Source organism: Sceloporus occidentalis, unplaced genomic scaffold, assembly GCF_023333645.1.
Source record: "Sceloporus occidentalis isolate IW3139 unplaced genomic scaffold, rSceOcc1.0.p SCAF_223, whole genome shotgun sequence".
Taxonomy (NCBI): Eukaryota; Metazoa; Chordata; class Lepidosauria; order Squamata; family Phrynosomatidae; genus Sceloporus; species Sceloporus occidentalis.
In genome coordinates this window covers 567,941-712,119 of record NW_028317203.1, presented here as the reverse complement: position 1 = coordinate 712,119, position 144,179 = coordinate 567,941, and the positions used below count along the sequence as shown (strand labels likewise).

Genomic DNA, 144,179 nt, shown 5'->3' with positions numbered 1-144,179 from the left:
AGCTTTTATTCCAAATCTACTAAATTAGCCAATAAAGGTATCAACTTGACTCTACTTGTTTACTAAAGACTAGATTTAACATTTTATCCCACCAGCTTCAGTTTGCATTATAAAGTAGGATGACCAAAAGGCTCCTTTAATTGGGGATATTCACTGAGAGTGATTAATATAGGGCAGTAATACATTTAAAAAAAATGTATTCTTTACATATTAGTTCGGTTATAAGGTACCAATAAGCAATACAGTGATAGTGAATAGTTCTATGTAGAAGTAATTAGTTCATCATGTCAGATCCCCAATGGTGCATCAAAACAAGAACATTAATTTTCAATTATTACAAACAGAGGAAAGTGGGTAAGATAAAACAGTGTGGTAGGAAAAACATATGCCGGCTGATGGATTTTCCTATTAAAGAAGGGATGTCTTCGTGTTGGCAGCAGTTGCTCTTACTGCCATCATGATGCCATATAATGACATCAATTCCCAGCACTCCACTCAGAAGGACATGCAGCTCTGGGTACAACATGCTATATATATCTCATTCTCCTTATATACATAGATAGGCATTTATATGTATGTGTGTATGTATGTATGCAGGGTTAATGCAGGAGTACTAATGGATAAGTTGCAAATACTGACAACTTTGCTGACACATCAAATTTAAAGTAAACTTTAAAGTAAAAGAGAATGTTACCTTAGCCACTTTCGGTAAAAGGACTGCATGGAGTACTAGCGTGTGAACCTCCAAAGGCAGCATTTAGTGTTTCTCCATAATAAAGACTTGAAGTAACAATCCTTCAATTACAATACATTTAATGAAAGGAACATTCTATGAAACATTTAAAAACAGATTAGAACATTGTATAGGAAGCCCCTGCTGTTATATTATTTGGAATAAACAGAAGCTGCACAACATGTATAAACAGGGCCGGCCCTATAATGGGGCAGACTGGGGCAATTGCCCCAGGCGGCACTTTAGAAGGGGCGGCACTTTGCCGCCCCAAGCGCTTTTTTTTTTTTTTTTTTTTTTTTTTTTTGAAGCGGAGGAGAGAGAGAGAGAGGGGCACCGAGTGGTTTTCGCTTACCCGCTCGGCGCCCCTCTCTCTCTCTCTCCTCTGCGGCGAGTCTCCCTGTTCGGTCCCGGTGCCGGCTTCTAATGCAGAGCGCCGGAAGTGACGTCAATTTCCGGCGCTCAGCATTACAAGCCGGCACCGTGGCAGAGCAGGGAGACTCGCCGCAGGACTGTTTAAAGGTAAGTACCGGGGGGGGGGAGGAAACGTAGATTATGGCGTCGGCGAAGTTTAAAATGCCGCCCCCCCCCCCCCCCCGGCGTCGGCGGGGGGGGGGGGGCGGCGTTTTAAACTTCGCCCCAGGCGGCGTTAAGTCTTCGGCCGGCCCTGTGTATAAATGTTACTAATACTCTCAGGCTTCTCTTACATGCCAGCTGGGTAGCGCCATCTCAAAATGTATTAAAAGATTAAAAAGCCACAGGCAAACAGGTGTTGGATATGCTGAGGAATACAGTTTCTGCAGAAATATACTTACAACACAATTTGCAGACTACACTTCATTTACAGTTCAGAAACAACTTGTGAAAGTAAATCATCTTAGTTAGTAGACCAAAAATATAATTTTCTGCTTTCAAAAAAAATTTGCATAAATTACGAAAATTAATCTAATCAAAAAAGTAATTTATCTGAATCTAGACTTTTGCAATCTAATTGCAATCTAATACTTCCACAAATGTCCCTGTTTTCCATCAAAATAGCTAAGTGACCCCAAACTTTTGAATGGTAGTGTATGTTAGAATGAGAGTACATGCATAAGTGTGCGGGTGTTAGTATGAATGTGTAAGTGTATGTGTGCATGAATGTGTATGTGTAAGTGTTTGAGAGAGTGTGTTAGCATGAGTGTATAAGTGTATGTGTTAGTATGTGTAAGCATGAGTGTGTATGGGTGTTAGTGTAAGTGAGTAAGTTGGTGTAACAGCTAGAATGTGTGTAAATATACGTACCAGTGCGAATATGAATTACTGAGTCAGAAGGTGCAAGTCCTCTTGTGGAGGTGATCCAAGTTTATTATTCATACCTGCCTTTTCTTTAACGCTTTTAGCAAGTCAGGCAAATTTTTAACCAACCATAGGACAGGAAAACCAATTAATTACAAAACCACCCCTTTTTTAAAAAAAGATACACATCACAGATCTTCTGGTAGCTTTCTTTAAAGATCCCTAAAACATCTGACATTTCCACTCTTTCCTGATTGTCCAAGCAAAGCCCTCCAAACAAGCCACAGGCAGACTTGCTGTTCTATAAAAAAAACCCACATACTTTTTAAACCATTATTCCTGTTTTCCATACATAGTACATGGAAGAAGGGTTCATAGCACCAGAAATATTTTTGTCGCACTTGTGACTATTATTTACTCCCAATAGAGTCGTTCCTGCTGACAGCTAAGAAATCTATATACAAAGAATAAACTGTACAAGGTTTGCAACCCTACTGTAGAGAATATTGCCATTCCCAAAACAGCACAATAGCCTCATGGCTCTAAACACAGATATTTTAATAGTCTGTGAGGGTTGAAATGAGCTTGTTTAAGATTCATTGCTATGTTAAAGCTCATTCCTCCCTGTAGGCTGAATCCAAAATGCCTAACTCGCTAACTGTGTCATTCTCTCCCCGAAACCATGTTATTAAGCACAGTCTATGTAAGTGGATCTGAATAATGTAAGAGGACATTTTTATATTAGCAATGAAAGTAGCATTTCGATTTATTGAAATAATACTTTGCATATCCTTACAGTACAGATCTTTCTCCTCTGATTAACTCATTAAAGGAGAGAAGTACCCAGCAGCAACCTAGGGGAATATATATAGAACGAGAGCGATTTTATGTCCTTATTATCAAATCCTGCAGTACCACTGGCTTCAAATAATATAAAATAAGCAGGGTGACAGATTTATTCAATGCTAAAATCCACACATTTGGTCAATACATAAAAATGAATGACTTTGCAGCATTGCAGATGTGTTAGAAAGCAAAAAAAAGGAACAGGTAAAGAGAACATTTAACAATTGACCCATAACCCGTGGCCCTCCCCTGCTTTAGACTTTACTTGGTATCCAGAATGAACATGGTTCTACCTTCGGTGAAACGTTAATAAGCAGTTGTGAGTAGTAAGGGAGAACGCGTCCTAAATGTAAGAGTGAGTTGGGAGGAGCGGTTGTAACACGTGTTCATAAGAATATGAGAAAGGAACAAATTCAGTGTTCCAAAGAAATAAATCAGTCTGGACAACATGATGGTCCATGCTCCAGAAGTCCCTAAATTCTCCAAGCCTCTGAAACTCAAACAGTAATCCAATAATGGTATGAAAGAATTCACCTACTTTAGTTATGATTATTATTAGGATTATTTCACTATTATTACAACTATTTATGGAAGGTGGTTTTAAGTTGTTTACCAGACACAAAGGTCGAATAACTGTGCTATTGGCTTTATATACCGTTATTTTATTAAAATCTGGCACACTGGCTCTTCCAAGAGAATGTGTATTTTTTCCCATAAATGTATTTTTTCTTCAATACTTTAAGTGCTGGCTCTAGATGCAAAAAAATTGCTTGTTATTGAGTTATTGTTTTGAGTCGATCTTGAGGTTTCCAAAACATATATGAGAGGACATTTGCACCAGTCTACACACCTATATTAAATAAGGAGCATTAAAAGGCGGGCAGCACATTTTCACATGTACCTATTTAATAGACATGTGCAAATGGGACAAAACTACTCAGACTAATTCTTTGAATTGTTTTTGGTGGGCATTTTTAATTCGAGAACAAAAATTCTGAGGTTTTTGCTTTGTTTTTGTCCAATTTGTGGGGGTCTGGCTTCGTTTGGGGCTTTGTACGCAGAGTTTACCAAAATTCGGTAAATTTGCAATTCATAGAAATCCAAATGCACAAGTATACTATTTACCCCTTATATCCTTTACATAAATGTCTGGTCCTAGCTGTTCCTTCTAGAGTTGTATTTGGAAGATTTATGGGTTACACACAATCTGGATTCTCTAGAGGGCATCTTGCCCTTCTATTGTGTTCATTGCATGGTTTAGATCATCAAGGCATTGAGTGGTTAAAATAAGCAAGACAGACAGATTATATGATAAATAGATCTTTCTCGATCTTACCTATTCTAACACTGTGTAACAAGTTTTTCTTTGACTGTATATTGTTTGCACACTATTAACAAGATTCCTACTATTAACAAGATGGGGTTCTGCTTTATTTAAAAATAAATAGTTCAAAAGAAAGTGAGGTTCAAAGCACATCTCATTGTTTTGAACGTGGTTTGAATATAGAAAGGGCCAGCAAAGGCAAATTTTTTCATTTAATAATTTAAAGCTGGACGTAAAAGACACATTTTGGAATAAACTTATGATACTTTTATAATTTTCTTTTTTCGAAAATTCATGTTCCAGAAATATTTTTCTCCTTTTTTTGTATAATAATAACAATAATAATAATAATAATAATAATCTTCATACTCCACCTCTTTCTCTCTCCTGTTTAGGTTCCTCTACTTTTCTATAAGGTTAGCAGCTTAGCAATATTGACAGAATAATTGTACAATCTGTACAATTACAATGCTTTTAATAGAGAAACAGTAAACATAATTTTCATTAGCCGCTAATGTTATTGCCATTTATAAGCTAATGTAGACATGTGTCATTCCACTTTCCTTTTTTCTAAAGAATAATTTTCGCAGGCTATTTGAAAAAGCACTTTTCAAATGGTCATTGTAATTATATGTTTAGTGTCTCCAATTAACATTTAATTGTCTTCTGAATAAGAAAGAAGCTTAGTGTGGATTTGCAGGATCACAGTTACACAATCCTGCCAACAGCATCTTTGTCTTGATCTTTGAGGATCCTGATATCACAAGTATTTGTTCTTTTCAGGAAGCTCTTTTCTATTGCCAAAATATGGCATCATAAGGTTTGGTGACCCTTTTCTAAGGTTCTTGTGTTTAAAGTATATTTACTGATGTATGGTGGTTGCTACTGGAAAAAAACAAAAGTCTTTATTAACCCTCGTGGCAACATAATGTCCCAGGCCCGGACTGGGCATCTGGCATGTTAGTCAGGTCACTATACGTTTTGTAGTGACTTACATTGAGATTTATTTTTTTTTACATGTGTTTAATTTTGTTTATGGAAACAACATGAAAGAATGATCATACAGAAGTAAAATGTTCCATGAATATCAGAAGTTGCAAATATGCAAAACTTATTAAGGGAGTCTGGAAACATATAGACCGGAGGGGGAATCTAATCTTCTTACTCTAGACTTACTAATGGCTACTGTAGAACACTAAGACAAATGGCATGTTCTAGGGCAGCAGGTCTACAGAGGGGGTGGCAGACCCTCTATAGTTTTTTTTTGTGCCTGGGGCCTCATGTCTTGTACCCTTGTGATATGACATCATGTTCTGAGCTCCACCAGTAGTGATGGCTGTCTAGAGGCGAGCGGCTAGTGGTGCTGTCTTGGGTTAGGCCTAGGGTAGAGGTAAAGGTAAATATGGCACTAGCTTCAGGTAGTCCAAATTCTTTCAACCAGGCCGATCCAGTGGGCAATTACCACCCCCCTCGCTCCCCTCCCAGTAGCTTTTCCATGATACTGATTGAGAATCTTAAAGAGATTAACCCGTTCTCATGTAACCTGAGGGTCATTAAATTTGGAACAATTTTCTGTAGGTTATCCTTTGCTTTTTAAATTCATGCATTAGCCATTGGATTTAATAAAGCAGTTCAGTAATTGGTCATAAATCATCAAGGAAATTAGAAAGCAATTAAGAATGGCAAACTCACTGAATGCAGGTTTCATTAGCGCATATTAAAGTCTTAATTATTTTTTTTCCAAAGTGTCTTCGCTGAAATCGTTATGTATTCTGTCTGTGGGTATTTACATAGTGTCACTGGTGGCTGTCTGTGGTTCTGTGCAAACATTTGATAAAACCCAATGAGCCATTAAAAACATTCCATTACTGGTATCCATGTCCATCATTACAATGTACTTTAACGACAACATAATTGTTTTCTAATATTATTTTGTTATACTAAAACATATTAAAGAAAATTCAGCCTGTGACTCTTCCATATTTTCCTTAGTTTTCTATTAAAAAAAAATAAATTTGGCAGAAACAATACATATCTGCCTTATAATTTTCTTCATTTTTTGCATAGGTAGAAATAATAAAAAAAAAATAGAAGCAATGAAAAAGTATGTCTCCTATTAAGTCATATTTTTAATACATAATGATAGTAAATTACATTTAATGCATAGGGACATTTCAAAATGTAAATATTATGGTACTGTTACCAAAAAAAACTACCATTGTGGCCACATTGATAAAATAAATCAATAAATAAAAACTCGACTTAACCTTTCTTTCTAGTAATTGAAAATATATATTAATAGCTGATGCTGAATTCTACAAGCATCGCTTAGTCGAAATGTATTTTTACCAAATACTAAATGTCTACCATCTTGCGGTTTTATGGGGTTTTTTTTATTTTTTTTATGGAGACCATATAATTTTGGTTTATTATTGCTATCGGTCCTCGTACCTTAGTGAAAATTTACCACCAAGTGCTTGTACCGTGAATGCTTCTGCTGATGCCAACTTTCTGAATTTGTTTCTACTTAACTTACTGCTGAGAACCTATTTTCACACCTATCAAAGTCAGCATGGATGAAGCTGAATAAATAGCTCCCTGACAGTATACACAGAGAGGTAATTACTTCAACATTCTGGTTATGACGACAGTTTTACATATCTTTGCTTCCCTGTGGCTTTCTCTGTTACATTAATTCCAGTTTCTATGTTAAGGTTTAACCTAAGGGAGTTAGCTTTACAGGCCAATGATCTGGCTTAAATAGAAGAGAACATTTTCAAGCGCATTTATGTATTTTCCGAGACAAATAAAGATTGTATCTAATGCACTATAAGCACTGTGTGGTCTTTCTAATTTGTTATTTTTCCTTGCTTTTAAAACCCTGTCTCTACTATCATATTGAGGATCCATCAATACCTGTTCAAATAGTTCCTGTATCAATTAAATTGTATCAAGGTTCGTTCTTTTGAAATTGCAAAAGGGAGTCCTCAAGATGAATGAATAGAACTTGGTGGAAAAGCTTCGGAAGGAACATAACCAAATATCCACCATTCTTCATACATGAGCCATTAGTTATTTGGTGATTTACATAGAAATATAGAGTTTGATGGCAGATTTAGCCTACTTAGTCTCCATGTTTTTCCTGATTTAAAGACTCGTCTTGTCTCAGTTTCTGGATAGCTTCATGCTTATCCCATACACAAACACAATTTTATTTTATGATAAGATTTTTATAAGCTAAAAATATTTCAAATTCTGATTTAATTTTCACTTTCTGACAAGCTTTCTTGTGATGGGTGATAATCATCTCTTTCAGAGTTGTGGTTTGTGTTATATTAATTAAAATACTTTTACTCTGTCTTATGGACCGCACCTTGCACCCTATACTCTATCCTCTGACCATCCATCTCATCCCACTGGTGATTTCCTGGGGGGTGACTTATTGTTGGTGCAGTCATCTTTATTATTTTATGCAATAGTATGTTTGTATTACATCAATTACTCCTGCTTGTGTGCCCCTAAAAGAGAACCGAGCTGTCAAGCAGTTGTAATCCTGATTATGGAATATACTTTTGGTTCTTCTTATATCTTCTTTGTCCTGTTTTTCTCTGTATTTTGTCTCTGTATTTCACTCTTTGATTTTGTATTCCACAGATCAAAACAAATACAATACAAAATTAAGCTTTATTTTCGATGGCACATAAAATAAGATAAAATACACGAGGGGTAGAAATCAATTGATTCAGTTGAGAGTAAATTAGGTCATCAAACTACACAGAAGGCATTTAAGAAGAATCGAGGCAATACACATTATGTTTTTAAGCATACAATCAGGAATATCCAGCCGGTGACTGCACACTACAGCACTCGATCTAGAGCGGCAGATTGGGTGCATGTAGAGAAATGTCGAAAAGTGGCCAACCAGGTGCTTGATGGATAGTCTTTGAATAACAAGAACCCATCAAATGCTTTTTATTTTTCTGTCTCCAAGTCCTAAGTACGGTTTATACGTCTGCCATGTCTAGCTACCAGTATTGATCTTGTAGACTTCCAAGCTTCTAGATAATATTCCAAGCTCTATGCGTGTTCAAACTGTATTGTAGTGCTAGTTTCAATATTTGCTCCTATGCTCCATTATGTACTTGGCAACAACCCTACAATTCTACTGATCTCCAACCATTGGCAGCTGTCAGTGATCAGGGGGACACGGACAATTTTCCCTCAGGTGTTCCTCACTCTTGATAATAATTTGGCAAACACATCCTTAACAATTACCCTAAGATGAAATTTACCCGGGCAATTATCAGACCAACAGAGACCTGAATGGACCTGTTTTTAAACTGGAAACAAGAGAGTGAATTTAATTTATACATACTGTATGATTGACATCTAAAGGATTGAAACACCCGCAGAGGTTTCAAGTGCATCAGTGATCACATGAAAAAAATGGAAACTATTTCTGTACATTATAGCTGATATGCTTAAAAGTTCTTTTGCATGCTTTACCTCTATACTTCAAGGCATAATTTACACGTCAACACAGTTTTAGCAGCCAAACTGACTTAAGTGAAGAAAATACTAAATACTAATACTCAATGTATACTCAATGTACAGAATATGTTACAAACGTACTTCAACGGCATTCAGAAGCCCACAAAGAACTAAACGATAAAATTAAAATTGTGGTACTTTGTGTTAAGACACAGCTAACCAAGGTAATCCAGCAGACATATAAAACGTAGTAGATAAGTCCAACAACCCGAAGGGTGTTGCCATAAAAACCCAAGTCTACGGCACGTCCCAAACTATTTATGACAGCTCATAATTAGTGTGAAAGATTATGAATTAGAAATATGTACAATAGCCAGAGGCAGAGCAAATTTAATTATAACGAGGTGATTACAAATTATTTAATATGCATTCCTATTAACTACAAGATCTAGGAATTCTGGCCAAGTAATTTTTGATTATTTCAGTGTATCGCTGAAAAAGAAATCCAATGAATGTTAATTAGTGTGGGTAAAAAAAGAGATATGATATATTACAGGGCATATTCAATACATTCTAGAACCAACAAGCAGATGCTCATGGTATTTTAATGGGACCCCAAGATGCATGTTTGTCACCATTAGACATAACCATGTGAAAAAACCATCTGCCTATTATAGCTTTTGTGTATTGGTAAATAATTTAACCATTTTATTTTTAGCAGAAGTGAAACAGGATGTGTATTTAAAGGGTTTGATCATTTGTGAGATACTAGGTCTTAAGTATGGAGCACTTTCTGTAGAAACCAATGGAATCAACTCCTTCATTGGCTTTATGGTAGGCACTCCATCACTGATATCTATGGATACTAACTTATCAGAGTGGACCTCTGGGTGAGATTTCTGTTAATTCTAAAACTTTAGTTTTCTTTTACACAAACTAAAAAGATTGTTGATCCGGACAAACATGATTGAGTATTTGGAAAATACGTTAAGGAGCCACTATGGCAGGAACAATGGGTTGAAATACTAAGTGGTATATCTATATAAACTAGTGCTAAATATTGAGTAATTATACAATTATTCTAATCTTGATGTTCGAATAATTGGAATTTTTATAAAGACAGGAGGCGAATATTTGCTTAGCACTTCCTTTACTTCTCACCATAGCAGCAAAGGATAAAAATAGTGAACCAATCACAAAACAGAAACAGTATAATATATAGCTGACAGGAATCCTTCTGTCTTCCTCTTTCTGCAGCCACGAACACACAGAACAGGAATGCCGAAAAAGTCAATGGAACATCCATCAATCCAAGATGAAGAAATCGCATCCAACAATCCAAAGAAGGCGAAATTTAAACTGCAAAAAGAAGAAAATTCGTGACAGCAAACATATATGCTACATATTATATGTATAAAATGCAATTCTGTAAATTTATAGTGCAATCCTAACTATGGAAATATAATAAATTATATGATACCACACAGACACAGTTACGTAAAAATATATATGTATATACATATAGATATAAACCTAGGAAAATAAATAACCTAAGGGAGGGAGGGAGGGAGGGAAATATTCGCCTCCTGTCTTTATTAAAATTCCAATTATTCAAACATCAAGACTAGAATAATTGTATAATTTTAAGGAAAGACAGGAGGCTCATATTTGCAATTTTAACGCCTGGACACCAACGACTGAACTGCCGAATCCAAAGGTTTGAAATAAAACTCACGAAAAGTCGAAGCTCGCGACCAATCCGCCGCCCTGAGAATGTCTGTCAAAGAACCTCCTGAACTAAAAGTGGAAGAAGCTGCCGCTCCTCTAAACGAATGTGCACCAAAATGTCCAGCAATACCAGCCAAAGATAATAGCCAACGAATCCATCTAGCTAAAGTAGGATTAGAAACCGGAGGAAAAGGTTTGGAGTGAGATAACAAAAGTTGGGAGTTAGTCGACGGATGATGAATTGCTGTAATAGCCAGGTAAGTGCGAAGACATCTCGCCACAGAAATCTTAGGATCAGCTGCAAGGTATGGATAAGAAATGGAGGACGAGAACGTTTTAGTACATTTCCTCAAATGAAATTCTACACATTCTGGAGAAAAAACAATGGCATCAGCTTCTAAAGCACCAACATCAGCAACTCTACGAAAGGAGAGAAGGCATAAAAGCATGGTAAGTTTAGCTGATAATTGCCTTAATGAAAGAGAATCATTATCCGGCCAATTGCAAAAAAAATTAAGAATTATAGAAACATCCCAAAAAGAATCATAACGAGGAGCAGGGGGTCTACTTAAACGAATGCCTTTAAGTAGACGACATACTAGTGGATCCCTACCAATAGGTCTGTCTTTAGAACCAACATGAGAACCTGAAATTGCGGAACGAAAAACATTAATAGAACGGTATACCTTACCAGAAGAAAATAATTCAGCTAAAAAATGTAATAAGTAATTCACAGGGGCTGTATGAGGATCAAATTGTTGTCCCACACACCAGGAGGACCAGGATTTCCAAGCCGCCCGATAGGATTTGTGAGTGCCAGGTGCCCATGAAGCTCGGTGTAAATCCCGAGCTTCCTGCGATAATCCTGAGCCTGATGAAGATTCCCTGACACCGTCCAAGCAACCAGCGACAACCGACCTTCTAGAAGAAGTGGATTGAAGCGACCCTCCGAATCCATCAGAAGAGAGGGAAACAAAGGGAGTGCCAAGGGGTCCTGAACGGACAGCTCCAGAAGAGCTGGAAACCAAGGCTGGGATTGCCAGAGAGGAGTTACCAAAACAATTGTCACTTGCAAAGCAAGAATCCGTTGTATGACCCTGGGAATAAGAGCGAACGGAGGGAAGGCATAAGCCCCCATGACTGGCCAATCTTGAAGAAATGCATCCGTCGCTAAAGCTTCCGGATCCGGGAGCCAGATGAAAAACTGTGCAATTTGGCAATTTGGCCTGGAAGCAGTAGCGTACCTAGCGGGGGGCCGCTCATCAGGGGGGTGCCAACTTGCCAGCACCCCTCCAGAGACGGACAGTAATGTCCGCCGCTGGAGGAGCAGGCTCGCAAGGGAGCGGTATCGGAGGTCTTTAACAGACCTCTGGCTCCCTTGAGTGATTTTAAGATGGGTTCAAGGGTTGAACCCGGCTTAAAATCACTCAAGGGAGCCGGAGGTCTGTTAAAGACCTCCGATATCGCTCCCTTGCGATCCGCGCGGCAACAGCTGCTGTGCGCCGGGATTTGTTGTCAGATCCCGGCGCACAACACTGAAGCCGTGCCCACTGAACCGGAAGAAGATAGAAGAACTGAAGAAGAGGAGGAAAAGAAGCTGTAAGGAGAAAAGAGGAAAGGTAGGAAAGCATTCAGTGAGTGAGAGTGGATTGGTATATGTGTGGATTGGTATATGTGTGGATTGGTATATGTGTGGATTGGTATATGTGTGGATCACTCTCCTGAGCAATGTGTGGATTAGTATATGTGTAGATTGGTATATGTCTGGATTGGTTTATGTCTGGATTAATATGTGTGTGGATTGGTATGCCTGTGGATTAGTATGTGTGGATTAGTATATGTGTGGATTGGTATATGTGTGGATTGGTATATGTGTGGATTGGTATATGTGTGGATTGCTGTATGTCTGGATTGGTGTGTGTGTGTGTGGATTGGTGTGTGTGTGGATTGGTATGTGTGTGGATTGGTATATGTGTGGATTGGTAAGTGTGTGAGAGTGATGGGTGTTATGCTGTACCATTTCCAATGTATTTTTCATTATATAATTATGCTCTAGTACATCATAACTCCCATCACTCTATACTGTTCCATACAGTGGCAGAGCTGGGAGACAGAGGCCTTGCACCCCCACCGCAGGACTCCTGAAAGGTAAGTGAACTTCAAAGGGGGAGAGGGTAGATAGTTAGGAGGGGGTAGATATGGAGAAGGGAGTGAGACGGGGGGGATAGGGGGTAGATAGGGAGAAGGGAGTGAGAAGGGGTAGGTAGGACAAAAGGGAGTGAGAAGGGGTAGATAGGGCAATCATACTCCTATCATGCCAAGTCTGCGAGTACATCCTGGAATCTGGGTATGCCTGGGCATGATAGGAATGTGATTGCTGTTAATTATATATATATATATATATATATATATATATATATATATATATATATATATATATTAATATTGTTATTTCATTGTTTTGTCCTATTTTGGTGTTACTTACTTTAAATAAAAGTGTTAGATTTTTTTTTATGGTGTGTGGGGGGGTCATATTCGGTTTCGGCCAGGTAAATGCTGCATTTTCGGTTTCAGTCCAGAATTTGTTTCGGTGCATCCCTAGTACTAATGAAGTGGTAGGCCTACACCACATCAATGTTTGGCTTAGTAAATAGTGATAGGAGTTATGCTGCACTATTGTCAATGTCTGCCTCAGTATATAGTGGTAGGTGTTATGCTGTACAACTGTCAATGTCTGCCTCAGTATATAATGATAACAGTAAGTGTTATGCTGTACCACCTTCAGTGTCTGCGCCGGTATATAACGGTAGAAGCTATGCAGTTTTAAAGTGTGTGGGGGGGTGCCACATACAGGATCCGCCCCAGGTGCCAAATACTCTAGGTACGCCCCTGCCTGGAAGCAAAAAGATTTAATGTCAATGGACCCCTGCGACTGTTGATACGTTGAAAAATTTTTCAATTTAGTGTCCAGTCACTGGTGTCTCTCCAATGTCTGGAGAACCAATCCGCCATCTGATTCTCTATTCCCGGAACATATTCCGCTAGAAGAGAAATGTTTTGGTCGAAACAAAACTGATAAATGTCTTTGGTTAGGTCTGCAAGATGCCTGGACTTGGTGCCCCCCAATCGGTTGATATATCTGACCGCTGAAAAATTGTCCATTGAACAGAAGGCAGCAATTGGAACAATCCTTGGCTAGACTGCAAATAGCAAAAGAGCCTGCAATGAGTTCCAGGCAATTGATGTGAAGAGAACGTTCCTCTGGAGACCAAACGCCGCCTGTGGCCTCTAGAGAAGAAACTGCTCCCCATCCTATCATGCTGGCATCTGATTCCAGGATGAAATCCGGGCGAGATCCGAAAATGGCTCTGCCGTTGCAAGCCTGCATGTGAGCAAGCCACCATTGCAGCTCCTGACGAACATCCGCCGTGAGACGTACTATTTGATCGTAAGATCAAACGTTTCAGATAACTAGCTTTGAGTCTTTGTAAAGCCCTGTAATAGAGAGGACCCGGGAAAATAGCCTGAATGGAAGAAGAGAGAAGTCCCACTACTCTCGCCAATTTTCGCAGAGGGCACGACTGCATACGTAATAAGCGGCAAATCTCTTTTTTGATAGCCGAAATTTTTGAAGCTGGGAGACGAAGTACTGCTTCCACGGAATCTATTTTGAAACCCAAAAATTTTATCGTCTGAGTTGGAGACAACTCTGACTTTGGAAAGTTTACTAAAAAGCCTAGATGATGAAAAGTATCCATCACAAAAGACGTCTGATCTGCCAGAAGATCCGGATCTTGAGAAAATAGTAAGATGTCGTCCAGGTAAATGATTGATCTTATTCCTCTCGAGCGAAAGAAAGCCATGACTGGACGAAGTACTTGGTAAAGCACCAAGGGGCTGAACTGAGACCGAAAGGGATACAACGGAATTGCCAAAGCTGGAGACCCCAATAAAATTGAAGAAATTTCCGATAATCTGGATGAATGCGTATAGAGAGGTAAGCATCTTTGAGGTCCAGCCTCGTGAACCAATCGCCCTTCTTCATTAGATCCCGAAGGAGATGAATACCTTCCATCTTGAAATGATGGTACCTGACATATTGGTTTAGAGCACGTAAATTGATGACAGGACGAAGATCCCCTGTTTTCTTTTTTACCAAAAATATTGAACTTACGAACACTGGGGGTCCGTATGCCCTCTCTATTGCACCTTTCTCTAGAAGAGAAGATAACTCTTCGTCTATCAAAACTGCGGTCCTGGATGCCCTGAAAACTGGATGGTACAAACGCTGTACTGGTGGAACAACAAAATCTATGCAATACCCCTAGACCGTATGGAGGATCCATGGGTCGGAAGTCATTAATTCCCAATTTGGGAAAAATTGGATATTCGACCAGCCACTTGTGGAAGGGAAGAAGGATAAACATGAAGAGAACTTACCTGTATTATAGCGACCTCTGGTAAACGCTGAAGCTCCTCTGCCACGGAAAACGCCTCGACCCGTGGATGATCTGGAACGAACTGATCCCCGGAACGTTGATGGCATCTGGTTCGGATAAAACCGTGGGCCTGGTTGGATATAACGGCTGGAGATCCGGCCCCTAAATCGTCCAGCCCTGGACAAAAAACGTTGATCTGTCTGGAACACCTTCCTCATGGATGTTTTGGCTTTAGACCAAGAGGACATCACGGAGACATGGCGATTTAGCTCCTTAACAAAAGAGTCGCCAAATAATAAACCATTAGCTGTAGGACCTAATTCCTTAGATCCCAGCTCAATCAAACGTGCATCCATGCGCAACAAAGCCGCCTTCCTGCGCTCCGTAGATATTGCGACATTAGCATTGCCTAGCAGGCATATGACTCTGAAAGCCCAATCACGCACAAATTTAGGGTCGAGAATCGAATCTTGCAAATAAGCTCTATCAGCCAAAGACAGAATTTGCATGATAGGCCCAACTATATCTAATAGCTTATCTTGAGCCGATTTTAGACCTTGGTCCAATCCCTTGCGGGGATCTCGTTTATTATTAGACAGGAGAGTGACCACATTTGGATCAAACTCCGGTGTCATAGCCACTTTCCCCGGTAGCACCGGGCGAGGGCATTCTGCCCGCAATTTGTTACGCACCTCTTTTTCCAAAGGGTGACGCAACCATTTATGTAAATATTGAGCAATGTGCTCAGGCGGAGCCCATTCTGTAGCCCTAGGATGGCGCATCACAGTGGGGTCGAAAAGCGCCTCTCCGGAAGGGTCTAAAACCGGAGTGTCAATAGTTGGAGATTGAATAGATTGGGATACAGTGGCATCAGTATGTTTTAAAGACTGACGTGGCTCATCTATCATGGACTCACAAACGAAGCGTGAGTGTTCTCCTTTGGACGTAGCCAGAATAACAGAGTCTTGAGAATCATCTGATGACGTGGCATGCCACTCATCCAATAGTTGTAAAACACCATCTGGTCTATCTGAAGCCAAAGATACATGGCCCGACTCCATGTGAGCATGAGAGGAACTGGCATGTTTAACACGCTTGGCAGGAGCTTTACCCTTTCCTGCAGACACACTTTAACCTTTCCATGGTCGTTTGCGTGACAAAGATTCATCTGACTGATCAGAGTCATAAGTATTTTCCTCTTGCAGAGGAATGTCAGGAACGGGGTCTACAGGAATAGCACCCCCGGACTGAGCAGCAGGCTGTGACATTTGTTTTGTCATTTTTGCCATGAGAACTTCCATAGAGGAAGCAAACTTGGATTCCAAACAAGACATTAAAAACTCCTGGGAAGGATTAGGTTCCTCAGCCATAATGATAGAAAGTATATATAATATATTTATATATATAGCTATATATATAGCTATACAGGGACTCAGCCTGTAAAAACAAAGCAAAATTATATATATATATTTTTTTTTTTTTTTTTTACAAAAGTAATGTATATAAACACGGTCTCCCCATGGTTAATTTAAAGAGAAGGAATCCGAGAAACACAACTGCCGATATTGCAATAACCAGCTGGAGAAAATAAACAGCAACCGTCAAATGCAGATGCGTAGTGTAACTGCTGCTACGCGGGAAAGTACCCGCATAGCAGCCGAGAAAACTAAGATGGCGGCGAAGTCTCGCGAGAGGAAGCCGCCCTAAGAAGGGAACACCACCACAGAAAAACCAAGATGGCCGACGCGACCGAAAACACTGATAATAAAAGGAATAACGGAAGCCACACCGGCGAAAAGACGTAACGGAAGCAACAGCCGAGAGACTGACAAGGTAGGTAAAAAATAAAAAGTTTTTTTTTTTAATTATTTTATTTTTTACATTTAATGTATGGTAGGAGGCTCCCACCCTCCTTATCTAAACTTTAGTTTTGCAATGTTGATGTGGATGCAGCTGACGTGACCTCCACTTCCTGCACCAGTCTGCCTCATCTACATCAACGTTGGGAATCAAGAATCAGGGCGGAACTAAAGTTTCTGCTCGCGTTGCCGGGGGACCGGATTTTGCAGGACCGCACTACAAAAACCGCTCTGCAGTCTTCTGATCCGGTCTTCCAGACACCCTGGAGGAGGTAAAAATGCTAAATCCCGATTATAGGCCGCACCCCCTATAATAGGGCCAATACGATAGTACTTTTCCCACAATAATCAATATATACTAATTAAAAAAATAGCCATGGCACTTCAAATGCACTTCAGAATTAATTTGTTGAGAATTAAAATATATATATTTTCATGGATTGACAAAATATATGTGTACTCCTTCTGTAACAGTGTGTCTCATAAATTCTCAGTTTTAATGTTATTGTTAACTTTAAATTTCCCCTATTATAAGATCACAACTCAATCTGCAATTCTATAAATAAAATGTAAAATAATAACTGCCACTTTCGCAGCTTTTTAGAATAACAATTAATCTATTAAAGCTGTCCATAGCTTGAACTTTTTAAGGGGCCTCTGCAAATAATTGTAGGCCGGTGACTAATGTTTAAAATACCATTCTGCATTGAAAGAATTCTTTTTTAACCTGCACTTGAAACGTGTTCTTGTTCCTTCTTTGAGATAATGGCCGTCAAGTGAGTGAAAGGTGACATATTGTGATCCTGTATTCAAATCTTGTATTAATTATGAGACAGGTTTTTAATTCTATGGCAGACAAAAAGGCATAACAACCCAGTTGTATTTCTTGTTAATATAGTTGTACTTTTGACATTTGAAAAGAACAAAAGGGAAACTCAATATATTGTATAGAAGAAGAAGAATACTGCCAATGGCTCACTCGAGTTAAAACAGTGGGTAGGGAATAGAGAATAGAAAAGCTCTCTCAAATCCAGCAGACCATTGCTATAAAAATCAGCATTTTCAAATTTCTGTCAATTTAAGCTTAGTTACCCTCTTGTCCATTAGTGGAATGGGGGTAACTCAATTACATTACTTTGTGACATCAACGGGTGGGCATTTACCCACATTGATTTGGTAACGTAACAGCCTGTATACTCATGCATTTTCAGAGGGTATATAACACTATTATGATCAGAGGAGCTCATGGAAACTCTTCTTCTGCGACAGTGGCTTCAATTAGGGACATGGGGAACTCAACTACTCGACTTCAGATCAAAAAGTTCCACACTTAATTTTTCACTTCATCTGGTTTTAGACCTGCCATCTCTGCTATGTAGTAAAACCTATGCATCTATAACAGGTCGCATGGACCTTCATTGCCGTAAAAAGATTGAGGAAAAAAGAAAGGACGGAAGGAATAGCCATAAAGTTTCAGCTAAATGAAAATAAAGTAACAAACCTACAAGACATTGTACAGCGGTAAACTGGACATAAGTCGTGCATCACATAATTTTTTATTTCAAAAAAAAAAGCAAGGAAGACCCTGCTAAATGAGCTTGCAATCTAGAAGGAGTTGGGGTACATTACACAACAGGTAAAAGTGCCAAGGTTTGAGATGTGAACCTTTTCAGACATTTTCGACGTGGACCTGTATAGCAGTACATTCAACATTAATACAGCTTTATTAATACCTAACGTACGCGCTGACTGTTCTCAGGGGTCTCTCCACCTAATGTATCGGTTTGTCTGTCAATTCTCATCTTTTCATGCACCTTGAATATATGTATAGTATTAACCGCTGCGTACATTTTTGGCGCTATATAAATAAAATATAATCATAATAATCATTTAAGGCAATGGTAAGAGACGTAAAGCCCTTGTATTACAGAAAAAAACTAAAAATCATGTACGTTTGTTCTGAGCTTTCCGTGGAAATAATATTTTTTAACAAAATTAACTTAATGACCTTTGCATAAGCTTTTTTTTTCTTGCATATACAATCATATGTCATAATATGGCCTTGTCGCAAGCAGGGGCATTAAAATTAGGACTACTGTAAGTTATATAGAGGTTCCAATTTTGATAAGCAATCACATATCAAAGCCTAGGTAAAATTACATGACTATCTGCTAAACTACTTGAATCAAATGGGCAATTATTTATACAATGTATTAATACTGATTTAAATATTCGATTTATTGTATAGGCTATAGCAGTTGCATGTATTGAACACACATACTTGCTTATGATTATCCGCTAATATTCAATTTCCTATGCTCTGGTCTCAAATTGTAATCACGGATGCCAACGTGGATACTTAGGTTAGGTATTTAAGTGGGCCCTGAAATGGAGCTTGTTTAGTAGAAATGCCTAAATACCATATACACCGATAGCAGAAATGTTAATACTAAATATAAAAGAGCATATGTTTAATGCGGTGTTTCAGAGGCAAAAGCATTCCAACAGTTTAACAGTATGCAGATAAAGCTCATTCGAGAGTAATTTCACATTTCAGATATAGTAATAAGAATTGGTAATTTTAGCTTACCGGCTGCTCTGTGTTGTGTCTTAGGTGAGTTTTAAGTGAGTGGATGAAACATCTGGCCCTACTAATTTAACAGGGACAGGGCTGGACTGGCCATGATGGGGTGGCCCTGGTACTTAAAGGACGGAGTACGGAGCTTCATGCTACCTTTTTATGCTCACATAGCGTGCAGCCGGGTATCCACAACCACTGGCCATAAGCTGCAGTGCCTGATCTGCTCCTGGAGCAGCAAATCAGATGAGTGTACCGCTCAGTTGGCCCTCAAGCATTTTACTGATCACGGGCCAGTACCAGCAAGGTTCTTCAAAGAAAACGTAAGGCATTTTTAAATAGATGGGATTTCATAGAGGTTCATCTGAACACACTATACAACATACAATGCATATCCTCCCTTCTTAGTGAAAATAAATCTCCCGAGGTTGTCCCTTCAGAGGCATAACTAAACGGATCTGTCCCTTTTCACAAATCCTACTCAGAAAAGGAAATTAACCTATGTAATGTTCATGGATAAAAATAAGCAACATGTACATATATGTACTAGTATCCCCCTTTATGAGTATACCAGAGGAACAGCTATCTTAAGTTCCTGTTCTCAGGATCTGCATGATTATCCCTTCCTATTAAGTTATCTCTCCTGTATCGTTATGTTGCTGATTATTTTTGATTGGTTCAGGCAGTCTTTGTATGGGACAGAGAAGGGAAAGAATTTAAGCACATTATATATATATATATATATATATATATATATATATATATATATAAAACATGCAAATTTTTCAGCTTCCAATTCCAGCAGATAAAAAAGTCTGTTACCTTTAACTTAAATCTCTCAAAAACAATTACACTGATTGAAAACCAAAATGTAAAAAATCAAAAGTAGGTTTAATAAATGAACACAATTATGCCTAAAGCGCTGAAGGCTACAATTTCCTTTTAAATAGGAATATATCAAACAATATATCTCCCCAAAGAAATGCTACATCACTGTCTTCCTTTCTGTATGTGGTATCCATATATAAGAGCCAGGACTTTGCTTGTCTATTACCTTGAGGGAATTGCTTGAGGTTGAATTGTGGTTGTTCCCAGTTGTCTGCATTACTGTTTCTCTTGCTAACGACAACATCCCATTCCCACAAATCTCAAGAGAGGTTGCTATGTACATGTTACGATGAATAACGCCTTACATCCCAGGCTCAGCAACAGATGTTAGCGTTCGTAATGTTGTCCTTAAGGGTCTTTTGTGTCTCCTTCACACTCTAGTGTTGCTGTGACAGATGGCACTATTACAAGCTGTGTGGGTATTATTTTTACCTTCCCACAATAACAACAAATTGGGACAAAATTAGCAAGTAATTGCTTTTGTAATGTCACTGTAGGCTTTATAGCTATTGTACAGAAACCTTTTAGTTGGCCAACAAATTTGCTTTTAAGATCTCCTTCTTCAAATGTAAGCAATGAAGTAATTACAGAGGTCTGTAAATGCATGCTTGGATAGAACCTATTCAATATCAAAAGGGTTTTTCTTGTCTTTTTGGGGCAGCGTACATATACTAAAAAAGTAACTTCTATAAAACATTGACAGAAAAATGGCATGACCAAATAATGACTTAACAGAATTCAAACTCAAGCAGCTGTTAAAAACAACGTTATATTGTCAAATATTGTCTGACTATGTTAACTTTCCCTTGACTGGTTTAATCCTAGGGCCACTTGTCACGCCGCCTATACCCAGGAGCTGAACCACAGGAGTTAATTATCCTGATACACCAATACAAACATTGAGTCCTGAGATAGGAAGCCAAGGACTTTGATGATCTCAATGGTGTGCAGGCTCAGTTAGAGGGAAATAGGGTATATCTGAGTAGTAGGACAGCAAAGCAACTACCAGAAGGTAGATAGATGATGCAACAAATAGATACACAAAACAGGTAACCAATGTTCTCTAAGCGGGTAGACGTAAATCGGGGAAGAACATGTCAGATGCATGATGTGGAATTCGGAGCTTTTCCATTTTCTCCCTTACTTTTTCTATGTTTACAGTAAGATGGTACGTAAATATTGATCTATTTCTTGCCGCCATCTTTCCCAAGTGCCTTGTCATGAACACTTATTGATACATACAAAAAATCTTTATTGTTGTTTATTTCCTGGTGACATCCTGATTCAGAAAAATTAAACGTAACAAAGCATAACACCGAAGTTAAAGTTAGTATGTGATGCATCAGAAGGCATTCATTGCCCTGGGTAGACCCAACAACCAATTTTACATTTGCCATTGTATCTGTACCAGTTTGTCTTAATATTATTTGCTGACTTTTATCTTTTACATTTTGATATTGGCATCTCACTTTCCCTCAACAGTGCTATAGAATCAGCTTTCTCTCTATAAATAAAATGGAATTGAACAACTTGCCCGGATTGTAACTCTAGTTTAACAAATATCCCCAATGGTTGGCTGCTTAGTGTGGAGTGAAAGATCTGAAGATAAAAACTCTGAGGTCCCAAAAACCTATGTAACGTTACCTCTTTTTCTATGTTGGCATAATACAATGTATTAACATCAACTAAAGACTCATTTTTCCTTTGGGGCTTATGCAGCTATATCAATTTCCGTTATCGCATGAAACAAAAGCAATCAATTTAGGCTGCTTTGTGGAATACTTGCCATTCAAATCCAGTCTGCATTGAATCATGATTCTAAGCACTAAACGGACTTATTCCAGGTAACAAAAAAATGTTCAATTCCCAAAATAACCTAATCATTGTATATGGGATTTTCTCAAAGATTTTTGAAAACATGAGTATTTCTTAATAAATGATATAATAACCAGCTTCTTGGATTATTTCATCTAATAGGAAATGCAAAAATACAATATTCTTTAAATATGCTAAAGTCTGTTTGGACACTATTCGCTCGATCTTTTATACCAGTAGGAGTACAAGTTTGATGTAAAAAAGGTTTTGAAATGTTATGTTTTTGTCTCATAGTTCAATGACTTCACTTGCAGATTTTTTTTAAACTTTTCTTTCTAATCCTACAAGTCCCTTTTTTTATTTTGACACCAAATTTAAATTTAAATGGATTGTTTAATAAAATTAAAATATCAAATCAAATACAAGATGTATTTTGCAACATTCAGCTTGTTTCTGTCTTTGTATAACATGCTAGATAGCTTTGTAGCTAAAAACATCTATTCACTGTCACATACGGTTTTAAACTTTTTCTTGTGACTTTGCAAATCTGGATGTTGAATTCTACCCAAAAAAACAAAAGGAGTTTATATTTTCACCAACTAGACTCAAATATACGCCCCTCTACTTTTAGGGAATTTTGTTGCCACCTAGTGGTGGCACATTTATAATTTATTTATAAAAACATTAACATACACTTTTCTACTGCACTTTCAAAACAAAACAACGTTATTTTTTTAATATAAAAAGCTGCGTAGTTTTTGATTTAAATGAAACTGCAGGATATCATTTTAACCGCCTTTTTCTTATATCCTTCTTCAATAAGCCATTTAATTAAACCTTATCTTCTAATCACTTCTTGTTCTGCTCCACGGATCAGCAATTACTTGTTTCCTTCCTTCTCTGAGGATTTAAACATTCTAGAATATTAACTCCATGGCTTCTAGGGGCCAGAGTACTTGTGTTTCATGACCTGCAAGGCATACTAAATTAAATCTCATCTCCATGCTGTCCCGATAACCAAAATGGACCACTCTCTTTACCTTAAATGTTGTAAGCCAGAATTTTCTTTTAAGAGGTTGTGACGGCTGGCTCATCTATCAGTCTGAGAATAAGAGCAGGAATATAAAGTAAATATTGCCGTCTTTGGGATTTGTTTGTTTGCACTGTCTTCATGCCATACCCAAGAGTGGAAGATCCATGTGAACAGGTTCTTAGTATGAATGGAAAAAAGTATGGGAAACCATATGGCACAAATTAGTTAACATACACATTACGATCTGCCAGATCTTCGAAATGACCCATGGTTCCTTAATGTTTTTTATGAAGGTATTGCGAAGTCAACTCCTGATTATTACTAGGAAATAATTATAATAACTTAATATATATATATCAGTGAGAATAGTAATGTATGAATTATATTTAAATTATAATCGGATAAAGAGGGATTGATAAAGAACCATTAGAACAGTAGACTCAAGCTATCTTATGTCCTCAGTGTATCAAAGTAAGGTTTGCGGGCCCGTTTAAGCCCTTTACGCAACATATGGAGAGGCTTCTGGTGAAAAATTATTTCAGTTTATTAAGACAACTGTAAAAATGGTAATGGAAGTACCGGACAAATCTCAGGAGGAAGGTGACTAGGGTGACCACGTTTTGTTTCTGCCATTCAGGGACACACTATGAAGCACATGAGATTACAGACACAGGTATATATATAAATATATATAAATATATACCAAAAAAAATATTTGCCACACTGAATCAGAATCAGACATACAAATCCTGTATTTGCAGGTATACAATAATAATGCATGGAAACATAGCATAGCAGATATAGATCAATAGAACACACAAACCCAGCATTGCAGGTATAGATCAATTGGAATTCACATAAAAACTCAGCATTAAAGGTATAGATAAAACCCCCTAAATTACAGACATAGATCACAGGTCGCACATCCCAAAGGCCAGCCCTGGCATCCACATTGATCCAAATTACACGTTTCCATTCCGGGACAATGCATTGCCCGGGACTTAAAGTCCCATTGCGGGACTATCCTGGGCAATCCGGGACATGTGGTCACTCTAAAGGTGACCTTTACAGATGGTCCCCAACTTTTGAGTTATGTTATTTCCGCCTACTTTAATTCCACATACATTTTTCTAACCCTGCTTATAAGAATCTATAACATTCACATCAGAGCAGGAGATAACTATGTGGCGTAAGCTGTCCCTTTAAACAATATCCATAGTTGGAAGTATACATGTCCAGTCAGATCAATGTTATACATTGCTTTAATGTTAATAGTGTGGTATGTGCAGCTATTTCCTATTCAGCTGGGTAACCTCACTCCGCTGAGATGTATAGGGCCAAGAAGTTCAGGAGCGAGAGACATCTGTGCAAACAGAAAATCCAACAAAGATAAATTCAGTGTCTCTACAAAATAAACATTTGTACTAGAGAAAAAATGCTGTGGTCACATCTCTAGTTTAAATTAGTTAACAAAAAATAAAGCATAAAAAATTGCTAGAATGATGGGCACTTCCCCCTCCTGTAATAACAATTAATTATAATAAACAACTAAATATGGCTTTGTGCCTAACACGTCAATTGAGGTACTTTTTCCCCAGGCCCACTCCTGTTCTCTCCTATGAATCTTTTAATTTTGATTTGTTTAGAGTGCATAGAGGACCCCATTGTTCTTTTGGACAGAGGGGCCTTGAGCATTGATCAAGTGCTCATGTTTTTGACCCAAGAGTTAACATTCCAAGAAAAAATGTTATGCAGACCGGTAGTATTGGGGATATGTAAGAAATTACTGCAGAAGAAAATAAACATATATAGTCCAATACATGCGGTTTAGGAGACGGCACGTATGGGTGACCAGTGTGGGCAAAGTTGCAAGCAGGACCCTCTTTAACTAATCGGTTCATCTTAGACTAAGTTCTAGTTTTGTCTGACCCTTTGAATGTACGGACTGTAAAAGCCGCTGCATAAATTGTTGGCTCTATATAAATAAAAGGTAATAATAATTAAATAAAAATATACAGGGGTGGCACTACAACTAAATAAACATTAGCTTGGGGACCCCTCCTAGTCAAAGGGCTTTCAGCACCAGAGAATAATGGAGGTTGAGGGCAGAGAATCCTCCTAAAGCTTTATTTCTCTAATATATTTTATTATACATATACTTCAGTTTGAAAGTATTGCATTTGTTTATATATATAGTTGTTCATTTCAGTTGCTCTATAGATAGGGTCCAACCTCTTAGCTCAGGTACCTAAGATTCAGGATCCAACCCTTCAAATGTGAACTACATCTCCGAACTTGTGCCTCTTAGTTACTTTTATCGCACCATATTTTGTCGATTCTGGTACCACAAACACATTGCGGGTAAAAATGGGTTGATGTTTTACCACTTGAGCAGCGATATGGGTGGGTGGATACATTATTTATTTGGTTTGCACGCATCTTGTTTGTAAATCCTATCGTGACACTTGGCGTGGATAAATTGCCTATTGTGTGATTTTCATGGGAATTTGGCAGGATCTGGAATTAGACACTGAAAATATTTTGCTATTAATTAAATAATACTGTACTGCTTATTTTTAAGTTACTGATTTCCACGCGACCAATCCATTTCGTTTCAAAACACTTTTTCAAAAACATTTTTAGAATATATTGCCCCAGATTCCCATGTCAGTTCAGTAATGCTGAAAAAAACTAAAAAATAAAGATTCTGTCAGAAATTTGCATAGCTGCATACGCTTAGTGTATGCAGTTTTAAAAAAAGAGGTGAATTAAAGCTAAAAATATAAAAATCTCTTCTTACAATAATAACGCTGTTGCATGGAGTAAGGTTCTTGTGCTTGACCATCAAAAACCCATCAGATGTATGCGGAGTAACCACATGCTTTGCACTGAGCAAGAATGATCAGTGCTGTTTAAAAAACACCTCTTGACATGAAAACCCCCATTCCTGGGATACAATTGTGACTCTGGAAGATGAATACACACAGTTGGCTATATCAACATAGGGAGAAGACACAAAATGACCTGGGACTGAGTCCAGTACAGTATTTTTGTGACCCCTAAACCATATGCTCATTGTGACATTTTCATATTAACATCCTCAATTTTTATAGCTTTTTATCTACATTATTCAAGCAAGATGCTCATAAACTCATTGAGGATCTATAGTCATTAAACTCAATCCATCTCAGATTCTTGAAAAGTTTAAAATTGAGGTCCAGTACAGATAAGACAATCACTTCATTTACACAACAAGACTTTGGCATGGATCGCATTACTTTTTGACTGATGGGGCCAGTTTTACTACTGATGACCATTATTGGGAATCACCTAGGATAGGTTACCTAAAGCCCTTCCTTTTTTCTGGAGTAGGGGTGGTATGTGGGAGGCATGGGCAGGAGAAGGCTTGGACAAGTAACCCTCCTGTTTTTTTAGTGTGTTCCAGAATTACTCTGATTATTGGACACCAATCCTACTCGATAGATAGGATATATAGCGGTATGTTTCGGTGAGCTTTTCTTCGAGATTCCTCATCAGTCGGGACGTGAGTTTTTTAGTGAGTGGGGTTTGGGAAGGCTGCAATAGGAGAGCCTCATTCTCAGTATTATATGAGTGTTGGGTTTTGGATCCATCATTCCCTTTTTTTCTGTTTGTGCATTTTATGTTAACTATTTAATAAAAGTTAAGTTTTATAGGAATTCATTTTTGAGACACAACTATATGCAAATTCAGTTGGTGTTATTAGGGTTGTTTCCCTTTTGTGTCCTGTATATAGATAACAATCCCTCGCCCAGAGATAGAAGAAACTGATCTGGAGAACTGGGGAACCAACAGTCTGATAGGAGTTGCCAATAAATTGAAAGAGCTACATTGTTACTTACAGATTATGAAAACTTTTAAGTAGATTTCCAAACAGTGCATTTTCTTCCAAATGAATTTTAAAGTGGTAAGCTATGTAAAATATTTAATTGATGCCTTTGATATTAGCCTTCTGATTTTTTTTTCTCGCAATTTTGTACCAATCCATTTTTATCTACAAGCTTAACAGATGTTTTATCTGCCTTCATCAGAGATGTGCAAAATATCTGCATAATATGATGCTTCAGGGCCTGATTTACAGATATCCACAAAATCTCCCCAGTATACAATCTGCAAAGTTAAAGGGAAGTTATATCCAAAAAAGTAAGTTAGGGATAATTACTTTTTTAAAAAATGTGTTGTTTCTTTTGCCGCAAGACTTTGGTGCTGTGTGCAATTTAATTGCAATATAGTCAAACAGGATTAATTTTGTAGAGTAGAATTGACAAAAATACCATTCTGCTTGCCTTCCTTTGGTTGTTTCCAGGAATCTAATTTAGAACATTAGTATAGGTCCTACCAATTCAAGTCAAATCTCAATGGGAACCATTACAGAAATGTTCAGGTCCTTGGTCCTTAGGTAATATCCAGGGGCACCAGCATCCCAAGATAGTACCATCAAGCTTCGATAGCACCTTTATATCACTGGTTTACAGTTAAAATGAGTTAAGTATTGAACATTTTTGTTTGTTTTAACAATAAGGCAATGTTTTACTAGAGAGTTGACATTAAGAGAAGAAGGAGCTTTGTGATGTCCAGCCATTTGCCTGTGAGCTGTAAACTCAGCAGGTTTTTTGGATGATGATATATCTCACCGCTAAGCAGTCTTTAAGATTTAATTACAGGCATTCCCGACATTAACGTACACAATGGGGGCCAGAGCATGTACTGTATGTAAAACAAAAATATACTTAAAGTGAAGAACTAACTTTTTTCGTCAGGTCAATTCCACCACAAAACGGAAAACGTTAGAAAGACATCCAAAAGATGAACAGACGTGCTGGCATCATGCTGTTATGCGTTCGTTCTCGCGTAAACATGTAATGTTTGTGCTGCAACTATGTCCTTTACGTCCTTAAAGTGAATGTCCTTAAAGCGGGGGGGATGCCTGTACATGTTCATCCAAAAACTCTTTAAATTTACAGGCCTTGACAGGCAGGATAAGACATTTCTCTTTTAGAAAAGAAAGTAGACCGCAGCATTTGAAATCAGCAATGGCTATAAACAGAATCCATGACTAAGTCAGTGGAAAGGCAACACAGCTACCCTGGGGCAAAAACAGATGAAAAGGGGGTAGGTCTGGGTGGTGAGGAGAGAATATCACCGGTGATTGAACAATTATGCAGGACTGCAACAAAAGGCATGCACAGGCATAAGGAAGAGCTTCGAGAGGTTTAAAGAAATTTAGAAAATAACTGTTTTTTATGTCTTCAAAATAACATTGAGGAAAATAAAATTAAGTAAATACAACTTGAAATTCCTTTTTTTCCATGAAACTGTTATACTTGATACTAATGTATGTGTTTATCAGGATGTCTGTTCTTCACATAGATAAAACATGCTGAACAAACACTCTGATAATTTCCAGAAAAGAAATACAAAACCCAACAGATGACCATTCACAAGGACAGAACTATTTCAAAATTGCCTGTAGAACAAACTTCAGATTTCACATCTATGGGCAGGGAAAGTTAATTTATCTGACAGGATTTGCAAGTTAAGGCATGTAGCTCAAACCAATTATTCATGCAAATCTTATAACAAGAGGCACTGCTGGCACAAATGGGTTAACGACAAGTGGAGAATCAATTAACTTTCAAATTAATCTTTCTCGTATACAGATTTAAACCACAATACTCCAAGGAGCTTGATCGCTCAAGTTAAAAATGTTCACAAGGGAATAAACGGGTACGATCATCCACCCCACAGACTAAGAACACGGCTAAATTGGGATGGGGATGTATTTGACAGAATTTCAGTAAGTTGTCGGTTTCAAGAACAATAAGACTTGGTGTTTTTTATGGGGATTTAATATGAATATACGGTATCATAGTTCCCCACCTCCAAATTGTGCTTATATATAATCACATTTACCCATAAACTGTATGGTACTTAAAGGGTTAAAATATCAAAAATTACTGAGATTATAGTAAACACTGTGGTATCTGAGACTCCACCTTGCCCAAGGCGATCTAAACCAATACCGTAATTCAATTACCCACGTAAAACATATGGATGGCCAAGAAGTGAGTGGGGGTTTTTTTTGTTAAATGTTGGATATTTAATTAGAGAACTTAATGTGGGAAAAAAAACTCATACTGTTCACATCAATGAAATGATTCAATTTCTATGTACATTATGGATATATATCTTTAATATACATGACCTTACGGGCAATCAAAACCATTTGTTGGAGGGCACCGGGAGAAATACAGAGAGCTAGGGTTACTTTAATGGTTTTAATACTAGGCTTATGGAACAACATTTAAAAATTTGGCACAAGCCTTCCCTTATAGCTCCATTCCTCATTTTTTTTCCTTCTTCCTGGAGACAAGAATTCCTTAAGCCTTCCTGGTTGTTAACCCTTTGCGCGCCGGTGGAGATTCCCTATGTGCAACAAAGAGTTAAAGGATGTTGTATTTTATGTCAATATTCTGGAGTATCCTCAGTTCTCCGAGAGAGATATCACTGATGATCAAGCAGACTATGGAAAATGGTTAAAGGGGAAAGAAAAGAAAAAAAAAAGAGTTAGCGAGAAAAGGAATCTGTTTAACCCTTTATACATGTAGTAACTATAGACTTTGGAAAGAATGTGCGTGATTAATTCCTAGTGTGTTAGCACAGTCCACCTAGCACAGATCTTAGCCGGGTGCCTAGGAGACAGCAGCGTCCCCTCCGCTCTGCTATTTCGCCAGACCCTGTGAATTTTGCTAGGCAAAGTAAACATTACAGTGCTGCTAATCACATCCTCTAGAAAGAAAACAGCACTTCGCTTTGGAATCTGGTAGAGATCAGACCTCTCTTTTATTTCCAGCTGCTACTCAGCGGAACCCTCTCTGTTCACACATTCTGTTTTATTTTTTGTTCTTGTTCGTTTACAATGGGATTTGTTTCGCAACCGATATTCTTGCTGTATGTTGCTTTGAGTTATTTTTTCATGGTATTTGGATTCATGGATGAAACTATAGAGAAAACAATCAAGTCAGAAGGATATTGTAGCAGAATTTTAAGAGCTCAAGGAACAACCAGGAAAGAGGGTTATAATGAATTTAGCCTCAGAGTTGAAGGAGATCCGGAATTCTACAAACCAGGAACCACTTACAGAGGTTAGTGACTTAAGACACACGGAGACCCTTTTTGGGGTTTCTAATGCCTGTAATGTAACAGTAGATTTAATTGAATGATTATTTGGGTTAAAATCAGGTTCATTTGTGCAACTTAAGTTTCTCTCTGCTAAACCAGATTATGTAATGTGAGTTCTAAAAATGACAAAAGCACATTTTCTTTAATTTACAACACTTCAGTGCAGAACAGATTAACCCCTCTCTAGTATAAGGGGTGTATAACATGCTGCTCGTGTCATACAAAGAGTTAACACATATGCCTAAAACAGTAAAAGAAACATTAGACACTGTATCCTGAGGATACCATATATACAGTTACATATACAGAATCTAAAAAGCTTCCTTGTTCTGCCTTGAAACCCTTTTAACCCTTTAGGGGCATTTATATATATATATATAAATATACCGACAGCCTCATAAATGCAATTGTAGACCAAATGTGTAATCTCCAAGACAACAGGGCCATTCGACTGTATGTTTCGGATATAATTAGCTCTCGTTAATGTGGGTATGTGAGAGTACCGATGCCACTTATACTTACAGTATCTCAACAGTCAACTCTCTTTGGAAAAGGGCAAAAAAAAAAAGGAAGAAGTAATTATATGTCTATTAAAGTGATGAAAAGGGGTCAGTCTTTACAATATTAGGAATAGGTTGATCCAATCTCTTTTAGTACTCTTCACCTTAAGAGAAGCTCACCTGGCTGCTCTCTGTATAATAAGAGGAATTCCAAACGGCATCATAAGAAAATATAATCCGCTGGCTACATTAGCCGTGACACTATTAGATTATTCATTGAAATAACCTCCCAATGCTGGGTACTTACTTACACATAACGGTATAGAACGGCTGTGCTTCGGCTGTTGTTGGACTACAACTCCCAAACAGCCAAACACGACCTTAGCATCATGGGAGTTAGACTGTAAGTTTGAGCAGAGCCGCCGTTACTTATTGTTTCTGTCCAAGTCCCAGCTGTTATTGACCTGTTTACCCATTGTACAGTGCTTTGGTATGTGACCGCACCATATAAATCAATAAATAATTCATTAAGGCAACAGCTGGGGCACATCATTTGCACAGGGCTGGCTCAAAGTTTACTTGACTTGAATTTTATTACATTTCAGAGCATGAGAACTGCCCTAGGACACAGCTCGGACTTCATTTGTTACTTGCCAATGGTTATCCTTTGGTTTTCAACATCTGTCGTATTCGAAAGAATAGAATGACTGCCTAATGGTCAGCATCTAGGTTTTTGGAACCTCAGTGTTAATCTTCTGCACACATCAGGCTCTCATCAATCAGACAGCACATGGGAAGTGCCCCGGTAATCACAATGTACATGCGCAGTTACATACATTATTACGTGTATCACGAAAGGGACAAAGTATGATTCTAATTTAAAACCAAAACTGTCAAACTCACCAGAGAAGAATATTAGGGTAAAATGTATGATCTCTGTTAGGAGGGGCAGAAATATTGAAAGTACTATGTTTGTAGTAGATCCTCCGAATTGCCTTTGAGCAGAAGAGGTTAGAGAACGGGAGGGATGGTTAGGGTATGCATGATACCACTGTAGGTAAAAAAAAAACAAACCTAAATATATGTGATATAGGAAACATGTTATTAATAGACTTGGATGCTGGCAGAAAGTTCGTGTTCGTTTTCAGGGGGGAAAAAAATTGTTGGCATTCGTCAAATTCGGTTTTGGAAATTCCATTCGTCCATCGGGTTGCCATGGAAACAAGAAACAAACGCGTAGAAGAAGTTGAATTAAAGTTGCGAGATTCTCCTCCTCTTAGTGTAGTTAAAATGGCGGCCACGGCAATGAGCGAATGGACGAAGATTTTCGCACGTTCGTTTCTTTCATCCAATGTTGCAAGATGAATGGACAAACGGCAAAATTTGGCACGAAAACGCATTTGTACAAAAACAAATGCACAAGGCTAGTTATTAAGCAATATTAGAATGTATTTCTTAGTGTTTTTGAACGATTACCCTCGGCAGCAAGTGGTGGCATCAGTATGATAATAACATGTAGCGCCTTTATACCAGGCTCGGGATGTGGGTAGCCGGTCCAGCTGACATAGGGGGACACATGCTATTGTTCATGGGGACGTGGGCAGAGAGTGAGTGTCGTGCTGCAACGCTGTTCCCGCGGCCCAGAGTTTCCCCTTAGCGACCCGGAGACCCGGCGCTTCACCAACAGCCTCCAGGGAAACACAGAGAGTTCCCAGGTTTACCATCTGGCACACTAGGCAAATGCCCGGTGAGCCGCTGGCTGACAAAGCCACACACTTATTAGCTTGGAGCTGCAGCCTGCGGCACGGCTAGTGGCTGGGTATGCTACGTAAGCACAAAAACTTAGTGTGCAGCTGCATATATATATAGCCATCAGCTGCACTTACGTCATTGGGCAGTTGCAGTCCTTAATGTGCTAAGGCCCCCATGTAATAATTTATATATAGTTATTATTCAATTGGCATCTATTTATATCTAGTTGGGGGGTATTCCACTGTGACTTCAGCCCACTCAACTCTGAGCGCTATTTGCCTTCTGTCTTGTCTATTGGACACGGGTCCCGCGCTTGTGCCTGGCCAACCGAGGCTTCTCCTGTATTCTGTAATAAAAGGGAGGAAGTTTTGGGAAATACACACATCCCGACACCTAAAACATCTAATTGCCCCAACCTGACCTGCTCATCGTATGAAGTTTCTCAAATTCTATTTTGTATAATTGGCTCCAACCAATGGTCAAAACTTGAGACGTTTACGGAAATATGGTTGAAACACTGTAACAAACTGCGTAACGGTTTTGAATAAGCATGATAAAATAAAACACACATATAATTTAATTGCTGACATTTTTGTTGTAATTTGCAAATTTTGATTTCAGAAATACAGATTGGGGAATAACTTGCCCTCTTTAAAAAAAAATAAAAAAATGTTTCATCCATGCGAGTTTGTGCAGACCCTGGTAGCAGTGATGGATACTGGTATGGCAGACTAGTCCTAGGCCTAAGGCGTTCGGTCCAGGGGGCAGCTGCAAAACCAGGGAGAATAGATTGGGGAGAATAGATTCTGGCCCATTTGCACTATGGAGGGGCACAACCGTCATACACTATCCTAAAGGGCACTGCGCTCGTTTATGATACAACGTCATATCCCGGCGCCCTATAACAAAGATGGCAGCCGTGGTATGAGCTGCTGGGGGCACTGCCCTGGATGAGGCCTACGGCAGCGCCAAAGGTAAATATCCCATTGCCTTGTAAAACTACAAAACATTTTAAAAGCCTGAGATGGAGAAAAGCCGGCAGCTTCCTCGATCTCTAGACACGGACAATCTTGATGAATTTCTTCAATGTATTTTTTTTTTAATATTGAGGATCATAGAAAGGTTGATATTAATCATAGTTGGTTTCTAAGACTATTTGAGGCCAAAGGCAAAAAAACATCATTCAGTATTAGAACCTCAAGAGTTTATCTCAAATATATAACATCTCATACACTTTTCCATGAAGAGGCAATTTTATGGAAATACCGAAGTAGTCATTTCATAGAGAGAAAAAAAAGCCAGATCATGTAATTCTTGTAGAAAAGTCTATTAAAGAGATATGCCCCATGATTATGTTTTGGGGACATGGAATAAGAGGAATTAGAGAAATTCTGAATTTATTCCTAATTGCAATAAAAAGATATCGTCCACGTGTCTGTGTTTATAAAAGGACAAGTGACTTACGAACAATATATATATATATATATATATATATATATATATATAAGAAATTTCCACTGGATCACAGGATATGAACTATGGTAGATATACATCTATCACGTATACATGCAAGGAGGGGGGCAAATATAGCTTAATTCTGGGTTAAAAAACAATCTCAATTTATTAAAATAAACGCACAAATAAAATGTGTAGTGAGAACCAGATGGAGCACAATAGGCACTTTGGATGTAGGTTACCAGTCACTGGCGGTGTTACACGGCTATAGTGGGTCAGCTTCCTCCAGGTTGATATAATAAAGGAGTTCAGACATAGCAACCTCCAGCCAGGAACATCACAAAGTAACAGCTTCAACATTAAAACGAACCTTGAAATCAGTATCCAATATAATAGAAAATACAATAATCTATAAAATAATAATAATAATAAGTCTAATGGGGAGAGGTGGAGACAATATAGAGAGTAAGTCAGGAGTACGCCGATGAAATGCAGGTGGCATCGATTATTTTATGTTATTATGTATTATTGTGCATGCTGGTTCCAGGGTCTGGTTTTGAAGCTATTTGCAGTGCAGGAAATCACCCTGCACGTGATATACTCATCTCCAGTCAGCTTCAATGCTGGCTCAGGGAGACATAGGTGCACATGCGCAGAAAGTACGCCCGTTGATTTCAATGGTAGAGCTTTCCTGCCAGTGATTGGCCGACAAAATAACTGCAATTCAAAAATAAAAATTCACAATGTAACACTTTTTGTTCTGATGCGTAAAAACTAATTATGAAACACAGCACCGGATAAGCCATTCAGCCCTTTTCAGTCCACAGTCTTGCCTTGTATTGCGGATAGCTATATGCCTACCCCATGTATATTTAAATACTCTCACTGTATTAATCTCTACCATATCTGCTGGAAGACTGTTCCACTCATCTGCCACCCTCTAGGTGAAGTAGTGAACAGCTTTGGGCAGACAAAACAGTAGACTAAAGAAACCTCACGTGTACCATGCAAAGAATCTTTCCAATAACCACCCAAGAAGATTTGCAAAACCATATTAATGCACATGAGCAGTACAGGAGATTTTTAGATTCTACATAAATATACAGATTTACTGTTCAAGGCATCCAGGCTGTTTTTTTGTTTATTATCGCGCATGACCGCACTTGGTCTTGTTACCAGGGTATATTGTATCTTCATTTGTTGCTTGCTTTCTTCATTCATTAACTATGGCATGTCCCACAGCTCTGGAAAACCGAATAATCAATCAGAAGGACGAATGAACATTCATCGTATGTATTTGTTTCGCTGTTAGAAGCATACAGAATTCTATTCAATGTTTACATTATAACTGATTTTGCCTTACGGGTAACTTCCACACTTGTGAGTTACGAGCAAGGCTTCACTCCTTGCTTCCTAAGTACATATCGCCATGTCTCCTTTCAGCTGGGCTTTTTATATTCATATAACATTAGTAATATTCAAAATAAACAAAATAAAAAAACTAAGCAATCGACATGAATGGTCCCTGGCATGTATCGTCTTTTTTCCTTCCATTTACAGTTATTTTTCTATTTCCCCCAATCATTTTCTAACTGCTCCCCAAGCCAGTTTTACTAATTCATAGCCCCTCTCCCATTCTCTCTATTCTCTCCCGCCCTGCCCACCTCATATATCCCCAGAAAAAAGTCCAATCCTATGGTTTCTACGGCTTCAAAGCTTACTCATCTGTGGTGGGCTAGTGAATGGAAGTACCTTCAATCTTTGCGTCTATGTTGTCTTATTATGTGAGGCTTTGTGATATAACATTATGGGGAATGACCTAGGCCTACTTTGGCCAGCCCTGGGGCCATGTCTTTGAATTCCTCGTGTTCCTTACAAGCTTAGCACCCTAGGTAGATGTCTTGTTTGCTTGGATGGTAAGACCCTTGTGTTTCACATGGAAACACCTGGTGATAATTCCAACCTTGGGCATTGCCAATAAGTAGCCATTAATATTAAGTGGTTCATGAGAGCTTGTTGTCAACACAACATGTTGTGAATGTAATAAATTCCTGCATGAAATGGGCACACCACAGCCAACCAATTCTTCTCCTGTTTCTCATGGGTTCCCAGGTCGGGGTGATCGGCCTTGAGTACAGTTTCTTTTTTTAAGGCTTTCCTTCTTTTTTGTTAAAGAAAAAGCCAATTAAGTAGTAAGCTCAACATTTGTAAGAAAAATAGATTCATACTCACAAATGGAACCAAAATAAAACGGGAAGAAACAAGCGACAATCAAGTTATCTTTTGTTCGTAACAATTTAATCCTACTTTTTACTAGTTGCCAAAGTGAGGGTATGGCCTTTCTCCTTTTCAAGCAGAAGTGCTTGTTGAATGATTCACAATTTCATGGAAATTTTGGCTTACAGTTCAAAAAACGCCTGAATCGCAAACTCTAATCACGCTCAATTGTCACTCGCTGATTTTCAATACATACCCAACTATTGTGGGTCATTCTGTAAAGGCGTCAATAAAGTCGAACGCTGTTAAAGTACAAAATAATAAAAGAATAAAATAAACAGATCGACCACACAAGAAACCCAATAAATTTCAGCTTGCTGTTTGAATAACCATTTACAGTATAGCTTAATACTATTTATAGAAAATAGCAACTTTCTTGCCAAATTCAACCTGAAACATTGTGTTAATCTCAAGCCAACTATGTCCCCCTCATACAAGTTGTGTGTATTCTTGGTTAAAGTGTAGAATCATGGCATCCAGTGTTCTTAAAGTTCTAAATTCCAAGTGTTGAAATTGATATAGATAATTTACAACCTCAAAAAGTACTTATAACTGTCAAAAAATAACATACAGACACAATGCCCAGTGAGCTTCTCCAAATACACTCCAGCTGAGACGGATTTAGAGCTATCGGGAATCAGCGACCCCTGTGAATCCCATGCTAGAAAATCATCGCACCACTTCTAGCAAGGATTATATGGAACGATATATATTAAATAAGAATACACAACATTTTGTGTTGTACTACATTTACGATGTATCTATCGCATGTAAAAACGCTGGTATCTTGTCATAGTTTGTTCCTTTTTGTTTTTACATCGGAATCAGTGTAGTTATTTTCTTTAACGAGAAAGGCCATTTTACAATAATTTAGCTGTGTTTCATGAGAGGACTTTGCAAAATCTATATATCACGTAAATTGGGAGAATTGTTAGAAAAAAAATCGCTTTTTTACCATTACATCAGTTTATGAAAGAGTTTTTCTAACTAGAAAGAGTAGGATTTATGCTCTATGGGGCCATAGCCACGGCACCAATTTGGGACCACACTCCCAATCACTTTGCGAACAGGGTCATTTATCCCTGTCGCACTAGACCCTAGCCTTTAAGCTTCTATTCACAGAGTGGGCTGGAGTCTATGGCCAGGTCCTTCAATATAAGGGGTTGCACCGGTGGTAGCCCATTGCATGCTCTAGTGTGGTTGAGTTCTGTAGCAAATAAACCATAGGAGAGTCATTATTTTATTCTTTCCTCTGGAAGTTTAATCTCATAAAAAAACAGAAACATTTAATAATCCTTGTCTATATCTTTACTGATAACCTATCAGTGTCTGAATTTGGGTCACACAACAATAAAGTGTTCCCAGAAAAAAGGAAATTTTTACGTGATTAAAAAAATATTTCTGGGAAAGGTTTGAGCACTCAAGCTACATTAAACATTTTAAAATGTTCTACTGAGTCTTTCTGGAGAAATGCAGAAGTTTTGCAGGAGACAGTTGAATTTCTTTAGCAGGAAGAGATGGATCTGCAAACAATGGCAGATGGCAGAAGATCAATACAACAGAACGCAAAGAGTTAAGCATCAACAGAAAAACGTTAGGAGTCTTAGCCATTTGGCTCCTGGGATTCGTCATCCATATTCTTAATAGTTTTCTTCCTACACAGCATGAGGATTCTCTATAACGGTTTCAAGTGTGTAATTGGGGAAGGGGTTATATAAAAATGTTACATAAGAAAAACTTTTTGAACAGAAAATCTGGTGATCTTCCAAACTAACATACGTTCATATGATATATTAACAGCAGCTAACCCAAGTGTCTCTCTTTACGAACCAAATCCATCAACCTCTTTCCTTCCCTGATGTCCCTTTGTCTAGCAGCTCTAGCTTTGTCTAGCAGTGCTCATCCGGCAATCTCCAGGTCAAACCCAGGTATTAGCATACCTGGGTTTGACCCGGAGATTGCCGGATGAGCACTGCTTCTCCGGTTCAAGACCTGAACCCTCTGGGTCGTGAGAGCGGGGTCTTGACACGCCCCACTCCCCGGCCCATTTTTTCTTTAAATGGAGGTCTTTCCTGCTGCCGTCAGCGGGAACACCCCCAACGTCAGTGGGAACTCTCATTAACATCAGCAGGACCTCACACCGACTTGACGGGACCGCCCGCTGACGTCAGTCGGCAGTCCTAGCCGCATCCCGCAAGGGAAGGCTCCAGGTAGCCGCAGCCCAGAAGTTCCCAGGTATGATTATTAGTCTACTAAATGTTTTTGCTGCAAAAACTACCAACAGTTCACAAAGTTACATAAAACAATGTGCACTCAACCAACCACCAGCAAAGGTGTCCCTCTCTGGCCATCTGAAATGTTGGCCTATACATAACCATCATAAGGAGGGTTGCATTGGTTCTCTTTTAAAAATAGCATTTTTTTAAATTCAGATTTAAGTGAGTATTATCAAATATTAGGAAAAAATGACAAGGTTAGAGTTATTTTTGCTTTATGTTGAATAAGATTATTGCCCCAATAAAGCCTTTAGAATAAGGCATTCTGAATCTGAAAACGCTGTCCAAGTACAATTCAAATGATCTTCTCTGCGTCCTCCTGGGATGAGATATATTTGTTATGTGTCCCAATGGGCCGAGACACAAATGACACTCATGCGGCTAGTTTTTGGTTAAATGAGTATTTGAAGAATGACTTTTCAGATCATTGTCTCACAGTATAAGCTACTTTATCCAGACATCAAAGAGCAGACAATGGAGCTCTGGTGTGATTTATTTTTATAAATGTGTTGTGAGTAAACAGGGCAGAAAGCAGAGAACATGACAGATAGAAGTCACTCATGCTTTAGATAAGTAATTCACAATTAATGTGAAATGAGATGGATATGTAGAAGGACACACTACACGGAGCTGGAAAAAGTGCGAACGAGTGAACGTCTGAGTGGAACAAATAAACCCGTCGTTCTTATACAATTACCTATATTTATAGGTCCTGCTTTCCTTTAAACATAACATTAAAATGTAAATTTTTTCCCGTATCTGTGCCTTTTTTTGTGCTTGCATCATGATGTATGGTGCTTGGCAATGTATTTGTTTTGCCAGTGGGAGGTCTAGATCACAATATTTAGTGTTTAGAATTCTAGATTTCTATCTGTACGATGTGTCGAGGTTATGAAATTATTGTATACTCTGATGTAATAAGGCATAATGTTTTTTTCACTGTCAGATCTGAAGATAATATGTTTGTTCGTCAGCTCAGGGGCTGCCTAGCACATTTTTTTTGGCTGGAAGAAATCTCTTTTCATGGAAAGATATGCTTCCCCTGCCATCTGGAAGTTGAACAGCCCAAAGCATCTGATAATAATATGTGTGTACACATAACATTTAACAGTCTTTAGCTTAGACTGGAATGGCGAGGCAGCCATTCGGGTTTATCTCCCATTAAGGGTTGTTTAAGCTGTGATGAGAAATACTGTCACATATCCTGACCCTTGAACGTTTTTGCCTTTTGGCATTTGACAGCAGAACTCAAACTACTTTTCTTTCTTCCCTGCTGTGGAAGTTGAAGGGTTTTTAAAAAAAAAACAACATTTTATATTCTCTTGTGTTCTTTACAGTGAAATATTGTTAAACTAATGACTTGTAAACTAAAGGCGTCCTACTCTTCTTAAGAAAAGGTCACGCAAAACATTCCAAATTCTGCAAGAAACAGGAAAAATTGTTGAGCAGTCGCTTGTCACTAAAATTCTCAAATTCCAGATGCTATTGCTAATTTAATAATGTTGTTGGAGGCTTTTTTTACATAGAAAAATACATATAACTGCATTGGTTTTACTTTAATAGAGTCATACAATTATGAGGTTAAATCGGACAGGATATTATTATTATTATTATTATTATTAGTATCTTTTATTTATATAGTGCCAACAATTTTCGCAGCGCTTCTTACAGTCCGTACGTTCGAAGGGTCTGACAAAACTAGAACTTACAGACTAAGATGAACCGGTACATTATGTAAAGATGACCCGGCTTGTAAGCTTATATTCTAGAGGACTACATTACTCCAAAAGACACATTACAATAGCATAAAATAATAAGCATTAAAAAAGTTTCAAAATAGATGTTCAGTACAGATATTAACACCCCACCACCACGTACTAAAGAATGTATCTTAAACTTTTGAACGCTGAAGGAGGAAGCCACATTTTTCAGTTTGGAATGCAATGGTTTAAAGGGGCCACGGAATACATAATGGTTCCCATCGCACTTATGCTCCTAAATGGTATTCAAATAGAGACAATTCTTCCACATTTATACGAGAACGTAGTCAAAAAGGAGCCATGGGTGGAATAGTTACACCTAGGGTCGGGTGCATAAGGGGCAAACTAGGGGGAGATGCCTATGGGCACCTGTTCACTGGGCATTTGTCAAATGGCCAGTCCTGGTAAAATCACTTTTGTTTTAAAATACAGAAAGTGATTTATGAATCAATCCTTATTGCAAATTAAAAAAAAAAAAATAGCAAACTCTGAACGTTCTATGTTGCTGCTAAAGGCATTTTATATCCAGATTTCTAAACTTATTTACTTTGAAGTTTGAGTTCAATTAGATTTAATGTTCTAAGTGAAGCAGCAAGTAATGCATGCATGTGCATGGTACACCCCAATGTTATAACTCATTATTACTCATATCTATTATAGGTAGGTAAAGCATCTACCTGGTTGCCATAATATCTATATATTTATCAACTCTATTATACTCTAAATGGATTTATATAAAAACAAAATATATATTTACATTTTATAAAAAGGATCAGGCCATCTGGCACACCGGGCAAATGCCTGGTTGGCCGATAATCGACATACTGACCCGATCTGCCATGGTTAAGTGATGGGCACTGTCTGTGGCCCAACTTACGTCATTTGGCTGCCGCTGGCCTTAAAATACATGGGCCATCAAGTCATCCCTAGTCCGTCGTTGAAAATGACGTTGCTCAACATCACAGTGGAGGTTATATATATAAAAAGTGATTGTTGTGAAAGGTTTAAATGGTGGCCTTATGACCATAGAAACCAACAGAGCAGTCCAATCAGTAGAAGTTGGTTGCTATGGTGATAAGACCACTTTTTTGAACTTTGCCCAGAATCATGGCCCCTATGTGTTTGAAAAGTCTCAGACTCTTGTTTTTGTGTTTTGCAGTGACGCTTTCAGCCGCCAGTCCAGCATATTTCAGAGGCTTCACACTCATCGCCCTTAAAGAGGGAAAAGATGGAGAAAGGGAGGATGATCATAGCGGGTCCTTCCAGGTGAGATATTTAACTATTTTCCTTAAAAATATAAGACATTTCATGTTTTACTATGTTTTTCCTCTGCTGGTAGAAATGTAGAAGTATTATCCTTTATCTACAGTATGTACAGATAACAAAAAAGAAACACATTTGGTGTTCCTAGGTCTGAATACCGTCTCGCCATAGCCCTGAGCATCATGCCGTAGGCCAACGACACCATGAATGGCTATAGAAACACTGATTATAGAACAAAGATAGGTCACAGAGACATCTGACAGTAATTACTGTACTTACTCCGATAAAAGCTTTTTGGAGAGAAAATGTGTGTCTTGTTTTACAAATCTACTTTAATCTCTAGACTGTGTAACCTTTTCTTTATTTTACTTTTTAAATATGTTTTACATTAAACTTATAATTGGGTGTTTCATTAATTCTCTACCCATTAATTATGAACGTTTTATTCTTTCGAAGAGCTTAGGCTTTTGGAATATAGCACCAGTAATCACAAGGTGCACTTTGGACAATAATATTGAATAGGTGTTGACCAAATACTAACATTTCACAGGCAAGGTTTAATTGATATTAATCTAGGAAAAATGACTCAATTACATTGAAAAACCATGTACTACTAACAAAAAAAAGGTCTGGCTTGAAAGGTGACATCATCGGGCTGGGGAAATTGCCAAGATGTGCACCAGTCAAGGTATGGCTCTGTGTCTTGAACAAAAGCCAATGATGTGTCCAGAAACCGGGAAAACAGAGCGGAGGAAGTCACTCTGCTTCCTGAGAAAATACAGACGCAGTTGTAAAAATAAGACGGGGTGAGCTAAGCCCAAATATTAAAAGGGCAAGTCTTATGACTACAGAATAAAATATGTTAAATGGCCTTTGGTACAATACATATCCCATGTGAGCAGCATCACGTAAAAAAAAAAGCTTGTGGCTCATTTAGAGGGGGATTCCACGTACTTTTGATAAACATTTTATTGAGACATCAATAAGCAATACTTTGTTGGTGGTTTATAACTTTTCATTAGCACGAAATGTTACATCAGAAGAAGGGGCCACCGAGGTCTTAAAAGGTTATATGACTCTTCATCATTCCATAGGAATGGCGATCCATCACGAATTTCCTTGGACTGACATTTTATTAAGGATTAGTTTATTTTATTTTCTATACGCACTGAACACAGAGAGGTCAGACGGGATACTATACACTTATAATGTATGCTTGATTAAATGCCAATTCCATGTTATTGCTTTGTAGTGGTTTTTATATTATAATTATGTATGGAGTAGATTTTCTATCAGTGTTACAACTTGGGGTTAGCTGAAAACTAAGAATACTATTAAAGCGATTAATATCTGAAGACATACTGGTACAGAAGGAGGAAAGGGTCCTGTTCTTGTGAGCTTACAATCTATGACAGACCAGCAATGTTTTCCCAAACTGCGAGCCTTTATGATATATGATATCAGTTATTTTTCATTTAACATTTTTAGGTCCAAATTGTGACTCACTGAGCTTTCCAAGAAATCTTCAGTTTGCTTATGTTTACAAAACAATTATGTGCAGAATTTTGTAAGCTGTGTCTGCATAGCAAATTAACACTTTATTATTGCCAGGTGCGGAACGAGTATGTGTGCCTTTAGAGAGAAGACAGCTTATCCAGGCTTTGTTTAAAGAGCAATCTCACAAATTGGGGATAAAGAATCCCCATGATGGAAAAAGCTTTTAATCCTCTGGGTTCCAAATGGATGTGCCACGCAGGGCTCAAACCCCCCTTACAAATATTTAATTTATATAGGAAATATCACCATACCACGAACGTTGGTTCAAACAAACGTAGGAATATAAGGGAGACCAAATTCAATATGAATCAAATAATATTTTAAGCGTCAGTTTGGCATTTGGGGTTTTCTTTGGGGTACCAGCCCCCCATGACAAGTAAAAATCATACTAAATAAAGTGAATTAAGTCTTGTCTTCTTGCTTCCACCTTTCCCATTTAATTCACAACTGAAATCAAGATATTTATTCACAAACAAAACCTGTTCATCGTTTCCCATCAGATGAAAACTTAGTACATTTATCATTCATATTATAACGATTATAACATTTAATAGAATAATGTCAATTAAGCTTTCCTAATACATATATTTTTAGAATGCTGAAATCCAATGCATGCTTTACTTCCGATACTGTCTTATCTCGCTTCATCGGCAGAGAACTTATTTTTTCGACGTCAATCCTAGAATTCCCAAGTATCCTCTCTCTAAATTCATAAAGCGACCTATTGAATGTCTGTCTACAAAACTTTTTTCCCATTATTTATTAAAACATCGATACAACTGCCTCTTTTCATAAAGCTACCCATCATTAGCAATATACATTGATTTTTAACGATAGTGTTACTCTATGTTGCAGTGGTCTGTTTGCACAATTTGAAGGAAGTATTGCTGTTGATTGTGACATAATATTAACATACTTGAACTTAAACTTGATTGCAATTCATTATAAACGTAAAATGAAAAACCAAAGAGAATCCACACAACAGCATGTAGCATTATGATGACTAAGAGTAACGAGCCAGAAGGAAGAAATTGCCAGTCTGTTGGGAATAATTGTGAGTCCGTATGAGTGTTCATGAGTTTGTGTTTTTTTTCAAGAGTCCTTGTCTGTTACAGTTAATGTATTTGTGCGTCTGACAAAAGGTCAAGATTCTTCTTAATGACTTTACGCAGACTCCAGATGGGATGTCGCCAAGGTGGAGGAACTGAATCATTTTGCTGTGTCTATTTTTTTCAGAATCCCAACTAAAATGCAGCTGTCTCACCCACCAGCGAAAACATTAAGACGAAAAAGGGTGAATATTATTTGTCTGAAATGTCTTAGTCTCTGGCTTTTAAGAAACATATTTGAAAACACGTGGTTATTTACTAAAGCCACAAACTTGAACAAAACCAAGCAACAGTTTTGTCAGTATCCAGCTGAATTGTACCAGGTCTCTTTGGAGTTGAAATAACAAGCGCTATGAAAACATGGAGAAAACCAGGGTCACTGGAAAAGCATGGGATTAACCCAGGGGTATATTTACCTTTTGGGTCCCCCAGTCTCCTCCACCTCTGTGGTCAGACCTCCCGTACATTAAAAGCCAATGTGGGCCTTTAAGAAACGGAGCACCAGGTTATGATGTTATATCCCGGCATGACGTATCTTAAAGGCGCCTTTTAATAAAGTCTATGGAGGGTGACTCCATAGTGTAAACAGGTCTGTTGAGGAGATAACATTTTTTTGATCGCCCCTCTTTGGGCCTGGTCGACCTAGGCCGGGATATGTCATTGGATAAACCTACAGTTAATGTGTGACAAAATATTAGTTTACATTCATGTAAAGCCTGAAAAGAACTAGATGTTGTGGGTCTCTTTGATGCTGCTCACATCAACATATCATCCCCAGTTATACTTGACTATGAAAGGTCGGCAGTGTCAAGCTGTTCTCATAACAGCTTGATAATTTCTATTGTAGTAGTATCAAATAGTGCAAACACTTCACTGAAGAGGACTTCCTAACCAAATTGAAGGGTTTTCTGAGGTAAAAGGTAAAGTAGATTGTGTTTGCATATACTACCATTAATAAGATTAATATACATACCTGGGATCTTCTGGGCTCCGGCTGACATCAGGGGGGGGTCCCACTGGGGATTATTTCTCAGCAGGTGTTCCATATCAGTTATTCCAAAACTGGAACGGCCAAAACGGACCCAAAACGCTTTTTAATTGATAAAAAAAAGAGATATTCCACATATTAATGAGTAGTTTGGCCATACAATGTGACATCACATGTGTGTTGTTGACATGTCACTTTGTCCTCAAAATCTTTTACCGTGGGACAGTGCTGACCTCATACCACCTTACTAACCTCTTCTTAGTTTAAATACTTACAAAATATCTTGTAAATATTTGTCCTAAATATGTGGGACATTTTAGGGATAAAATTAATCTTTAAACAAGCATTGACACAAAACATATAATTCTGCATTTTGCAATAATCAAAGCCTTGGCAGGAGTCTCCGTTAGTTTTCTAATGTCGAAAAACTACATCCAGAATTATTCTGCTATATAAATCCTCTTCATTCCAGTTTGTGGATCAGTACGGCCCATTCAGGTATGAAAATGAATTTTTCCTTGCCCCTGATAGCCTGTCTTAATTTGAAATTCCTCTTACCCTGCTTTCTGCCGATGCCCTCCAGAACTGAACAATTACTGCTAGTTTGGACTGTCACTGTGCCTGTGGACTATTATCTATTTCCTGCAGCTTTTAACTTTACTGCAGAAATTACCAAGGGAAATTTCATGAGAATAGGTTTGTAGAAAAATAGAAAGTTAGCATACATTCCAGTTCTCTATGTGCATTCAATATAGAAAAGCTGTCTTATGGTTCCTGGACATCCAACTCTGCTCAGGCAGTTCTTCTTACTCCTATGATGACGGGCAAACCCCATCAATGCTGCACCACAGAAACCAGATGTATGGTCCATGTACCGGTACTTAAATACAGAAAACATTGCTATTTTTTACATAATGAATTCTTTATGTTCATGAGTTCCCCAAAACCCAGCAGTCCCCAAATCCTAGGTTTACAGTCAAGCTATGATATATTTCTGTATGTTCTGCATTACTGAATGTTCCATACCTTCCAAGTGTCCAAATTTTCGCCAGACACATTTTGGGCACTGTCCTTCTGTCCCATGTAACTGCCCCATTGTCGTGCTTGTGTGGACAGTGGATCATGGACTGGTTAGGGAGACCACACGCGACCTCCCAGATCTGACCACATCCTTTCCAGGTCCGACTATGCCCCCTCTCTGGCAACAAACCTACAACACAAGTGTCCCGATTTGGACACCAGAAATGTTGGGGAACATGATCTCCTAGTGTGCAAAACTGGAACTTTATTTAACGTACCATTGTTTTTGTGCAGAATATTGATGCTTTAGAAAAGAGATAGGGACAGGGATGAAAAGATTAAAAACTTCACTGATTTATGATAGACCATTTCATCTAATAATAGATATGAATCAGTAATTCACTATGGATGAGTGTGGTGACGTGAAACATTTAATCTCACCAGTTCACTGAAACTCGAGCCAAGGTTTGCCCCATACATTATGATTGTTGGGACGTATGTAGCAAAAAGTTGTTTTCATAAATACAACTCAGAGCCAACTTACCTGGGGTAACTTGGCATTTGGAAAGATACTAATCAGCAAGAGCCATGATGATCTACCTTCTCATTCCAAAGACAAAGGGGTTTTAATAGGTTTGGTGAGTGACTATAATAAAGTGAAGACCTTGGCTGTCTAAGGAACAAGAAACTGTGGTCCGGACCCTTGTCTATTTTATATATTGTAATGTAATTCCCTGTTAAACAGATCACACATGAAAATTACAGTATAATTTCCACAACATTTAATAATGGTTCACAGAGGAGGAAAAGCAGTTTCCCGGCAAACAATTTGGATATAAATGAGTTACCCATGTATATCTTTGATGACCTCTCCAGGAACCAAAGCACTCAGGCATCCAACATAATTCATATCTCTGGCTTACTCTTAAATAAATCTATCCTTTGAATATCCAAGTAAAATATATAATAAAAACTACTGGAACAGAGTGTACTCACAATATAATTACAGTGTGGTTTTAAGATACAGGAACTGAAATTTCTGGTTTGTTTCCAGGCAAAAACAGTATATTTTAAAGTACGAGACAAGTTTCTCACCAGGCAACAACTCCACCTTCTGTAAACCTTAATACCCATGATGCTTACCCAGTATTTGGGAGTATTTGAAGGACCATTTATTCCTCAGTAAAGCCAGATTTCATATAAAAGAGTATATTTTATACAAATACAAAGAATTTTATATGTATGTAAACAAAAATAAACATCAAGAATGGACTAGGGGTAACTAAGCTGTCCTGGCACTTTAAGGACAGTGTCCGCCAAGTGAAGTACTTGTGGTCACGTCGGAAAATGTACGATCACAGCTTGCGGCCACGCGTTTCCAGACGGCGGCCGCTCACTGCGGGAGCCGCTTTCAACGGGCGTTTTCTGGGTGCCAGATGGCCAGTCAGGGTATGTTTTAAATAAATTTGGTAATAAGAATAAGAAGTGTCAGATAAATCAAAAAAGAGAAAGAATGAAGCTTGTTTCCGATTGGGTAACATTGCAAAGAAACCATTCAAAGGTAGCTAGAATTTAAGTGATGGGCACTGATGAGGAAGTGCTCGGAAGATACTCTCCTATAAAATGGTGCTATAAAGCTAAAAATACCCATTCTTATGATAAGGTGACCTTTTATGCATGCAGAATTTAATACACAGATAAGGATCAAATATATATTTTTAACTAAGTAGAGACCTGGCATCAACTCCTTAAGTTGTCGGTGCGATAGAACATTAAATCACGAGTTAGTGTCACGCTTCAGCCTGTGATGTAAATGGATTCACATCTGCTGCTCCTAGAATAGCACATTCCCAGGGAAAGTCCTCCTGACAGATGTCACGTCTGCCCCCTATAACCTATACACAGCTAGAGGTCTCACAAGTACAAGATAATACATGCCCAGCAGAACAACAGCGGGAACGACAATATTCTCACAATCTGCAATCAGCAGACTTACGTGTTATTGAGCAATAAAGTGCTCTTTATGTCACTAAGCAATTGGCCGCATTTGTGCGGTATTCCCATACTGAATATAAGTCGTCTGAGTTTATACATTGTAAACCATATTCAAGCACGTACACCCACACAATCAGTTTACGCGGTAGATGTATGCAGAAACCAGTTGGATCTCTTCAAGAGTGAACCAGGCTGATTGAAAATGTTGTTTAATATATATATCCTCACATCTGTGGAAATTAAAGAGTACATATAAGACTGAATGTAGCAGTGACATAATATGCTTATTTATTCACATGTTACTGGCTTCACTATTTTAACTACACTACAGGGGTAATACATTTGGCCTCGCTGATGTTATTGATTTAATGAAGCATACTGTGTTTCATTCAGATACACTGTACCGGTGGCTGCCACCTGGCAGATGGCACCGTTGGTTGTGCTAAATGCTCATACACAAGCAGCATTGGGGATATCGCTCCTGGGTCCCAATCACGTCTTTACTGGCCATTTGGCAAATTTGTTTAGTGTGTAGCCACAGTGCAATATTACAATAGTGTAATACCCAGCAGATGGTCACATGCACATCATATACCAGTTGCTGGCCTTAAAGTACCAGGGCCGATTTTCATTCCCAGTCCGGTCCATTACCCAATGTGTTCCCCCATAGGGTTAAGGGAGATGTGCAGTCCTTGATTGTCTTTTTGTCAACTAGGTATGCCTAACAAAGTAACTGCTAAGTGTATGTTTCTTGCTAAAAGCTGCACTCTACCATTCACAAGCTTCAAAGTAAAACATTGTTTATGTGCCTTTATCAGGTGTGCATTTACCTTATAACTCATTAAGATTAAGCGTGTTACATGCAGTTCAGAAAATAACATTCAGGACTTTGTGTACTGTCACAGAGTAGAAAGAAAAAGGAGCGACCTATAAACTTGAAACTTTTTGGTTGATGAAATATTTTAGTAGAGGCTTAGAATACACACAATAAAATACAATAACTATGGCCTGAGTTTTGCATCGCAAAACTGGTGTTTTTCTTTTGAATTAATTTGGCAATTTTAGAGAAAATTTTGAACCTCTACTGGTCATCTGTATAATGGAAAAATTTGACCCTTCATCTTTGGCCAAATCAGAATTTCCAAGTATGGAAGAATTGCTTGTCGGTTACTTCAGGGTTAAGGGGACATTAATATTTTATTTCCTCTTTCTTGCACCATGGAGAGCTTAAGGTCATGCTGTAGGATTTGTTACCCTTTTTGTCACCGTAAAAATAAAGCAACATTAAAGAACCATAGAGATGACTTTCCTGACTCCATATGGTATTATGTAGCTTTTAGAAAATCTTTATTGCCCTTTATGTTTGGAATTAGCTCAGACCCGCAATAGCAGGAAGACCTCCAGCTTTTCATGACACCAGAACGAACCTCATATAAAGGCTTTTATTTCACAAACAATAAAAAATATCATAAAGCAAAGGTGATTATGCATAACATAACATAGCAGAGAAGGAGAACAATGATCTTCACTTACCCTTCATGGTTTTTTTTTGGATATGTGAGCTATAAGCACTTTACGGCTCAACCTTTACCTTTCTCTGCATCAAAACCTGCCTTTTATCCCTGGCCCCAGGGTACGTAATTTAATTATTGGCTATTAATGGCTTACTATTGGCCATATTTAAGGGCAACATAAGCTTATGGAAATTCTCCTTGACTTGATTAAGTGTAATCTAATTTATTGAGCAATCATAATTGACCTGGACTTACTCCATTTCTAGAACACTGTGCATAGTCCACTTGGCTCTTTTTAGGTACATTTATAAATGTCTGAAAGTTCAAGTGCCCCTTCAATTTGTTTTGAATACTTGGGAGAAAATATTCATATAAACAACTGGCAGATTGATTTACACATTATTAAATAACACAGGCCAAAGGTCTGGGATTCTTATTTCTTATTTATGCATGTGTGAACTCCAGTGGTGTATTCCGACTTAAATCGACTACACCTAGGACAGCAATTCCAGGGAAACAAAAGCCCCTCTGCCCTTTAACCAGGAACAAATGGGTCTGACTCACCAGCATGTCAGCAAGATCAGAGATTTCCCTTTTAACTGGCCCAACACATGCTCTATAATAATAGCAACATATATCTGTAAAAATGCATTGTAAGGGATATGACATCATATAACGACCCTTAAACATAGAGAACGATGGCTGTGGAGGTAAGTCGTGGGGATGGCTGTGGAGGTAAGTCGTGGGGATGGCTGTGGAGGTAAGTCGTGGGGATGGCTGTGGAGGTAAGTCGTGGGGATGGCTGTGGAGGTAAGTCGTGGGGATGGCTGTGGAGGTAAGTCGTGGGGATGGCTGTGAAAGTAAGTCATGGGGCTGGCTAGGTTGCTGCCCTGGATTAGGTCTAGGACACTGCCCAGCCAAGATACATCATTGGGGAACACTGTGGAAATGGTATTAAAATTTTGCAAGAGAATGCTAGAAAAAACATATATAAAAAGGACTTTTTCTTGTAAAAATGTATAATTGTACAAGTGAGATGTTCAATAAAAAACAAGAGAGGGGTTAATAGAGTCTATAAAAGGGATGTTTAAATTTGCCAATAACGCATGAGAAGAAAACTCCGCAATTATAACGTCGAAGATATTATAAGGAAATGAAAAATAGGAAATTATAATTAAAAAATAACTTACATTGTGACTGTGTTGAACCCAAGCGTATCTGTCCTAAACTTGACAATATTTTAACCAGAGACTCAACTCATGTCAAGTGGATTTGCTATTTAGGGTTTATTGAAGCACCTTAAACAAGCTAGGGGTAGGTGCGTTGGGCTCCCATCGGCTCTGAAAATCGACTATTTACTGTGCCCACCGTCCTCCCATCTGATATTGACCTAGACTCTCAGAGAGGTCAACTTGTCCTAAAGGTTATCTTAAACATTAGACATTAGTTGGCGTCATTTTCCTCCTCCATTAAGGTCCACATCTGAGCATAGGCCTCTGTGATTATTTTAGTGAATAAAAAAAGAAAAGGCTTAGATTATTTAGGTTAACCCTATACATTCCATATATATAGCCAAACTTGCTGGCCTCTTCCAACCCAAATAATCAGTTGCCAAACTATTCTGCTGCCAGTTAGTTTCACCCTCTAACATATTATTATTATTATTATTACTACTATTCAGATCTAGAGTTCACCTTAATGTCGATATAAATACTGATAAGATTGGGATTTTTATGCAGTACTAGTGATTGCTTTATCCCATCATACCAAAGATTAACATATATTATAAACACATTTTAATTATTTGAGTCCAATGGATTATCGTCAGCATATCAAAAATAAATCCAAAAGTCTCTTCGAGAGATAATGCGTGTTGTTTTTGAAATAATATTTTGCATCTTTTTTTTAACTTATATTTATTGCCAATTTGGCAGTGTGTCAGGGAACTGGGTCCATACGGACGACTGTAATGACCCAGCGCGCCCAAAGATGGAGTTCAGGAGTTCAGTATGCAGTAGCGGAGTCTCAGGACAGGGCCTCCTTACAAAAAATTACTGCAGTTTTTCTGAAGTAATACTGCTGTTTTTTGGACATGAAAAAACTGCAATACTGCACTTTTAGTGCAGTATTACTGCACATTTACTGCAGTTGTACTGCATTTGTACTTCACTGTACTGCAGTTGTACTGCACATTTACTGCACTTTTTTTTTTATATTGCAAACCTACAGTTGTACTTCAATGTACTGCAGCTTTATTGCATTTGTACTTCCGTACAAAAATAACTGCGGTACAACTGCAGTACAGTGAAGTACAAATGCAGTAAAAGTGCAGTAAATGTGCAGTAAAAGTGCAGTATTGCAGTTTTTTCATGTCCAAAAAACAGCAGTATTACTTCAGAAAAACTGCAGTAATTTTTTCGTAAGCTGGTGCGGGACAATCGGCACTCACCCAGGTGTTGAGCATCTAGGGTTGTGCAGCCAGATACCAGCGCCCTAATTTAGCAGCAGATATAAACCAGAATGAAGGTAAATCCTGCAGGCACCCTGGAACAGGCATGAGACATAGCACAAGACTCATGTGCGGGATGCTGCAGGCTGGGAGTGTGGAAGCTAAGCAGAGAATATGGCTGAAACATAACAAGCAAAGGATAGGGAGACCAGGCAAGAAACATAAGAGACAGACAAACATGAATACAGGAACTAGCCTAGAACTATGAGATAACAATTGGAGATTCCGTCACATCATATGGCCATAGTATGCTTAGCCCACCACTACGCCAAAGTACTCCAATGACAGTGGGTCCTAACGCTAATCCCTGCTGACAGAGGTACGAAACAAACCAAACATGTAATCCAAACACATAGCACTGAGACATAGCTTTAGACTGCAGACTGAGACAAACAGAACACACGGGTGGGGCACACCTTATAAAGGAAACAGAGCTAAAGCAAAGAGCTGAAGCAGAAGCAAGGAATGGAAGATCAGAACAGAGCAACAGGAAATCCAGGAATGGATCGAAGTAAAAGAAGGAAACTGAAACAAGACAGGTATGCAGCTCCGCAGCCTGGGTAGGATCATGACACAGTGTGATAACAAGTCCAAAACTTGCAGGATTAAAAAAAAATATTTGTTAATATGTCCTGGCTAACAAACTGAGGGAAACATTTCCTTTCCAGAAAATGTTGCCATATTTCTATGTTTTATTAACCTTAGACTTTTGATCGTGTGAAACTTATATTACTTCGATATCCAGAAACTGATTTACTAGGAAGTTGGTGGGGAGTGACAAAAAAAGCATTTTTAAAATAGATTAGTATGCCAATGTCTCATGTAAATTAGAATACAAAGACATCTTGGAGAAAATAAGAGAGAAGAGATGACAGCTAGTTAGCTAGTGGAACAGACATAAAGTAAAAGCTGGTGAAAATGTGAACTACAGTTCAACTGGTCAAACTAGTCCAAGTTCATTAAAGCTAACTTGCATCTATGTCTTTCCCTTGTAATATTCACATAAGTATTTCTTACGCGTGCTTAGTACAGCTGAGACGTCTAGATCTGCCCCGTTACTTGAGGTATAGCACCATGTTTTTGTGTAGATGCAACATTTAGGTGAATTTACTCTCGTTATGGTTCTTATCAAACCGATTTGTCAAGGAAGGAAAGTATTCCAGAGGAGAAGGGCAGCAACGTTTCCAGGTCTTCCGAGTTCCTCGTTGCACTTTTTTTTGCATGTAATAGCATGTTCACTGAAAAAAAGATACTCTAAAGCTTCAAATATCTGGACCACATGGATATAAATGATGAGTTGTAATTGTTTATATACATTGATACATCTTACAAAATAAATTATCAGAGTTTGGAATTATTTTCAAACCTTTTGTGTACCAGAGGAATGAGCATTAAAGGCCTACTTATTAATTTACGAATGTCCCATTGATGGGGCGCTGAAGAGGACAGAATGTCACAATACCCCAATGTTATGGATGGCAGCATGACGCCATCAATGTTCGGTCCACAAAAGCCCCCATGTGCCCTTATTTTTTCCATGTGCAATACCCAGTTTGGATATTGTGCATGAATAATTTCCTGGAAATGGGAACACCTTCTGAAACAGTCACAGCTTGGACATTATACTGGTTAGTTAAACTATTATCAGCCGTGTACAGCAATTAACAGACAATGTCTTGCTTCCTATCCCAGAATTTGGTTGTTAAATGAGAAAACCCTCCATTGTACCGAAGACCAGAGTAGACTTGAAGTTTATGATTGATATTCTCAGCTTTGGTAGCTTAATAAAATGTTAGTGGGTTCATAAATCATGAAAGGATGCTGGAATGTCACATTTTGGAAGAGATTCTGAGCTAAATCCAGCACTATATACTTTCACCTCTCAGAACCATAACTAAAGATTTATGAAACCCTAAGGCAAAGTAATCCTTCTACAAGCTGCCCTCCCTTCGCTTACTGCGGTTTTAATGCGCACCATAATGACTCCTCCTTGGGATATGAACACAAGCCAGAAAGTAATACAAAATATAATGAACAATTTAAAAAAAAAGAATGGAAAGAAAAAGATCTGATTTAAAAGACAGCTCCCTGCATACAACCCTAGCATGAGGGAATGGCTGCCTCTAATAGCCTATGTGATTGCGGTGCAGCTCTACATATTTATGAGAACTCATTCACTTTATCATTTGATATTTTTTATACAATCACGGTAAAGGACATCATGATCAAGCTGCTGTTTGCACTAAGCAGCACCAATGCCTGTAATGGTACTCATATATTACCATATCATTTAGAGCAAAAAAGACGCAGAATTTCATAATGTAATCCTGCTTTCTGTGGATGTAATGGACCGGCAAATTAGACGAAATGTGAGTGGAACTATTGATCTCTCTAATGCCAAAGGAGATTTCTTAACAATCATCATACTCTCCTGCAGGGAAATCACCAATCATTTGACGTATATGTCTTCACCAGAAGCATGGTGGACTAAAAGGATGGAAATTAACACTTTCTTATAAAAACATAGAATGTGATGGCAGATAACAACCATTCGGACCATCCAGTGTGCCCATTTTTCCTGATGCAAGGGGCTCAAACCCATATAAGTCCCTGATCTGGTCCAATAGTGAGGATAGCTTTATGTCTTTCCCATGCATGTTTAAGTTCACCATTGTACTAGCCTCCACCACATCTGCTGGGAGACCTATCCATTTAGCTACTGCCCTCTCAATAAATAGAACATCCATACACTACATATAAACCTCTAAACCTCTAGTTTTAAATTATGACCTCTTGTTTTAACATTTCTCCTCCTATCAAACAAGCTTCCCCCAGTGCTTTGTTAAATCCCTTTAACTGTTTCTTTTACATCTCCTCTTTCTCTTCTTTCTCCTAAACTAGACATATTACGTGCAAATCACTTACCATTTTTAGCCCTTTTCTGAAAGCTCTCCAATGTGCCAATAACCCTCTGATGGGGTCTCCAGAACTCTACCCAATACTCTAGGTGAGGTCTGACCAGAGATCTGTAAAGTGGCAAAATCACCTCCCTCGTCCTGCTACTAATGCCTCTCGCTATACAACCCAGCACCCTGCTTGCGTTTCCCAATGCTTTATTGCATTGTCTGCTTACCTTTAAGTCATCAGAAATAATAACTCTTAAGTCCTTCTTCTCTGTTGTAGCCGACTGAACAATGTCCCCAATGCTATATTCTGCCTTGGGATTTTTATGTCTGCAAAAAGACATACCTTAGCAGTAAGACCCTGTGTAATATTAATACATATGCATCATAATACTTGTCATTGAGGTACCCCACTAGTAACAAGTCCTTCCTCTGAATATACACCATTAACTACAACCTTCTACCTGCTGCCACTCAAGCATTTCAAAATCTATTCAACTATTTTGACATCCAAACCCAATGACTGAGAATTATTTATAAGTTTTCTATGGGGGACATTGTGAAATACCTTACTGAATTCTAGAGCAACTGCTCCCTGGTCTATTATTTTAAGCTCTCATTGTAGTAAACACTTGCTGTTTCTGATCATGCAAACAATTTACTTCCAGATATTTAGCCATCCTATACTTTAGCATCATTTCCACTAATTTGCTAACTGCTAACGTAAGACTTACTGGTCTGTACTTGGCTGAGTGTTTTCTTTTACCTTTTACGTGCACAAGTGGTACTAAAGTTGCCAACTCCCAGTCTTCTGGGACTACTCCTGAGAATAGTGACTGGTTAAATAAGTCTGTCAAAGATCTTGCCAGGACACTCTGGAGCTCTTTGAAAAATATTTGGGTGTATGCCATTGAGTCCCATAGATTTTTCTGAGTTTGGAGAGTTCAAGCAGAACGTTTTCTTCTGTATACACCCTTCATCACCTTTATCTAACTCTGTACAACAGAACAGATGTCACATCAAATTGTCCTAAATTTATCATTGTGGATTCTAGTGTCAAGTGGTTCTTAGACCACCTGATCCACTCACTAATGTTTATAAGTTAAGGTACCTTTCCAATTTATTTCACATTTGTGTGTTAAGATCTTGGCTTACGTGCCTAACCCTGGAGGTGGAAATGGTTTCCAACTCCATGCCCATACCAGTCATTGCAAAATCAACAGAACCATTGTGGATTATTTAAACAGAGCAATCTTGGTCCAACATAATGTGGTTTTAACATCACTATAGTGGCCAATGGAGACTTCCAGTTGACAAGAACTCCGCCCTGAAGAGCTTGCATTCAATTATAAAGCAGAGGTCCTCCGAGGGCCCCACTAAGCATTAAAGTTTATTCTGTAAATGCATAAAATAAATAAGGCTCCAGCCAAACACTGAGGATTGGAAATCGGACCCTGATTAACTAAAGATCCAGCCTGGAAAGATAAAATGGTAAAAAAAAAAAAACATTGGGGACTACAGAATAATCTATACATTTAAGGCAGACGATTCATGGTAATGTGTATACTGTACTTTTATATTCTTGTTGTGGTCTGTATATATCTTGTAAACAGATAGATGTCCAGGAGAACTGTTATTAAGATAAAGATTTACAAGAGTGACTGGAAAAATAAAGTATTTTCCGATGACCTGCCTGACAGCATAAATCAAGATTTTTTCTTCTAGATGAGGACAATAGAACGTGTAAAGGGAAAATAAATATAACATTGTAATATATGACAAGAAAAATAAATAAAATCAATGAAACATACAGCTACATTACTGTAATAGCAAATTCCACAGCAGTCACTAAATATAGTCCTCCTTAAGTTACATTTTTACTGAATTATAAATATTTTAATAATTGTATTACTAACCCCCATGACATGGATCTTTACTTATCAAGTATGTTGCATAAAAAATAATTAGTATAAAGTAACCTGCTTTTTCTATTTTGAAGAGATATACGCATAAATGAAAATAGTAAATTGTTAGCACAATTCACTAGGGTTCACTAGGGTTTATATGAAATCAAATGGGATTGTGTATAAATTTAGAAGTGCATTGCCTATGTGAAATAAGTTTATGGCGTTTAACACAAAACCAAGATAGTTTTGAAATACACTTTACCTTTACCCCTCATAATACAATTTCAATTTGGTAGTTTGCCGTCACTGATCTACTTCCTATGATTAATTGCCTATGTATTTTTATTTATAGATAATAGACGAAGAAGATACTCAGTTTATGAGTAACTGTCCCGTAGCTGTAACAGAGAGCACACCAAGACGCAGAACACGAATTCAAGTTTTCTGGACAGCGCCTCCTGCTGGAAGTGGCTGTGTGATCCTTAAGTAAGTAAATGAATCCTCATAGTAGCCACAGAATTGCTTCACTTGCATAATATTAGTGATGGGAACAATTTGGAACTTATTATTTTTACCCATTTCAGTCTATGGGAGAATATTAAATTACCAGTATATAAATATATTTCAGGTAATTTAATCCAGCCTCTATATTAGTAAATACATGTTTTAATGATCCTGAAAGGAAAAAAAAATGTATAGATCAAGGCTGCCCTACAGGAACCTACAAAAGAGGAAATATATTGTAGATACAAAATAGCAGGGGTTGGGGCCAGGGGCATAACTAGAAACCACATGCCCCCTGTGGAACAATTGCCCCAGAGCCCCCCAACTTCACCATGCAACATGTCCCACAGTCCTCATTTTGCCCTCAAACAGCTTGTGAGTGCAAACATTGCCCCCAAACAGCTTATCGGTGCTAGCTTGTCAGGGACCCCAAACAGTTTGTCTCAACCATCTTTGCCTCCAAATAGCCTGATTGAGCCTCTGCCCACAACACTTACCCTCAGGAGTTTTGTGTCTCTCTTCCTCCATGCTGTGTGCAGGAAGTGGATGTGATGTAATTTCCTGGACGCTGGATCAGTCAAACACAGTGTGCGTGGGGAGATTGTGAGAGGTAATCCGAACAAATGATCTCTACACTCTATATGCTGCTAGCTGCTGGTAATACCCACATCTTGCAGCTTTAAAGGAGCAGACACAGGGGCACACCTAGAGTATCTGGCATTTGAAGCAGATTCTATATTTTGCCCCCACCTGCACCGTAACTTTTACTTATGCTCTCTCAGACTCTCACGGAGGGCTTCCTCAAAAGGGCGCACCCTCTCCTCCAATTATAAGAACAGGGGAGGGGCTATCCACATGATGCCCCCTGTGGTTTCTTCTTTTGTGGAAGTACTCCGGGAGTCCTGGTACCAATACTAGGGAGAAGCAGACGAAAAAAATAAGGCAGAAGAAAGAAGAAGTAGAGTCAAGTGAAGAAGAAGTGGAGTTGTGGAAATGGAGTAAGGGGTAGGCTGACAAGGTGGGAGACATTGAGGGAGTGAATTTCACAGAGACTTGGGACCTCTGTACCCCAGTGTGGCACACCCCTTAATGAGTGGCACCGAGGGCAGAATGCCCCCCCCCTAAGTATGCCACTGTGGCCCACAATGATTTTTATACCCCTGGTTGGGCTCCAGGACTCCTACTCAACCAATGTAAAAGTATAATGGGCAGAGGAGAGGCAAGACATATTAAAGACTCAGGATCCCCTCCTAATGGTACTGGATTAATGACCGTTTGTGTTAAGCAAATAAAAAAACTGACATTTGTCATATGCTGATGTTAAAACCGTCATAGAGGGATAGCATGCATATTATCCAGATGTTTAGCAGACGTTATACGTGATAAGTTTCAGTTTATTTTACTTTTCTTGCAAACTACGTATTTCAACTGTTAGATTTGCTTGAAACTGGTCCGTAGAATTAATAGTTTGTGTTTATGCATACTTGTGGTAAAAGGAAAAGAAAGGAGAAAAGACTATTATTTCCTTGTTGCCATTAGCAAATGGAAGCCATTGTTAATTTTCAAGTCTGACAGCTGTACTGCATTTTCCATTCTGAAACAGCTGTCACCACTAGACTGGCTTATTTCACAAACAGATGTTTAATTTGACTTTACTGATATTGTGAGATATTCCGAGAACAAAACAAATAGAGAGAAATAATCAGAATATTCATGATTATACTTCTTTTAAAAACATAAATCAAAGTGACAAATGACAGCTTCAAACGCACTTTGTTGTGTTACTTTGTTCAATAGTTTTTTTTCCATAACCTTTCATCTATTTTTTCCTACTCGTAATTTTTTTTTTTAATTAATGAACAGGAATGAGGTCTTATGCATTTCACATTACGCCTGGTAAAGTTCTAAAAAATATAAAATTTCCTTACCCGTAATTTTTAATGCATGTCATGTTTTTCACGGCGAAAGATACTGTTTAATACTCAACAATAAAACTGTAGTGAGCCTAATTGCCCTCGTTAGGTGTCAAAAAATGATTAGGCAATCATTCAAAATCAAGTCCTAGCTGTATACAGACTTGCAAAGCTCAGCTGTCCATAGCACATAGTTAATAGGAAGGTAATATGCTCATAAAACATAGCAGTAGTGGGCAAAAAAAACCATAACACAGGTACCAACAGTCCTTGTTCTTCAACTAACATAAGAAAACATTCTAGTAATGCTTTAGAGCATGTTAAACAGGACATCCTGGGAGATATATTTTAATACAAAATGTGTAATTACTTGTGAGCTTCCCTGCCTAACAGGACTCAAGTTGATTGAGCTGATTTTGGCCTTGAAATCTCTCGGTGTTCACAAGCACTTTTTTCCCCGTTTTTAGTTCCCATGAGTGTTGACCAACGCATTTAAAATCAGGTCAGAGAGACAATACCTCAATGACCAGTAGGGCTATTGCCCTATTGACTGCTCTAGTTTGAACATTTATGGTCACTACCACCACATTTGCTTGTAGTTCAACACTAGAGTGTCTAACAATGTAGTAACAATGATTTTATATAGCATTTGCACAATATCTAGATCATTTCTCTGCTCCTATTATGGTACCCCTATTCTATGCAGACCCTTTTTGGGGAGTATATGTTAGACTGGACACCTTGAGTTGTATCTTAAATAATGGGCCACCTGTCTTGGCTTCCCACTGGGCTGAATTATTCCAGCCCTCTATTCCTATATAGTTCCCCATGTCCCCTGCACAGACGTTGGCTCTGCACTCTCCATTTCTGTTTTTTGGGGATAAATGTCAACATGTGCATATAATATATTTCCTTACATTTATTATTTGAGTACTACATTTTAACATCTCTACATTAAACTTATTGAATACATTATGATAATTGACATTTTATGCTTGCTTGATTATAGTGCCACGTTGTTTTAAAACTCAAAAACAACAGTAAAATTTGTTACTCTTATTAAATGATATGTTAATATGATAGTTTTTAGTTTCACATTTAACGTGGACCCTTTAACTTTGAGATTATAGCCTCATTAAATTAAATGTTTTTGAAATATTCTGTCAAAACGTTTTCTTTGGTAATATTGTTCTAGCCTTATTAATATACAGTATATTTTAACTTCTCCAGTGCTCCTTCTTCATTCTTAGACCTTCTTCTGAAGCTGTTTGGTATTATTAATGTCTTGAAAGCAAATATATTAAAGCATGTGTTGTGATGGGTTACCGTATACATACCTCTAAAGCCTCCAAATTCTAGGAGCTCGGAATGTTAGCTGGCCAGAATCTGTTTCTATACATATAGAATATTTGCCTTCTAAATTCCTTACCTAAATAGTGATAATAGTAGACTTGTGCATTCCTATTCGGACGAACATGAAAACAAACACAAAGGGTGTTCTCCCAGCTCCAAGAATTAAAAGTTCGTATGGACCTTTATCTCTCCCCGGCCGAGTTTTGGCACCAGGATTTTAAAAGTCTGTGCGAGTGACTCTATTGGTGGCAAGCAGGGGTCTTGTCTGCCATCAACCAATGAAGTGCAGGTGCACTTCATTGATTGATGGCAGAGGAGGGCCCTACCGGCGACCAATAGAGTCACTCGTACAGACTTTTAAAATCCCAGTTCAAAAGCTGCTGCATAGTGCGTACTGCGTTAACCCCGTATTAACCCCTTCTACAAAAAACGGAGGGGGAAATGAACACGAAGAACGTAGGCGAATATTCATGGAATACGAAGATTTTTTGCCCCACTAAGACAAACACGAAGAGTTGGCCGGCGCCCAAGTCTAATTAATAGGTCTCAAAGTCACAAACAAACAGTTTTATAAGACAGATATGCCATGTATCAAGGTGCCTGAAGAGCAATAACCATGGAAATCCGTTCAGGATTAAGTCCTGGCCTGATGCCTGGTGATAAATAATTAAAATTATTAGTAGCATTTCCAGTATGATAAGGCTTTCTTTAATATTATGTGACTTGCACTCTATAGGACCTTTAGGCATTATTGCACCACGGAATCTATGTTATGACTGGTTGCGTTACTTTCTCAAATCTTTATCTCACTGATGTTTTTTAATCTTGACTGGATTTCCATAGCAAAGTGGGGCTGATAGAAGGAGAATGCACAGATGAAGGGACCTTCGGGCTACATGGGATTGTATAACTGAGCTGTTACCCTCTTTATGTCCCAGGCTTTGTTGACAAGATGTTTGTTAACCTTGAGAAAAGAACAAAAGAATGTGTTAGGTTGAAGTGTGGTTGTAAGTGGTGGCCTATCACAACTTTTATCGGGAAAAAGGGAGCTGGAAACTTATTTTAAAAAAGCAAACAACAAAAAACCCAATTTGTTACATTTCTGTACAGAACAGATAACACCACAGTTGCTTTTTCATTTCTGGCCTTGTAATGAGTCTACTTGGGAGTATCTCCAATGCCGTAGGGAGGTGTTGAGATAAATTAGATGTTCCCTTAGGGAGTAAAGGCAAAACTGGAAAGGAAGATAAACACAGAATTTATTATAAGATGGAGGGTGTTTACGGAGGAGGTAAAATAGACAGTTTATGGTTGAATTATGTGCACCAGAAATCTATCCACTGTCTCTGTAAGAATGTACAGATTTATATATGAGGATGGCAAATTTTCAATTACAAACATCTGGATGTTCCATAAATTAGATTGTGTAGCCTGCCATCACTGTATATTATAACACATTGCGGAATATTCTCAATATTGGAACTCGAGAACATGGTATATATATTTTTAATCAGTGTATTTTGAGAAATTTCATTAAACTACCAAATCTTGTGGTGCTAAGTGAATTTTTTGACTTCCTAGGAAATGGAAAGTTCATGTCAGCCTCTCTGATTTAGGTTTCCAATTGAATTATAAAATTGAGATTCCCTTTTTTTTTATTTCAACAAGAAAGACTTAATACATTTCCCACAAGCCACAGTTTCAGAAACATATACCAGTATATTATTTGACAACTGAAATAACATAATTGCTGCAAATGCACAAGGGCTTATTCTTTGTTCTATATGAAGTTACACAGATTAAAAAAAAAAATCATAGAATATAGAAAAAAAATACTTTTTAATTCAAGGCTGTTAATAAAAATAGTGAAAAGTAAAACAAAGAATACAAAAATAAAATACAATGTAAACACGGATTATGTTGTTGAATAAAAATATAAATAAAATATAAATAATATTAAAATAATTAGTTTTTTGTGGCACATCTGGCAGAAAAAATGGCTATTTTGTATTGTACTGTTCTTGCTTTTTTCCACGAAAAAGGAACAATGAAGAAAATGTTTAATGACATACACAGACGACACATAACCTCTATATATATAGTTTTCTCTTGTACCGATGAAAAGCTGTAAATCAAAAGGAATGTCTCCTTTTATCTTCATAAGAGAGTTGCCTAATGCCACCTCTATAGATGTTGCAGTTACAACATTTGAAGAGGAAATAAAAATGAGAGAAACGCTATAGAAAAGATCAGCACAAATTGGAACCACTGATCTTACTAGGCCAGATAACAATGGGAATTTTATAAAAGCATGAACAGATTTCACCTCTGAAACCCCAAAAAGGTAATTCTAGTGTCCTTGGGTGCTCGTTTCTGTTCATTGCTTTCTGTTAAAAAGGAGATCATCATTGTCGCCCAGATAAATGTCCACAGAAAGCTTTTCTGTCTCTGTTATCACATGCAGTCTTCAGCTGAAGATGAAACCTATGGATCATTATAAGAAACACCTACAGAACCTTTCAAGATATTAATATTAATCTACTTCAGATGGGATGGCAGACTAAGGAGTGAAGAGTGTTAAATACATACAATATGAATAGAAAGAGACAGTGATGCAGGCGCTTCACATAAAGAGATAACCATTAGGAGGCGAGAATCCATAAAACAGATGAGGATATTTGATTAAACTGAGCCAGGAAATATACAAACAGATAATGGGAGTCAACAGAATGTAATCAGAATCTTGATTTAAGCCATATCTCATGGAGTTGTAGATGTTGATCTATTTTAATTTCCACGTTTTACGGTCACATGTTAAGAAAGTTAACATTAATAGAGTGAGGTCTGTCATAATCTGTCCATGGGCTGAGAAATATTGGCCAACAATGTCTGCCTATCCCAGTTGGATATAGACTGTTGGTGGTTTAGTCTTTTGTGCAGGGGGTTATCACACGGGAAGTCATTGTCTACCAGGAGGGAAAAAAAGCAGGGACTGATAGCAGCCTGTCTTTCTTCTTTTCGACACTTGCGATTGCAAACACAGCCACAACATTGTCTAACAAGACACCATTGAGGGGAGGGAGGGTGGGACAACCAGGATTTGGAAAAGCAGTTAAGTGACCGTTTACAAAATGGTTGCCACTTATATACCCTTGATATCGACCCCACCCATAACAGATTTGAACCAATTAAATTAAATCACTATTTATGCACTCCACCTAGCTCTGTCAAGGCCCACTCCACCTAAGCTGCGCTGTCCCACGGGCTTCATTTAAATTAATGTAAGAATGCCCAATGAGTAAAAGGGCAGGTATAGCTTCCCTAACTGAAATGTTGGTTTAGTTTTCAGCAATCTAATTTGTTCTTCTGTAGTGACTGGACCGCCATATAGTTTGGGGGTGGGGGTAGCCCCTAAATGATGTAAGTGCAGCTACATGTACATTTTTTACTTATGCACTTTGTAGTTGCGCACTGCAGAATACGCAAGAGTGTCTCGGTACGTATGAGGTCCTACTGACCCACCGGGCATGTGCCTCGTTTACCAGATGACTAATGAAGGCCTGGTCTCTATGCCTGAGGCTCCTACGATTATAATTCATCTATGCCTATGGAGTCAGCAAGATGCAACAAATAGCAGGAAGAATATATTTTTTTGTTAGTGATAGTGATAGCTCCACGTTTACCACTTTGGTCCAGAGCACCCTTTATGCCTAACCTTCATTGAAAGCACTAAAAAAAAAAACGACACTTAGGTTACGATAAATGTTGTCACTGTTAATATACTTATGGACGCTTTGTTATATGGGAACAATTTTCACAAAAAATAAAAAATGAAAATCATAACTAAAAAAGCATTTCATTTGTTTTTTTCCAGTAAACGTGGTAAAAATATTTTCATGCTTTTTTTTAACTTTTCAGCAGACAGCACATATTTCTTTCCAGATGCCTTTCATTACCCAGCTGTTGCGATTTATCGTTATGATAGAAAAAAATATTGCTTATTTTCATTCCAGAAAATAAATTTCTATTCATATTAGACAAGTATGCAAGAAAAAGATGAATTGTCAAAAACTTAATGAGGATTTTATATTCCTACATATTAACATATATAAAAAAAAAACATCATTTTTAGAAATATCACTTTTTATTTTTTTTAAACCTATAATATGAGTAAATAAAGATTAAAGATTTATTCTTCATATTGACAATTAAACAAATTCTCAGTTTACCTTGGTGTTTTTATGATGTGTGGTATAAGTCTTTTTTGTACATCATACAGTAGACACAGCTAACCAAAAAAAATCTAATTCAACTACTTCACAATTTTACAACCTTCTGGCAAATATTTAAAATGACACGTTTTGCCATTAACTTAATACATATGGAAATTAAGCCATCATTTCTGATTCATTTAATTGTTGTTTCAGGGTTACACGTATGAGGGCAAATCAAAACATGAAAGTGTGCTATTTTCCTACATTTTATGAAATGTCTATTAATAAATAATCTTGACTTCCAGTGCTATTTCCGAATAAAGTGGATGTGCCATTTAGAACTTGATTGCCATATTAATAATTCCCTGTCATAAAAAAAGGAATGGTAAATGATTTAGGAGACATTTGAAAGGTTAAGTAAATGCCTGTATAACAACATAAAATATATTTATAAAAGTTATTTAATGTGCTTTTATAAATATATATATATATATATATATATATATATATGTCAATTCCTTTGTAATACGCATATCATTTAGGATATTTTATACATTTCTGGTGCCACCACCTACTTCCTATCAAGATAAGGGCAAAAATCATATACGTATTGTCATGGTAACCCCCTGAGGCTGAGGACACATGGGAGTAGGTTTGAGTTTGGGAGGGGGCAATGATGGATTCCTAGGCAGACTCCTTATGTCTAAGTCACTTATGTCTAAGTGCTTTTTGGGGGGCACAGGGTGACCGGAAAACCCTACCTGGTCTGCCCTAACCAGACTCCCATGAACTAGCCATCTATGGGGGCTCTACATGGCCGGATAATCTCCATGCGCCGCTAATTCATGGAATTTTGCGAAGGCTAGGAACCGACATTTGCCCTGGCGTTTTAAGGTCAGCAAACAATAAAATGGCGTACGTGTGGTCGTCTACTGAATACACGCGGGCACACGCTACATTGTTACACTTTTGCAGCATGCAGGTCAACTGTATCCAGCAGGCGGGATAAAGGCATGTTGGAGGCTCTGTTGAGGACGATGGCCAGTCTGGGCTTGTTTATATTTATTGTATTTTGGGCTTATGTTGGGCACATACTTTTTTTACAATGTACTGTATCGATTTGTGTTTCATTTATGATGCTGGCACTGTAAATTTATTGGTGTCTTTAGTGATCTATCCATAGTAATACTGTAGCCATTGTGATTGATAAATTAATTTGCCAACAAACCCATGGTCAAAATCTGTTATTCTGAGGCATAATTTAGCGAATAAAGCCCCTTAGGTCAAATCAATTTTGCTGCTCTAGCTTTGCATTTTACACTTGTCCAGACATGGTGGTATTGGGATCCAGTACAATAATTACTGGTGATCTACTGGCAGGAGACATGGAGCAATGCCATCTCTTTTGCCATGTTTCAGTGTTGTTTAATTCAATCAGTGGCTGGGCCAGCTGGGGTGGAAATTGGGTGTCCTTAATTCCTTGTGTTATGAAGTATGGTACAGTACTGCTGGAACATCTTGGAGCTATAGTTCAGAATATCATCTGCACACCCTCCTAACTTTATTTGCTACTTCAAATAACTAAATATTGATAAATAGATGTGTTCATCCAAGTACAACACATTACATGGTGAAAATGGATAGAGGAATATCTTAGATGATACAGAATCACTCAGTTGTGTTGATGCTTATTGTCAGAAAGATTCCATCCAATATAAGCTTACTCATCTGCAGTGATAGGAATTTTTATATCTTTGTGGATGTGCTCCAGACTGAAAATGCCTTTGCACAAACAGTAATTGTCATCAAATAGTATTTGTTACCATGTGTTGCTTCATAATATAGTTTAACAGTTTTTGTCCACTATTTTATTTTTCTTAAACAGGGCAAGTATTGTACAGAAAAAAATAATTTACTTTCAAGATGAAGGATCCCTTACAAAGAGAATGTGCGAACTGGGTGAGTTTTGTTTTAAATTTACAATAAATTTGAGTTTATTATACTATTTAGTATACTATGTAGTATGTATTTTACAAACATTCATCATAAACTACAGCATAACACCCATCACTCTCACACACTTACTAATATTTTCCTACCTTTCTTCTGGTACATTCACTTTTCCTCCTCCTCTTCATTGTTCCTCTTCTTCTTCCTGTTCTGTGTCCTGTCCTTCCGGAAGACGGTGGGCGTGACTTCAGTGTTGTGCGCCGGGATTTGACATCAAGTCCCGACGCACAGCCACAGTTGCCGCGCGCACCGTTTTTGGAGGCGGCCAGTCCTGGTGGCAGCCGCTTAGTTTTTAACTTGTCAGCTGCCATGAATGTTCGTCTGCCGGCCGGCCACCCGGCCAGCCCGCCGGCCCGGATTCAGGGCGGCCTGGGGGGCAATTGCCCCCCTGCCCCCCGGCCCAGCCCGCCCCTGAAGGTGACACAGTGTGATTTGCAAGATATCTGCATTTTCAGAGCCACGTGTGATACAGTAGTGCATTAATTACATCATTTAATAAACAAGGAGGCCCAGACAAGAATTGAGAAAACATTGATGATGAAAGAGTCAATGTAACAATTTTTCATATAAGTTGCTAGCTAGAACATATAAGCAGTAGCAGTGTTTGCTCAACATCTGATCCATAAGGCCTTCCGCATCAGAAATAAAATAGGCTCAATGGAGTTGAGTTTGCAGCTCTAAATGGGTTTTGTGTTGAGCCAGACTTGTTGGTGCACCTCGCTGGTGGTAGAGTTGTTTGTGCACCTCACTGGTGGTAGAGTTCTTGGTGCACCTTACTGGTGGTAGAGTTCTTGGTGCACCTTACTGGTGGTAGAGTTGTTGGTTCACCTCGCTGGTGGTAGAGGTGTTGGTGCACCTCACTGGTGCTAGAGTTCTTGGTGCACCTCACTGGTGGTAGAGTTGTTGATGCACCTCACTGGTGGTAGAGTTGTTGATGCACCTCGCTGGTGGTAGTGTTCTAGATTCTTAGCTAATCTAGAATAAAAGGTAAAATGCTGCAGCTCCCCTCTGTAGCATCAATTGTCTTTACTAGTCTTTACTATTCAAATTATACAAATGCTCGGTTGATCCGTTTCACGCACAAAGACCTTAATTGTAGTTATAACAAGACTGAACGTTGCGTGACATAGTATGCTTCCATGGACACTAAACAATGTGGCATTACTAGAGTAGATTTTAGTGAAAAATGAGCTTCATAACTCAGTTTAACTCAGTCAACTCAGTCAACTATAAAAACTGAATCAAAAAAATCACTTAATCGATAATTCAACTATGGTAATTATTTATAATTTTCTGTCAGACTGCAAAATGTGCGTACAACATGGAAAGCCAACGTCCGCATCCATTCCTACATTTATGATAACTTGGTGTTTTGTTGTTTATGTTTTTTAGACTCTACATCAGAAGTAGGAAATGAAAAGCCAATTCCAGATTGTTGCGCCTGCGGAACAGCTAAATACAGAGTTACCTTCTATGGTAATTGGTCGGAAAAATCACATCCAAAGGATTATCCAAGTAAGAATTTTTTGGGGAAATTGTAACTTTTAATACGACAAATAATTTTTTGCCATTTTTTAATCAGACATGGACCTAAACGCTAAATTATCTCTGTTGCTTATTATGTACCCTAAAACTTTTTAGGGTAGAATTCTGTGGTTTTCTCATTGGAGCATATATCATGATTTTTGTTAAATAAATAATTTTCTATTATATTGTGCCTTCTTGAAAAATGTCATAATCTCAAATTATATCTTCTTAAGTATTATAAAAATAGTCAATGGATCTTCTGACTACCAAGGACATATATAACCATATAATAACTTTATCATGTTTTCTTAAGTAAGACCCTATTGTTGCTTATATAATAGTTGACCTTCTACTCTTACAACAGCAAACCACGCTTTAATGAAATGTATTTTCTATAAACTTCGATATTGGATGACAGAATCATTTTCTGTCACTTTTTTTTTTTTTTTTTTTCCATATCACCAATTACACACAGGTATGAAATAAGAAAACGCATTGCTGCTTGGAGCACATTGACAGCATTTCTTATGAAGGATATTTATTTAAAAGCATGATAAGAACATTGACAATAGAGCTTATATCAAGCTGTCAGAAATAATATTAGAGAAAAAAAAAGTAATGCAACATTTCTGTGTTCCAGGATATTATAAATGCCAAATTACAAAAAATATCTAAGAATGAATTTACTCTTATAAATATAAAATATGTTTTTCTTGTGTTGGCTCTGTCCCTATGTAATGTACAAATAGCATTACATCAATACAATGATGCAACTATTCTAGTAACCGAACATAGGTTAGTCTAGCACGGTTTGAATTCCCATTTTGGAGGACTTTCCCTATGTCCTGGGTGAAACCTATCCAGTTTTTGTGAAAATTAAGGTGTCAGGCCTGGTCTAACTCTATCCAAGCTAATGCCACATCATTGGCTGGGTTGTCCACCTCTAGTTCGCAGTCTGCCCACACAAGAAGAAGAGCTCTGTGGGTTATGTAGAGCCAATCTACACAGTAGAACTTCACTTTCAATACATGTGCAGCTCAAAACTACTTTCATGCTCATTGCAATATTAATATATTAGACAATATGCACTAGTAACACTGATGTCAACAATAATCGTTATTGTCAGGTGGTGCTACATTTGTGCGGCAGGGTTCTATTATGGATTTGTTTTCCGTTTAATATTCGCATAGGAAATGGCTTCTTTTGTAGTGAAGATACTAACTAATTAGACAGGCTCTTTCTATGGTTTAGAAACATTACTTGTCTCCAATATAAATGTCATACTTGAAGAAAAACACAGAATCTGATGGCAGATAAGAACAATTTTGCCCATTTGGTTTTCTGATATTGACACTCAAACCTTAGTAAGTGCTCGGTCTTAGATTCAGAATAGCTTTCTGCCTATCCCATACATGTTTTAATTCCCTCACTGTATTAGACTCACTTGTGATGGGAAGCCATTTATCTACCACCTTACCACCAAAATGAGCCTGTCTTTAAAAAGAAGTGAAGTTCTGTTGGCCATATACAAGAAGCAACTGCATAACGAAAACCCAATAATTTAGTAGAAAGAGACATAAACAAAAATGTGCCAAGTATTTTTTTCCAGTTGAAATACCCGTTGGCATTTTTCAATTGGTTTTAAATGACCCAGCTCAAATTCTGGCTTTGAACTCTACTAGCAATTTGAGCACATTTTTATTTGACTTAAGGAAAATGTTATAAGCCATGTTATTCATGGAAGGTAACCCTGGAAAGCTGTAAATTGGTCTGACTTATAAAAGCTATAGTATTTGTGGACAATTGGATTATAGTGATGATTTATGAGGGTGACCTTTAGCTTCTTGAGTAAACCTGGTTTTCCTTTTTAAAACAGCTGTGTCAAATGTTGGCTCTTCATGGCCTTGGTAAACACATCTTCTTTCACGGTTTACCAATAAAGACAACCTTCCACATATAAGATATGTTAAAATGGTAAAGTGACAGGAAACATTTTATTCTATTCCATCAAATTTCATATAGGTATATTTTAATACATAATTTCTACTCGTTGTTGCTTTTTATTATTTATTTATGTAGAATCTGATTCCACAATGCTGTAGAATGTATAAAAGTATGTAAAGTGTATAATATATAAAGTATAAGTGATCATTTTCTAAAAACCACATGAGCACTAAAGTAAAAGGAAAAACTGCACAATTGTGAAGGATAGTAAACTTTTTAAAGAAATACGTATTGATTAAAAAAAAAAGATTTAAATGCATTCATCTGTAAAAACAATGCAAATTTGCTTGTTAAAATTCTACTGCTCCCTGCATCTTCTCTCATAGTTAGATAAGATTTATTTTAAATGTACAAAAATGCAATTTGTTTGTAAATATATTATTAATATATTAGTATAGCATTTTTTTAATTTTAAATATATTTAAAAATTAAACAATGAAAAAGAAAATAATATACAGGTCCATGGTGCTTGAAGTTCAGGTTTCTGGACATACTGCTTGGTGTTCCTTCGAATTTTTGTCAGCACATTTTAAGGTAGTATCCTATTCTCAGGTCAGTTGGGAGAAGGTGGTATTTGGCAGGGATGTACCTAGAGTATTTGGCACCTGGGTGGATCATGTAAGTGGCACCCCCAACACACTTTAAAATGTAAAGACACCTAGAAAAAAGAGTATTTGTTGCACCAATTTGATTACTGTCCGTCTCTGGAGGGGTGTCAGCGTGGTGGCGCCGGGGCGGACTGCTCATTCTAGTTCAGCCCATTTTTGTCTATCTGCTCCATTTTCCTCTTTCTTGTGCTCATTTTCCACCAATAAATCCTGCTTAACCCCATTTAGTCTCTGCCAAGCTCCAAGCCAGCCTTTTTATCATTCTAGCAACACTCAGTGGTCACCATAAGATTGTGGACAGGCAGACAGACACATATTCTTACTATATCGCTTCTCTGCCTTTTGGCTAAGATCAAGTGTGGTAACCTAGTGGGGGGGGGCAACTTGATCCTCTGGCCTTGGGGCCGAGGTAGCTTGGAGCCTGAGGTGTCTTATTCGAGCCTCAGAGTAGTCCTGGGTCACCTTCACAACCTTGCACTATTGTTGTCGAAGTGCGTGCACGAAGAGCACTAATGGCCCGCTACAGAACACCTTTTACTCTTCGACACTTATGGGCCTGCACAGGGATATGGCTGGACACTCTTTTATTTATTATACTCACGATTTGCGCTGTTTTAATGTGCATGTGTGACAATTAATTTCTTCTGGCACCAATTTTTTTTTTTTTTACGTTTGAGCACCGCGCCGCAGTGATACTGGATTGCAGTTCTTTTTTGGGAGAGGTAGTGGATGCTTATGGCTCCCTACCTCTTCCATACAGTGGTCCTCCTCTTCGCCGGGGGCCAAGAAGATCCAGCCCTCCTGCAGGCCTTCTGGCCGAGGAGGGAAAGAAGACTTGGCATAGCCCTTCAGATAGAATTTATTGTAAAGTCAGAAGAATTTACGAAAGATCAGGCCTCTGCTGCAGCATTTCACGAAGCACACAAAAGCACCTCACGAGAAGAACGACACCTCGGGCTTCCAAAAAAAAAAATCACTAATGGAACATGTAAAGAGTACACTACCTCTTTATCACAATGTAGTCAAATAAAATACACACAAAAACAGGAATGTTCTCCAACTCTGTAAGATTCAAAAAGGGCTTTTTTATTTAATCTTTCATTATACTGAAATAATGAGATTCATTTTCTGTGTATCCTGTACCTGGTACTGCTTAAGACTGATTATCACATGGTTGCCAAAAGAGCTCTTTGTTCTGCATGTCTATTTGATTGTGCTGTAAGAACATATGTTCCGTACAATAAAATTCTACTTCTGAGAAGGATGAACAATGCAGAACTAGATCCATTTGGCAAGCGTAGTCATCACCACTCTTTATGTAACACAGCAGCTCAGTTCCAAAGACAAGCGATGGCAATACACAGTTACAAAACAAAGCGCCTTTGGACAGTAAATTTTCATGTGCAACATGATTTTTTTTGATGAACACCATTTCTACTGACCTATTTTTAAAAGTTGCTAGTAAGTAAAATAAATTCATCTTTTTTTAATCTGAAAGAGCTTATATTACCCAAAGGACTAAAAAGACTGTTTCTACCTGTCAGTCTTCAAGTACCACCATGTTCAATACAGATGGCTGATTAGAGAGAGGAGTAACCTTATTTTTATTTTATTAATATTTTGTATCATTTTTACAGAATTTATATAATTGTTACATTGCATTTTCAAATATTCCCCCTGTGGGACTCTAATATTAAAGGATTTCACCAGACAAAACATTTTATGGCATCCTTGGACACATTTCCTATGGTCATAAACTAAAGGCAGAGGAACACTCCATCAATTACTAAAGTGCTACATCACATTAATTCATTGACAACCGGATTAGATCAAATCATTGGTACGCTTACTATAGGTGGTGCACACCCCAATAATCAATATATATGTATTCATGGATGGGGTTGGGCAAGGCCAGAAATACATAACTTTTCGGAAAGGTTAGACATGGTCTGACACATAGATCTTGTTGTCCACATTGTAATACAGAACTTTCGTATTCTGGGGTTATTTATCTAAACCCATTTTGCTTCAAATCACTATGATGTCTGTGACTGTTCTTTTTTAGGGGGGGATTTCTTGGGTGAGCTGAAGGCCGACTCTGCTGGAAGCCCTTCTGTTAGCTTCACGTTTTCTTCTTTTCTTAACTAGCTAAGACAAAAAAGAGATAATCTTTCTACATTTATGCTTCACTGTGTTTTTAGCGGACTGGTGCTACAAATATTTTCGATTTTTATGTAAGCAACAAACTATATTGTAGACTGTCATTTATCTGTTAAATCACTTGTAAAGCTGGAGCAGTTTATTATTGAGAGAGATGAGCTTGGCCCTTCAGGGCGGCAGAGCGACAGCTCTTATGTTTTGCCAGACTGGAGAAATTAGTGCTGTTGCAGATGGGTCGAAGTAATGAGAATCTTCAGAAGATTTTTTTTTTTGGCATATGTGTTGCTGTTAGAAACCAAGGGAATATATTTAACTGAAGTAAACTGTAGACATAAACTTTGAAAGTAGGAATTATTGTGATTTATCTCTTCGGTTGGTAAAGGGTCATTTTTGTTTTTAAAGCAGGATTAAATTAGATTCTTGGAAAAGAGGTTATTGAGAGATCATAATAATCATGATAAGGTAAAGTCTCCTTTATTTTGTTTTGTTTAAATATAAACATATAGAATGATGTTTGTCACATGTGCGCATATATTATGGTAGGCAATATATTATTTTATTAGGGATCTTAAGTGATTCATTTTAGTGAAGCTGCAAAGACCCAGGGGTAGAGTGTCAGGTTGTTTTTCTTTTTGATTGTGCCTTCATCACATGGATGCCAGATCAACCCCATTAAAGGTAGAGTAGATTTAATTATTTAGGAATCAATAAAAAAATAATATGTATTTTTACTTTTCCCCCCCAAGGACGAGCTAATCACTGGTCTGCAATCATTGGTGGGTCCCATTCTAAGGAATACGTACTATGGGAATATGGCGGATATGCTAGTGAAGGAGTGAAGCAAGTGGCAGAACTGGGGTCTCCAGTGAAAATGGAGGAAGAGATCCGACAAAAGGTAGACAACTAAGATTAGTTAATTTATGATAAATTATGTAATCTGTTCTATAAAACTCGGGTGAGTGGTTTATTTGAATAAAAGTACCATATTTGCTCGATTATAAGACGACCCCCCAAAATCTGAATATTAATTTAGGAAAAAAAGAAAAAGCCTGAATATAAGACGACCCTATAGGAAAATAGTTTTACCAGTAAATGTTAATTCATGTAAACTATTACATTTTTTAATAAAAGCTATGATTGAGAAAAATATTTTTTTGTTTTTATTTCCTTGTATTTTCCAACCTGCCCCCCAGTTACGCACATCTGCCCCCAGGCTTGCCACTCCAATATGGCACTGTGGCCCATGATATGCCTTTTAACCCTCTATATGCCACTGTGCCCCATGATATGCCTTTTAACCCCCTATGTGCCACTCTGCCTCCAGAAATGCCTTATACCCTTATATGCCACTCTGGCATTTAGGGGGTTAAAAGGCATATGGGGCAGAGTGGCATATAGGGAGGTATAAGGCATTTCAGGAGGCAGAGTGGCGTTCAGGGGGTTAAAAGGCATTTCATAGAGCACTATGCCTACAGAAATGTCCTATGCCCCCATTTAACACTCCCCCCCCACACACACACACACTTACCGGGGCTTCCAATTTCCTGCTGTATACCGGGGCAGCAGTCTTCCTTCTGTCTCCCCCCCCCATTTAACACCCCCACCCCACACACACTTACCGGTGCTTTCAATTTCCTGCTGTATACCAGGGCAGCAGTCTTCCTTCTGTCTCCCGCTGCAGCCGGAAGGAGGTGTGGCTAGCAGCAGGGGTTGTCTGCGTCCATCGCGCAGACCTTCCCCGGCTGTCAGAGATCAGCTAGCGGTGCGGGGGATCTGGATCTTAGTCTCATAGTCAGACCTCTATTTGAGGTCTGATTATAAGACGACCCCGATTAGAAGACGAGGGGTATTTTTCAGAGCATTTGCTCTGAAAAAAACCTCGTCTTATCATCGAGCAAATACGGTAATTAAAAAGTCTTTTCACACCAAGTTCGTATTCCGCGAATATTTGCCTGTTCCAGATGCCATTAGAAATGGTTCTATTAACAAAAGGTTCTGAAATTGCACTCAAAAGTAGCCACTTTCCTTGCTGAGGAACAAAGAACTCTGTTACGGAGAATGCAAGTGTATCAATGTCCCTCTATCTGCTAATGGGCGTCTGGAGGGGGGAAGGGGGGGCACACACCTCCCCAGAAATTCAGAGGCCCACTGGAGCAACATCAGGCGATGGAAAAACAGTAGGCTCTTTAGAGTAGGTTCACTAGACATAGAGAGCATAAAAAACACCTGGTAGAGAGGAAAGGTAGGGTAGATATTCTTACCCCACTGGAAAAATCATGTGGATGCCAATTCTGCTGTTGATATAAAACCCTGTCTGTAGCCTGCATCAAAAGCATTGCGATAAATCATACTGTTGTCATTTTTACAAACTGTTATCACTTCAAATTACAAGTGGGTTCACCAATTAGCAATCAATCACATGAATGCAACGATTGTTTAATTATGTTTGGTATTTATTTGCACTCTTTGCACAAATCACTTATGAGCGAAACGCGTTAAGCTTCGCCCTTTTTTTCTTCCCATTTATGATGTGTTTGTAATAGCACTTTGTTACACGTTGAAAGCACCTTTACCTTACCACTGAGAGTAAAGCTCGTGTTTATCTTTGCTTGAGTTGGAGACAATCTGTGAAGGCCCTTTTGGTCTTTGGCATTCGTCCCCTGATGTGCAGCCCATTGATAGATTTCTTGAGTATTCCAGCCATGGCTGACTAGGCTTAAGGCAGCAGCCCATTTGCACTATGGAGGATATAGTCAGCATAGCACCCACAGCGCTGTACCTGGCACAGGACATGATTCAGAAACTATGGTGTCTGCGCCCAACGTGGCAAGAAGTGGTTGAGCTTGAATGCGTCCTTTTGGAAGAAAAACAGTATGCGTTGTTATTCTAACCTAGTAATTCAATATAGTGTTTAACTCATCACTGGTTACACAGCTTTCCACTTTTTTGAGTATTCACTTTTAATTGATCCCTTTTTAGAAGCCGAAGGTTTTGCAAGCAACTGTGGCAATTCTTAAAGCAATGGAAGTAATATAAAAAGATGAAATACCCCTTTAGAGGCAGACAAATACCCAATGGTAACACTAATGAGGTTAGTTTAAGGCTTTTAATTGCTCATAGAGTAACATAAAGGCTTCATATTTTTGGCAATATATAATGTAGTTAAAACATCCAAGTTGAAACTGGATCCATCGCCATGTAAGCGAACAGGTACTGTGTTTGAATTACGTCGCAAGCAGCCTGTGGCTAATTCCGTATGCCAGCTTCGCTGAGCCAGCATTTCTCCGAATAATGAGAGCAAAATCTCTTAAAAATACCGTCTGGAGGAAACTCAGACAGGTCATAGTAATGCTGGTCATACATTTATGAATACTGAATTTTTCATCTGTACATGGAAAGCTATTTCACTTGTCTTGCAAATTCAGCCATATGGGAAAAGATGAAGACGATTTTTTTTAAAATCTCATGAATATTGTAATTGTGAGACATAGCACACTTTATTTTACCCAAAGATACAATGTATCGAGGGGAATTTATTAATACAAAATCCTGAGATTACTGTACCATGCTTAGCTTGCCTACTCGGGTCTTAGAAACCGTAATTGATCCTGTGAAATTACTATTGCGAATTGGAGCTTTCAAGGTTTTCCTCTGGGCAAAAAGACAGAATGAACGAAGGGTTCCAGCTTTCAACAGAGCAAAGTAACCTATTATTATGATGGACGTGTGTTACCTGTGTCATTAGGACCAGGTTTAACCCTTCATGCTACCGAATGGAAGACTGAGTTTGTCAAAACAAGGATCAAAGGACATAACAATGCTGTGTCTTATTTTTATGCCGCTTAGTTGCCTAAGAAATAAAGAAAACCAAATACAAAAATATAGAAATATCAGATATAAACTTTTGAGTTTAAAAGTCTGAAATGTTCGCGTAATTAAATTTTTTTACAAAATTTTAATTTGCTAGTCTGAGCAAATATACATAGCAGCCTTATGTTATATTGGCACTAAAAACAAATACATCTCCTGAACCTTTGAGAAGACCGTTCAGACACTTTTGTTGCAGTGTTTCGTGTTCCATTAGATAAGCTTCAGGCATATTCACTAAACTGTGGGCTTGTGGGTGAACATTTCAATTCCCTAATTTCAACAACCCCACCTAGTCTTAATCCCCCTAACCACACTAAAAGCCCCCATCCTAGATCTGTGAAGGTCCATTCCAGGAATCTACGACCCTTCCTGTCTAGTAGAATACTACATTATAGCCAGTCTTGTTCTTACTAAATGACGCATTCCCCACTTTAATGAAAGCGCCTCTATTAAATCTCTTTAAGTAATCTCTTAACTGATTTAAATGTTTGTATCATGTCTTCCCTCTTCTAATGTTGAGGTTTCCCAGATTCTCCTGGTGTGTTTTTGTTAGTAGGCTAGTTGGCTAGTACCCTAAGCTTTACACAGTATGGCCCCATCTCTTTTCTCGGGCTATAGAACTTTAAGACATGGCAATTACTCATGCCATAAGAGATAACCGATACTGTTGGACAAAGGAGTACAGACCTTCACAGCATAAAAACCGCTGAAGTCCTCAAGAAATCCATCAGCAGTCCCTCTTTAATATATAATGCCATAAATATTGTGAAATCATTCTGAAAATATCTGTATATATATCTAATGAATTTAATTTCAAATATGAGTGCCTTGATGCTCAATTATTTAGAGGCGGGAAAACGGCATAGCGTCTAATTCTCAGGCTCAGCTAAGGAAAATTAATCTAAGATGTCAAATCAAGTATATTTTTAAGTATGTAGCTTTGAGAAGTCAATTAGTCCAACTCTGATTGCATGATTATATGTTGTGCCAGTGTCATTAATATTAAAAGTGAAAGACAAGCTTCTTCTTGACAAAATAAAGGAAATTAATTAAATAAAACGAAAATAATTTGTACTTTTATATGCCACCAAGCAACATAAGTTGATATGGTTTATTCACAAATGAAAAAAATATATATAATTACTTAATTTACCACTTTTGTAACTAAATTCAGAATTAATAACATTAATGCTAGTATTTTGAAATGCTGAACTCCTCCCCAGGATCATAAAATAATTATAGTTTTGTCGGAAACGCTGTATTGTCATGTGACACAAAAGCAGGCACTGATAGGCTGTTGCCGTAGAAACTGAAATGGCTTTTTAAGGAGAAGTACACTTTCTTTGTGCAGTATCACCCTCAGTGCCTGTGCATGTACACATTTTAGTAAATCTAAGATGATTCTGGCCGACTCAGGAGACAGCAGCTTAGTAAACAGGCAATGCAAGTTTCTTATTTAAAATCTCCATCATTTGGGGAAAAACAAAGGGTCGGTAACATACAGATGCAATAATCCCTGCAAAAAATTAAGTGATTACAGAGTTTGGTAAATACCGTGTTTTACTAGGTTTTTTAAGTGAATCTAAATGCATAAAGCAGTCATTTTAATGTAACCCTTTGCTGCTTTAAATGTTCTACCATTTGAGTGGTAATGCCCTTTTACTGATGCTTCACTATGTATTTTATAAGAAATGTGTGTTATAAAATGTCAATGCTCCAGACCTATTGATGTCTACTATTCTATTGTGCACCTTGGATCCAGGATTAAGAAAATATCCAGAAAGAAGAAGAAATCTGATATTAGCTGAATTATGCCATTTTAAATTCATGATATTTAGAAGACATGTCCCCAAAAATCCTTTGTCCTTTCTCTGGAGCACTGGGGGTCGCTCATTGGTGTCGGTAGCTGCTCTTCTTCTCTTTTTACCTATTTGTGTTTCGTCTTATGAACTACCGTTACTTGCAGACCGTGAGGCTGCCATTGTTGTCAGTCTTGTGATGTTTTGGAGATTTTTTCCTTGTTCAAATACCTTTTTTGCATGTTTCAATGCCTTCAAATGAAAGCCATATTTTTGTCTGAAAAAGGGATGTGTAATTTTTGTAGGTACATCAAACACAGAAATGGGAAATCTTAATTAAACCTACAGATGGTCAAAAAATTAGCAAAAAAATGTACAATCCTTAGGGTACTAAAAAAAACCAGTACTGAAAGTTAAAGTTAAAGGGGGTACTATCATATGCATTAAAGTATATATATGATGGTTGGAGTGTCCCTTTATAAGCATATGATAAGGTTTTGCTACCTTATAAATATGACACTTTTTTTAAAGTACAGGCTATTTTACTATGCGTCTAGAAAAAAACACTCTAATACTGGCATTGTAATAAAAATTGACAATGTGATATGCACCAGTTTTTGCAATATAAATCAAAGCACGTGGTAGCAGATTTATTAAGCGGTGAGCTTTAAGGGCATCAATAAATACTGAAATCAAAAAGAAATTGACTATTAAAACTAACAAGACGAAAGTTTCTAAGAGGAGTTTGGGGAGACTTATTTTCAGTTGCTAAAATTATTTTACGTTAGACCGACTTCAAAGCTTAAAAGAGGATTTTTGACAAAATGTCTTAACAACCAAACAGCTAAAATAGCCTGGATTGTGACAAATTACTAACCTTAGTACATAATGATGCATAAATAACTAGTTCCTTCTAAGTGAGCTAAGACTATTGAAATATTAACCCTTTAATTTCCCTTTATGAAGATTCTGTTTACTGACTCTCCAAATGTCTAAACCAATTGGCTCTAATACGGGTCCTCATGGACTTTTCATTATTTAAAGATACACTTAATTGAGTCACCTCGCGTTCAAGAAGACTATAAAGCCTAACATAGTGGTAGTAAAAACAGCAATTGTGACTCAGCGTAGAATGGGAAGGAATCAGCTTCAGACTGAAAATCTACCCCTTCACCCTGAGAGTGCCCAGGTATGGTGGTAGCTTGTTGACGACACAGTCAGTGAGGCTGGTAAGTTTCATGGCCTCTAGGTCACTGGGGCATTTGGCTGGACTTCATCCTTTTAATAAGGTTGTCTTGTAGGCCAATTGCTCTTTGTACATCGATAAGCTTACTGGTTCTCAGCAGTATCATAATCAAAAGCCCAGAGGTGGTTCCATTCATGATTTCTGGTATTGCTTGTAGAATTGAATTTTAATAGCCTTTAAATACCAATCCCATTCACTTTGGGGTTCATTTAATTCATCCAGGAGTCTGCCTCAAGGTCTACCTAAAGTTGCTTTTACCAACAACAATTCTTCTCAAAGGCAGAATTTTCTTTTCCTTGTCGGCCCCAAAAAAGTGAGAGGAAGAAAGACAAGGCGTGTGACACATATAGTGAAACAGAGACATGTGCAGGTAGCGATGCGCAAATATGTACCCACATAGATGCTCTGAGCATTGACAGCTCAGTACAATCGGATCGGATTCGGTCACTACTACTCCTTGAAGAAACATGTTGTGTCAGCAGGATATGCTCCCGTTCCATGTGGAAATGCACTTAGTTCTGCAGATTAACACAGATGATAAATTTTTAGGTCACCTCTAACATTCTTCTCATATCTCGTACATAAGATATAACACTTAAAGCTCTTATCTTGTAAGCTATAGGTGCAATTAATTCCTCCCACTGCCCAACGCGGGGGGGTCTCCACTGGAATATATTGCATATTGTGTTATTATAACGAGTTGCAATCTCATGAAGGTAATAAGTGTCAGCTCAGCTTTCTCATGTATGTTTCAGAATCTGGAGGTGTGTGTGTCCTAGTCTCTGTAACAAGTTTTATACCACTGTGCATCAGTCAATTTTAATTGGAGGCACCTGAGAGGTTATAACACCCTGTCCCCCACATCTGGAGGACCATTCCATGTGAATATCACAACTTAATGCCCATACACTAAATCAGATCAATACTAATCTACTTTTAAGATGCTTAGACATTAAGGAATTTAGTATAACGGGTCGCGCTGATTGCTATGGTACAGAATCAAAGTCACATTTGCATATAATCCTTAAAAAAAAAAATCCTGGCAAGACATGCGCTCTCATTGTCCTTCCAGACAGCAAGCAGAGACAATTAATGGGAGCCCATCTTGCTGGGCTAATGGATCATTTGTTCAGTTACTTTGTGAGCCTTAAGTGTTTCATGGAGATGGAGTCCTCAAAATATGGAGCTTGCTAATGCATAGCTGTGGATGTACCTTAAAGGGGACATTCCATGGGAAAAAAATTATATTTCCTGAGGATACAATCTATTGCTGTATACAGTAATGTAGGTTAGTGTTAACAGATACCTGGTTTAAACTTTTTTTTTGTTCCAATAAACTTTTATCTACAGTCCTGGAAGCTGCCATTGTTGTCAGTCATGTGATATTTTGGGTGTCTTTCCTACACTGAGATGACTCTTTATGGTAATGCTAATGAAGTCCTGCTCATATAATGAAATCTCTTCCTCCACGGCAGTAGAGGCTGAGCCATTCTATTGTTTATCACAGACAGAATGGCAAAAGAGTGTTTGTCTAGTGGATTGGGCTAAGATAATAGACCTAGAACACATTCAAAAGTTGATGCTAGTCCGACCAACTAGGAGACAAGAAGGATTTTTTGCCCTTTAAGATGACATTACTGTCATAGTTTGTTTTTTTGCGTTCTGGGGGTTCTGTCTCAGTGGGTCTTTTTTTCAACCTAATTAACTATATAACTATGTTTTGGGGCTACATCACTGTTCCTTTCACCTAACAGTGCTTGTAACCTCGATTTGACCATCTGAGGGGGCAGACATCTGACCCAGTATTTTTATTCACTGCCATGCTTGCCTGTAGCCAATAGCTAGTGAGGGTGTGGAGCTCAGGGTAACCATCGCAAGAAACCACTCAAATCTCATATTTTAGAGCATTTTTAAAAGGAGGTTGCAAATAAACACAGGTAGGAGTATGGGGTCCCTCTAAACAAAGAGTCCCAGGCAACTGCCAATACTTGAAGCCATGGATAAGCTTCAGCTGGATTCAATCATTATTTAGTTATGAATGTGCATGACCAAAGGGATACGATGGTAGGTAAGTCACTATTCACTTAAAAATTGATATTATTGCCTTTTTTTTAAGCCATTATCATCCCGTCGCAAGTGGAAAAAGCACTCCTAGTTCCTGTGCTTTTTTCATATATTACCAATTAAATTACACTTATGCCTACAGAGGCAATTCTAAAAATAACCATGCTCATTACCAACACGCACAAGCTTATTTACCCAGTAAAACCAATACTATATTAGTGAAATATACTCTCTGTCTCAGTAAACTAAAGATCCAATTTATCTAACAGCCTATACCATTCCAACCGGCATCCGATGAGACACTGAGTAATCTGCGTCTTATAGTTACTTTTTTGTTGACTTTGCTACAGAACTACAGTGCTCCTATCCAGTGCCAGTTACTTAAACCATAGTCAATAACCTTTGGACATTTGGAAGGATGACCAGAAACTTAAACGCAATGGATAAGTCCCACTTCTCGAGCCCAAGGGTCTCAGTAATGAGCACATCAACAAATTTTTGAATAATTATTTGTGCCATAAATGTTTGCAATATTTCAAGAATAGAAATATGCATACCCCCCAGGATCCAAAAGGTATTAGCGTAGAAGAAACCCATGAGTAATGAAGCAACCTGCATTCTGTATGTAGAAAACATACAGTAATTGTAGCCCAGAGCTTTGGCTGGTTGCATCCAATACAGATTATCCATAATATTACCAGGCGTTTTTTGACATTTAACTACCTCTGAGAGAGAGACAACATTTAACAAGCATGACAAATATTAAATATTAACATAGAAATTCTGGTCATCATATTTCAGGGTAATGGTAACACCTCATGGCTAATAATACAATTACTTTCACAAACGTTTTTCTCCAAAGTTGAATAATGTGAACGCTATGTTGTTCTCAGTGGGTTTAGAAATAATATTTTTAGTTTTTTCGCGTCTTGTTTATTTATTTATTTTCATGCAGTTAGTTAAATAAATAAGCAAAGTCAGTTTGTTTATTCAAAGTAAATGTTGAGCGTGTGCTTTTTATAATGGAATTTCATTTATAAAATGAAGACTTTCAAGAAGAAGAAAAAAATGCCCACGTTTTATATGGTGTATCCTGGATGAAGGAAGTGCTGATGTTCTTTAGAAAATAATTATTTTCTGCAAAGAGCAAAATTTTTATTGGTGATGTCTGTGGTGGAATCTGGACATGGACAAACATGAAAAATGAATAAAAAAACATAAATATATATTTTTTTGCTTTAAAGAAAATTTTTTTTTTACGACACATCGTAATTCTTCCATTTCAAAAGCTGTCATATTATCGTTCTGACAAACAAACAAGAGCTAGTTACAACCTCCATGTAGAAACTATGGATTTAGGGTAATGTTAAGAGAATAAGTTGAATACTGAAGAGCGATAGAACTTCTGTGGTGGATACTTAAGTTGCAAGTGCCCAGATTCCATCATGTCTGGATACTGTTGTATTTTTTCTCAGCTTCCTCTCTTTTCGCTAAATGTCTTAACATCACAGTATGCTGGACAGTGGACACTCAGATCCACCCCCCCAACAGTCCTAGTTTTCACAGGACAGTCCTTATTTGTTGAGTGCTGTCCTACTGCCCCAGGTAGTTGCCCCACTTTTGCAAGCAATGGGGCTGTAAATCAATAGAGGTCTGCACTGTTGCAACACGTGCACTTTTCTGCTCCATTTAATTTATTGTTCTCATTTGCTATGTGAATTTATGGAAAAAAAACATCTAGATAATTATTTCAACTTAATTATGTATTTTAATTAAATTCCTGAAGCTCTTGGGTTTTCTTATGCTGTCTATAGGAGGTGTTCATTAAAGTGCATTATTAGAGGTGTTCACATCTTGCTGCTGGCATCTCCAGAGTTTGCTCTGCGTATCGCATCATCCTGAATGTGTGCAACAGATCTAACGGCTGAGGCCAGAGTTTGATTAATTACCTGCCTGCAGCTCAGTGTTTAAGATGTCTGTGATACCTTGCAAGACAGCAGGAATTACATAGATGTGAACAGCAATAATAAACCTATCAAATGACCACAAAGAAAGGGAGCATTTGTGTTGAACAGGGTCAAGGAACTGGACCCTACAGAGGACTTTTCATTCTGGCATTGTGGTGATAGTAAGGTAGAGTCATTTTACTTATAATTGCACTCCCATAATCCTTAGCCAGCATGTTAAGTTTAGCAGACCACTCATGTACTAGTGCATTTTCTAAAGATATAGATAGTACACTATAGTGCTTTTATTGATGCACAGAGCGGAATGTTTTCTTCCTTTATAATGTCAGTATTATCACCGATATTACATTTTTATGGATTATTAAGGATTTCTCTCTTTGTATTGAGTAGATTACATCTTTTGCCTTTGGGAACTTTAAAAGAGATGGTACCAGTGGCGTATTCTAGCCTAGTCCGACCAGGGTGGTAACTCTTGGAGGACGGCAGCTCCTCTGCTACATAACTGGGGCAGATCATTATATTGGGCTCTTAAATACACCACTTCTGCTTAATCTGGTTGGAACCAACTGATATACATTATGGATCGCTGTGTCTGTAACGGGAAGGGAAGCTTTCCTTTAGCAGGAGTGGAGCCCAGTGGCAGAGCACCAGATGAATAAATGCTATGGTCCAGAAAGTGGTAACAGACAAGGGTGTAAGAAATATCATGGTCAGTGCAGTCTGTGGTCAGGGCAGGCAGCAGAGATGCAGGCCCAAAACAGGAATCCAAGGGTCAAAAGTAACAGGAGCGGGGAATAAAGGTTATAGTGCTTCGACTCTGTGTACAAGGCACCAGAATAACTCTGCATGTAAGCAATGAACAGGCTGGGCTTTAAAGCTCACAAGAGCAAAGAACACATCACTGTCCAGGAACACACTCACGCACCTGTTCCTGGCCTTCATGACAGCGGTGGAGAGATGCTGCTATGGAACCCACCGTGGACCCCCGGGCTCCATTACAGTCCCTAACCAGCATAGTCTCAATGCAGGGCAACCCGGGGTCAGGTCTAGTTTAGCGCCTAGCCATGATACTTCTCAGCATGGTACATATACAGTATATATACATATATATATGACCATGTATTTTTGGCATACAAGGGTTATTCTATCTGGAAACTCTGAGGCTCTGAGTTTTTATTCCCAGACCAGGCAGGAGCATTAGATGGTGTTGAGCCAGAACCGCAGATGTCTTAAACACTTCAAGGCTATAATCTGTAGTTGACCAATCAGAGGCCTGGCTAGTGAGGGTACACCTGAAGAAGGACCCTCAGAAGTCCTAAAAACAATATGTGTGATATTACAAAAATAATGTATACTTTATTATTATATCTACCTTTCTTATTATTGTGATAAACAATCGCACCAGAACTTGCAGAGTGGAGGATTTTGTTACCTTTTTACATGTTCTTAGTTGGGTTATACAACAGAATAGTCATACTTATTGTCTAACTGTAATGCATCAGCGCAGAGTTGATTTCAGCCTATTTCAGAATATGATTAAAGCTTCTCCTGTTGCAGGAAACATTCTTCAATGTAAACTAATGATAATTTACTGGGGAGGAAAAAAGAATACAGAATGCTCTACTGTTGAGCTAAACTAAAGCATTAAAGTTATTTTGGGATATAAAGAAAATTCTCCAACCGCTAGAGTGTGCGTGTCATCCATTTCATTACAGATCTTTAAAATACCAAAAATAAAAGGGATCATTGCACCAAATCTTCATTACAGAGGCCACCATACTGCAGTAGCCTTACTTTAAAGTTTAAACCCCAGAGGCCTGCGGGAAGTCCAATTGCCACATAAACTAGCAGAGAGCGTAAATGTAGCCATTGCCCCGGAGACATTGTTAAGAAAGCTGCACCTGAGCTATTTAGAGAGAACCCATTAAACTAAAGTTAGAACATCCTTTTTAATTTATGTTTAGCCATAAAAAACATGTGTGCCATGTTTAGAGATCACTTCCCTGGCACTCCTGTTTTGGAGACAGAAAAGGAAGCCCAACAACTAGAAATATATAGGTTTATATCCACAATTATCCCTAGATACTCAGTTGCCCCAAGATATACTTATCAGAAATATACTCGCAGCAAGATTTTGCCTTTTTTTGGTTTAAAAAAAAAAAAAATGAAATTAAAGGTGTTGAGGGTAAAATATTGTCAAATCAGTAACTATTCGAGTCGGTGGGACTATTGTTAAGCCCTTCCATTCACATTTTGCTGCGTCCGTAATAATAAGCCTCATAGGGAATCATACTTTATTTTATAACTTCATTCTGAATGTAATAAATTCACAGCTTAGAGTTTAATGAATTAAATTCATTTCAAAATTAACTTCCATTTTGATTTAAAAGTTAAAAAAAAAAAAAAATGAAATTTATCGTCAAACAATCAACACTAATGAAAAAAAAATGAATTTTTGAATGTAATTCGATTAAAAATTAATATATGCTACATGACTTTATCAAAACACCAGAAAAGAATGTACAAAAAAGGTTGCATTGGCATCGGGGTGCCAATTAGTAAAAGCGGATCAGAATAATGACATTTGCTCTTCTCCTGATCTCCATGCTTTTTCCCCCCATAAGTGGTTGTCATTTTTAACCATGGCGATTTGGAGTATACTAGTCATTAAGGTAAAGCTGAGGGAAATTTGAATAACATAGTATTGCAGTGAGATACCATCAGAAAGAAGTGGCACATTAGCTTTAATGATAGGAATGGTTTCTCAGTGTGATAGGGTATTGAAAAAAAATCTAATAGATCTCCAGCAGGGGTATTAAATAGAATTCTCAGAAGGAGAACGTTTTAAATGGTTCAAAGAAATTGTACTTGCAGTCTGTTGCAAACCCTTCTTAAACCGTGTCCACTAGATTTTTAAAAGACACTTTTTGAAAATAGTTAGGTACCATTTTTAAAGAGCACTCACGATGTAACTGTGCATTTTAGGTAAAAAATTTATTTTATGAAAATATTTTAATTATTTAAAAAATGCATTGGCTTTTGCCAATATAAAATATCAGAATTGGGTGTTTGCTTGAAGCACAAAAAATAAAAAGAAGTAGTCTCAAAAGTAAAAGCTATTGAAAAAAATATTTGTGGATTATAAAGTAGCCAGGGCTGGAAGGGGATAACAGAACTTGAAGGCCGGCAGGCGCCTATTGGTGTAAGCGCGGCCGACAGCTGGATATGATAGGGTGCACGTTACGTAGCGCCGGCCAGTCATATCCAGGTGCTGGCTGCACACTAAAGCACCGGGTCTGCCGTTGGAGTGGCAGATTAGGTGTGTATGGAAGATTACTGAGTGGCAGACCACCGGGCATTTGTCTGGTGTGCCAAATGTCCAGTCCTGACCAGGTCAGTTCTGTTGGATCCCTTTTTATTGCTTGCTTAGACAAAAAGGATCATGATTTTATCCGAATAAAACAATGGGTGCGCTACTGTAACGGAAAGATTAATTGGTTTTGTGAATAGAAAGGGTCCAATGATTAAAAAATGAGCATCAAGCCCTAAGTTAAAATATGTCCAAATATCTAAATAACAATAAACAAATTGGTCTCATTATCCAAAGTTATGTCTAAAAATGACACAAATAATGTAGAAACAGCTGTGCCGTTTATTCAATCAGCGCAACATTTATAAAGTCAGGAGTTGACAGCTAGTTTATTTATACTCAAAACACTTTGTTTTCCAGGCCCTCTAAACCAGATAACATCTCAATGCAGACATGATTACTTCAGACTGTGCGGGTAATTAAGCCATACTTTGTATCTGTAGCACTTGGAGGACTAATTCTCTACTGTCAGCAAACACATTTAATCCATTCTGTTTTTGGCCAAGGAAGACACATGAACAGACGTCTTAAAACAGCTTGAGGTGGCAAACGGTCCTTGTAACATTTCCAACTGTGAACAAGTCCCGTCTTTAAAGTAACATTACCAAGTCTTTACACAGTTTGGAACAATTCTTCACTGTAACATTAAAAGCCGTATCAATAATCAGCTACATTTTGCGTATCTATATCTATTGAGGCGAAACGCGTGAGACTGTGTTCACCTCATGCCGTTTTGTGCTTATTATTGGAGAACAAAGCTTGCATTTTATCTTGGACAACGCTGGTGTTATTGTTGTATCTTACATTCTACTGTGAGGTGCGCGTCAATAAGCTCTTTCAATCGATTAATTAGAAGAAAAAGATGGCCGCCTGGAATGCCCCCAAAAAAGGGACTAATGCAATTGCATAGAGGATTTGACAAGCCTAGGATTGCCACAATCCACAGCCATCTGGCCTTATATTTGTGGGGGTGGATGGGATGAGTTGATCCTTGTTGCCTTAAGAGTTAGACAAGGATCAACCACTATTTTCAAGTTGTTAAAATCCTCCCTTCTCTCTTTCTGACACATCTTGATATTCTCAACTTCCCAACACGAACACCAGTCCCTAGAGCAGAATTACACACATCACGTGAAATGCATCATTTAAGAACTACAAGCAATGGAAAAACCTGTATTCCCATCGTTTTTGGTGTCATCTGGAAGTATAAAGCAAGCATTAGGCAAAATGGTTCTATCACAGTTACAAAAGTCAATGCGAAACAATCCAGGTTTGCAGGTGAGGGGATGTAGGGGGCTTTGTTTGTGCTTTACTTGCAGACCCTGTTCTATGTTCAATAACTTACTTTTATAACACATTTTTTGTACTGTATTTTATTTTTTTATGGGAAGGGCAGTTTAGGTCAACTCTGTTTCTCCACATCAGGTTTTCATGATTAGTGGACATCATTATCTATTTTCACGTGATGGAAACTGCAAAAAATCTGGAATTAGAATGTGTTTAAAGCTGAATTAGTTGTTCTTCTGTTGAAGTGGAACATACAGTTATTCTGTGCTTCACTGGATACATGGATTTCATTACACAGCATATTTCCAGCAGACATATTTTTCTTAGTCAAAAATAAGCATAGTCTCCTCTAACACATATGGTATGTGTCCTTGTCTAAATAATGTGCACAAGGCACGTTTTAATGTACATAGTAAGAGTTCATAATTTTCCCTTGCATGCTTTATTTTTCTGGGAATACACATCAATTTGACTTTTCATGTAAGGAATCCCTTCAGAGCTGATATTTCAGTTTTTACTTTACGAAGATGATTGGAGATCAGCGGAACAGCTTCCCAACATAAGTGGTGAAGGTTAACACAGTAAGGTAATTTAACCATGCATGGGGTAGGCATACAGCTACCCTGAATGTAAGACAAGATCAAGGACTGATCAAGGAAAAACTGGCAGACTAAGCGAGCAGATTTGTTCTTATCTGCTGTTAAGTTCTATGTTTCTGTGTTGGATGCCATTGTGATTTTATATCTTATCGGTGTGCTACTGCTTGCACATGTCTGTTTGCAATGTCCGAAACTTCTTAATGATTTGCTGCACATGTGTGTCTAATTATGGCAGGCACATCAAGTCTGTATTTCATCCTTTGATGCCGGAAGTTTCAAATCTTTTTCGGCGAGTGACCTTGCAGTAAACACATTTATATAGTATCACAAATGACCTGTTAATGAGCAAGAAACAGACGTTTCTTTCTCTTGATGCGTGTGATGATGAAACAAGTAAGCCCTGGCTCTCCGACAGACTTCCGGTAGTCCTTATGCTCGGCACAGTCACTATTTAGGACAATGTAGAGGTGGATACTATGTAACTGCTGGAAAATCCTGTACATAATACTTACCATTTTTTTATATACCACGGTAGCACATTGGAAAGCCACAAATAAATGTTATCTGTGCCAATATGATCTAGTAATAAAGGGTATTCAAAAATTCTGAATTATATTAATGATATTTTATAACATTGGAAATGTGCTGAAATATGGCTGTATGTAGACCTACACTATGTTCTAAATGCTATGCATTTAATATGTCACAATGCCTAAACCCAAGAGCTTAAACGCCACAGGAGTTCTTCACCCTGATTAACCTACTAAAGGGTTGAGCCCCAATGAGACCAAGGACTTTGACGATCCCAATATTGTGGAGGCAGAGGCAGATATGGTATAAATTGAGTAGCAAAGCAACTACCGGAGGGCCAGTTACCTGCAGATAGGAGATGCTACAGGTACATACACACAACAGGTAGTCCCAGGATGCCGGGCAAGATAGGCAGACAATGCCAGGTTCGGAAGTGAAGTGTAACCAAGGTCAGTACATGGATTGAGTAGTGAGGGATATCCAGGTATGGTACGTAGAGCATATCAGCAGGATACAAAATGCTAGGCAGAAGGTAGTCAAACAGGCCAGGTGTCATAAACAGCAGAAACATCAAAAAAGAGTCAAACAGAGGACCACACTAGGGTGTCCAAATGCTGCAGCTCAGTGCATACCGATTATGACGCCAAGTCCCAAGCGTCGGGACTTAAAGTGTGGGGGGGGTGCAGCCTATATTCCGGCAAATACAGTATATTCCTAACTCCATTGCTCAACAAACCCCCAGCAGTGCAGTTTGTTTTGTTCCTCTTCACATAAGCACATGTGTCTGTTTAACCATAGTTCTGAAGGACACTGATATCCACCTGTGTTCAACCAAGAAGCAAACATGCGGTTGGGGGATACTTGAGGATCTATGAGAGAAACTTTGATTTAAGATGGGAAATTATACACTTTATCCCATATGGAAAATATTGTGGTGAGTCTCATTCTTTACCCTTAAAGATCTAAGTAACGATTCCTAAAGACTAGGCTGGGACAAAAAGTCGGATGTTCTTCCCGATGGAGTATTCACAAGTACCTTTGACTATCTACTTGCTGATGTTGCAAAACACTCCAAAAAGCCCATTTACTTCCTAAAACATTGCATATCACCGGACATAACCATAATGACACCGATTGTCACAGGACTTGTTTTTTTCACCAACTATTCTTTGGGCAGAATATGAATGGAAGTCATCAATGTCTACTTAAGAATCTTCCATTTATTCCCTTCCATTTTAATATTTGTAATCATGACAATAAAAACATCCAAACAGCCAGTAGTTGTTAAAACCACAGAGAAAACTCAATTGTCAAGTCAATTGTCCCCTTGCCAGCCTACCTTTATCATGCCAATACAAACTACACAATTTTTTTTATTATTCTCATTTTAGCTTATATGCATTTCCACTGAAAGCACATATTTTTTAATTCAATGTAGTGATTTATCTCAGAAATACAGAAATTCAATACAGAGGCAATTTTCTATACATCAGATTTTTACAAGACAACTCAAACGCAGTCTGCAATCTAGGCAACAGCAAATGGCAATTTGGCAGTTAGTCCATGTCTGCGTTCAAGACAAATGCTTTTTTGTTACTTACTTAAAAACGCAAGAAGAAAAGAGCAATTCAATTAGGTTTTCATGATGGTAAACAGACTCTGATTATTGCCATCCCCAATTCTTTCTCATGCACATTACTCAGTTCTAGATAAAAGAAAACATCTGTTTTTTGGCTGTTTTTTTTGTTTGTTTGTTTTTTTTTAAAGAGCGCAATGTAATATCTTTTCAAAGTAATGAATAAAAAGTCTTCTGCCCTTATGTGAAGACATACCAACAAAACAAGGTAGTTATCGATCAATAGATAAACAGCCAGATGTAGAACAAATGTTTTCCTCTTGTCTACTTTCCTCTGGAATTTAATGGACAAAGGTAGTGAGCAGCTAAACACACAAACCACAGATTAGATTGTGTATAGAAGAACATATAATCTAAATTCATGCCAATCTCTTTTTTTAAGTGATTAATTTTAATCTCTATTTCCATTATTTATTTTTTCTCATATCTCATAGCTCATTCACTATAACCAATAGAAAATGTGAATCATTGTTCCATAAAGCTTTCCATAAATCTAATTGGTTCCCAAGACGTACAGAGAGACAATTACTTGAGTAAGGTCATAAGGAAATAGCCCAACAAGTAGGCAAATGGTGCCTACTTTAAAATATCATATGATTGTCTCCCTAGAAAATATACATGAAAGAAATAGATTAAAGAATTAAATTGCATATCAATCACACATGATATATAATGCCGTCCAACCCATTCCTAACTTGTTACAGAGGATGGCGTGATTGATTTTCATTAAGACACCACATCATTAAACACTTCCAATAAACTCTCTAACATACGCTATGTGGATAAAAGGCATTTCATAACTTTATTATTCTCACTTAGAGTCTATTAGGTTAAAAACTGCTGTAGCCATATTCAGCGTCACTCTTCTTGCAGACCCATTAGAATAAAATTGAGGTATTTCTGCCAATAGCACAGCCAGTCGAAATTACTTTTCTGTCTGATCTTCGAGTCTTTGATAACATACTTTGTTGCTTGAATTAAATTTTTGAGGGAGGCGAGGCATGTTAATTAGATTTTCTTTGTAACTTATAAGAAAAGAGAGACTCTTTTTCTTTAAGTGCCAAGAAGGTTTGGTCTTTCAGATTCATTTAACATCACAATAAAAATACGTTTTACTACTTTATAAAAAGCTGCTAATTAGGGTGACTCAAATGGGGTAAAAAATGGTAAGTAACTGAATTTATGAATTTAGCAACTATATACTTGGGTGTTAAGGGAAATTACCTTGGAGGTCTCTCGTTCTCTTCAAGTTTCTGACTTATCCTACACAGACTAGTACTTTTGTTGCTGGTACCAACATACAACAAATGGAGGATCCATTACATATCTATATGCTCAGATATCGTGATGTGGGTGCAGCTGAACCTTTGATAGGGAACCTTTCCCTAAATGACTCGCAAATCTGCAGTGACAAAAATATAAGAAAATAGGAGCAAGTGGGTTGGCTGAAGCCTTTGTAACACCATATAATCCTAAACGCATATGATGACTACCAAATCAACTTTATATGTAAATGAACCGCTGTAAGAGAGAATCATTTATCTACATACCAGCCCACATAACGATGTCACAAAGTCAGGAGCCAAAAATCTTTTTTCTTTCTTTTCACTCTATATACATAGATGGGCAATGACATAATATTATAAATTTATAGTTCATACTGTTATGGTTTATCAAAAAATGCATTTCCTATTACATAAGGTACGGGTGAAACAAGAGTACAAGGAACATGTGTTTTTAATAACATGACAGAACTCTTAGAAGGTCTGGAATGCTAATATGGCTAACATGATCCGAGAGACATATGAATATCCAATCATTGCCCATATAAGGTAATCTTTTTACCCAAACTGATGTAAAGGGGTATAAAAACATATGTGTAGTACAGTGAGGTCTCTAACTCTTCCATCCCTCTCTGTTCTATCTCTTTTACCCAAGACATCTAACCAAAAACACACAGCTTCCATCGTCCTGTTAATACCATGTCATCAATTTGTATATGCTTTCTTTTTAAAAAGAAGTACAGGTCATGATTTCTACTTGTCTTTGGTTCTAGAAAAAGAAACATGTCTCCTTCACCATGTAATGCTGGAGGTCGTGCTGTAGGTACTTTTTGTTGTTACCAACAGAAAAACAATTATATAACCGTAGAGATACAATGTTAGCTTCCATAAACTATTATTTAACTTTTATTCGTGTCTTTGGTCATTCAGTTTATCAGTGAATTATAATGTTGTCCATATATAAGTATGGGTATCTTTAAACCCTGTTGGGTTAGAAACTCTTGGGGCATGGGTTTACCTGTCACTATTTAACTTATTGCTGATTATAATTGCTCTCTCGACCTGGGCATATCACTCTGACACTCTCAAACCAACTCTCATGGCATACCTCCCAGCATTTCAAAGGGTTAGAGAGGGATACGTTTATTTTAGTGGGTCTTGTTGGAGGCCTGACTATAATGGGCAGGATTTTGTATGTGTCTTTATGATCTGTTGCTAGCTATGCATGTGACATGTGACATGAGTATGGAATCTACAATAAAAATGCACATTATTTACAAAATTTTATTTATATACAACATTTTGGTTTCTACACACATTACTGTAACTTTCAGAGCTGCAGACCATTGTGATTCCCTCTTACACAGCAACCATTTTGATCACCTAGAAAAGACAACAGGGAAGGAAAGAAGGATCGTCAGATTTGTGTCCCATAAGGGGACTTCCTCTCTTAACAATTGACACTTGGGAAGGTTGTCTGGGTTATATCTGTTTTTTTCTACTTTGCAAGACTGTGTAAATTGGAAATGTAATTTAAGTGCAGAAAATATATGATGCCAAACGGACACCAATACAAATTCTATGGTTAATATTTAATGTATGTTATTTAGGTTAGGACACCACAGGTATACTTTTATTAGTACTCACAACCTGTCTGCATTTTCAAAACCTATGGAACCACCCAGCAGGGTTCTGTATTAATTTGCCATTTTTGGTAAAACATATTCCCATCTTAAATTTACAGCAATGCATTTTAAGTCATCCATGGTCCATTTCTTCCCTGGAAGTAATTTTTGCTCTCGGCAGGTAGTTGAATGGTTAATCTATTAATTTGCTCCCATGTTCCAGGACCTGCTTGTCTACTGGTTATCCAGCATGTTTACTTAATAATGGATATTCACAGCAACTTGTTTTTGAAAGCCTGATAACTTAAGAAGGAATGGTGATTATATAGGTGTAGTAGAGCAAGAAGGTTCCAGCGCTAGAACAAAATAAATCCCTAAATCCCTCTGATCTCACTGAGGGTTTCTATGATTCATGGAGTTCTGTGAATGAGAATTGTGTTCTGGTAACATGAATACAGAACTTAAGGTTCATGTTTAACTCTTTAAGAGCAAGGAAAATGTCATTCATACCCATTGTAAATACATGGGCATACTGGCCAATAATCCCCAAATTTCCCATTCTTTGGGTCCTGTCCTGTCAAATTTGGGTCTGTCCTGGCATAAAAATACTGCCTATTCAGAGTGCATTACACCATGTACAGGAAGAAATGCATTTTAACTGTGTATGTCTAAGACACACATAGCCTAAACGCTTGTAAATGAGATCCAAACTACCCAGTATCTGTACTGGGTAACCTAGAGCTCAATGGTGCATGGTCACTCAGAGTGAATGGCCCCAGCCCCTTTATCCAGGATCCAAGAAGGAAATGTCCCTTGGGTTCACTAGTGTTCATTAGTTACCAGTGTGCTCGTATATTTAGCGCAATGAATGCATTTTTGGACCTTTCATAATTTTTCGCAGACATCTCCTTTCTAACAGGCCTAATTACACTATGAGGCACAGTCTTCAAAGCACACGGTATCCAAGCATCCTTAAGAGATGGGTGCCGGGTTATGACATCATATGCCAGCGCTCAGCAGAGAGGAAGTGAGTGCTGGAGGAGACTCAGGTGCTGCCTTGGGTCAGACCTAAAGGCAGCCCCCTGCCTAAAATCCACAGCTGCCTTTAGCTTTGGCTGTTTTTCTATTTTGGCACATTGACTGCTTTCATTTATGATGAAATGTTGAGTCCATTTCTAAATAATATGTTATCATTACATAACAAGGAAGAGTGCACCTAGACCATGCGTTAAGCAGACTAGATGTTACAACTTGTACAACTTGCATCAACATGCATTCTAAATGCAAAGGTTAATTTGCGTAAATGTTTTTTATAATTGCCTTGTTACTTATCTAAATTGTCTCAAAATGTGCTATTTGTGGATAATGAACTCTATGTATATGCAGAAAGTGGAAGCTTTTAAGATGATCTGAATATTCAGTTATAAAGCAGAGTTTCAAAGTACTAACGTACAGTGTCAGGTCAGGGACAGTTTTTGGTGATGAGTAATGTTCTTGACGCACTCATTTGGGTTTAAAGTGATACAGTCACAAAAATCATAATGCTGTTATACTCAGCTATTTACTAACGTTGGACCTTGAAATTGTTAATGAAGTTACAAAAAAGGGTTCTAGAAAAAAAATAAATGTTTTGCCTTAATTAAATTACTTTGTTTAAGCCCATCTGAGCCTCAAGTCAAAAATTTTGACGCAAATGTAACACATTGCTGTTATAGAAATAATATTTACATGAACCTTTACAATCCTGCAGATCTATTGAAGCAATACAAAGTGTGGTTCAATTTTAAAAACCTCTTTGGAATTATTTAATATTATAGTGAGCAGCGAGCTACAGAATATCATATTTTATGAAGAAACAGTCATATCATTATCTTTTACATCACTGCCCCTTTAAAAGTCCCCTAGCCTCTGCTTATCTCTGTAGTTTCACCCTGATTCCTGTTCAGTAGTCTACTGTGCCGTGGCATGGATGGCCACCGGAAGGTTGTAGCCTTTATGGAAGAATTAGGGATAGTCCTAGTTTTTTTTGGTTTTTTTTGGAAACTTGAAATTTATTAGACCCTTCAAGCATTATGTACAATATAATTATCCCGAGGTACAGATTTGTAAATCAATCAGTCATGACAAATAGATAAGCCATTCTTAAACGAAACCTCATTTCGGTTACCAATTTTCAAAGACCATTAAAATAAAAGAAAAAAGAAGAAGAAGAAGAAGAAGAAGAAGAAGAAGAAGAAGAAGAAAAAAAATGAAGAGAAAGGAGTCAGCCTAGACCAGAATACACAGCTGCCCTTGTCACTGGAGAGCAGCTAAAAGGTAAATGCTGTGGGACAGAAGTGCTTGCTTCCATTGGCCAGGCCCTGTTAAGTACCAAAGGCTAAACGACCAAATATCACAGAGGATACCTTTGAGTATCTCATCTCTATTAGGTAGCTGCAAGAACAAAAAAATAAATAAAAATAATAACATTTCATATATACATGACAAAAATTGCACACGAAAAACCGTTCTTTAAATAACCTACAAACAGATACCTTAAATAAACCTTTCATATAATAAGAACATTACAGAGATCCAGTTAGTTTGGGTATCCAACCATATAATGCAAGTTTAGTAATTCTGTTTTTTCCTTTAGCCTTAAGTGCCTTGTCATGACAAGTGAGGTTTATGTGGTTTGGCCAGAACACGGTAGCAAAGCCTCATATATTTTTAATATAGTTGTCAGATTGGAATTTTTTTTTGTTCTTTTTTAATAATCGAAAAATTGAAATTAAACACAGCAGGGGAATGTTTCCGACAGCTGCAGGGAAGACAGACACTCGGAAACATGGCATGGCATTTTGTTCTTTTTGGTTATTAATGTCTTATTGTATATTTTCTGGAGATACAGTAAGTTATTAATAAACCCAAACTGCAGTGTCATATAAAGGTTAAAGGTGCTCTTCTACCCGTTTTGCTGTATGTAACACTTTAAAAATTAAATGCAGCATTAATAACATCATTCTCGGTACTTTGAATGCCCAGACTTTTCACAGATGTTCAGTAATGTTTTAGTCATTATTTCATAATTTGATCTTTGTTTATATTTTTGCCGGGAATGCCTATGTGTCAGGTGATACAAAAGAAAGCACCGATAGGTTGTTGCTACAGAAACTGCAAAAAGCTTCTTAAAAGTCATTTTTATGTGATTAAACCTCCAGAGGAATTGATTAATGTTCTATCAATGTAGAACAGTACCTAGGTAATTGTTTGCAACCCCTCACATTCCTTCTAAATAAACAGTTTAATACTGATACTCATGGATTAAAAGGGTTAAGGCACAATAACGTACATTTATGTTACCATGGCAACTTCACAGATTTACATTTCTGTCTACATGTGAGGCATTTGCCATAAACCTTTAAGTTAAGCTCTGCCTGACAAATTGTGAATGACTGTGGGACTTAACATTCACCTAAAGTTATAAAAGAACAATCGCTTTTTTGGGAAAAATTGTATTATTGTTACTAGATCTGGTCAAAGATCTAATTAATGTGTCCGCTTAAATTCCAGGTGTGGTCATAGGTTTAGGGAGGAAATGTGGACTAGTGGTGACCTTCAACTGCTGCTTACATAATAGCGCCACCTTCGGGTCATGTATATGAACAGCAGAAAATTTGTCCCTGGGTCACCTACAACTAACATAGCATTGTTATTCTTTTGAGTCAAGGACAATAAAAAGTACAATACAGAGCATATCTAGAAGAGCATATTGTTTTCATAAAAATAACAGATCAAAGGCATGCACACGCAGAAGTTTTAAAAAGCCATTAAGTGGAATTGCCTGATGTCAAAATAACTTGAGATTAATTTGTTTCTCAGTGTAACACGTTTGACTTTGACTATGATTTATTGAAACTCATTTTGGCTACCTTGGTGAACAGCTTTTACAAGCTGTGGTGTGTGTGCTATGTAATTTAGGAGGGCTCGTGAGAACCAGCTAGAAAGTAGAACAGCACAATCATCAGTATAAACTCTACGGGGTATGATGTTTCAGTACAGTGTGCTGGGGAAAAAATGATTGGGAATAGCGTTAAAGATGCAGTGTCTGGTCTAGCATGTGAAGTGTGTGCAGAGGTGCTTGTTTTGTATAATATAATACACCAACATTCCAAAATAAAAACCCTTAATGGGAAATATGTAATATGTTATCGTGAGCTCCTGATTTCTGGACCTTGGCTTGTTACTGCTGCCTGTGACCCCAGACTTTGGCCTCTTTGTGGACTCTGCTCTTGGGTTCTCCTTCTTTTACCTTCACAATCTTATTTGATTTACCACCTGCCAGCATACTGGACCTTCTCCTTAGACTTTACATATATTTTCCACATTTCCTTATGCTGTGACATTCAGTAGGACATCGAAGTCTCACTGCAATCCCCTTCTCCCACCAACTATGGCATCAGGAGCATTGCTATTCTCACACAACGTCTTTGGCTTGAATCCATAAGAAGTCTTAGTAGGAATTTATTAGTGACTCTTAACAGCCGCCCATAGTATATACACCTCAATATTTCATATAGCACAGGCTTTTCTCTACACTTAATGTATTCTACCGCATATTAATGAAGGTCTAACTCCTGGCTTTTACCAACCGACGTTGGCGTTCTTATGCATCTCTGGATGGTATCATTATGATTAAGGAAGACAAGTTCAATGACCATGTATTTTCTATATGAATACGTTTTTGTAATCTAATATTCTCTTTGTTTATATGCAAAAGCATAAACGCTTTATATAAAGAAATACTGAGTATCAGTGATTCAGTTAAAGATGGATGCCTGTGTTGTAGGGTTGTATCTGCGCTCAGATATTCCCATATCATATTAAAAATAATGAATACAAATGGTGCTTGTATGCCTCGAGAGCTAGCAATGTGGCTGGTAGCTGTTTCCAACTGTTAAGGCAGTGAAGTTTTGCAATATAGTTCTATTAAATGAAAATTAAAGGTAAAAGTCGGCAATAAATGGGAATTATTTGAAAGCACATATATTTGGCTTTTCAAATATATATGCGCATCTTGTACAGCTTTCTTAGTATAATCCTACTGTAAACTGCACGCATGTATTTACAGTAATTTAAAGTGTCTCTCAAAGTGTTTTATTAATACAAAATTAAAAAAAAGGGGTGTCTATGTAGCTAAAGAAACATTTATATAAACTATTTCCCTTTGACATGTCTGTTTCTTTAAAAATAATCTGAAAAGTGTCCACAGCCTTCCTATCCTCAACTTTACTGCAAACGTTAAGTGGATTAGAAACCAGGAGCAAACACCCCATAGAGTCCTAGGGGGAGTACCAATCTACACGCACACACTACCAAACCAGCTCACATGTGGGCACATGTATGCTCTTACATGTTGCTTGTGGTGGAAAGGCTTGGGTTCAGCTCCGTTGATCATTGTCTTAGAGATCAGTGCCAGATGCGGCAGATTTAATCTTTAGCAAAGCCATAGTCATACCTGGGAACTCTCTGGGTTTGACCCGGAGATTGCCGGGTGAGCGCTGCTTCTCCGGGTCGTGGGGTCTTGACGCACCCCGCTCCCTGCCCATTTTTCCTTTAGATGGGGGTGTTTCCCGCTGCCGTCAGTGGGAACGCTCCCGCCGTCAGCGAGAACGCCCGCGACATCAGCGGGACCGCCCACTGATGTCAGTGTGCAGTCCTGGCCGCATCCCGCGAGGGAAGGCTCAGGGTAGCCGGAGCCCAAAAGTCCATCCGCCCTTGGACAAGTGTAAGTGGCGCCATGCCCACTTTCAAGCTATGTTAAAAGCACAAACATGGTCTATGAATGTGCATACCATACCCATTTTCCCTTAAAATGGGGGTGTTTTGCACTGCTGACATCAGTGTGCAGTCCTGTCCACGTCCCACAAGGAAAGGTTCCGGGTAGCCAGAGCCCAGAAGTTCCCAGGTATGTGAATGTGTCTATGATGAGAATTCCCAACAGTGCTGGCTGCTGAAGTCAGAAAATGGCCTCCAGAGAAAGAAATGAAAGGCTAATTTAACTAAAGTTAATTTTCATATGAAAAAGGAACTCTTGGCAAGAATTTCCCTTTAGTAAGCTTGTGAAGCCACCTTCTCTTTTATATACCATTTCCACAAGAAACTTATCCAGCCCCTGACTAACATCTATATAGGAATAGTCCTGGGTGATTGAAAACTTGGATACCTCTATATATCGAGTCTACTCTATTTTTTCACACACCTTTACATAAATTTTTCCAAATTAAAACAAATTCACAAAAGAAAAAAAAAATCCCACCCTTTCGCCTTCCCTATATCAAATAATCTAAATGATGTATTTTGCTTTTTAAACCGGTTAAAGAAAAAGTTTCAAAACTTTAAAAAGGGTACCCTGGAGTGAAATTTAATTTGATAAAGCAAAACAATATAAAATGTCTTTGTGTCAGCACTGGGGAAGCTCTCGGAACGAATAAACTAATTAAAGTATTGGATGCTGGTTAGTTATTGCAGAAGCACATTACAAATAAATTTATGTTGTCTAATGGCTAATTATCCTAGTTGCTAAGGCTAAATAATAGAATACGTATGGAATCATTTTTTGGAAACCATAATGAATGCAAATTATCTGACACAAATTGAGAAAACCTTGCAGGACATTCACGTAATTCCCTACTATAATAGTTTAAATGGTTCTAATTTATTTTTTCATTATGGCCACAGGGTGCCAAAAATTACTTTAAAACCCAATTTAGTAATCTTACAGGTTCTGATATATAAACAATAATATATAAATTACATATTTCTCACCGTGTTTCTCCACTGGTTAATCATGTATTGCTTCTGATCTCTTTATGTCCATTTTTTTGCTTTTGTGACTCAAAAACACATGGACAGGGGTGTAGAGTGCATTGCCTTCAGGCTACTGTATCCTACAGAAGTAGGTTAACTTTTAATTGTTTTGTTACATATAGTGGTGCATTCATACCAAGATATATTATTTACTTTCAACTATTCACTAAAAAAAATTTGCTGAGCACAAATTCAGCATTTCTTGCTGGAAAAATCTCTCCAGGGTCCAAAGTTACCTGAAACCCCATTAAGTTCTATTGAAAATTACTGGTAGGCTTTTCTGCGAGAATCCGATCTTGCAAGATCTGTTTCTAGGTTTTCCAAATGAACTGTGCTTCAGAAATAAGTTTCCTTTAAAATAAGGTGAACTGGAGAAAACCCGTGGAGCCCAGAATTGCCCAGAGATGGTGAATTGTTTTTATAGCAGTTTATTTGCTTGACTGATGTGAGTTGTTTTGTGATGGATCTCTTTTTATCACAGTAGTAGGCAACTACATTATTTAGGCACATTTTACAAAATTTCCAACAGACCAATGACTTCGACAAGCCTTGTCATGGACCTTTAGCACTGGTGTAACTAAAAGCCTTCTACTGCCCTGCCTACGGCCTATGGTGGTCTGGTGCAACTACCATCTGTGTCTCTGATGGTACAGATTTCCATTGATCATCACTGCCAACATCCTGATTCCCAATGAAGGAACATCAGCATCTTATATCAAGCGCAACTCCATCCCCAAAATATAGATAGCGCTGTGATGTCATGACACGTTCTGTTGATATTATGTGAGCAGCAGTATAATGTCAATATGTTCCTTCAACAAAACACTTCTTCTTTTTACGAACAGTGCCTGACTGCTACCTCTGACATTTGTCAGGAGTGAGAAAAGCTGGCACCTGGAAAATAAGACAGAGATATATGATCAGAGGCATAGAGCTCCTTGCACCTTTTACTTGCAAAGGGTTTCAGAAAATGCAGGCATGCCGTGGCAACTAACGATATTTTATGCCGTGACAGACAATGGCCACCTTATGTAATGTAGCATAAAATACGCATCACTATATATTCACCTAAACATAAATTGGAAAAAAATAGCCAGAGAAAATACACAAAATCTTCTTTGAGACAATACTTAGAAGGTGGAAAAAATCCAGCTAGACACTGTACATAAAATAATGTCTAATTTTATTTGAATACATAACACAGAGTTCAGTGATGTGGAATGCATGCTGCCACAGATCTCTGCTCAGAAACCCACGGATATGCTTGAAACTAAATCTGAAAAGAATAACAATCTATAGTCATCCTGCACTAGACTGATTTCTATTAGATTCCTCGATTGTGACTGCAAAGTAAATATTTATGTTCAATGTGCAGCTGGGTGAAATTATGACCAGAGGAGGGAAAACAAGCAAGAGACTTGGCTTCAATGCTGTCTATCATAACAGATGCTTTCATAGAAGATTAGGCCCATGTAGCTTCTTATTCATTGGATCACAGGCATCTGCGACATAATGAGGCCCAATGGCCATCATTAAATGCCTATTTTGGTCTGCTAACTTCCCATGTTGTAAATTGACTACACTGTTAATACAGTTTCACTGTATTGTTCAATCTGATGGGCATTTAGCTTTTTGCCCATCTGCTCTTCACATAGCATTCTAGATGTCTATGAATTTAAGCATGTCCCTTGTGGTGTCCCGGTCCTTTTTGTTTACGCATTTGATACATTTTGATGGATTGTCTACTGTTTTAATATCACTGATATAATGAATCACTGGTACAAAGCATCAAGGGTCCCCTTGTGTCGGTAACATTGTTGCCAAAATGGGACAGATGGAAGTTCTGGTACTCGTGATCCTAGGCGTGGGCCAAGAGAACATGGCAGTAGTGGTGACAAATTGTCTGGCCCTGACTTAGCTGAATATAGCAAATGTAGAAGAACATAAATTTGAAAGCATCCACCCTTTTTATCTAAAAACTATTGAATAATAATTTTCAGCTTTTTCCTCCCAATTCTTGGTTCTTCAAACATAGCTGAAGACTCCCTTTTGGAAAAGTTTGATCTCATCCCTACTCCTGGGAGACTGTCAGTTAGATAGTGAAACTCATCTTGGTGTAGATGCCACCTTGTTACTGTAGGCACCACAATGACTTTTATGGAATTATCGGTAAAACACAAAAATGAAAAGAAAAGCTTGGTATTTGCCCAAAATCTTCTGTGTGAATTATATATCGTGTTGGCAATGGTTTATCTTTGGCTTTTTTGGTTTTTGTTTCTAAAGGGTGGTTATGGAACTCTTAGCTAGACTTTCCAGAATTCCATAATAAAGCTGCAGAGCGCACAAATCTGTGCTTATTAAAATCCACCACAAGCATCACACTTGTCTTTGCAAATGATGTTCAGACGGATTATTTGTCTGACACGTTAAGCAATGTTCACATGCTTCAAGGTTTGTTTTTTCCCTCATGTCTTACTGTAATGTTTATTTTATAGTATACAGGTTTTTTTGGCTCTTCTCTGAGATACACACTGTTTAGTTTGCAATCTGGGAAAATCTGGAATATTAGAAATACTTTAATATGTTTATATTGCATGTCAGGACACTGTCTTTTTGCCAAAAAAACATCTAGATTGATTGCTTGGCAAAGTATTAATTTACTAAAAGTCTCACCAACAGTGCAGAGGACTTCTAATTAATCTTTGTAATTTGAACTTCAAAGGCATGGTATTGAAGTGAGTAAATATCTCAAGACTGTTTCTCTTGAATTAGATTTTTTTCTTATACGAGCCGTACTTTTTTCTCGACAGACCGAAGCATGCATGTGCTCCAGTAACTAAGGCATCTTCCATCCAGGCCTTTTCATACGGGTTAATGCCGTTCATGTAGGCAACTTATGATGGGTACCATAAAGTGTGTGTGATGCCACTGATTCCATGCATGATAAGACTAGGCGCGGTAGAGATAAAAATACCATTATCTGCGACTTAATAATAGTAAATTCTTGTAAATTGAAGGTTTGTTCAAAATTTGCAGGAAACGGCAATATATAAGGTTCTATCAATATTAAAATGTAAGGAATAGTAAAGAAACCGTATGGCTAATACATAGATGCAGAGCTGTAATTTGGTAGTGCTGACTCTCCAAGACCATCGTCTTTGAGCCCCACGATGCCAGCAAGATACAAACCCCCATAGTGCAAAGATGCTGAGATCAGAGGGCTTCCATCGAGCAGCAAAGCACCAGCCTGATTTCCCTTAGGTAGCCATGCCCCTGGTCTGTGGCAGAGGGTCTACCACCTTCCTCCCTGTTTGGAATAGGCCAGTTTAGTTATATACTAAGAATAAGCTACGAAGAGAACTAGTATAACAAAATCATAGTACAATACAATACTGTTAATTAAATTACATTTTTATATTGATAGGGTGATGTTGGAGGATTTGCTGTAGCAACAACAGTTAGAGAGTTATGCCTAATTATTTAAATTATCTCTACCTCTGAATACTTTGTAAATAAAAAAAAGGTTTCTTACCAAGCGACTTTTATAATTTTTCTCTTTCGGAACAGCATAGAGATTCTTTGCAGACGTTTGAACTGGAGACAGGAGGCAGGGGTTTACAACTAATAAAAATGAAAAATATTGGTGACCTACAAGACCAGGGCTCACTAAATTATACCAGCAATGAATGGTGCACAGTTAAATAAATGCAGTGACGGTGGTGTTTAAAAGATAGGAATCCTGAGAGTGATAGGAATGTTGTAGTCATAGGTCTTGACTGTGCCTTTAAAGTCTATGTATATGGGTCACATAAAAACGGTTCTTTCTCCTGGAAATTGAAAATCTTAAATCCTGATTATCTTGGCTCGGTGCCTCTTGCCGCTGATATTCCCCGTTTATGCCTCATTTGTATGAAACCCATTTGTGCTTCACAAAGGAGGACTACGTTGGTACTTTATACATCTAAATTTGTATAATATAAAAGAAAAGGGAATTTACAAAGCTCCTACTCTGACATTCTATTCAGAAACAAAATGGAAAGTAGAAACCATATGGTTACTTATCTAGGTTAGATAAAAAGAGAAGAAATTGCCTTTACTTAAAAAAAAGGAAAATGATTGATTTTTTTTATCCTTTAATAAATCTAGTGCAGTATTTTGCACAAGCCAAGAGCCTTTGATAAATGAACTCCTTAGTTTGTTTTTAATAGTTTTTCAAGTAAAAAAATGAATGACAGGAAAGTGGAAAAGATAAAGCAGAATGTACTTTGAAATATCTAAGGTGCTGATTAGGAAGAAGCTCTTTTAATTTTGAGAGCAGAAGCAATTACTGCTCATGAGCTATTGTTAAATTCTGACTTATCTTACATCTGAATAACAGTAACTTTAAAAACAAATTAAACTTAAAACAGATTTTTTTTAATATAAAATTTGTAGTGTTACAGATTAGCAACACAGCAAGATATACCTGGCAATTAAAATTTGGCGGGCTGGCTCGTGGGTCTACGTCCCCCTCTTCATATAGTAGAAGAATAGTAGAACTATTAGTGGATATAAAATGAGACAGGAAGTGGGTAGAATAAGACTGGAAGTAGGCAGACCGAAACAGGAAGTTGGTAGAATAATACAGGAAGCTGGCAACTAAACAGCATCCCGTAGAAGACTAAGATTCCACCCAAAAGCATAGTCAGCTGCCCTTGATGTAAAATGGCATATTTTCAGATATGTATAAAATAAACATATAAATTATGTACGATAAAGATAGGAGGCTCCCTATAAGTCTAAATTTTAGAATATATCAAATAGAACTCACATTTTAAAGCATAATTGCATTATGTACTCACACACAAAACCCCAAAGTAAGAGGCAACATACTGAATGCTCAATCATAAGTGTAGATGTATGAGTTTAGATAAGAAGGCGATCTGGATCCACGTGCCTTGATAACGGTATCATTAGGTGTCTGACGCCTTCTTATCGACACTCTACTATAAAAAGTAGAACTTGGTGATAAATATTTCTTGAATTAGATTTTAAGCTCAGAAGTGGGGCCCTCAAAGCCAGGAACTTTGTGTACCATAAGGCTAGATGGCAAGCTCATGGGCATGGCTCTCAACACCCAATGTGTGGAATTATGAATTAACGTATATTTGTTATGTATGTATTAACTGCCCCAATTAAATTGCACAGTGGTATGTTATTTGTTGGTGCTTAATAAATAAAAGGTTATCTTGATAATAATAATGATAATAATAATAATGTGGTCTCAAGAGCACCTATGACTGCCTATGACTGCCTACATTTGTCTTACATGACAATTAAGTGTCCCCGGAAAGAAATTCTAATGTTAACTTGATTAACAATCTGTTATTGAGAATGGTTTGGGCGTTCCACAGTTTTAGAAACAGTATTTCTAATATTCCATTCAATTACAAAAGTTATGAATTCAGCAGAATGGGTGAATAAGCGCCTATAAATACTATAAAAAACATTTTAATATAATATATTATGAAATGTTTTAACAAATATGATATGCATATGATGTATTCCACCTGGTGGGAAAGATATAATTCATTCTTTCTGAATGCTAATCTAAATTATTGACCTGCTGAAACAAGTTTAATGAACAAACGACTTATTGAATATAGGCAAAAACTGCCAACTGCCAAAAGTCCACAGAAACCAAATGAAACCACTAATGATCTGCACTAAAGGATTAGAATTCCACATTAAATCAATACTGTCATTATGGCCAGCCTGGTCAATAATACATTTGCAGTATGACCTAAGAGAAGGGCACCTAACCATACCAACACCATCGATAAACTTTTGTTCCTAATGAGAAGACATTGAAAAAGCCATAATTATGAACAAAACTGAAATGTTGAAACTCTATGCTTGCTCAGCAACAGGATGGATTTCTTTTTTGGCTTATCCCAGAAATCCCATGATGGAGAGCTAAAAGAAAGGCGTGCAAATTAAATGTGTAATTAGTTCACTGAACTGAAGCTGATAGATTTGTTTTAAATTAGAAAATGTAATCATTTATCGATCAATTACTTCTCTGTGCACAGAAAAAATAAACACCCGGCTTTTGATTAGACTTTTAAACGTTCCATTTCGTGTTTTATTTGTAGACTACATATGTATTGTTTATAGTGTTATGATACCCTAAATATTTAATTTACAGTTCTTTCTGCATTTTTTTAGTGCTGGAGGGTTATAATTCAAATCATATCCACTTAAGAAAAAGAAGTGATTCATCGTGTTGTACCCATAGGAATAAAAATTTGGTATTGCCAATTTTTCTTGTTTTCACCTCTTCTGCTGTCCCATTTACCCGTTCTCGTTTCTAATATTTTCAATCATCACAGATGGTTGTATAATAAAAATCCTATACAGGGAAAAAAAAATCAAAAAAAAAAATCCTATACAGGATTAGCTTTGTCCTCTAGAAACTATTGATGCCATAGTGGATAATATCTCTGATCAACATAGTAGTCCAGCCTGGTATTTATAACACTGCGCATGTTGACCAGGTGCTCCATACCATACATTAACGCCACACTTGCCATATATTTTGCCAGCGTTGCGCTTGGAAAGTTGATTTCTTTCACCTTTTTTATACTTTACCTAATCCTTAGATATTTTGTATAGAGCCTAGCCATACAGTCCAATGCTATAGAATATCAAGTGAAGAATTAGAGAATGCTCTTACGTCACTCTCTACCCTATATTTATTTGCCTGTAAACATGTAGCATGTAAAATTTATTTGTAACTTTGTTTTGCAAGCATATACAATACTTAAATTAAAATGCAAAGCGAATGTGTCTTTTATTGATAATAAACATGACTATTGTATCCTTGGCAATTTTGTTGTTTGAATTGCAGTTTACATAATTCCCATTAAATGGCTACATTATTACGCGTAAACAGCATGGGATGGGTCATTTAAATGCATCTGCCTTGACATAATTGTGGGGAAAAGGAAGAAACTATCTATATTTCACATTAAATGCTGCAATAACAGACACTGTAAGATTAAATCAGTTTCTTTTCAATGAACTTCTGTCCTAATTTCTTTCCAAATCCAACAGTGAACATTCTTGAAATATACAAACAATAAGTAAAGCTGTACTTCCTATCAAAAATATCCAACAAATAGTTTTAATGTATAGTAATATTGATGTCTAATCATTTTTGCAAAACATTCATCAATTATATTTTAAGATTTTTTTTTCTATCTGGTGTTTTTTCTAAGAGCATCTACATAAAATTTACAATTTGTGTTTTTTTTCGCTATTGAACAAGTGTTTATGAAAATAAATCTGAAAACATACTAGGGCAAAATCTGAGTGGGATCAATGTCATATGCCATTAAATAAGTATGTTTCACACCTTACACCCACACGAAATTATGAGATTCTTGGTGGCAACTGTATAGTCATGTTAATTGATTCATAAGTAGCATGCCAGATTTGACAAAAACGGAAAAATACATTCTAATAAGGAGGTTTTGCACATATATGAAATTCCAGAGAAGTGTAATAGGAGAGGGTTGGAGGAGCAGTTACTCTGAAGGACATCAGAGAGGCTAGGGACAAGTGTGCACGGTTAAATCACAGTCCTATATACATTCATCCTTGCTTCTTCTTTTCCAGTCCACCACCTCTTAGCTTTCAGCTTTTCTCATGAAATGTGTGTTGAGGTAGACACACTATTTTAGTGAGTTTCTGTGTAATAATTATGGACTTTGCAGAAATTGCCGTCTCACTCATGGACCATTAATTTAGTCATGTCCCATGGGCTGACCACTGTCTACTCATCCATGAAATACAGGCTCCTTTCAGTTCTTAAGGATTCTAACCTCATCATCTTATTAATTCAAGGCACCTCTTGGATCCATGGGTCCTACAGGTGCTAAATGCTTAGGTAGAGTAACCCCTGGAGGCTCATGCTGATGACACTTTTACGTCTGAGTTGGTGTGCACTTGACCAACACAATGTCCTTAGTCAAATACATTAAAAACATATTCTTGCCTTATTATTGAGGAGTCACAAAATTCAGCTTGGTTTTGCTCAAAACGTCAGGTCGCAACAGTTCCAAAACTGCATGAAAACATAACACTCACACCATTTCTCTATCGAGGACAGACAGTATTAGGCTCTAATTGCTGTGTTCTTGTATGAAGTGAAGGAGCAATTAACTTGACAAGGAGTGTATCTGCTTAAACAAGGTTATGTGAAATCGGGACAAAGCGTACAGCAAAGAAGTAAATACCTTGTGTTTAAAACAGTAATCAGTTCCCATTTCAGTCTGATGCCATTTTATAGAGAAATAGCAATTACTCTGAAGGTATCATTTTATTTTGTAGATTAACATAAAAATGCATGCTTTTGTATCGATAAATAAAATGGGAATGTAAAGGTCTTTAAACCTGTCATTTAATAAACAGATCCCGTGTCTTTTTTTTTTTTAACACAAATCACTTGTTTTGTTCCAAGCTTTTAAAAATACTTACAAATTTGTGGAGCTGCTGAAGGTTGGATTTTTCAAGCTTTTAATGATCACACAGCGTGGGATGCTATAACAATAGGTTTCTGTACTTTATTTCAGAATTAAAAGAATTGTAAATTTCTCTGCCCTTGTTTCTGGATGTGAGATGCAGGCAGGTTGTATTTAATATGAAAGTGACCCAAAACAATCTTTCTGGAGAAATTCCTTTATTGTACAGTCATCACCATACTAAGGACCTGAAACTTGTAGACATACATTACCTTACTTATATATATGTATTTGTTGAAGCTTGCCGTGTACGACATATAAACATGATTGGGCAGGAACCACAGAGGTCACTTTGTCAGATGTAATATTTGGGGAAATTGGCAAAGTTCTCTTAAGTGAGCAGAGTAAGAAAATGTGACAGTTATATTCTCCAGACAATGTAAGGGCCACAGGAAACGACCTCTTATTGGGCCAACGTAAATATTATGTAGCGTTACAAAAGCTTTTGGGACTTCAGAGGTCTCTTCTTCAGACAGATACTGAAGAAGAGACCTTTAAGGTTGTGAAATGTTATGTGACACTACATACTTTTCGGCATTGGCCCAATAAAAAGTATCACCTTCAACTAAAGACCCTATCTTTACCTGATGGTATTTGTACATTGTGCTGCTGCTATAAGTGTGTCCACTAGTAGCCCCATTATGGTTAAAATTATAATTTTTTTTATGTTTTGCAGGGCGATGAAGTTTTGACAGTCATCAAGGCCAAAGCACAATGGCCAGCCTGGCAGCCGCTCAATGTGTAAGTAAAACAAACTTTACTATGTCAATGAACTGTAAGCTAGTGCGTATTCTATCCTTGATACACATACCTAATGTACCTAATGAGGTATTAGTACAAAGAAAAGTCTTCTCTGATTGCCGGCCAATAGACTGAGCTTCGTGTTCTTCTGCCTGGTGACTTTTTAAAAAATGACTCAATCCATAGTCTTCCAGCTGCATTTACTGTAGACAATACATGGACAGGTAGATCAGACGGATGCCTAATGTTTCCATTCTATTGCCTGTTAAATTGATTAAAATGTGTCAAAGTCACAGGCAGCACATAAGAACCATTCTACCAATCTAGTCTGCCACTTTTTCTTGCTATAAGGACTTTTATCAGTCTTTGGTCTTGTCAAATTTAAAGTGGACTGTTACTTGTCCACATTCTATATCTTAAAGCCCAGAATACGCTTATATGATTTGCATGATCCATGTTAAGTTGACCCTCCACTTTAGTGGAATGCCAATTGGTTATCTTAGCATTGCATCATTCTTCTATTTAATATGTTATTGCAGATTTTTGCGTTTAAGGACATTTTTGGCATCTTAGATAACTCAGCACTGAAAATATACCATTGTAAGTTATTCAGACTTATACTTCCTTTTCTTCATTAAAAACTTAAACAATGCACCTTATGCAAATCTCTGTTTACCATAAGTCATAAAAATTGCATTGGAATCCAACTATCAATCCTAGTTCGTGCCCATTACATGTATCCAAGACTCTGCATTGTTTTAGGCACCAATGAAATCACATGGTGTGGCAGCAATATGGCAGCTTCCCGGTACAATACAACACAAAATAACAACAATATGATTGAGATGGAAAATGTAGAATTAGAGATAGAGAAATGCATCTGTCTTTCATTGGAGAGCAATTTCGGTACTCCAAACAGATTTGTTTCTGTCCCAAAAGTGCTAGAGAAGAGTTGAAGAACAGGATACCATAATTACCTAGAGTGACATTTAAAGGTTAGAGTACCCATATGCACCAGTTAAGATAAGGTTTGCATGTTCTTAGGCTTTACTGTTGATAACGGGTCATATGGACAGCATTTTATAGATTTATGTGTTACTATACAGTCTATTTGTACGTCTACGCAAGCTGTGCATATACTCTTACAAGGAGACATGTTCTATAGACCTATTGTCAAAAAACGTTTTGCATTGATTTGCTACACTACTTGTTACCTTTAAGTCATTCAGAATAATGATTCCCGTGCCAATTTCTTCAAACAGTTGACATTTTAGGGCTATTATTTTGTCTTTCGCATTCCCCGGCCCAAATGCACCATTTTGTACCTTTGAGCATTATAAAAAAAAAACCTTTGAAAAGTCATCATTACAACATTTCACATCATTCACTGAAGGTTACCCTGACCCTTTTTTCATCTCTTTTTTTTCTACCCAACTAAACTAATTTCTCAACTTTGCCTAACATCACTTAAGCTGTAGGCCATGGAACATTTTGGGAGCAGGGCACCATCTAAATTGCATAGTTCCAATTACGCTAAACTTAGCAAGAGTTATTTCTTATTCTCTGCAAAATATAGGTAGTTAGAGTGGAAATGCTCTTTAAATGTACGTTGGCTCAATGTTATATATATAAAAATATATATACTCATTCTGTCAAACCATATAATTAACAAAAGTGTTAATATAAGTTGTTAACCTTATGCTCATACGATTTATTAATATGCCAATGTAACACTGTAACAGTCTACTGCCTACTATTAACCGACTTAACAGAGCTTTCTATCCATGGAAAAAATTGGTAAAACTTTAAATCACAAAAAAGGCAATTATTTTACATACAATTTTACCTTTTTGACTTTAAGGGGAAAAAAACAAGAAATGTGCAAACAAAAACAGTTTTATATGCATTTCTTCAAATACTATGTATATGTGTCATTAATTTTATCAAAATAATGTAAGTAGAATTTCAGATTGTGCACACTATTTTGAATAACAATAATTACCTGCATGTTGGTGATTGTGTTCCTAAGACAAAGAGATATAAAATGGTTCTAGATACAGCAAGCAGCTCATTCAATGATGGTCAGGAGTGCAGAGTATATAAATGGGAGAGCTGTTGGAGCCAACTTTAAGGGTACATAAATAGAGCCAGCTGAGCCCAGTGCCTTATTAATCTTCAGCACTGCCCTGCATTAGGCTGTCCCCTCATTCCTTCTTCCGCATGTTGGGGTATGACAGCACATCTAGGAGCTCTGCCTTTTAAGACATGTGTGCCAGGTGGGAATAAACAATGGAGACTGCTTACTCAGTACAGCCCTTCAGAGTGTTAACCAGCCCATTGAGCAGTGGAGTTACAGGGAACCTCTCATACGGCAATTGACTTCCTCATGTCCCCTGGACCTCCTGCCGTAAGCCTAGTCGCCCTTTGAAGAATACGCCAAGGGCTTTCGGTTCTTCCTGGTTATCCTGGCTAGTTCAAGTTGATGGGCAATTAAATTTAGCTAGGTCGGCGGAACAGTCAATTTAACTACAATGTGAGATGTATATTTGATATTATGTGTCTTGAGATGGCTTCTTTTTAATTTTAGATCCATCTACAACATATGTAGGCTTCATCAAAGGTCCTAGTGCCTTTAAATGCTGGCAAGGTCAGCAATCTTGGAAATAAAACGAAAGGTTTATTTATTTTGAGAATTTAATGACCACTTAAAGCATTCAAGTAAAGGTACAGATTTAATTATCTTAGGTGGTGAATGTGCGAGCAGCACGTAGCTGCTTACATTAACAATATATCAGGCATTGGAGAAGATTAACTCGTCTAATGTTCTGTTTTTACATGCAGTAATGCTCCGAAGGGCACAGTACCATTATATGTAATTGCATGTCAAATGCAAGATTTGTGTTTGAGTTACTGTGTAGAACGCTGCAGTGTTCAACAGTACCTTTATCTGCCATATGAAATGTAATAGGGTTCCATTCGCCTCTTATTTATATGCTTTCTGATGCTGAAATATGTTTTAGATAGTTTGTAATAGGAAAACAAGATGATATTGGCAAAATTGTTAAACACCGTAAGATTCGAACATTTAAAGTAACCTCTGAAATATCATAGAGTTGCATTAACCATGTATTATGAACAGGGCCATCTCCATACCTAATGGACAATGGGGCAAACTATCCCTCTATGGGCCACACAAGATTGTCTGATTGTAGTTTGACACAAGATTGTGTAAAATAACAAGAATTGTAGTGTGTTGTAATTACACCTTGCCTGGATCCTTTCTGTATTCCTATTTTGGGAAACCCGGTTCTATGGAGCCTCCTTTCTGTTGGACAAGACTAGACACTGTGTGTGTTGTATGCTACATATGTTCCAATCTGCTGTGTTAATGGACCACTTGGTTTGGTTGCCCTCAGATCAAGTGACTCTAGCCCTCCCCTGAGGACCCACACCACATTTCTGAAATCTCTGTGTATTATAATGATGTATAGGGTTATGTAAAAAAATGATTCTGGTATAAGGTTTGACATTTTTGCCATAGCAATCAATGAAAATGGTCCAGCTGCACCACAATTGGTTTCTTTTAATGAATAGCCCCAACACGCTTAGGCCTTTTGGCTTTAGAGATGTCTAAAACACATATTTATAACGAATTACATTCTGCGGTTAAAAAATCAACAAGTCATGCAAAAATTGTTTAAATGTGACCTTGTTTCAGGATAGATGTTATTGTACCTTTATTATTGCTACGATTTTCAAGTCATGTTTCTGCTTTTCTTTCCATACATATTGGATTACTGCTGTTTGAACCGCAGTGTAAATAAAGGTTGGACTCTTTATCACGGATTAGGATTATTTTAATAAATGTAGAGGGGTCATTTTTTTCAGAGCACATTTCTTATTTCCATGGCAACTGATCTATGTTGCAGGCGTAATGTTATTGGTCTTATCAGGTGAGAGACAGTCTTATTTTGTTCATGTTGTTCAAAACTGAACATTTTTACCCCCTGGTTCAGCTAGAAAAAAAAAAGCAGGTTCATAAAAAGGACGAACATCTGAAGATACAGAATTCCACAGAATAGTTCACACTGTGAAATCAGCTGTTTAATTAATTTAATAAGTGCTACTGCTTTCATTCCATCTCATTAAATTACAGGACCAAACCCATAAATTATATAAAAAGTTACAGCACATAAAAATGGAATGTTTTAGCTACGGTTTAGATTTGATAAATCATTCAAAATATTTATCGGGCCTGACATATTTTTGCGGGATTTTTTTTTAGATTTTCTTGTAAGGACATAAAAAAGTAAATTGAATAATTTATAATAGGTATATACAGTATTATCAATATAATTTTCAATTTACTTTTCCAATGCCTATTTTGAAACATTTAATCCCCCTAATTCTGTTTTCCTTTAAAAGAAATATATAGTTCATCGTCTCTGTAGTCCAGGGAATGTGCTAACTGTCCATTAAGCCATACATTCTTACAGACATATATTGAAGAGTATGTTTATTTCATGTTTAAAATGTGTTATATTTCCGACAATTATAAATTTAGTTTCCTAACAGGAAAGTAGAACATTAGCATGGTAAGTCCATCTTATTTGATGATGAAGCCCCAGGCATGCTTCTGCTTGTGGACCTATAGGTCCAAACGCCCTCCCTCTATCTCCGTTTGCTACTCTCCCCTTCTCATCTAGCATAATAACATGCAGTCAAGTTGAGCTTTAAGCAGGTAACTTGACTCACAAATTGAAGTTCACCTCGTACTTGACCCATAAATCAATGAAGCTGGACAGGACAGAAAAGATGACCGGCTCAACTCCGCTTTAGACTCAACTAAAAGTTGGCATACTTGACCGACAATGTCTATAAAATGCGACTCCATGAAATCCCATTAGCAGCATTTAGTTTAGTCCTGTTGAGTGGTTACCTTTGCAACTGAGTTGAGTTGACTCATTAAGAATCAAGAATATTCGTTAACTCTTTGACTACAAATCCAGTCTTCCCTCTCCAGCTATAGTTATTGGTCAAAAACTATAATCATATTCACTCATTGTCGTTTTACCTTTCGGTGTTTTGTTTTAATATTCCGAGCAGAACATTTTATGCATCCTTAATGCAGAAAAGGATGGTAATTGCTATCATGTTTTCATCACATTAACAAAGTGCTAATCTTTTTCCCAGAACAAGGAAATTTTGCTTATTTCAGCATCACTTTTAATTGCCTTTTTTCAGAAAAACATGCTTTTCATTGCTTTGGTATATCTGAGTACATAAAAACCATTACCGGTGGAGTTACAGTTCTTTGTTATTTATTTATTTATAAATCTGGAGCAAATTTGTAAACATGGCAAAATGAACCAATGAAGTATTTCCCTTAATGCAGCTCATGCCTCGTATCCCTTTCATCCTAGTATATATTATTAATAATGCCTGCAGGATTTACATATGTGCATCAGAAATGTGTTATATATATATATATATATATATATATATATATATATATATATATATAACTTTTATCTATTTTACAGACGGTACAGACTTTAGCTGTTATTCACCTTATTTCCTGCTAAATGGAGAACGTTTCACAGATGGTAGAACAATTATAGCAAAGATAAATACTTTCAAAAAAGTTTTTTATAATCGCATGAAAAACACATGCTCATTCTACCCCTACCACTAAACGGATCTTTCATAGTTGTAGCCCTGTCTTGACTGGGGTCATACTGACATTTGCTAAGCTTCTCCATGGCTGCTTCGTGACCTACAGTGAAATCCTGAGACTCCGCTAAGGGGAGATGTGGCAGTCCCTCCACCAATCTGGATATCCAGCGTATAGATATGCCTTCCAGTAGGACTCAGATAAATAATTATAAAACACAGCAGTACCAGTAAATAATAATATATATCAAAATACAACAACACATAACAATATAAGGATGCAAATACAGGACTTTCTGACACCTGGATCTGACTACCCAGCTTCCCAAGTCCCACTGTGACACAGTGTCAGGATTGGGCTGGGAGCGTAAGTGCAGAGGATTGTCCAAGGCGGTGTCAGTAAACAAGCAATAGGTCAAGGGCAGGCGGCGAGCAGAATAAACGGTAGTCCAGGCAAGGGTCAGGTAACAGTCAAACGGGGTAGTCCAATAGGGAAGCCGAAGGTCAGGTAACGAAGAATCCAATAGAGAGTCTGTAGCAGAGCGAGCAGAGGAGAACAGGAAGCTGAAGTCCACAGACATACAGGAACCACAGTTCTGGAAGACTGGAGTAAAGTGTTCACAATTGGAGGGGTTTTTATAGTGCTGCAGGTATCTACTCCTCCCATGTGCTGAACAAGCTCCTTACTGGATTGGTTGCTAGGCAGGGGTAAATCCAAAGCACCTGATTCATTAGTATTGTATGTGGCCTTCATTGGTGGATGCTTAATGGGGATTACTGGTGTTACCACCCTGCTACAGGTGTACTGCATTGTGTTAATGCTTGGGCAACACCTGGAAGTCATTCCTGGGGTTTGCTGAAACTTTAGGCCGCGGTTTCGGCCTACTGCGCTACCGCGGAGCTTGTGGATGGCATGCTGTAACGGAGGACAGCAGGGGAGAGCAGGTAAGGGTGAGAGGGGCATGACACACAGACAGTCCAGAATTTTCATTTCTGTTTCCATACATTATTTACACAAATAACACACTTGGGTTGAAGTTACTAAGTTACTCCCAAAACAGCCCACCACCTCCCTCAGTGGTCACTCTAGCAACAGCAGTATGTTGGCGCACTTAGTTGGGGCCCATAGGACTGTATCCATCAGACTGTATTCATAGGACTGTATCCATCAGACTGTATTCATAGGACTGTATCCATCGGACTGTATTCATAGGACTGTATCCATCGGACTGTATCCATCGGACTGTATTCATAGGACTGTATCCATTGGACTGTATTCATAGGACTGTATCCATAGGACTGTATCCATCGGACTGTATTCATATAGGACTGTATCTATTGGAGTTAAAGTGTATTTAGTGTACTGAATGGAAGCGGTGCCCTATCTGCAGAACAGGGGGAGAGGTTTCCACTACTACGGTGATCAGTCACTCAAGAAAGGGGAACCTCTTACTCGCTGGGCGCTTGCTTTAGCTACTCTGGCTGGCTACTTAAACTCCGATCTTGCAGCTCCTGGGAAACCCCACTGATGGTATTTCAGTCTCCCTCCAGGTCTGCTTCTGCCAGGATCAATGCCTCCTGGGGGAGGTCTCATACAACCTCAGGCCTTGCACCGCTTTAGTCCTGCAGCATTGTCCTCCTTCCTCTCTCTCCCCTTCTCAACATGGAGTCTCTTACATTCTCCTCGTGGATCTAGGTCAGCTGATCTCAGCTCAGGAGTTGCACGGTCCTAGTGATGCAGCATCCAGTATCTGAGTGGCTGAGGGTGATGTGTGTTGGTGTGTTAAATGGAAAAATTAACCAATGCAATGCAATACACAGAACTATGCTTGTAAAACAGAGGATGCTACATTGTCTTAGTAATACTTTCAGAATGTTGCTTCCATTTCTTCATCCATCAAAACCATGGATGTCACCAAATGAGGAATCAGGGCAATGGCCAAGCAAGATGTCTTGGCTCACAACGCTGGCCTGTGAGCCAGTACAGACTTTCCCACTTGATGTGATTCTCACTGTCCAGATATATCCAGATGTCCTCAATGATCTAAAAATGGAAGGAGAGGTGGCATTTTAACCAGCTTCCACTCCTGCCCCCAATGATTTAGGTATTGGGTACATAGCAGCTCATCCAACTCTGTGTAGCTCTTCACAGTGCTCTAATACCATGTGGAAAAGTCAGCTCACCCTATATTTTAGTGTGTTTCCAGGGTTTTTAGAGTTCGGCAGCTATCACAATCCAGTTACCCTGTTAAGCAACAAGTCCTTGCTTGAATCACATGTTATTTTAAGTAATTCCAAATTTGTACCAAGGATTGTCGGACAGACCCACAGTGCTTTAACCAACGAACACCAAATGGGTTGATTACTTAATGTTACAAAAACCTGCGCATGACTGCAATATCCAGAAAAGATTGAATTGTTCTATTAATTGTATCTTTTAACACTTAAATGTATCACGGGATATGGTGATAGTAGATTTTTTCTGTAAAGCTGATTCATCAGTGTGAACATCTGGATCATGAAAGTATGGAAATTATTTTACCAAACATATATATATATATATATATATATATATATATATATATATATATATATATATATATACTTTATTGTATGCATTGCTCCTTTATACTTAAAGTGAACTAAGTCAAGCTTCATTCTGTGGCCACCACTCCCAAGAAGAGGGACAGCAGAAGGGATGTGAAGTGAATTAAAACATGCATGGAATAATGATATGGCTCCTGAATCTAGGACAAGACTAACGGGCAATTAAGGTCTGAGTCTCAGATGCAAAGAATGGTTCTGATCTGCTGACATATTCTATGATTCTATGAGGTAGCGTGGGGGGATTTTATGCACTGGGGTATAGCGTCAGTCACCTTAGACCTTTAAAAAACTTTTTTTTGGCCTGCAAAGGTCCAATCGGGTAGTCCTTGTGCTTTTTACGGCTTTTACCAGCTTTTAAATACTTCCCTTGTAGCCAACGGTTAAAACCATACTTGCTTTATAATGAATCGGTGTCTAGAAAAAAAAAAAAAGGTTAACCTTTTCAATTCCCGAAAGGACAGAAAGCTTTCTGGCGGTGACCAGGTTAAAAGCAGCTCAGACTGCTGCCCGTGCATCTTTTTTTATACGTATTTTAAAAACCTCTCGGCAGGGTTATTATGTTAAAAAGCAGGCAGCGAGGAGATTACAGCTTGATTTAATTGCCACGGCCAAGGATATTTTGTATGTTTTGTTAAAGTAATTCTTTTTTAAGAGCGACTATATTGGCTACAAACATTCTCAGCAGAGACAGGCAGAGTACAACAATATTGATCTACCGCAGATGATGAGGAGGTAGCATTTACATCCCCAGTAATTGGAACAGGAGTACTCCTCAAACAGAATTTGTTTTTTTGTGATATACTATTTACTGCAGAAATGGATTTGCTATGAGGTGTAATAAGCAATTATTACTAGCTTGCAAAGCATAGAATATAAAGTATAGTTTGTCAAGACAGGTGCTGAATTACTTTTTCTTTCTCTTCAAGACGGAGGAAAGCCTCATAAGTTACCAACAGGAAATGTCTTGGGGCGTTAACTGCTAAATGGTCCGAATTACTAATCAGGACCCGTGAAATTGTAAGGGCCCTTATGCTGTAGTCCCCGCCAGTAGCATATTCTGGCCTAGGTCAAACTAGGTGTGGGGTGACGGATCTGGGGGTACGAGATCGGGCATCATGATGAGCCTAAGCTCAGTTGGCTTGTTGGGGAGATGATTCCGCTTGATGTCATAAAATAGCACCTCCGCAAGTCTAAGTGGGCTAAGGTAGGTTGGGGGCATTGCCCTAAGTCAAGCTAGGGGGCCGTACCCTTCATAAATATGGCAGTGGTCTTCACTACCATGAAACACAGAAACATAATTCAACTGCGGACACAAACTATTCATTATATTTTATGTGACCATTTTTCTTGAAAATTAAACCTTATTTGGCTTTTTTATTTTGACCAGGACAATATTTTCCAAATTCACCTACCTGCCTCTTACTATCCCTTGATTCTGACACATTTTGACTGTTACTTTATAGTTAAGGATGTACATTGTGCATGTAAATACTTACAAGGATTCATCAGAATCAATTGTATGCATTTGCAGTCTGTTTTTCACGCTTGCTTTGAATGTATCTCCTACTCACCACCAGCCAGTTCCAGCACTGGCTCCTGCAAGAGTTCCAGGGGCCCAAAGGAGGCCCTCCACATATATGTGTCTCCGCTGAGTTAAATAGGATCACTTTCCTGCCAGAAAAATGCCACACCACCCAGTATTCAAAGAAATTGCCCTGAAGGGCAAAAACAGCCTCCATCAAACATTAAACCGCTATCAAATCCAGTGATTTACCAGGAATATTTATGTTAATGCCATTAAGTATTTTTAAATTATTTCAATTTTTTATTTTATTTTAAAGTTACAATATTTATTGTTTTTTCAAAACTGTTAGTTGTTTACAAAAGTGTTTGCGTTCAAATTATCTTGTTTGAATTCATTGCCTGGCCTACAGTGTTTGTCCCCTGCTGTTTAATTAAACCTTTGTACGTCCCGTCATCAAAGCCGTTTACGTTGGCCAATTTTGACGCAGATTACTTTATTTATGTATTTTCCTTTCTTCAATCATTTCTAAAAGTACCAAACTGATATTATATTCAAACATGTGACTGATTTTGTAGTTCGTTTAAAGACCCCTTTGTAAAATAATTTATATATTATTTATATACATGTACATATACCGGTATGTCCTTATCTTTCTTAGTAATATTAAACTAAAGGTGGCTGGATTGGGGAATGTGGACTAGTAAACCACACAAAGATGTTTAGGAGTCCTGCTGTTCTCTCTGGCTCATCTCAACCCACTAACACACGTAGTTAGACGCATACATAGATACCGTAGATTGACAGTAGTAGAGACATGGTCAGTCTTTGCAGGCAGTGGGGATCCTCTGGGTAAACTGTGTTCCGTGATATGTTCTTCTGCTAAGCAGGACATCAAGGTGGGACAGTAAGCAGAAGCCAGGGTGATTGTCTGAACTCCCTACTCACTGACCCTTTCTTAATGTTCCACTTTTTGGAGGTGGTAACAACATTTGAGGCTAGCGTTCAATATTTTTCACCTTTGTTTTGGACAGGAGAGCCGCTCCATCCGCTGAGTTCTCTGTGGACAGGGATCGCCACCTGATGTCCTTCCTGGCCATGTTGGGGCCAAGTCCTGATTGGAATGTTGGACTTTCAGCTGAGGACCTCTGCACCAAGGAATGTGGATGGGTTCAAAAAGTGGTCCAGGATTTAATTCCATGGGATGCAGGAACTGACAGCGGAGTCACATATGAGGTATAAGTCTTCAGCGTGGCCAATTATTATTTTATATGAATGTTTGATATTTTTCATTAGGCTTTCAATGAGAGCTTGGCTTGGGTGGGCTGGCTAAGGTTGGATGCGGGCGCTCAGTCGGGTCACGTAATGTGAACATTGTGGACGTTATATGACCTCGCACATGTGAGCAGCTCTGAAGGCAAGCTCCATGCAAGGCAAGTGTGTGTATTATTATGTGTGTAACTTTGTGCGTGTTAGTATCTCACCCAGGCATTATCACGCATCCATCTATACAAAATACATCTCACAAAAGCGGTGCTGCTGTTTAAAGTTTATAACGGTGGGGGGGTAATTGAGTTGTAGGCATTATAAAACTCTAGGCTTCCCAACTCAATTAATGACCATTAGCTGTTTCATCTCAGGTAGTAATTGGTAATAAATATATAGGAGGATTTGTTGAAGATCACGCCTTTCCACTCTCCAAAAAAGAGCTTTAATTTCAGGCTAAAAGCATTTATATTTTGAACATCATCATAGTAACGCTGTACTGGTTACCAGAGTAACAGTGCCGTGTCATGTTAAACAGAAAGAGGTAAATTTGCTGGGAGGTTATTTGGGTAAACTGAAGTGCCATTTAGAAGAAAGGCTTACTTAGAATTCTGTATTACAAGTAAAAGTGATTCGAGATGTCAAATCACATTAAGGCATTTATACATAATACTTATCGTGGATGCAATACCTCTTAAAAAAGCAACTAGAAAGCACAGTCCTGAAATATGTTTCATCTATCTATGAGTAAAAGGCTCTACCGTACCTCAAAAGAATACATTAAGAATAGGCGCATCATTACCCACAAATTATTACAATTTGCACAAATATTGAAAATATATATTGAAAAAACATATTCCAAATGTTACAAAACATATTATGGCTGGTACTGTACATGTCAGTAGTAAGCAATTTAACTGCCATGGTGTAGATTAAAAACATTTTCACACTATTGCCATGTTATAACTAAAGTGCATCTTACAAGAACGAAGAAAAACCTCTAACTGATGTTAGTGCAGGTTCGTTGCCACAGCAGTAGCTCATTAGAGCCTATGTGGTACAGCCATTAGAACAAGTACTTTTTAGTGGTCAACAGTCCAGAAGTTTAGGAAAGACAACAGCAAATCCAGTAGCAGGCCATTGGTTAGGGTCACACCAGGGAATGAGGATTTGTGTCTATGGGAACTGTGGCAAAGCTGATGCCTACACATACCAAACACAAAAGTCACACCAACATGGCCACACAAGAAGCGAAGCATGACGACGAACAGAAACACTAGGATCGTATTGCTGTCATTGGCCATAAGTATCTTGAAAATTACTCCTAATTCAGTGGCATATAATTTAGTGTAGGGGAAGTGTACTGACTTTTTTGTATGCTACAGTCCATGTGTTGGCATCCAAATAGTTTAATTGTTACTGGTATACTGTTGTTTGTACCTTCCTGTGCATGTGCATGATGTTTATTTACTTCCTATAGGGCTCGCAAGAAAGTACCAGGTTAACAGGTTCTAACTCACAGTACCCCGTGCAGATCTTTAAACAAGGGCTAAAAGCTAAAATTAAAGTTTCACAAGGTCCACAGAAGATGGCCATTTGACTCTCAATCAATCTGACAGACCCATCTGTGATAATGATCCATTCGCAGTTGGCATGGCCTGAAGGGTGACTTTGGGAGCTACTTAATTACAATGCCTTCAATATCATTAACAGATACCTCCTGTTAGCAGAAGGAAACCTGAGATGACTTAAGGGATGGATGAACTTTGTCTTTCTGCTCAAAGCTCTGCCTTCAGTCTTAGTTAACCTTTGGTAGACTGCTTTCTTTTATTTACCTCCTCCTATGGAAATACACCATCAATGCATTTTACACCAAATGTAAAACAAAGAAGTCTAAAAAAAACAGAGCTGTAGAACGTATTTTTGTAGGTTTGGCTCTTTCTATATTGTGCGTCTGAGCAGCAGGATACAGCTGGCTAGGGGGTACTATTTTATAAGAAAACTGAATAGCTGCTTGGGGCTCTTAATCATCTAAAGGGAGATGTTTTGGGGGGTGAGATATTCCTCATCAAGTTATATATAACTATAATCTATGCATACCTCCCAAGTGTCTTATTTTAAGAAGAAAGTCCTTATTTCCAGTGACTGTCCTCCTGAGCTGCCCTACTGTCCTACTTTTGCAGGCAGTAGGATTCACGGGCATGTTAGAAGGGTGAGAGAATCTGCCATTACCACTCAACCATGAGGTGGCTGGATAGGTAAGGTGTCTGGATGGTCCTGCCCCGGCCCGTCCTCTAACCACACACCCCACCAAACCTGTTGCAGTTCCTACGCTTATTGGTATTTACTTAGGGAAATCCCATCTGTTTTGGTACTGGTATGGATATGGAAATGTGCAGCTTCCTTTGCATAGATCTTTGTATGACGGTTTAAACTGTTCCCCTAGCTCAGAGAACCAAGTTTCTGAAATGAACTTTATTATAGCAATACATTTTCTAACATTTAAAATTGTATTGTTTTATCATTCCCATGAACAAAGAGAAAGTAATCTATATACCTTTCATTTTTTACTTGTCCAGAAACTCTTGTAGTTGCTTTGAATTTCAAAGTACTATTGATTTAAACTCAACTGTACTTTTTGTTTTTGTTAATGGGAACTCACAGTTTTACAATTTATATCTCTGTAGCCTGTGAAATTCTCATGGTCTAAAATAATACTTCTCAACATCTCAGGGTTGGCTGCCCGGAGCTCCCGCTATCCTGAAGATGTGGCTGCGTTAGAGGGGGGACTAGCTGTGCATATAGGCAGGGTCAGGCACACCATCGGGCAAATGCCCAGTGGACCAGTTGCCTATAAGGCCAAATAATTGTTGATACTTCTGTTCCAGTGACAGATCAGTTCTTGCAGTGTGCTGCTGGCAGCTGGATATGCACAGCCACACACTGCATGAGTATAAAAACCTGGCAACTCGATCGTTTGGTGGCCACTGACTTTAAAGTGCCACGACTGCCAAAGACATGTCCAGTCTGGCCCCAGATAGGATGAGGACTGAGAAGTGCCTCTACTTTCTGCATCCCTGCAAGAGACTGAAATAAAGCAGTGGCGGACTAAGCAATATATGGCCATATAGTGTGACGGAATCCCCAATATTTATGCCTTTTTTTAAAAGGCATTCACTGTGTATTCTGCATCTCCAGAATGATATCCGCAAGAAATGTGAAAAGAGGAATCCTCAAAAATTCTACAGTCACTATGATGAACACATGGCACTGTATAGGTATTAAAAAGCAGTAAAAAATATATTTGACAAAAGGGGTTACAAAAAGTTAGTGATTTTTTTCCCCTTTATATGACAGAGCTGTATTAAAAGCTGGTCAATAGCCACAGTGTTTCCAAAATAAAAGGAAGTGACCTTACAAGACAATGAAGTAAAGTATGGTTCCGAGAAGACTTGTGCTAACTTTTTGCGAGTGAGTTCAATTTGGGCACGTAGGCATATTTGTTTCCGACAATGAATTTCCTTGGTTCGAATCACATTCAGAGTTTTTTTCTGTTGTCATCTTCTGGACTCACCCTTCAACAAGATTTACCCCGAGCAGCAGCAGTATCTTTAAATTCCCACTTGTTATATTTTATGTAACAAGCGTTAAATTGACTGTTGGATAACATCCCAGAAAATAATCTAGGCCAGATTACAAGTGATTAAGGAGAGAAATGGCAAATTGAGTAAAAATTGACAAATTAAAATTCAAAGGTTTCTTGTTCATTGTCATTTATTTTGTTGGTGGCCCCAATGGCAGCGACATTCTTGAAGGACATTTTACTAAATGCCTCATAAAAAACAATAACTTCCACAAGCCTTGCCACAGAACACTTTGCCTACCTCTGCATCAAACATATATAATACAAATAAATAGAATAGCTGTTATAGTTCAGAATGATACAGTAGGAATCTGGATACTTTAATAACATCTTCCGCAGATCAAGCTGTGAATGGTGGAAAAAGCTTGCTTGGAGGCTGGAGAAGAAGCTTTATTCATTTCATTTTCTATGTTACAGCTATCATCCTGACAGGTTAATAACAGATTTATTTGTACATATTGTAGAATCATTCAGTGGATATCATTTCTGTTCTGGGAGTGCATGAACCATTAAAAAGAACTCATTTAAAAAGACAAGAAAGGAAACAGAATCTCAACAAGCAATGGTTCACAGTGAAGGGTACCCCAAGTGGATTTCACCTAGTCTGCTAAATGTAACACTTTTTTAACTACATGCCGCATTAGGGATAAAACACCCAATCGTAAGCAATGTTCGAAACCTCTTAATGATGTCAAACATTCTCATTTTTTGCTCCAGACCTTATGTACTTTAATATATATGACAGATGAGTCTGACCTTGTATTTTACCTTTTTTGTTATCTAAAAGCATAGAAGGATCCATCAGAATCATCTCTGTGCATTTGCTCTGTTTCCTCACTCCAAGCTGTTTGTGTTGATGGAAGATCCATTCGATAGAACGGATTTCTTGCTCAGCAATGCCCAAATGTGGAACCTTACTACCAACTCCAGTAATGGCTCATGTGAGGGACCCCCCATGATAACCCTTCTAGCAGCCCAAGCCAAGGGGGAAGTAGCTGCAGTGTTTTAACAAGATAAGGGTTTTCTTTTTTCAAGTTAAAAAAAAATGCCTATTAAAGTATTTACTCAATACCGTAATATGCATTCATCGTTGGTGAAGCTGCTTCGAGCTGTAGACGGTCCCTTTAATATGATGGAGAACTCAATGTTTTATCTATGTGGAACAGCACTTTTATGATGATGGAGCTTCAGAATAAAACGGGTCTTCTGCAATACGTTACCAGCCTATCTGTACATTAAAAAAACATCTGAAGACATTATAGTTTAAATAAGCATTTTAATCTTATCCAAACATATTGGCTGTCAGGGTTTGGACAGGGAACAAAGAAGCACATTTTTTACCCATTTTAATAAGGTGTGCAGGTTTCCTACTAAATATTCCTACATAACTTGCATGGTGCATAGAAATGTTTTTGTTTACTATTAATGTATATTGAACCCAAATCAATCAGAACCACAACAAATATTTAATGATTTAATTTTCTTAATTCTTTACTCTCACCTCCCCATTCATCCCCCATCATTTTCTCCTTTTAACATCATTAAGTTATATCATATTGACATCAATTAATCGTTAGATAAATCATGGGACATTAAACACCAGCCAAGCTAATTAGCTATGAAAGTAGAATCTAAGCATGGATGAGAGAATCAAACTGCACAGTCAGCTATTCATGTATAGATACAGTATATATTGCAATATATACAGTGGTGTCCAGGTTCCAAGTCACTTTAACAGATTAGCACCAGCTTTACCCTTTTGTAGAAAACCCTCACCTCGAAGATAATGCTGTTCTTGATTTTTGTCGATCTATTGTATAGGGAAGGGCGGACATTGTCTGGCCTAGGATAGAAGTAAAGCCATGTGCCCCCTCTGCACCTGCCTCCCCAACCCATAATTAACACACACTCATTCTAACACACTCTAATCCCATTTGTTACATGACCCCACTGATTCCTGCTTCTATGAGCAGGCTAATCCATGTCGAACTGGTACTGTTTGAAGAACTTGGCCAGACCAGCCTGACCAGTAATGGCTGTATTTTTTCCAGGCATCAGGGAAGCAAACAGTTTTTGCTTCGCTGATGCCGGTTTCATATGAATTAGTTTACTAAGTTATTTCTATGGTCTGAATTTTACTTGTAAAATTGTATCCATATACTCTGCACATCCCATTAAATCACTCTGTAGAAGTGGTGTTTTATTGATTTCAATGTAGCTTTTTAGTGGCTGCAGTCTATAACGCATGACAGGGGTTTAGTCAGGCATACCGTCCTTAACACCAATTAAGATCTAGGTTAAATGACCTTTGTAATGTATGCTATTAATTTGCTAATTTTTGCAGATCATATATTATATGTATGGGAACTGAGTTTGGAGTCACAGTGATAATTTCTAGACATGTGCAAACGGGCCAAAAAAGATTCGGACAAACATTTTGGTTAATTTTTGACCCATTCGTTTCCCAGCAACGAATTACGTTTCCTGTTCATTTGGTTTGGCCAAAAATTTGGGGCATTTTAATTTGGCACGCTTGTTCACTCTCTTGCACTCTCTTCTTCCTTCTCTCTCTTCTATCTTCGTCCGTATATTGGCGGACATAACCTGGTGGGAATTCCCATGATATCTCTCCCTGATGCAGGGGAGAGGACATCATTGAAAGCTATGTCATTTTGCCCTAAGTTCACCTGCACAATAAAGCCAACACTTACCCATAGAAGAAGGGTAATGTATGTGTAATGATTTTGTCAGTGGGGCAATATACAGCGTAAAATGTTTTGTCTAGAAAATAAGATTTTCTTGCAAGGTTATGGTTTATTTTATCCTAATGGAACGTGACCAGAGCACAAGACCCTGCCTGCAGTGAAAATATACAACTGATTTTCTGTTCTGTGTAAAAAAGCAAATATTACGAATTAAAATCAATGCACAGTATCAATTTTAAACGCCATAATTTATTTAGAAACACTTTGCCTGAAATTAAGTTTCATGATTCTAGCAAAGGGGACCAACTGTATAGCTTATAATCAATGTACCAAGAATGGGTACATGGCTATAACTGCTACAGACTTCAGGGGAAAAGAGTAGGTTTACGTTAGTATTTAAAATAAGGGAGTTCAAAATATTTTATTAAAAATATTTCTTTAAAAGTACAAATTTGCATGTTAAAACATGCTAATGTTAGTTTGATTTGCTCTGAAGTCGCTCTGGCTGGATGGTAGGATTGTATAGCTTGGTACATAGTATCAAGTTAGCTTTCTACAAATTGGTGGAATTGGCTATATTTTCAGGTGTATTACTACTGCCACCTAAGGGCCGCAGGTAGAATATTACATTTTCCCTTGAGTAAACATGTTTAGGGTTAATCCCTCCTATTCAGGGCCAGATTGAGAATGGAAAAAATGGAGGCCAGTGGCCAATAAATTACATACATGTGGCTCCTGGCTGGATATGCATAGTTAAGCAATGTTAAGCAATTTACACTCATATGTATCGTACAGCCATATGCATCCAGCCCACAGTCGCAGCCCAAAGAACTGTATCTTCCAGGAAAAAGGCAGTGAAAGTAAGTGACTTGTGCCATCAAACACCCTCCCACCGGGCATTGGCTCTGTTTGCCTTATGGGCATTCCAAGGCTGCTTGTAAACCACCAATTTTTTATTCATAGTAGCAGCTATATACATATAGATCTATCCCTAATTATCATGTAATACCATAAGGATGCGTTCAATGAGAGTGGTAGAAAGCGTACATTCATTGATCAAAGCCAAAGGGTTTACTAAATTGGGAGTTACCAGGGCCGGCCCGACAATGGAGCCGAGTGGGGCAACCGCTCCAGGCGGCACTTTTGAAGGGGCGGCACTTTGCCGCCCCAAGCCCTTTTTTTTTTTTTTTTTAAAGGGAAAGAGAGAGGGGCCCCCTCTCTCTCTCCTCTACGGCGAGTCTTCCTGTTCGGTCTCGGTGCCGGCTTGTAATGCTGAGTGCCGAAAGATTTCCGGCGCTGAGCATTACAAGCCGGCACCAAGACCGAACAGGGAGACTCGCCGCAGAACTGCTGAAAGGTAAGTACAAGGGGGGGGGGGGAGGAAGGGTAGATAAGGGGGGGGGGCGGCATTTTAAAATTCGCCCCAGGCGGCATTTTGCCTTGGGCCGGCCCTGGGAGTTACCATACAACATTTCAACAACCAACCCAACAAGTTTCCCTTGTAAGAATGGATGATGCTTTGTCTATTACATTGTTAAATATTATGGATGTTACTACTTGATATGCAGGGCCACCTTAGCTCTTCATCCATTTTTGTCCCCTCACAGTTTTGTCATACCCACTGAGTGTATGTATTGTTTTGTCATACCCACTGAGTGTATGTATTGTTTTGTCATACCCACTGAATGTATGTATTGTAAGCGCTACATAAATTGTTGGCGCTATATAAATAAAACATAATTATAAATAATTATTGTTATTATTCAGCCCCATCCATTACATTGTGTCTACGCTGGGTGCCACACTTGGTCCCAGATCCCATCGGGTAAAAGCTGTGCTCAGGGGGCTTACTTTAAATATCCAAAATGGGGGGTAAAAATCACTAGCTATTGACAGTCACTTTTCCCCATTTGAAATCCTGAAAACTGCTCAAGGCTTCTGTCCTAACTAGAGAGAAGCTTTAGTGACTGCCATAAATCCTTAATTAGAGGCAGAATATCTATCTCGTTATCTAGTTGCAGGTATATAATCTAATAATACTGTATTGGTTATAGCTTTTAGAACATGATGAATAACAAATATGTTATTATATATTATAGGAATTATAGAAAAGACACAATTGGCTGGATTCAATGTCGGCATTAAATGTATTTCATCAATAGCAGTCCTTCAATGCAATAAATGAGTAGAAAATGAGATAACATTTTTATACATTTTGTTCACAATTAATGAATCCGGGCTAATATATCAGTATATCCGACACTGGATACCAATTTAATACAGATTGGTTATTCCATACTAATGTGTTAAAGCTACATCCATAGATTCATGCTTGCATTTATATTTTTAAAAGTGTTTTACCATAAATAACTACTGCAGTAAAGTGCTCCACCAGCTTGTCATGAGTCGATTTTTAGGGTACTGTGGAACAAATAGTAATAACAACACTTAATATTATATTTATTGTAAACTGTCTTAACTTTTCTTCCTCAGTCACCCAACAAGCCTACAATCCCGCAAGATAAGATCAGACCCCTCACAAGTTTGGATCACCCTCAAAGTCCTTTCTACGACCCAGAAGGAGGACCAATTATACCCGTAGCTAGAGTTGCTATTGAAAGGATTGCTCGAAAGGTAAAGTATATTTTTCATTCTTTAAAAAATTCTTATTATTAATGTGGATATAACGCCTTACCAAATCCAACATTTGACAGTTCAGAACATACATGAAATGGTGTCTACACAAGGCTTTCCTGGAGCTCTCTGATATTTGAGATCTAAGAACCAAGCCTGTCTAGAGAACATAAAAATATTATAAAATTGAAAATAATGACATCTATCAACCCTAAGTGATGTCACCATGATTGCATAAAGGATACAGTTTGGGTATGAGAGAGATCCCTGTGGACTATGCTTCTTTTAATTTTTTCTTGGATTATTTTAGTATGTTTTTAATTCTAAAGGATGGACTTTAACTATAAATATTGTATCAAAAGAAATCCTATTGTGTCCTTACCCAGAGCCTCTGGACCAAAAGTGAATCTTCCCAGGTAGCCAGCGCCAGCTATGGTTCTCTGTCTTTATTATAAAACACGAACATAAAACGTTACTAGGTTCATTATCCCGTTAATTTTCAGTCCCCAGCTGTGTTATACTATTGGGTTGACTCAACAAACTTTATAAAGTATCTTCTTTCTTCATTGAATATCAGCATGAAACATTTGTCACTCTTATTGGATAAAATAACACTGATTAAGGAAAAACACCCCAAGGAATGCTAATCCGTAGCACTCTTTTGATACGTTTAGGACAAATTGGTAACCAACTGTTCAAAAATTGAATATTTCTCTCTGACGGTGAAATATATTAATTCCATGATGAATATTTTATTTCTTGCAGGGAGAACAGTGTAACATTGTACCCGATAATGTAGATGACATTGTAGCAGACCTTGTTACAGAAGAAAAGGAAGAAGGTAAAATTATGTTGGGCTATTCATTCACTAATAGTTCGCGAAGTACATTATCGGTCTAAATAAATGTTATGATTGAGATATCCAGGCTGCACAATCGGTGATCAGGCCCTGTGACCAAATGAGGCACTCCATGTGAATGAAGGAGATGTGGATGAATTCTCACACAAACCTATCTATAGCATAGAGTGTCTTCGGCAGTAATCTGAGAAAACTATATATTATTATATATTATATATTATATTATTATATGCTTCCAACAATTAGGAGAACTGAATTCCTCCCTCGTCTATTCAATAGAAAAATATAACTATGACATATAAATAAAATTACTTGTAAGAGGTAGGATATATGCAATTTGTTAGGTACATGGGAAACTAGAGATTATGGTAAAAATAGACAGTTTTATTGGAGCTTGCATTAAGAGTCGTTACCTTCCACATAGAGATACTTGTCTACCATGATGGGGAAGTAGTCCATGTCTGATCACCTAGATGCCAGCATGTCTAAGCTCCCATGCATACCTAGTTACACGATACTCTGCTACTTACCCTCAGTGTTTATAGTCTCAGAACATATATAAACCCAATGAAGGACCTTCTTGGAGTATATTTGTGTTTTCAATTAAATTAAAATTCTCAAACAATATCTAACCACAGTTCTACATATGTTGTAGATTGCATATGTTTAGCAGTCCCATCCTCCAGCTGTACTGGAAAGGAATAGCAGAAAGCCTGTTAGGGATAAAGTTATTAGGATTTTGTTAGACCTTTTATTTTAAAGCATGGGAGACACCAGCATGCTTAGGAGTGAAAGGAAAGTAAATATATCCTGAGTATCCACCTCTGTGCGCATGTATTCTCTTTATACACATTTTATATTGTTTTATATATATTTTATATTTTATATTGTTTCTGGATAGGAAAATCTCGGGTACAATGAGGGGACCAGCGTCCTCAGATTACTGTTTATCTACCAGTGGCATATGGAAACTTATACACATGATTAAGACCTCGTTTCAAAATAAATTGGACAATTAATAGTTTTTTTAATGTAGTTAACCATTTGAGTTCTGAAGAGGTGGGGAATCCACTTAAAAGATTTATGGTTAAAATAAAAGACTGCTAGCAAGCATATTATGCGGAGCAGATGACAATAACTGATCAGGATCATGCAAAATGAATGCCGCGTTTGTCTGAAAATCACACCGACAGTTTTTCTTGCAATCAGTCATTTTTGCTGCCATCTCGAGAAAAAAAAAGAAGGTAAAAAATGAGTTATTTATTTGTCACCAGTACCCTCAAGTGGTCCTCTGAAGATCTGCAAGATTTGTGATTAAAGCAATCATTTATCAAACTCAACAGAGCACAGAGAGGCAAAAATGGAATTTGATGGATTTTCCATTTTATTGTGGATTTTCAAGTGATTTATGAAACAGCATTGTGCAGGTTAGACGTGGAGATTTCATACATCTGTGCCCAAAGAAAATTCCCTCCAATAACTATGATGTAAAATTTGATTACTGGTTGCTTCAGTGTGCTCTTTCTTTATCGTGTTCAATAATGACAGCTATTAGATGTGTCCCTCTTCAATACTGCAGATACCCTACACATGACGCCCTAGAACATGTGTATTAAATGTACAGGTATGGCACGGGCAGAACCACATAGGCTAAAGATGGAATTTTGTCTTTCAACCACATGGCTTTTTATCCTAGGGACATCTATACAAAGGGGTGCATTGGGCAATGGCTTAGCTGTGTTTACGACATTTAGCTAAATCTAAAAATGTCATAAACGTTTCGTTAAAAGCACTAATTCAGTGAATTTCCATCGACCCACAACATTGAAGTCTGTAGAGTGTCTTTGGAGAACAATAATCTTTGTAATTGATAATCTATTATTCAGTACTGTTATAGATCGTGTTTATCATTGGGGTGGTTGTTTGTAACATACTGTATGTTATGTTCCAGCACGATTCATACTACTTTGCTACTTATTGTCTTTTAGATGACACCCCAGAAACATGTATCTACTCCAACTGGTCTCCTTGGTCTGCCTGTAGTTCAGCAACATGTGACAAAGGCAAGAGGATGAGGCAGCGCATGCTGAAGGCTCAACTTGATCTCAGTGTTCCTTGCCCTGACACCCAAGACTTTGAGCCGTGCATGGGGCCCGGCTGTAGTGATGATGGTAAATGGCCTTACTTTAAAATCCACAGTTCACTTTTGAAATTCTACTTAAGGCTGTAAGATATATGCATTCATGTATGCTATGTAATATGTAATGTGGGGAGTTATATACAATAGAAAAGCCTCATCACAGCTACACAAATGTTTTCATATCAGTCAACAGAATGTAGATCATAAAATGTGTTTCATGGCTTCTTAGTATAAATTTCAGTGATATTTGTGTTCCAATGTATAACGTGTCATTGTGTAATATACATAGCTGCAATTTGTTTCAGAAGCATCGACTTGCATGATGTCAGAGTGGATTACCTGGTCTCCGTGTAGCCTGTCCTGTGGGATGGGAATGAGATCAAGGGAGAGATATGTGAAGCAGTTTCCTGAAGATGGCTCCATGTGTAAAGTCCCAACAGAAGAAACAGAGAAATGTATTGTTAACGAGGAGTGCGGTAGGTGTATATGTGCAGCAGGAACAGCCTCATAGAATCCATTATTGATTGACTTTAAGGTTAGGATTTGACAGCTTGATGCAGGCCTGGACTGGCCATCGGGCACACAGGGCAAATATTCTGTGGGCCTGTGACCATTAAACCTGTGACCATTAAACCTATTGGCTTCTTGAGGATCTCGGAAGTAGAAATGCCATGTATTGCAGTCTCCAATCATAGCTTATCACACATTGATTTGTATTAAAGTAATTAACAATTTCAATGAATTAAGTTATAAAAATCATACAGTATATTTATTTGAGAACTGCAGGTAACGTGAAAGCCACATCAAGAAGGAGATCAAAGAGTATCTCTTTCCAAGCGTATCTCCTTCCCAGCTAATCAGTGGCGACTCTAGAAACAATATATAGGGGGGGCACACAAGATATCACATTCAAACTGGGGGGGCATTCATAATTTCCAAAAATAATGTGCTATGGAATTATACTTTTGTTATTGGGCTAAAATAATACTTGATCATTCAACATGGGAAGCCTGAAGCCACAATTGAGTGCAACTAATCCTTGAAATAAATATTATAACACAATAAATAACTTTTCCACTAAATGATTTCAGGGCCTTGAACGTTTTGTCCCCTGAAGTCACTACAACTTCAGGAGGGCATTTTATCTCTGGATAAATATAAATTAAATAATTCCTACTGTAAGTTAAGTGCCAGGAACAGATGACCAAACACACACACCAACACAGGCTCTGTCACACCGACACCCAGACACACACACCAGGACAGGCTCTGTCACACCAACACCCAGACACACACACACCAGGACAGGCTCTGCCACACCGACACCCAGACACACACACCAGGACAGGCTCTGCCACACCGACAACCAAAAACACACACACACACACACATCAGGACAGGCTCTGCCACACCCACATCCAAACACACACACACACCAGGACAGGCTCTGACACACTGACACCCAGACACACACACCAACACAGGCTCTGTCACACCAACACTCAGACACACACACCAACACAGGCTCTGTCACACCAACACTCAGACACACACATACCAGGACAGGCTCTGCGACACCGACAACCAAACATACACACACACACACACACCAGGACAGGCTCTGCCACACAGACACCCACACACATCAGGACAGGCTCTGCCACACCCACATCCAAAAACACACACACACCAGGACAGGCTCTGCCACACAGACACCCACACACATCAGGACAGGCTTTGCCACATCCAAACACACACACACACACCAGGACAGGCTCTGCCACACAGACACCCACACACACCAGGACAGGCTCTGCCACACTGACAACTGAACACACACATCAGGGCAGGCTCTTCCACACCCACATCCAAACACACACACACACACAGACAGGCTCTGACACACTGACACCCAAACACACACCCTAGGACAGGCTCTGCCACACTGACAACTAAACACACACCAGGACAGGCTCTGCCACACCAACACCTATACACACACACCCGAGGACAGGCTCTGCTACACTGATAACCAAAAACACACAAACAGCAGGACACAATCCACGTCACAGACGTCTGCATCAGGATGGATTTTTCACACTGCATTGTCGTTTATACCCCCCTTAGTGTTTTTGCCCCTGCTGCCCATATATATTAATATTAGCCCCAGTTGCCGATAGCAGGTATAGATCAACACATTAACACACAAACCAAGCTTTGCATGGATAGATCAACTGAAATTCACCTGTGATATCAGCACTGAAGATATATATCAAATAAACAGAATCAGACATACAAATCCTGTATTTGCAGGTATACAATAATAATATATGAAACGTAGCATCGCAGGTATAGATCAAATAAATACATGGAAACAGCATTGCAGGTATTAATCAACTGAATAAGACATACAAACACTGTATTTGCAGGTATACATAAATAATGTATGGAAATATATAGATATGGATCTACAGAATAACGCAAAAACCCAGCTTTGCAGGTAAAGATCAATTGGAATTCACATAAAAACACGGCATTAAAAGGTATATTTAAAACCCCCTAAATTACATTCATAGATCACAGGTTGCGCACCCCAAAGCCGGCCCTGCCGTCCACACTGCCCACACAGCAATCACACTCCTATCATACCCAGGCAACCAGTAAATGCTGGTACCTAGGCATGATGGGACTGTGCTTGCTGTGATTGCTGTTAGCAATCACACTCCTATCATGCCAGGTCAGCCAGTACATGCTGGTGCAGGGTGGCTGTAAGTGATGTGCAGACCCCATACTGCTGGCAGCATCAATACACAAGGGGGGCAGCTAGCTAGGTTTTAGCATGTACTGGCTGACTTGGCATGATAGGAGTGTGATTGCTAACAGCAATCAAAGTCCCATCATGCCTAGGTTCCAGCACTTACACATCCAACCAGTAAATGCTGAAACCTGGGCATGATGGGACTGTGATTGCTGTTAGCAATCACACTCCTATCATGCCAAGTCAGCCAGTACATGCTGGTACAGGATGGCTGTAAGTGATGTGCAAACCCCATACTGCTGGCAGCACCCATAGACAAGGGGGGCAGCTAGCTAGGTTTCAGCATGTACTGGCTGACTTGGCATGATAGGAGTGTGATTGCTAACAGCAATCACAGTCCCATCATGCCTAGGTTCCAGCACTTACACATCCATGCTATCACACACTTCATTCACAGATTCATTCCCTCAATCATACATTCTCATTCAAACTCCCTCCCCACCCCCTTACCTGCACTGCAGCTCCTTGATGCCGCTCACAGACTTCAGCAGAGGGCGCGGCCTCCCTCTGCGTTCTCTGGTAAAGCACAGAGGAAGCGGGACTGGAGCAGAGTCATGTGATGTCACGTGAACTCTGCTAGGTTCCGCTTCCTCTTTGCAGTACAGAAGACCCTCCCACAGGTAAGTAGCCGGGCTCGAGGTGCGGCCCGCGTAAGATCGGTTGCCTTGGCTGCCTATCTTACTCGGGCCGCACCCTCTCTCTCCTCGGCGTTTAAAAATAAATTAAAAAAAAGAAAGAAAGACGGGATCCAAATTTAGCAGGGGGGCAACAGGGGGGGCAAAGATTAACCTAGGGGGGGCAATTGCCCCCCCCTTGCCCCCCTGTAGCGACGCCACTGCAGCTAATACAGTGTGTTCCTACCCATAATGCATTGACTTTCTGTTGGTAAGTGAGATGTAAGCTTGGAATTTTCTTTCTTTAAGAGCCAAGTAGCTGCATAGTGACGGAATGGGGAGAGTGGGAGGAATGCAGCGCCACTTGCGGGATGGGAATGAAGAAACGCCACAGAATGATAAAGATGACTCCTGCAGATGGATCGATGTGTAAAGCTGAGACCACAGAGGTGGAGAAATGCATGATGCCTGAATGTCGTAAGTACAATTATACTGGGAATATGTAAATCATTCATCAAAGCGATACCAAAGTGTAATTCACAAATGAACTCAGCCAGGTTCTAAGTTTTCCCTGACAAAAGCCTAATGTTCTATAACTTTCAAAGACATAATGGAAAAAAACATTTGGTGTTCTTTTAGCAGGTTCTGCGGGCTCAGGACAGAACAAAACACAGATCTCTGCAGTAACATATTGTGATTATTCTTAATAGGATAAAATATGAGGTTTCCAAGAAATCTGTGTCACAGGGCACATTTTTCTGCAGGCAAATAAAATACATTTTGTGAACTTCTGCTGTGCTGTAATGAGCTTCAGCAGAGCCTCTGGTAAATGTATTTTCGTGTTGTTTCTTTGTAAAATGCACTTTGGATATGCCTGATAAATGCGTTTCCTCGGTGGGTTGTCCTAAGCGCTCTTTAATTCCGCGGTAATGATTCATAGACCATTGACTGTCCTTTCCTGGCCTTTCTTTCCACTGTCAAGTCGGTAGTCTTACAAGATTTATTGCCAACCTTTTGTCTAACATATTTCATATACAAAAATGGATTATTACTGTATTTATGGACGTTCTGATAACAGTATATTGTCATTCCACATACGATGAAAGTATTAACATTATCTATATGTTACTGGTCGGGTATACACACGCTTCTTTCCAAAAATATGTTGAAGCAGTTAAACATGATGCATGGATGTGCAGTTTAAAATGTTAAGCACCCCCTCTGGATGTCACCAGGACATAAAGGAATAAACTGATCTGAAGACTATGCTGGTCTAGAAAAATCGTATATCGGTGGTATCGCAACCCGTGGCATTTCCCATAATTATTATTTATGGCTTCTTTGTTTCGTTAACCGAAAACCTCACAAAGTTTGATAACCGTTCTCTGGGGTTGACCAATCCTACAGTAATCCGACAATGCCAATAAGATACCTCGAGAACCGAGGAGGCAATGATAGAAGGCCAAAGGCCAACCCTACCCAGTCATATTTTTTGGTTTGTTTATTACCTTAGAAAGGTCTCCATGTTTGGCACATAACCTGACAATGTCCATGGAACCATTCAAACATTGTTTCATTATTATTATTACTACTAATTTTTTATGTGATGGCAGATTGCTTTTAGGTTGTGCACTCCCATAGTTTGTATTCATGTGAATTGTCCTTATTGCAGATACGATCCCCTGCGTGCTGTCATCATGGTCTGAATGGAGTGACTGCAGCGTGACCTGTGGAAAGGGCACTAGAACGAGGCAAAGAATGCTGAAGTCGCCAGCTGAACTCGGAGATTGCAATGAGGAGCTGAAGCAAGTGGAGAAGTGCATGCTTCCCGAATGCCGTAAGTAATTGATACACAAATCACATCTCGTCTTCATTGGGCCACTTTAGCTGATGAAGGCAATATCCTTAAATAAATGACTCAAAAACAAAGCTAATTGGTTAAAGTTCTAAAACATGCTATTTAAAAAATATATATATCTCTAAGCCAGGGAAGGTACACAGGTTGGATGAAAGACAAGTTGGGTGCATAGAGCCTGCGTAGTGTGGGAAGAAGAGAGTCTCTAAAAGTAATCTGCCACCTTCCAAAATCCTGTCTGTACAGTTCATTTAATATACCGTATTTGCTCAATTATAAGACAAGGTTTTTTTCAGAGAAAATTACGACTTACGCTGCAGCAGGAAGGAGGTGTGGCTAGCAGCGGGGGTTGTCTGCGTCCATCGCGCAGACCTTCCCCGGCTGTCAGAGATCAGAGTTCCCGGCACCGGTGCGGGGAATTCTCTCTGATAGTCTTTTAACTCCCGTGGCCTCTCTCCGGAGGCTGTCTGAGCGTATCATAGAGTAGGATGCAGGTCCCCTGCACCGCTGCGTGGGATCTGTATCCTAACCCTGCTGCCTGCCCGGCGCCTGGGACTGCATGTCGCGGGCGTCGGGCGCTAGACCCCGAATATAGGCCGCACCCCCACTTTAAAGACTTAAAGTGGGGGGGGAAAGTGCGGCTTATATTCGGGCCAATGCGGTATATATATAGGTACATGTATTTGAAACACACAAATAGAGGTCTGCTCACTAAAAATTCAACATGCTGCGTTGGAGCACTGACCCACTCTGATGTCCAGATGTTCTACCCCAGGGACCCATAACACAATTTACATGTCTCATTAGCCATGCTTTATTTAACTTCCATAGCAAATCATTTCCCGGGGCTTTTAACTTTCTTGGTAAGGGCAAATAGAATTTGACAAAGTTAGCTTTATATATCTTCCATCCACCTTCTGTTACATTGCCCATTCCCTGAAGCTAACTCCAATTTCCACTTACATAAATTAACACTCCACTCGCATCCACTCCACTGCAGCTTGATACAAGTTACAAAAAAGGCAACAAATTGCTTGATGGATTCAAATCCTTCATTGTAAGCTCGCAAGCAGGGTTTGTCGTAGTCTGACAATTCTAGTTTTGTCTTTGCATTGAAGGTATGTATCGTAAGAAGTGTTGCATAAATTGTTGATGCTTTATAAGTAAAAAATAATAATAGTAAGGATAATTAAAAAGTATGAAATTGTGATGACCTCAACAAGATGACCTGATACAGATAAAGATATACTAGAAAGGTTCTAATTGATGAATGGACTAGAATAGGTCTGTCTATTATCAGTGTTTCCATTAACCTAAATTATAGCATTTTAAAAGGAACATATGTCAAGTGCCTCGATCACATAAACGGTCTAGAAACTACAGAATAGGATTTGTTTTCCCATATGAAATCATTATGGAAGACAATTTTAAAAGAGGTTTAACTAAATAATGGACTTTTGCAATTTACAGATTCAAGTCACGACTGTCACTGGTGTACTTACACTTACTGTTTAGCAATAAATATTATTTTAGCACATTTAACAGGATCAACTGCAAATTGTTTATTATTACACAGTTTTTACATAATAGCAACAGTTATACAGTTTGTGATTTTATCTACCGCAGGATTTCAGTTTATGGAGTAAGTATAGTAAATAAAGAGGACAAAAACAACTGTTTACATCAAATAATGATGTTTTCATTGCAATAGTCTGTTTAGATGTGCTGCTTTTATTTGCGAGATAGAAGGTAAAATAGTACATTCCAGACATGCTGATAATTTTGTAGTAAATATTTAATGTCCTTCATTTCCATCTTGTCCCCTTACAAGCCATCATGAATGCTGTTGCCAGAATGATCTTTCGTACCCATTGCTCTACAAACACCTCTCCCCTCTTTCAGTCAATCAATGGCTGCCTGTAGGCTTTGCGATTCCTTTAAAATCCTACAAAGCTCTTGATAGCATTTGCCCAACCAACATGTCCTCGTGTATCTCCAAATACACATCTACCTGGTCCCTCTGCTCATCTAATGAGCTTCGTCTGTCCCCTTCTTTGATATTTCCTCTAATGCACATAACCAAGACTTCTCAAAGAATGCCCTATCCTTTTGTAATTTCTTACCCCAGCTTATCTGACTATTATGATTTGATGTCAAGCACTACAGAAGGCCACTCGATAGTGTAGGACTATGCGAGACACCTTGGCTTTCCTTTACCTTGTCTACCTCTGTGGGGCTGCCCAAATCAATGAATCGAGTGCCTACAGTAGATACCTTCAATCCATTTGCACTCAGGATTGCTTAGGGATGGCTTCTACCATGAAACATAATGCCAAGTAAAAGAAAATCTTCACTTTCAATATAATTTATACTGAAATATGCATAATGATTGCATAGGTGAATGAATTTCATGTATTTTGGTGCTTTTGATTTGAAATATTTTTAAGTTATCTTTCAATAATCTTTAGTAATTGATAAATCTCTCCTAAAGGACGTGAACATGGAGTGTTATGATTTTTTATATAATGAGACTGCATTCAGCCTTCATGGTTCTTTGATATTTTTCAGCTATACACTGTGAGCTGACCGAGTGGTCACATTGGTCGCAATGCAATAAGTCTTGTGGGAAAGGACACATTATCCGAACTCGGATGATCACAATGGAACCGCAGTTCGGCGGAATCATCTGCCCAGAAACAGTGCAACGCAAAAAATGCAGGCTCCAGAAATGTCAGAAGAACTCTGGTACAGAAAAAAGACGTCTTAAGGATGCCCGTGAGAAAAGAAGGAGCGAAAGGACAAATGAAGATGCAGAACAGTACCCAGGTCGATAACACTGGAGGCTAAATATCACCAAATAAAATATTGCTATTATTTATAAGAGGGTTAAGTGAGACTCCAAATTAGTGTTGTATATAAACGAGTGTGACCAACATTATAGTAATGTACTATAGGTAAACAATATCTGAGGATGAGAATTACAGATGACATATTCTGCATGTAGGAAACGCCATTGTGTACTGTTATACTTCATTAGTCTAAAGCAGCTGCAATTAGCAATACCAATACCAAAAAAGGTTGTGGTTAAGACATAAAGTCAAATAATCCAGCCCATGTTCAGAGTAAGCACTACCGTACAGACTTATCACGCAGCGGCCTTGGTGGTCAAACCGCGTAATGTCACTCTCAGGGTTTTGTATGGAGAACAAAGCCTGCAGGTTTAGAGGAGCACACATTTTTTTGCTAAAAAATCAAGCCTTTTTGAATTTAATTAGGAATATTTACAGAAACTCTCATCAAGCTTGGTGAATGCTGTATACAAGATCTACAGAAGCAAACTCGTAAAACAGGATCAAGTTCTTAGCACAAAGTAGGATGTGTGATTTCATGTATTTTATTCTATTTTCATAAAACCATACAAATATATATTTTTTTCTATCTTAGTTTGCAAAATGAAGCCATGGACGGCATGGACAGAATGTACCAAATATTGCGGTGGTGGCATCCAAGAGAGGTTTATGACCGTGAAGAAAAGGTTCAAAAGTTCCCAATTCACAAGCTGCAAAGACAAGAAGGAGATACGAGCTTGCAATGTCCATCCATGTTAGCAAAAACCTAGCTCTGGATGTACTTGGATGGATGGAAAATCAATCTTTATTAGAGTTTTTTTAATCATAGAATATATATACAGTGCTTTCATTTTGCAATGTACTTTGCTTACTATTCTTGCAGGTGCAAGAACTATATTTTCTAAATATTCACTTGCTTAATACTGGTTCACCTGATTAGGTCAATAAGTAGAACATCTTACAATTCGGTGATTCGTTAGCAAGAAAATATTGCTCAGAACGAAAGATGTTCCTTCCTAGTTCCATCATGGACCTATTAATGCATGCATGCCAGCACGGGACTTTGTGACCATACAGGACAACATTCTACCTGTTATTTCCAAAATACACTTTGGTAGACCAGACAAAGGGATATCAGAGACGTTTCCCAACTCCCATTCCCAGCTGTACATCTGCTTTTAGCTCACATTTAAAATTGACATTATTTTTTCTTTGATAGGATAAGCATGCGTGTATTTGAATCATTATAATTACTTTGATGTAATATGTTCAATCTACTGATACCACAAAAAAAAACTTTTTTTAATGATGTCTATTGTTCTAGAGGTGATAACGCCACTGGGCTGAATGGAAATTAATATCTTGGGAATACAAATTGGGGAAAAACACCTTTCTACAGGAGACTCAAAAAAAGAATATTGATCATTGCTGCCATTATGACGCTATGTAATATTCACATGAGTTTCAAATACAGGACACGGGGCCAAAAAGGAGAAATTCTGATGTGTTTGTTGGGTAAACATTCATTTTGTTTCCATAGTGTGACACAACCAGCTATTTTGTATGAATATAAATCCCATGTAAAATATGTAGATACTCGCCAAGTAATAATAAATGTGAAGTTTGGACAAAAACCTGGTTCTTCAAAACATAAGAGATAAATGTTAGTTTTCAAACACTTTTTTTTAAACATTTTGAACTGATTACTAGTTTCATTTGCAATTTGCCGCTAAAAGGTTTACGAATGTACATAGTTCAACAACCCATGTTGGCCTAACTGGAAAATATCCAACATATCTATTGTTATTAAAGGTTCACAAGGAACAGAGCTTTGGCTTTCGCTCATTAGTTGACATAACTACAAAGGGACGAGTCAACTGCTTTATCAATGTTTTGATAAATAAAACCAGCTGTTACATAGTTGTGAACTGCACTTTCTAGACCTGTGATATATTAGCATGTATAGCTATAGACCCACTTAATTGATATGCTAGTAAGAACACATAAATCAAATTACATTTTGGAATGCGTTTGTCTACCATTTAAGAATGTGGTGGTAGCCAATGGCCAACAGATATGAAAAGTTCCTCAGAGTTCTCCTGGTGAAATCCAGAGTGTTCCCATCTATGGAAATGGGAAGTTTTATTAAGGACGTATTATGTGGTTCAGCCATTGAAAATAGAATCTCCAATTTGTAAGAAAGCTCTCAAACTGCACAGTTTTTTTTCTAAGCAAATTCACCAGCCATTATTCAG

The 144,179-nt window shown here is 38.1% G+C and overlaps 1 protein-coding gene across 1 annotated transcript; it reads left to right on the top strand.

Moving 5' to 3' along the window:
- Positions 1 to 29,967: 29,967 nt before the first annotated feature.
- Positions 29,968 to 142,683, top strand: LOC149276954 (spondin-1). Its single transcript, XM_089503228.1, has 16 exons — positions 29,968 to 30,193; positions 41,410 to 41,516; positions 57,368 to 57,501; positions 66,885 to 66,958; positions 68,402 to 68,524; positions 74,055 to 74,203; positions 110,675 to 110,739; positions 121,576 to 121,777; positions 130,649 to 130,789; positions 131,555 to 131,630; positions 133,637 to 133,819; positions 134,094 to 134,264; positions 137,530 to 137,697; positions 138,893 to 139,057; positions 141,644 to 141,901; positions 142,520 to 142,683. Exons 1-16 carry the CDS (start codon positions 29,968 to 29,970, stop codon positions 142,681 to 142,683), a joined length of 2,406 nt encoding a protein of 801 aa, XP_089359354.1.
- The last annotated feature ends 1,496 nt before the right edge of the window (positions 142,684 to 144,179 follow it).

Bases quoted from the DNA above. Each gene is read 5' to 3' on its own strand.
- LOC149276954 (XM_089503228.1), top strand. From the start codon at position 29,968: ATGGGATTTGTTTCGCAACCGATATTCTTGCTGTATGTTGCTTTGAGT. The intron at 133,820-134,093 runs GTAAATGGCCTT...AATTTGTTTCAG, and splicing joins GCCCGGCTGTAGTGATGATG to AAGCATCGACTTGCATGATG. The intron at 141,902-142,519 runs GTCGATAACACT...TTTCTATCTTAG, and splicing joins AGATGCAGAACAGTACCCAG to TTTGCAAAATGAAGCCATGG.